This window comes from Psammomys obesus, unplaced genomic scaffold (assembly GCF_907164565.1).
Source record: "Psammomys obesus unplaced genomic scaffold, mPsaObe1.curated_primary_1811, whole genome shotgun sequence".
Taxonomy (NCBI): domain Eukaryota; kingdom Metazoa; phylum Chordata; class Mammalia; order Rodentia; family Muridae; genus Psammomys; species Psammomys obesus.
Genome location: NW_026587032.1, coordinates 740656 through 872533, shown reverse-complemented (window position 1 = coordinate 872533; position 131878 = coordinate 740656). Strand labels below are relative to the sequence as shown.

Here is a 131878-nt window from a genome sequence, read left to right as displayed (position 1 = left end):
CCCCCCCCCCCCCCAGGCCATGGCCCAGGGCTCTAGAACCTTCCAAGAAAAGTGCGCGCCTACGGTCTTTCTGTGATGCCGGGGATTGTTTCCCTGCAACCCCTAGCCTGGCCCTCTGGGTCTCCGGACCTAAGTCTCACAAAGCACACCCAAGCAGAAAAGCCCCGGCATGGAGATTCATGCCAAGGGCAGGGCCCGGATGGACAAGCTGCTGACTTCAGGCCCCAGGGGCTGGGCCACACTCCTGTTTTTCTCAGCCTGGCTTCCTCCTCCTAATCCATCCCGGGAGCAATCCCACATGCTTCCAATGAAGTCCTGTTTTGCCTAGGACCACCAGAGCTGACGTCTCCAGCCTCGAAACAGCAATCATTCCGAAAACACGAACCCCAGGGTGGCGGGCTGCCCCCAAAGCCCTTGGCAAAGACCCGTTTTCAGCTCCGGACACACCCTTGGGTTTTCTGCCATCTTCTCACTCTCCCCGGCCTGGCTTCAGAAGCTGCCCTTGCCAGGCCGCCGGGGCAACCCCGCTCACTTCCTCCCTCGTGGGCTCCTTAGTCCCCTCACCTGTAAAACGAAGCAGTTGATTATGCTCACAAGATTTCAGTACAGCACAAATGAGGAGAAAGCCCTATCTCACTGGGGAGGGCTCGGCACGCCTTGGTTTTCTTAGCCGTCGTATTTGTAAGTTGTGCTCATTTTCTGTTAACTGCCTTCTGCTTGCCTGATGTTCCACTGTTACTTTCTTGTTACTGGAAGCCAGTGGAACATGCTACCCCTCTCCGTTGCCCTGGAAGGCAATGGAGCGATAACACCTCCACTCCAGATCTGGAAACTGAGGCCCGGAGAGGTGGCTCCCGAACCAACTCCCTAGGTTCAAATCCCATCTCCAGAATTTAGCAGCTGTGTGACCTTGGGCCTTAAAGTCGGTTGATCTGAAAGTGACTGGTTCCTCCTGCCTTAAGTGTGGGGAATTTTGATTTTAAAGAATGTGATCATGGCTTTGTGGCTATACAAGAAAAAAATTTTAAATACGTTAATGGGTGTGTGTGTGTGTAATCATGTATGTCAATGGACAACTTGCAGGAATTGATTCTCTCCCTCTGCCAGGGATCAAGTTCATCAGTTTTGGCACCAAGCATCCTTCTCAGATGGCCCAAGAAGATATCTATATTTCTTGGTTTTTCAAGACAGGGTTTCTCTGTGTAACAGCCTTAGCTGCCCTAGAACTCGCTCTGTAGAACAGGCTGGCCACCTTCCCCTGCCTCCCGAGTGCGGGATTAAAGATGTCTGCCGCTGATATTCTTATACCAGGCCACATGTCTGAGGTCCCGATCCCAACCCTCAAGAGGGAGAGGTAGGACGATCAGAAGTCCAAGGTCATTCTCAGCTACACATCCGGTTCAAGGCCAGCCTGAGCTAGAGGAGATTGCTTAAAATAAAGTAACTAACATTTCAGGGATACATAGTTGGACAGTTCAGAGTGAAATGAGCTAGCCAAGGGTAGCAGCACAAACCTGTAATCCCAGCACTTGGAGTGTAGGCAGGAAGAGCAGGAGTTCAAGGCTGTCCTTAGCTACACTATGGATTCTAGGCCAGCCTGGGCTACATGAGACCCTCCCTCTCTAAGACTCCAGAGTCCCTTCCGGAGAGCTGTTCAGAGAGTTCACTGGATGTCACAGGGTGTTGGTGTTCAGTAAATTGGAGGAAGCTCTGTCACTGTCAAGGCTGGCTTTGTTATCCTACCAGCCTGAGAAGCTGAGCCAGGCCTGCTACTGTCAGAGACACCTTGTGTCCCACCTTGCTGGGGTAAGGTGTGTATCACAGATCAGTCATCAATGCTGAAGATGAGGTCAGGGTGGGAGACTTGGGGGCAGTCAAGCTGCCAGAGCTCTGACACAGCCTGTCACTTCTGTTGGGCCCTGTGTTAACGATTCCATTCCTTACAAAAGATTCTTGTGGCCCCTGAACTTCCATATGTGTGACCACCAGGCCTGCTTCAGAGCCCAGGTGAACACACTACCACAGCCCCTGATGGCCTGTATGAGACAGAGTCCCTCAGAGGTAGCCACTGTTGGAAAGGAAAGGGGAAAGGGTTTCTTTTGAGGGACCCAGCATCCAAACAGCAGAATTCCTTCCACGCTACTGCAGAGCAGAGAGCGTCCTCTTCTAGAGACAACCACCAGGGGGCGCCTGTGCACAGCCCCTGCTGCTTTCACTGAATCAGGCCTCTGGTTGCAGCGCTTGCCGCGAGGAAGGGGGCTGTTGAATGGGCCCCTGGGTAAGGCTGGCCCAGGGCAGTGAATGAGTGGATTGGTTGGTCATGTGAGGCCTTCAGCCCCCCTCTACCCGCAGCTGAAGGTTTGATTTCCACCTGCATTTGAACTTTTTCTTATGTATGTGTGTAGGTCACGTGTTTCAGGTGCCTGTGGAGGGCGGGAGGGGATGTCAGAGCCCCTGGAGCAGGAGTTACAGGCGGTTGTGAGCTGCGCTCCGTGGGTTTGGGCTGTGAACTGCTGTCCTCTGAAGAACAGGAAGCGCTCTTAACTGCTGAGATGTCTCTCCAGCCCCACACCTAAATATCTCGGTGTCTTGAATCCCAGGCTGGTCTAGACTCGCTAGGTAGTGGAGGATGACCTTGAAGTGCTGATCATCCTACTTCCACCAGCGCTGGGATTACAAGTGCGCCATCAGCAATCCAGTGTTTGCATTAAAAAAATTGTTGCGGGGCCTGAAGAGATGGCTGAATGGTTAAGAGCACTGGCTGCCCTTGCTGAGGGCCCGGGTTCAATCCCTACACTTACACAGTGGTTCCCAAGTGTCTGTAACTCCAATTCCAGGCAGTCCGATGACCTCTCCTGGCCTCTGTGGGCTCCTGCCTGCATGTCACGTACGCACACAGTAAATACATATATACATACATTTTTACATCATGCATGGAGTTCAGGGAACAGGTTGCAAGAGTCAGTTCCTTCCTAGGCAAAGAACTCAGATTGTCAGGCTTGGTGGAAGGCCCTTACACACAAACCATCACCCTGGTCCATGCATTTTTTTTATTTTACAATAATAATTATTATAAATATTATAATTATTTTGTTTTTCAAAACAGGATTTTGGAAAAGGGGGCGACATTATTGTTATCATTATCGTTAGACAACTTGCTGCTGGTTATGGGAAGTGAGTTCCTCCGGGCAAATTTGGTCTTTGCGGGCAGGATATTTAATTTCTCCTTCTTGTTTCTTTGTGCACAGCAAACAGAGACCAAGGGCAACCAACAACCATCAGCACCACCTATGGGGTTTTAGCATTTACACAAAGTCTGAAAAGTTCCCAGAATCCCAAATGTCCCACAATTACGAGAATTAGCTGCAGCTGGCAAAAGCACGCCTCTGTTAGAGCACAAGGCAAATCATTGGCAGCAGCTGCAATGATCCATATCCCCACACCTGGGATCAAAACTAAAATATATTCTTATAATGTTTCTGTTTTGTTGTTTTTTTTTGTTTTGTTTTGTTTTTGTTTTTGTTTTTTTTTTTTTTTGAAAGAAATCAAAATTCCAAAATTCTTACTACCGGGTTTTTCTGTGTAGCCCTAACTGTCCTGGAACTCATTCGGTAGACCACGCTAGCCTAAACTCACATCCGTCTCCCTCTGCCTCCCGATTGCTGGGATTAAAGGCTTGAGCCACCACCACCAGGTTCATGCATTTTTAAAATAATAACATTTAATGGTTTAGTTTTTCATTCCAAAAGCAACAGTGCTTTTTACATGAAACAATGCTTTCGGTTTGTTCCTTTCATATCCAAGACTTCCTACGAGCTCCACACAGTAGCTTGTATCTACAATCCCACCATTTTGGGGGAGGCCAAGGCAGTATTGTCAGAAGTCTGAGGCCAGCCTGGATGACAAATCAAGTTCCAGGTCAGTTTGGGCTAAAGAATGAGACATGGTCCCTATAGTCATGGGCAATAAGGTGGAGGAAATCTCACTGGCCATGAGCCTCAGTTTCGTACCAGCACACATTTGTCCACAGGGTCTGCCATTCTGTCCTAGAGTCCTAGTTCTGTTCTCTTTCTTCGGTGTTCAGGGAGTGCCCTTAGCCTCTACTCCACGGAACCCCTCCTACCCTGCCTCCATCTCACTCCCAACACTCCCCCAAGATTCTCCCTGACCACACTGGTCTGGCTGTTCTCAAACCCCTCTGAGCCCCACCTGGCACCTCTCACACCCATCCATTCGGTGCTACCCTCTGCCTTCCTGTTCTGTGTGTCTGGGCAGCCTCGGTGACAAGTAGGGCCCGTTACCCCTTCTACTAAGCTCCCAACCAGCCTGAAAGCTTTGCCTAGAGGCAACTTTGGGACTTTCTGTGGGTGCAAGGGGAAGGTCTTGTGGGGAACACAGAGGCTCTGTGGGTCAGCCTCACGTGAGATTCTCAGCAGACAAAGGGGCTGAGGACTTTCCCATGGGGGCCTGCCTCTCTTCCCAAAAGGCATCAGGGGAGCAGCCATTCACTCAGGCAGGGGTAGTTACACACACACACACACACACACACACACACACACACACAGAAATTTGCAAAGGCTGGGATAGACGCCTTGAAACTGCCACACACGCATCCCACTTCGGGGCCCCCAGAACAGGGCCCAGTAAAGATTAGGCAGTATTTCCCCAAATCAACTGCCAAGTATGAGGCCTCGGGTCAGGATTGAGGGCTTCCCAGATGCACCCTTGGCTCTGGCCATTCTGAATCCAAAGGAACAGTCAAGACCCCATGGAGCCCCAGAGGCTGTGGATTTCAGAAGGGGAGGTCTCAGCCACAGGACCACTGCCACAATGAATTGTGGGTCATTTTACAAGGAGTCCCCAGGGGATTGGGGATGCTGCTCAGTCTCCAGCACCACGGAAACAGAATGACATCATCCCAGCGCTTGGGGGACAGAGGCAAGAGGATTTGAAGTTTAAGGTCATCCTTGGCTAAATAGTGAGTTCCAAGCTAGCCTGGGCTACATGAGACCCTATCTCAAGAAAAAAAAAAATCCCCAAAAAAGGCATCGTCTTCCCCAGAGGCCCTCAGAGCTGAGGCTATTTTGGGGTCCCTTCAGGCCAGCTGGAATCAAGGACAGGAAGACAGGGGTACAAATGGGGCTACTTTGAGCCAGCCTCTACTACCTTTTGCTCCAAAAAAAGGTAGAGTCAGGGAAAGGACAGAGACTCCAAAGCCATTAAAAAAAAAAAAAAAAAAAAAAGACAAGCTTGACCCTGAAGGAAATCTCTTTATCACTAATAACAGAGCAGTGAGCAAAAGCTCAGCGCAGTGATGCTAAGAAAAACCGCAGTGTCAGCGGAGGCCCCCAGTGACCTCAGGAAAAGGAGTTACTTTCACTGTGAGAGCTGATGGTGCTCTGAGGACCCAGCCACCACCCTGCTCCCAGACAGATACACCCAGACCCTGGAGGACAGGGCAGGAGTCTTTAGAAACACAGTCCTGTTCCCCATCATCGAGGCAAAGCTTGGGTGACCACTTCTGGGGACAATGCTTTGGAACTGTCAGACCCGCATCCCTTGTGAGAACAAGCAAGGACCTGGACCTGTCCAGTCCTAGTATCTGGAAGAAGCTTCGGAGAGCTGGTACGGTGAATAAGTGGCCATGGAATTCCCAAGACATCAGAAAATGGAGAGTCAGTGGCTCTGTCATGGGGGGGGGGGACAATCCATCACCCTCTCCAGAGCATCTGGGAGAAATATCTGGATACACCTGTGTGTTGAAGAAGACCTGGGGGCCTTTACTTGGGGGTTCCTGTTGCTCTCTAGCATCCTCACGCTAGGAAAGACAGATGTCTTTCGGCTGCAGAGTTAGAATCAGCTTGGAGCCCAAGGACCAGGGTTGAGCAGTGTGACCTTGGGTGACTCACTTCCTTTTTCTGAGCAATAATTTCCTCTGTCTGTAAAATGGACCGAGGCGGCTCAGGGTTTCGGGGCGCAGAAGATAACAGACAGGAAGGCCCTGGTAAACAGTTTCCTGCTGGGCATGTGTCTGGAGTCATCCTTGGGCCCGGCTAGTCCATACCCGTGTCCATTCTCTGCCAGTGAAGGAGTTCAAAATGATATGAGCAGTTCCAGCCCAGCGCCTAAAGATACTAAGAAGGGAACCATGGTCTCCAGCTCTCGAGACCTGTCCCTGCAGACTGTTTATGCAATATCACCTCCGAGGGTACACACAGTCAGCCCCTCCTCCGACCTTGGGGCTGTCCAGCCCAGACACCCCCTACTCTCTGGTCCCTGTGGGGCAGATTTCTCAGCAGGAATGGAAGTTGTAATCCAGTCTCCAGTCAGCAAGTTCTCCAGACCAAGGGATTGACTGGTATGTTGTGACCCGTTCAGGGTCACTCCTTCGAAAGGCTGCCAACCCCAGAGCAGAGACCACAGTTTTAGAACTTAATGCTCTCCCTCAAGCTTGACCTTGGCCAAGGTGCTCAATAGTGAGCTTCCTTCCATCTTTAGGCTGTTGTGGAGGCTGCACAAGGTAACTGAGGCCAGGCTCCCTGTACAGCTCTGGGCAGAGCGGAGATGTCCGATCGGTTTTTATAGAGTTAGTGCGGGGAGTGGGGGGAGCATGTTAAAAAACGGTAACTCTTTATATTTGCATTTGCTTATTCATTTTTTTATTAATTTTTTTTTTTGAGAACGCACACGTGACGATCAGACTACACGGGAAGGGCGTTTCTCTCCTTCAACCATGTGGGTCCTGGGGATTAAATTCAGGTTGATAGGTTTGGTGACAAACCCCTTTACCTGCGGAACCAATTCATTAGCCCTTTATTGGTTGTTGTTGTTGTTATGTTGTGTGTGTGTGTGTGTGTGTGTGTGTGTGTGTGTGTGTAGAGAGAGAGAGGTGGCACTCGTGCCACTCAGACAGTTTTATGGCATTGGCGCTCTCCTTCCTTTATGGGGACTCTGGGACTCGAACTCAAGTCATCGTTCTTGCATGACAAGCGCTCTACTCCCAGAGCCATCTCGCCAAGCTGTGATAACTCTTCTAACCCTCACAAGAACCCCTGTAAGGCACAGGGTGGTTAAGCGACTTTCCTAAAGTCAAGAGCCAAGCCAAAGTTAAGACTGGCTCTCCTCCCCTTCCGCTTCTTTTCAGAGCAAACTTCAGCGTGCGAGGGGGGTTCTATCTGGAAATCTTCGCTCTCCCTGCCCCCAGCAGGGTAGAGAGGGAACAGGGCACAAAGCTGGCAGGCCCCAGCTCCACACGGGACCAAACTATCTCTCCCCCAAAAGATGGCATTGTTGGCTAAGCTCCTTTGAGATCATCTCTTTGGAGGACCCAGCCGGACAGCAGCCGCCAGCACCCATTCGGAGCCAGTTACCCTTACATGTGCTCAGACGTCTGCCCGGGCTCAGGGGTTGAAGGCAGAGCGGAGTCACCTGGAAAGCAGAGGGGACTGCCCTGAGCGCTGGGCGGACTTGGCGGAAGGATAAAGACACCTGTGCAGCTTGCGGAGCCCTGCTTCTGCTCCCACGCCTCTAGGGACAGAGGACTCCGCTGAGCCGGGCTGCCATGGTCCACCAGCTCTGGCCGATTGGTACGCTTCCTCGGGCCCAGATGAAATCTCTCGAGTAATTTCCTCCCATTAGTCCTGTCTGTACCCTCAGGGCCAGCGCTCCTCCAGCCTGCAGACATCTGGAGGCCGGGCTCTTGGCTGGAAGACGCTCCCGGCAGTCAGAATGTTCTGGGTGCTTTCTGCTGGCAGCACAAAGCAGGTTTCTGTCCTTCCACCCCGGTCTCCACTCTCCACCCACGGTCACGGCACCCACCTCAAGGGGCTCACCCCCGGGCTTAGCCCTGCTGGCTGGGGACACTGAGAGCGATGGCCAATGGCCACTGCTTGTGCAAAAATCTGCCCCGAGCGAGGCACCCCGTGTCTCCAGCGCGAAACTCAAGCCGCCTCCTTAGCTCTGAAGGACAAGTATCATTCCTTATCCACCCTTAAGAAAGTTCCAGGGCGTCTTGCCTACAAGGCACACACGTCAGAGCTCTGACAGAAAACAGCTGAGGGTTCCGGGTGTGTGTGTGTGTGTGTGTGGTGTGTACAGTGTGTGTGCCCACGTGAGTGCCTGGGAAATCAAGAGGATGTTGAAGCCCTGGAGCTGGAGTGACAGGCAGTTGTGAGCCACCTAGTATGGATGCAGGGGATCGGGTCCTCTGCAGGAGCAAGAAGTGCTCTTAACCACTGAGCCATCTCTCCAGCACTTTGGAGGTGTTTGTTTGTTTGTTTGTTTGTTTAGTTGGTTGGTTGGTTTCTGCTTTGTTTTGTTTTGTTTTTGAGACAGGGTCTCATGTGGTCTAGGAGGACTTGAATTACTAATCCTCCTGTCTCCACCTCCCAAGTAATAAGATTACAGACATGCACCACCACACCCAGTTTATTTCATGCTGAGGATCAAACCCAGGGCTTTGTGGGTACCAGGTAAGTGCGCCCCTGCCCGGAGCTACAACTGAGCTAGATCCCCAAACATATTAAATCTTTTTTCCCTTTTCCCTTTTGAGACAGGGACTTGCTCTGTAGCCCTTGGACGTCCTTTATAGCCTATACCAGCCTTAAACTCAAGACCTTCCCGCTTCAGGCTCTTATGCAGCTGGAGTCACAGACCTGTGCCACTACACCAGGCCAGGGTCCAGCTTTTGATCACCAAGAGGTGAAGATGGCAACCAGCAGACAGGACACTCACAGGGACCAAACCAAGAGCCTGGGATGTCCTGAGTGGCCTCAGTGCTGAGGGTAATGCAAGCTCTAAAGGGAGAAAGGAGCCTTCAGACCTTCAAGGTGGGAAGGCTTTTTGGATCAGGGAAAGATCATTTGCAGCCTTAAAAACACAAAGGCCTCTCAGATATCGTAGAGATGATAACTAAGAAACTGAGATGCTACCACAGTATCTCAGGAGCTTGGGAACCATATGCGGAACCTTTGTGCAACAGCTACAACACTGGTGGGCATTTTTTAATGGCCACACTATGCCTCGGTCCTAATTTACACTCAGGAAAGGCACAGGTGAAAGTTCCGCTGGAGTAGTGAGATGGCCCAGGAAGTAAAGAGGATTACTCTCTACACCTGGTGATTGGAATTCAGCCCTGGAGACCCAGAAAATGTGAAAGGAAAGAACTCCACACAGTTCTCTGACCTCTGAGTGTGTGTGCGTCAGAGTACATACACACACGATAATAATAAAAATGATGATGATGTAATGAGTTCAATCCCCAGAACCTACATGGTGGAAGGAAAGAACCAGCTTCTGGAGTTTATGCACAGGTCTCCACATTCAAACAGTAGCACCCACCTGCACACACAAAATAAATAAACAAATGCAATAATAACAATAAACAACACACACACACAAGCAAGCAAACAAATAAAAATACCGCCAAAGCCAGTGAGATGGCTCAGTGGGTAAAAATGCTTACCACACATACTGATGACCTGAGGTTAAATCCTTGGACCACATGTAAAAAAGCCAGATGTGGCAGCACACATCTTTAATGCCAGGATTCATTCCTATGGCAAAATAGGGAGCACAGACAGGAGAATAAGTCAACAGCTCCAGGGCTAGCCATCCTAGAGCACAGTACCACACCCGAAATAACAGATTCTACCTCAAAAACAAAGTAGAAGGAGAAAACCAAAGGATGAAAAATTGTCCTATGAGCCGGACGGTGGTGGAACACAGCTTTAATCCTAGCACTCTGGAGGTAGAGGCAGGAAGATCTCTGAGTTTGAGGCCAGCCTGGTCTACAGAGTGTGTTTCAGGACAGAGAAATCCTGTCTTGAAAAGGTAAAAAAAAAAAAGGAAGAAGAAGAATGATCTAGGGTGGGTGCTGTCTACTTTTATGGCAAATTGACACAAGATAGAGTTATCTGAAAGGAAGGAACTTCAACTGAGAAAACACCTCTGTAAGATCCAACTGTAACTGATTAATGATTGACGGAGATGGGTGAATCCCACTGTGGGCAATGTCATCCTTGGTCTGGTGGTCCTGGGTTCTATAAAAAATCAAACTGAGAAAGCCATGGGGAGCTAGCCAGTAAGTGGCACCCCTCCATGGCTTCTGCAGGAGCTCCTGCCTCCAGGTTCCAGCCCTGCTTGGGTTTCTGTTTTGACTTCCTTCAATACCAAATAAACCCTCCTCTCCAATTTTCTCTTGGTCATGGTGTTTCAGTTAGAAACCCTAACTAGGACTGATGGGAAGCCAGTACAATTGATAGAGTGCTTGCCCAGTGAGCATAAAGTCCTTGGTTCATGCTCAGCACCACATAAACAGGTTTTGGTGGTGTAGGCCTGAAACCAAGAAGAGTGGGAGCTGAGGGTCATCTTTGGCAAGAAAGAAAGAAAAGAAAAGAAAAGAAAAGAAAAGAAAAGAAAAGAAAAGAAAAGAAAAGAAAGAAAGAAAGAAAGAAAGAAAGAAAGAAAGAAAGAAAGAAAAGAAAGCTCTAAAGCTGGACTGATGGTTCACACCTAGGCTTTTGGAGGATGGGATAGGAAGAATTCAAGTTTCTGGTCAGCCTTAGCTTTACAGTGAGTTCTAAGTCTGTGTGGGTTACATAGGAGAGTATTGTCCCCACCAAACAGACTGTCTGACAAATATCTAATGATTTCCCTTGGCTCATGAGACTTCCCTACTTCAGGGGCCTGGGCAGCCCAAACCAGTATTGATGCAGGCACGTCTCTCTTGAAGTTACAGGCAGCCCTACATCCAGGCAGAGACTCGACATACCCCTTTCCTGTATGCTTCTTGACTTTCAGCTCTGGGGTTAATGGCTGTGTACCCCTCATTGTTCTCCTGAAACCATGTAAGGGATACCTGCAGCTTTTGGACAATTCTGGGTCCAGAAAACAGAGGAGTGACTTGAATTTGCTTGACAAGCCCCTGATAGATTGGGGACCCAGGCACAGGCCTGAGCCTATCCAGTTCTTAAGTGACAGGGGCTTGGCAGACACGCCAGGCTCACCTTGCTGTCTCTGACCCAGATCATCCCTTCTGATGAGTGAACTTCAGGTCCATTTATTAGGAATCCAGTAAGGAATTTGGCCTGTGGGAAATAGTGGTAAATAGACCCTCTGAATCTGTAGGGCAGACTCCTTAATCCTCCCATCTTAGGCAAAGTGTCTTAGGGTTTCATCAGTAAAAATTACCTAGCTAAAACAGCTTTATTATTTAGGTTGGTCGGTTTTGATTTTTGTTGTTTAATTTTGCAAGACAGGGTTTCTCTGTGTAGCCATATCTGTCCTGGAACTTGCTCTGTAGACATGTCTGGGTTCATAGAGATCTGCCTGCCTCTGCCTCCTGAGGGCTGGGATCAAAGGTATGCACCACCACCATCTGGCTGGTTTTTGAGCTTTTTAAAGACCGGGTTTCTTGGTAGGTTTCTTGTCCTATACTTAAACTCACTATGTAGCTCATGCTGGTCCTGAACTAGCCATCCTGCTGTGTCAGCTTCCCATGTGCAAGGATTTTATCAAGCCAGCTTTCGTGTGTGTGTGTGTGTGTGTGTGTGTGTGTGTGTGTGTGTGTGTGTTTCTAGGCAGCTGCATCATGCCACTGTACCATTGTTATTGTGTGTGGCACACACACCCTCCCTTACACATACAGGGAGAGAGAGAGACTATACAGTTTCTAGGAATAACCCGCAGTCTGCCTCAGGGACTGTGTCCAGCTCTGCCCTGAGAGAAGTTCCCCTATAGGGAGCGAACCTGACTAGGGCCTGCAGTCACCCTTCAGGTGGCTCCTGACAAGTCCCGACAGGACGGCAAGTGGGCTGGCAGGCAGGAAGACGGCTGCTCTCTGTTGCTCCTGAGTCTCTCTCCCTGCTGTAATTTACTCAATCCATCTGGGGTGCCTTTGAGCCATTTGCTGGAAATGCCACATTTCAAGGATCTCCCTGTTAGAAAAGGTCACAGAGTTCACGAGGGCCTTTCATGTTAAAGGAACTTGAAAGGAAAGGAGAGGAAATGTGTATTTTCAGACTTAGCTATGATTAAGTGGGCTCAGGCCATGAGAACAGTCAGATGATTTACATGGCATTACATGAAGAGACAATTAGCCTAACAACTTCCGAAAAATAGCGAGCTCGGGAGCACCCATTTATTAGAGCCTTGGAATGTGCCAGGCTTTGTGCTGAGCTCTTTACTAGGAGACAGTGATTCACCCAACCTCATGCTAGCATGAGGGAGAGGCAGGCCCAGATCGTCCACCCTTCCACCCGTGAGGATGCTCAAGCTCTGGGGCCAGTGATTTGCCCAGAGTCCCACAGGGCAGAAACCCAGGAGCTTCCTCCCTCCAACTGTAAAGCCTGGGGGGGGGGGGTGTCTTTCTCCGGCCTCTGAGGACCATCGAGTTCACCTGGTCATTTGCATAATGATGAAGTTACCACCTGTGGCTTGGCCACAGAAAACCTGGATCTCCCCCATAGCTGGTCTGCAACCCCAGCTCTCTGGGAACTTCCAGGGGAGTAGCCACCAAAGGGCTTCGCCACTGAGACACACCATTCTGTGAGAGCTCCTCACCCCTTTGAGACAGGGTCCCATGCCCCTGACGGACCATAAACTTCTGATTCTACATCTGCCTCCTGCCTGTATCTGCCGAGTGCTGGACTCACAGGCATGAACCACCAGCTTCGGTTTACACGGCATCAAGCCCAGTGCTTCGCACGTGCTAGACAAGCACCCTGTCAACCGAGCCACATCCCCAGACCTCTGGTTCTCCACTGTCCCTCCATGAAATAGGAATCACCCCCCCAAAAAAAAACCAGGATCCCCAGCATTTTGTTTGCCAGTGCCACGTAGCTAATTTCTGGGCTTGAGGCCAGCCTGGTTAAAAGAAAAAAAAAGGCCCTTAGGGATTTAGGGATTTCAGGGATGTGACAAAGATATGAGTGTGGCAGTTAGGTACTGGGTCTGGGTCTGATCCCCAGAGGCTGGAAGCTCAGCTCAGCACCCTCATTTTGAAGCTGTGACACCTTGGGTGACTCACACAACCTCTCTGAGCTTTAGTCACTCATTAGCGAAATGGGGACTATTGTCCCCATGTCCCAGGGTTTAGTGATGATAAGTGTGATGATGTGCGAGAGGCTCCTAAGGATGCCAGCACACTATTATCATCTGTGAGGTGATGATCGCAGACTCAGTGCTGTCTGGGCAAGGGGCTTCTGCTGGGAGATAACACCTGCCTTCTTTATGTTCGTATTATTTATTTTTATTTAGAATAAAATACATAGAATCTCACTATGTAGCCCAGGCTGGGTTAGCTCTCCAAACCGTGGGGGCTTTCCACACCCAGGTGAATTCCTCCCCCGCCCACCATCCCAAGCCATACTGACCCCTCTAGGTCTCTTGATCCCACTATGCCTGCACTTTTAGACTTCTGTGGAGACGGAGGCGGAGACTCAGCCCCTCTACCCCTGCCCTCCCAGGCCTCAAGCTCTTTTTTTATCCCTTCTTGACCGCCCCCCCCCCCTCGCTCATCCCAGTGGGGTGAGGCTTGGAGCCAGGATGCCTCAGGGTAGTGGTTCCCGGGCTTGGGGGATTTCACAGCGCTCTAAAGTCATCCAAAGAAACTGGAGGGTGGGAGGGTGAGCAAATCAGGGAAAAGTATATTTTCTTTTGCCAAATAAGGGCATATAAAACATTCCCTTTTCAGTTCCATCTGAAGATAGGCCACTTCTGCACCAATAAAGCAGAGAGGCCTTGCTCTTTGATAAAAGGGCAATACCTCGCTGGGGGGCAGGGGAGGGAACCCTGGAGAGGGGGCGGAATCACATCTCCCCTTCCCTGACTTTTCTTCAGGGAACTTCGACACCCCCCCCCCAATGGCCTGTGGCAGTTGGGACCTCATGGTCTGCCAACCATTATGGAAGCGACTTTGCCTAAACTGGAGTGGCTCATAAACACAGGAGGATCTGCAGTGCCTAGACTCAAGACGATCTCGATTCCCGTGCAACTTTCTCAAAGAGGTGCTCCCCGCCAAAGCTTTGCCCACAGCCTCGGAGTTGATGTGAGGGAGGCCTCCATCCCGGGCCTTTCCTCTCCTGTAGAGCTCTCCGTTGGAACCCCTGCCCTGCCCCCAATCCAGAGAGGATGGGGTCAAAACCAGCGGCAAGCTGGCACCTGTGGGGAGGAAGACTCGAGAGGCGCCAAGGGCGGGGTCTGCACCGCATCTCTATTGCCAAGCTGAGCACTAATGGCCAAGTCCCCCAGAGCTGGGAAGGGGGAGGGAGGAATGGGTATCTCAGCCCGGAGCTGGAGGACCCAGAAGCCCCGCTGGCAGGGCGCTGATAGGATCTCAGAGCTGAGAAGCAAGGCCCTGTCTCTTTGATCCTCGGCCAGGCAGGCTGGGCCTGGACCGGGAGGGGCGGTGCGGCTGTCTTCCGGCCGGCTTTGCGCCGCTGCCAGGGGTCCTGTGGGGCCCGGACTCGGAGAGGCGGCCAGGGTCCTCCTCCACAAATTAGCCACTGTTCCAGCTGCTCTCGAAAGAGGTGGAAGGGTCGATCCACACGTGCTTGGGACGGAGGTGTGCGCGTCTTCAGCTTACTGTGTCACTATCCAATTGGCCTAGTTGTAGCCAGTCAAGGCCGCAAGCGTGGGTACGGCCCCTGGGTGCCAAGGAGATGCCCCTGAAGAAGAGGCCCTAGGTACAGTCAGGGTCAGTGGGCCCTGGATGTCACTTCCCAGATGGAGTACTGCCTAAAGACCCCAAGATCATATTCCATGGCCCACGTGGCCGCCCAGAAAGTCTCAATTCTTGGACAGCAGGTTCTAGACGTCGAACTTAGTTGGGAAAGTCATGGAGCGCTGGAGAACCCACGTGAGTGGCTTATGGTTTTTCCTCGCCTCGGGGCCGCCACATGTCATCTATTTGCCGTGTTTGAGTTGCACATGCAACAGGCAGGCGCTCGCTCGATAAAGATGTAAGGGAGCGAACGCTTGTGCTTCTGTGAGCAGGGGGTCTGGAATATGGCCGGCGGGGGATGGTGAAAGGGGCAGGTGTGTGCGTCTGTGTGTGCCATGGTCCCTCCTCTAGCAGCTCCAGCTCAGGCCAAGGATGCTGTCACGCCAACGTTCCAAAACACCCACACGTCCCACGGCTCTAAGGAACCCCATTCTCCGCAGTTGGAGGAGGAAGTTGGGCGCAAGTTGTGGCTGTCTTGTAGGTAAGGAAACGGGAGTTCCACAGTTGAGCGATGGATTTCAGGCTGGAGATGGGACTGGCTCGAGGAGAGCGAGCCCTTTAAGACTATGCCCAGTGGGCCCGTCCCGGTCTCTCCAGGGAGAGCAGGGGCGGGGTCTGAGCGCGCCCCGCCCACCGCGGCCCCGCCCCGGCGCCCGCTCCGCCCCCGGCACTCTGCCCGCGGCGCCTTTGATGTTCCGACCCGCCAGCTCCCGGAGCGGCTGTGCCCCGCGCCCTCGCCCCGCGCCCACTGGCCGCTCAGGCGGAGTCAGCGCGCGCTCCGCCCGCCGCGCTCCGGGCTCGGAGCTCCGCACCCTGGGCTCGCCGCCTCCCAGGCCGGCTCTGCGCCCCTCACCCGGCGCCCCGGCGGGCGCAGCGCACCATGCCGCAGCTGGACTCCGGCGGGGGCGGTGCGGGAGCAGGCGACGACCTCGGCGCGCCCGACGAGCTGCTGGCCTTCCAGGACGAAGGCGAGGAACAGGACGACAAGAACCGCGACAGCTCCGCGGGCCCCGAGCGGGACCTGGCGGAGCTCAAGTCCTCACTGGTGAATGAGTCCGAAGGCGCGGCCGCAGGCGCCGGGGTCCCGGGTCCCGGCGTCCGGGTACATGGAGAGGCCGAGGGGGCGCCCGAGGTGAGCCCGGCCCGCTCCTCCCCGGGGAGCCTCGTCCCGAGTTGGGATCGTGCGGACCCGCCCCCCCATCCCCGTGCCCACACCCTCCCCCCGTGTGGTGTCCCATCTCTGAAGCCCCTCGTGTCCCCTCTGCCCCTCACGGCCTCTCTGCTTCTCTCCGCAGGCCCTGGGCCGAGAGCACACTTCGCAGAGACTTTTCTCGGACAAACTTCCAGAGTCCCTGGAAGACGGTGAGTTCTGAGCCGCCGGGGAAGACGCTAGAACCTGGGGTGGGGGAGTGGGGGGGCGGGTTTCCTGGGCGCCGCTGAGCTGGAGTCACTTCCGGTGCCCTGACCTTTATATGAGTAAACAGACCCCCGCCATCTCCGCCTCCCCTCCAGCCCAGGTGATTGACTAATTCTTCGCCCTGAGGAGCAAGCCTTGGCTAAGGTTCCCAGGCAGGAGGGCGCGGTGGGGAGTCTAGCCGCTGAGTGGAGGCCTGGGCTCTGGGTCTTACCCCCACAACTTGGGGATATTCCCACCCATTCGAAGGTCCCTGGTCTCTGTCAAGTCACGAACTTGAAGAGGACCCCTTGGCAGTATTTTTGTCTCTCTCCGGATCAGAGAGCCCTCAGCCCTTAGGAGCAGCTGGCCGGGTTGGTGTCTCACCCAGCTGTGGTTTTTCCAGGCCTGAAGGCCCCGGAGTGTGCCAGTGGCATGTACAAAGAGACTGTCTACTCCGCCTTCAATCTGCTCATGCACTACCCGCCGGCCTCGGGACCCGGGCAGCATCCCCAGCCTCAAGCCCCGCTGGTAAGTGACCCCAGCAGTCAGGCCCTGTCATGGGCTGGCCACCTCCTTGCCTATTCAGGTGAAGCTTGGACAAAAAGGGACTTCTCTGCCAGATGCGAATTCCTAGATGCTCTTACCCAGTTCACACCCAGTGGAGTCTGACCCAAAGGGAAAACTGAAGGAGGAATACCTGGGCTCCGCTCTTTCCGCGGTTGGCCTTTGTCTTCCCAACTTGCTCAAGCAGGTGCCTTTGTTGGATGGAGCTGGGGTTGTGGGTGGAAGTCACCAAACCTCTGAGCTGAGCCCCTGCCCTGCCCTAGCGTGATGTGCACACTCTGAGCAAGAGCTCTGTGGTTAGCTTTCTCCAGAGAAGCAAGGGAGCTCGGGTGTGAGGAGAACGGGTAAGAGCCTGAATCTCTTCCACTTCCTAGTTGTGCCTCAGGAGCTATGCTCCCATGCCAGCAATGCCTAAGCCTTGCCAGAGACGCTTGCCGCACGGTATGAGTTTTGATCAGGCTGGTCTTGTCTCACACACCAGGAAGGGTTTGCTAAGTGTGCTCTGTGGTTAGGGGTCAGCTACATGAATTAGCTGATGTCAGCCTGGTGACATGGCTGTGCTCCTCGTGAGCCAGGCCTGTGGCCCTTGGCTGCTGGTAAAGTGTGAGGAGCTGGTTCTGAGCTGGGTAGCATGGAAGCCCTACTTTTGAAAAGTTCCTACAAGGATCCCAGGCTGTCCTCAGCTGGGAATTAGGGTGTACGGAAAGCATGGAGGCCTGTTGGGTATAGCCATAAGCCCGGTGCAGGTTGAGACCCCGGGCTAGAGGTTAGGATGGCGAAGTGGCAGGGGCCACCCTGAAGACTGTGGGTGATTCCAAGAACGGTGGTTCTGAAAGCGGCCCCTATTGAACCTAGTGGCAGGCGAGAAGAGAGATGCAGGCTATTCTCCAGAAACAAGCTTTGGCTAAGGTTCCCTGTTAGGAGGGTGGGGAGGGGAGTCTGGGCTACTTAACAGGGGGAAGCCTGGTAGACTCCAGAAATGGACTCCCGTTCTTCACCAGGAAGCTGTGCGTGTCAACTGTTTGGTCTGCCTGCCTTTCTGCTCTGGGATGGCTTGGCATATGAGGTGCTTCTCCTGTATGTGAAGAGGTGGCTGGCTCCCGACACTACTGCTTGACAGTTGCCACTTGCCCTAGATAGAGACTTTGTGCTATGTACAAGCAGTGCTTAACAAAGATAACCTTTTAAAGTCCTCTAATGGGTGTAAAGCCATTGATCTGGGGGCCAGTTGGCATCACCTACCACTTTGAAATCACTGGCAAGCATTGTTTGGGCTGGAACTAGGTTCACTGTGGCAACCATGACTCGACAAAAGGCAGAGCCCCCAGAACCTTGGGACTTTCAGGGCTGCACAGCAACACAGGGAAAGGGCAGTGTGGGTTAGAGGTTTGCTCATAGATTGAGCCAGGGATAGGAGATGCCTAGAACTGGGGGGGGGGGGGGGGGGCAGTATCCAGCCTCAGGGTAAGGGTGACTTGGAGAGATACAAAAGTAGGAGAATGGTGGGTTCCCAGCGTCAGGACGAGCACCACTCAGCCTGCCCCGGGCTGTGTGTGTTTTTGCTTTGGCGTCCTCCGCAAGCTGCCACAGGTGGATAGCTAGCTATGTGTCCCTGTTCCCCTACCCTCCCCCTCAGCCACTGCCCTCGCCTCACCACTGCCTTCTGCTAACTATACTGACTTTCCTGGCTCTGCAGCATCAGCTGCTGAGCAGGGCTAGAAACAGAGCCGGGGGGGGGGGGGGGTTGGGGGTGATGTATAGGAGGACATGGACACTCAGAGGATAACTGAAGTCTGTGCTCTCCACTGTGGCGTGGGTTCTGAGAAGGGAGCCCGGGTCCGTTCTCCGAATTTGCACACGTGTTTTTAGCTGCCGTGCCATCTTCCTGGCCCAAGAGAGTCTCTTTAACAAACCCGACCGAACACAACACATAAAAGTCATAAAAAGTCAACGCAGCCTGCAACCCACGAAGAACTGTGCTGGGGATTCATGGATAGTTTGGTTTTACAAAGCAAAGTTGGTCGTTCTGTGTTTGGGGAGCACATCTGTCCCCCTGACTGGGAAAGACACCCTCATTCTCTTTAACAGGTAAGGAGTGCCTTGCAGGGACCCTGGGGGCAGGGAGTCTTTTGCCAAAGCTGATTCTTTCCCACACTCCTCTATAGGAAGACAGACAGTGTGCGGCTCATGCCCCGCCGACTGGGCCTGGATATAGGCCTCCTTTCTCTTTGCCCAGCATTTTCCGGGGGTATAGAGAAGCTCAGTAGTTACGCTGAGATGCCCAAGACCAATGCGTAGGCTTCCCTAGGTACCAGGGAAGGTCTGCTCCAGGGACCTTCCCTGCCCATATGCTACTGGGATGCCCGCGTGACTACCCCATCAGAGACATCTACACAGGCTACCTCCAGCCTTGCCCAGAGCAGTGAGCCTGACTCAACAGCCAGCTGCCATGGAACCCAGACTCTCAGCCCCTGCCCCAGTAGCTTTTTTGGTATTTGGTTTCCTTTTCACCTTCCCTGGCAAATTGGCCGCAGGTGTTGGTGGGGTATCTTCCGAAGTCTTGCAGGCAGTTAGCGTGGCCTAGAGCAGAGGCCGTGAGTGTGCGAGGTTTTTGTTTGTGCGTTTATGGATGAGTGTGCGCTCGTGCATGCTGCTGCATGTGCGTGCATGTGTGGGGGTGTCACAGAACCATCTGCGGGAGTTGTTTTTCTCCCTGCACCATGTGTGTCCCAGGGTTCAAACTCGGGTTTTTCTGTCATGCTTCACAGCACATCCTGCTTGGTTTGTGGTGTGCGTGTGTTTGTTTGTTTGTTTTATCTTATTTCCTCTGACTTGAGACTCGGAACAGAGTTGGGGTAGGGAAGGAGTAAGCTGCTGGGCTTGGCTGGGTTGTGAGAGTTGGTGCTGTCGGACCCAAGGTATCATCCTTTAGGGAGACTCCGGCAAGTGGCTTTGCGTGCCAGTGCTATCCCAAACAGGACAGAGACGACATGAGTCTTTGGCCCCTTCTGTGGGTTCATGTTGAAGCCTGCGGCCTGGAAAGCCTTTCGCCATGTGGGTGATAGGCAGCACAGTTCAGTGGTTGTCAGGGGTTGCAGGTAGTTGAGAACTAGGGCTGACTGCTAGTGGCTGTGGGGTTTCTTTTGGGGAGGGGGGTGATGAGTGTGTTGTAGAATGAGGTTGTGATGACCGTTGTACAACCTTACCTAGCTACTAAAGCCACGGAATTAGACACTTGAAAGTGGTGCATTTTATGGTGTGAGGGTTATGGCTCAACCTTTTCTTTTTTCTTTTTCTTTTTCTTTTTTAAGCTGAGGCTTTGGCCTTGGCAGAGGCCACATTTCCCTGCCCCCAGTCCCCACAGCTCTCTGGTACTTGTACATGTATTTATCCAGTGGGTCCAATAGCAGTTCTAGTTTGGAGAAGGATGACATAGGACTCATGCTTGGGCCCCTGTCCATTGAGCTTTCCTCTGTTCCTGGGTTGAGGTCCAGGCTGAAAACTATGCGGTAAACTTTCGGAGGGCTAGGGTGAGGGGTTAGGCAGGACTTGGGGGAGCCAAGGAGGGAAGTCCTGTTGCCCAGCGGGCTTCCTGTCAGAGCTGGGTGAGTATCAGCCTTCCCCACAGAGAGGGTTTGCTCCAAGTCTTAATGGTGGTAGGGCACCAGTTAGGGCATAGTGAAGCTTTTTAGGGGGAGTTTAGATATGGCACCAGGATGCCACATGATAATAAGCAGGGTTATCCCTGGGCATGCCCATCTATTTTAGAAGGCCCAGCTATGGGTGTCCTAAGCAGAGCCGGCCCCATCATGGGCTGTCAGGGATTCCAGTGAGCGGCTTGTTGTTCAGCAGAGGAAGATGAAGAATGGCCCCAGCATGCACTGTGGCCTCCCTCTGGACAGGAGTGTGGCTCGGGGATGTTTCTCCAGATACAGCCCAGACCTTCCTGTTCTTCACCTTGTCATATCACCCACCAAGTATCCTCACGGTTGCTTTCTCTTAGATGCGAGCAGATGTCTCCTCCAGGGTCCCCTCGCCTCCCTCTCCTCCCTGACCCATACCTTCACCCACAGTCACAAAGCAGTGAAAGGGCTCTGTAGGAGCTTGGGTCAGATCACATGTCTCGCCTCATTGAACCTCTCAGGGCTTTTGCGGGAAAGTCTAAGGCATCTACCACAGCCTGAGGGCTGAGGCTCCCCAAAGTAGCCAGCTCTGTGTCCTCGTGGGGTTTACACCTACAAGATTCCCCCTCACCTCAGATTTTCCCGCTTGTGCCCTCAGCTTGCCGTCCTGCCCCCTGGCTTTTCATGTGGCTTCCACCTTCTCGTTCCTCATTCAGGGCTTATTTCACACGACTCCTCCAGGAGCCTCTGACCGGTCTTCCTCAGGCCTTGGCTACCTTGCTCACCCTGACAGTTCATCAGACCAAGGTGGTGGGCACTGCTGTCCAGGGGCACTTGGTGTGCCCTTCTGTTAACATCTCCCGGTTTCCCATCTGGGGAGTGAACTAGCAAGCACCCTTGTAGAAGCAGAGTGAGGATTTGCAGCTTTGCCAGAGAGGTGTCAGGGCAGTTGGTGGCAGGCATTAGCCATGGTTTGGTCTTGGCTGTCCTCACCCACGGGCCTCCACTTGGCTTCCCGTCTAGAGAGCTGTGCTTCTACTTTGGGCCAGACAGGTCTGATTGTAGACCCTTCAGGTATAGGGCTCGGGCTGCTGGGCCTGGTACCTGCCCTGCCCCAGTGGCTTCTTGGGTGAGATGTGCTATTCCTGAAAGTCCCCACACACACATACCACAGAGTAAGTTTAGTCCACACAGAGCCCTCATACTGAATGTGAGGAAGTCAGGTTTTGTAAGGAAAAGGGAGACTATATCACCTCTCTTTGGCTGCCGAGCCATTTGCAGACCTTTCCTAAGCGCTGCACACAGAGCCTCCTGGTTTGTAGGGCCCTGTCGAAGTACAGCCCAGGCAACACCCGTGGGCTTCATCCAGTCCATTTGGGGGCTTTTCCTAAAGCGCAACATCCAGGGTAGTTCTGGGACCAGGAAGTAGTGCAGCCCCAGGTTTTGGCCTGTGACTGTTCCCCGGCCGTACAAAGCCTGATGCCCCTGGACTGAAGGGACATTTTGTCTTTGTTGCTCTGCACTCACTGGGTGGGCAGTGGGACTTGGAAGTTCCTGGTAACTGTGTTTCTTTGAAGCCTGGGAAGGCTGGGAAGGTTTGGTGGAGCATTTGGGCTATCTGCTGCCTCTCCTCTGTCCCCAAGCTAGAAATCTCCGAGGGTGGCTTGCGCCTTGCCACTTTCGTCAGGGTCAGGAAGCCTCCCTTTCAGAGCCCTGCTTAGAGCTAGCTGGGTTTCTAGCTCCACCCTACCCAGGGCCAGCGAGGAGGCCTGCTTCGGACCCCTTTGGAAAGACAGTGTGAGCTAGCTCACTGTCCTTAGGCTTGGAGGGCAGCACAGAAGGTGCCAGAACCAGGGTTCTGTCCCAGCCTGCGCTGAGCCGTGTTTGTGTGCAGTCAGAGGAGGCCGTGGGGTTGTACTCTGTAGAGACCACAGCCCTCCCCACCACCCCTGAAAGCAGCAGGGTTGAGTTGAACTGGAAAGCATTCTAGGAGTGCCAGTTTAAAGCCCTACTGCTGAGGTTAGATTAGGTCAGGGTGGGCCTAGAGCCTGGGTGGGGGTGGGGAGCAGCTACAGTCCCTCTGAGGCTCCTCGGGTCTGTTGTGGTCCCAGAGCCATAGAGTCACACGCCCTCCCCCCTTGTGACTGGGGTTTCCTGCCTCTGTGTACAAACAAGGCTCTGTTGGAGGAAACAGGTGTTTTATCGGGTCACAGGAACCCCACCATCCCCCAGCTGTCCAGTGCTCGGATTCTTCAGCAGGTGGGGAAAGGGAAGCCAGGTGGGGAGGAACTCGTCATAGCACAAAGGAAAAGCATTTAGTCTGGAAGGTTCATCATCTGCCGCCCTCTGAAAGCAGGGATGTGAGGGGCCGTGCTCTCTGGGGGGAATAAAACATTTGTGGAAGTCCATTATAGTGGAGGCCTGAGACCGGGACAGGGAGCTGTGGGCCCCTACACCTCAGGCTGGCCTGGGGTCCCCCAGATAGCCATCAGCGCCTGCTAGAACCTTGGCTTCACACTCTCCGTCTTTTGAGCCACGTGGATGGGAAGTTATCACTGCCCCCCAGAGTTCAGTCCTTGGAGAGACACACAGAGCTGCTCCCCACGAGCCCCAGTTCCTCACTGAGGTTCTGCTCAGCTGGATAAAAAACACAAAAGAGTGAAAGCGGCTGCTGCGGGGGCAGCTGGTGAGGCTTCCTGAGAGAAGCCTCTGCAGGAGAGAGTGGGAGGATGCCCTGGGTGGGGCACAGTAGAGCAGAGGAGAGAGGCCTGATGGGCTTGTTTCCTGTCACCTGGACAGACCCAACCCCAGGGTCCTCGAGGAATGTGCAGTGAGGCTGGGAAAGGGCTGCCACCAGGCGTCCACCATGTGACCTTGAGGCCCAGGCCTCACTGGTTCCAGAGCCTGGGAGGGGTGGGTAAGCACGTGCAGCGGGCTGGCAGCCCTGTCAGGGCAGGGCGGTGCCCACCACAGATGGTTTGGGTTGGACATGGAAGCAGAGGGCCGTGGCAGGCAGAGCTGGCAGCTGGGGCAGGGTGGACACTGGGAGCAGCAGGGTGATTGGAGGAATGTGAGCAGAGACTAGGCTAGGGAGAAAGGAGGGGGTTGGCCAGAGAGCCCCAAAAGTGGGCGCTGCTGTCGTGTAGCCCACTGGTGATCCAGTCAAGGCGGAGGAGCAATTCTAACCAGAGTTCATCTAGCAGTGCTCTGAGGTCCCAGGGATTTAAGGAGGTCCCTGCAGCCCAGAGCGTTCTCTGCTGCCTCCTTCAGGCAGTCTGTAGCCTCCCCTCACACACTGAGGTGCATGCCTTTAATCTCAGGGTTTGGGAGGCTGAGGCAGAGGGATTGATGAGTTCAAGGACAACCCGGACTAAATCATACAGTCTGAAAAACAAAACAAGACAAACAAACGAAAAAACAGAAATGAAAAACCCACAACAACAAACCACCTACAAACAAAAAAACTGGACTCTTAAAAAAAAAAGACACTGCAAGGCTGGAGATGAAGCTCAGTTGGTAGAGACTACCCAGCTAGCAGAAAGCTCTGGGTTTGATCCCCGAGTTCAAGGCCAGCCTGGGCTACACAAGACCCTGTCTCCAAACAGTCGAGTGTGGTTTGGGTCGTGGGCCTCAGACTGGAAAGCTTTCCTTAGCCTGGGTGGGCTCATCGGTTTTGTTATTTCTGTGTTTGTTTTTGGTGGTGCTGGGATTGAAACAGAACCCCTTTATCACTGAGCTGTATCCCCAGACCCACCTCTCGGTAATAATCCTGTGGAAGAGCAGGACTCTTAACCAAAGCGCCATCTCTCCAGCCCTCCTGCGTGTCCTTTTTGGGGTGAGGTCTCACTGCATTTCCTACGCTGGCCTTGAACTCACTCTGTCGCACTTGCTGCTCTTGAGCTCCTCTGATAGCAGGCTCCTGGGCAGCTGGGACGAGAAGCTTGCGCCACCAAAGCTTTAGTAGAGTTTGTTCTTGCCAGAGGTTTTGTCCCATCTGCTACCTGCTGGCCCATTTGGTACACAGGGCTCCTCTTGGCACAGGCCCTCGGCGTGGAGGGTGTCTGTCACTTGCCGGGGGCCTTTGCCTCAGGAGAGCTGGGAAGGGTGTGAGCTTTGGTCTCTCCTGCCGGGAGGCTGCTCTTGCGGCCTGTCCCCACCCATGGAGACTGCCTCCCTGGACTGCACCCAGATTCTGCCTTAGAGCCAGAGCCAACCGGGTGACACAGCCTTCCCTGGAGGCCCTGACTCTACAGCCAGAACTCCCTGGAGATCAGAGGAAGCAGACACGCTGTCAAATAAATACGCTTCCTCCTCAAGCCCTCATCCCCCATTAAAACAGCCACCTCCCGCTCCAAGAACAGGGGAGCCGTCTAGGCCCCACACTGTCTGCTTCCAGATGACGTGTGTATAGCAGAGACTCAGGCCTGGGTGGCCAGGCCTGGGCCTCAGGGAACAATGGTGTGTGGGCTCAGGATGGTTAGCGCTGCCTAAACCCCACTAAGTCTGAGCACACCTCAGCCAGTGGTAGTGGATCACTCCCTTCAGGCTGGTTTTCCTGTGATGGCAGAGGATTGTGGTGGCCTCTTGGCCTCTCTGGGTCTCTGTGTCCTCTCCTCAATGGGTGGGAATCTTGACCCCAGCACTTTTTAGAGAAAACCACTCTTTTCTCTAAAAATTCTTGAGGTCCAGATAGGTATAAATTGGAAAGGACTGTTAATAGGATGGGCATTGAATAGGATTTGTTGGCCATTGTAAGGACCAGCCTCACCATTAGGCAGTAGGGTCCACGGAGAGGGAAGGACAGGTGATGGGAACCCAGGATGGAGACGCTGAGTAACCCTGACTTGTCTGTGTTGTCAGGGGCCCAGCCTCCTGGCCTGCTGGGCCGCCATCTGAAACGCATTACTGATGCTTTGTAAACTCCCATCATTCAGCCACATGAAAGCCTCAGACCTAAAAATAGCTGCACCCGGAGGACGCCCCGCACTGGTGGGGCTCAGCTGACCTCTGCACACAAACCCTCCTCCATGCCGCCACCCCTGCCCAGCAGCCCCGAATGGCAGGGCTGTGCATACCCACCCACCCACCCACCCAGTGTGGGCGGCCGCTGCCTGAGGCTGCTGGATCCAGACATGGCCTTTACTCTGCTGGCCAAGGCTTCAGGCCCAAGGCCTTACCTGGGGCAGACTGTCTGGAACAGGAGAAAGACTGCTGGAGGGCACGATGCGGACCCTTCTCTTGGCTTGTCCTTGCCTGGAATGAGTGGGAGGCTCGCTGAGCAGCAAATGGAACCATCCGAGGGCACCGAGGCCAGCCTAACACTGATCTGGCCACTGGCCAGTGTGGGACAGGAGGGTCACTGGCTGGGGTGCTGGTAAGGGAAGGGTGGGCCTGGCTGCTGATGGGTGGGGTGGAAAGCCAGCAGCAGCGGCGGGGTCCTCCGGCTGCCAGCACTGACTCCTTACCCTGCTGTCTGTGGGTTCCCTCTCCCTATGGTCTCTGTGACCAACTGCAAACCACTCTTTTCTCTAAAAATAAACATGCTTATGGGATTGGGGGACGCTTTGTAGCTATCAAAGGAAATAATAGGGTGTTTAAGAAAATTACATTGCGTTTTAAATAACCAGCATGAAAGTCATTAAGTTTGAAGTTTTCACTCAGATCATATGGCTCTGTGGCCGCCTGGTGGCCAGGCAGGCAGAGGGTGGGTGGGCCTCTGATGGCTTGTGGAGAGCAGTGGGGTCTTTGCCAGGCATGGCTGGACACGGGTGTGCCGGTTGCGGCAGCCACCCCAGAGTGTGATGGTGGGCTTTGAAGCAGTGTGCGGCCCCGGGAGCAGCCCTGTGGGTGGGGATGTAGGAACAGACAAAGCAGGGAGATCCAAGGCCAAAAGGTTGGTGGCTGTGTCAAGTGGAACGTGGAGAGATTGTAGCCGTGATCAGAAGGGGCTAGAAGGAGAGCGTCCAGGCCATATCTGTCCTTTCAGTACTGGATTCTCGGTGCCCACTCAGGGGCTGGCACTCGGTAAGTGCCTAGAAAACAGAACATCTCTTGCAACTAGATGTATCTTCTTTCATGACAGAGCTTCAAAACAACAAAACGAAAAACCACGTAGGTTCCAGGTGTTTGCCTGGCAAACCAGGGCCCTCCTTAGGTTCAGTTCCCAGCACTGCATAAATTGGCTACAGCGGTAGATTACCTCTTACGATCAGGCAGGAGGATCAGGCTTTCAGGGTCATCCTCAACTAAGCAGTGAGTGCAAGGCCAAGGCTACAAAACACAAGGTCCTGTTTTGTTTTGTTGGGGGTTCTTGTTTGGTCGGGTGGTTGCTGTGTAAGCAGAAAGATCTGCGTCTAGCCCCCCAAAACCCGTGCAAAGCTCAGTGGTTGTGTACACTCACACAACCAGTGAGGTGCCAGGGAGGCAGGTACAGGCTGGCCATGGAGCTCTCTAGCCGGCCAGCCTGGCTTGTAAGCTCTGGCTTTACTGAGAAGAGACCCTGTCTCAGGAAATAGAAAACAAACAAAAAACACCTTTCACTTCTGGCTGCCGCAAACACACACATTCAGGCACATGTGTTGTCAGACTTTTTAAAAAACTTTTATTTACATTTCTTGTATCTTTTTCTCCCTCTTCTACCCCAGTCCCTTTTAACACCCCAACACCAGGTGAGAGAGAAAGTGTTAGTGGGAATGGGGCGCAGTTCTCTTCGCTGCTTCCTGCTGGTTAGGGTGGTCCGTCCCACATCCAGGACCAAAACAAAAACATGTTTATATCCACAACACACATGTTCCTATACGGACAGGCACATTTACATAAACACACATGCACACGCAGCGTGTTCTCTTACTGCCTTCATTCTGCAGGTGGGGAAACTGAGGCTTGGAGAAGTGCCTGGCGGTCAGGATCTGGATGTGGGCCTTCCCCTGCTGTCCACGCTCCTCCTCGTTGCTTGTCTCCCTTTGTTCTAGAATGTGAGGGGCAGGAACAGCTCGGGCTGTGATGCTGCGTGGTTTCCTTCTGGCCCCAAGAAGAGACTTGGGCTCTCCCTGACCCTCTTAAGTCTAGGCCAGACTGACCCTCTCCTTCCACATCTGGCAAGGTCAGTCCCCACACAGTGGAGAAGGCCGCATCTCTTGGTTGAGAGACAAGACTACAGGGCTTTCCCCCTCCCACCCCCGCCAAGGAAATGTCACATGGAAAACAGTTTGTAAACTGACCTGTAAGGTTGAGCCAAGTTTGGTGTATAGCAGAAGATGGTTAGAAACTGTCTCTTGTGGAGTTTTCCTTGCCGGCTTGGTCCTCACTTAGCCCAAAGCCTGCTGCTAGGCTTCTTGGGCCAAGGTACCCCCTCTGGGGTGTTAGCCTGGAGAGTTTCCTAGGCTCTGAGTCCTTGGGAAAAGCTGGGCTAAGGAGATGGAGGGTCCCCTGAGGCCTGAGTGTGATACCTGTCGACAAGCTTCTTGGGAGCCAGAGCCTCTAGCCAGACTCATGGGGATGTTTTGAGGACAGTGTTTTTGAACTGTCCCTTGTGGTCACTGGAGGCCAGAGGGGAGCTCATAAGCCTGGCCTGATGGTGACCAGGCAGTGGTCCAAAGAACATTGAGGGCTGGCAGTCCCAACTTCAAACAAAGCTGGCTTTCCTGAAAAGCCTTTGTCTAGGGAAAGGGCTTGCTTTTGTCTCTTTCCTCCCTCCTTTTGATCTTAAGTACAAAAAGAATATTAGCAAATACAAATAAGAGCTCACCTAGGCCTTGACACATTCTACACTACTAGCTCATGGGCAGGCAAGTGTAGACACAAAGGGACTTGCCCCTGTGTAAGTGTTGGAAGGCAGGTTTGAACCCAGCTCCTCCACAGTACCCTGTTGCTCTGTAGGTAGCGTGTACAGTATAGACAGCTGGGTACTTTTGGCTGGCCCATGCATCTGCCTCCTTGCCCATGGGAATTCGGTGTTCCCTGTCCTGTGTAGGAACATTGTTCCTACAGGTGTGTAGCAGTGCCTGTATAGTGCCATTTTACACAAGTCGCCTAACTCAGCTTCTTCAGGGGCTGCATCTCAGGACCCTGTGTCGACCAGCCCTGCCTCTGCTTCTACTGAGTGTAGAGGGTGTGGGAGCACTCCGGGCCCGGGAGCCTGCCTTTAAGCGGCTTCTCTCTGCACCTTGTCTTGTGACTTTATGGATGAATGGCTGGACTGAGTCCACACAGAGCTCCTGGGTATTAACCTGGAGTAGGTTGGAGGGTCAGACCAGAATGAGCATCCTGATATGGCCTCCGGGCAAAGCTGTCTTCTTAAGGCAGGCTGGGCGTCCAGGTGACTTGAGGGCCCTCGTGCTGTCCTTCATGGATTTACACTGGGGCAGCAATGCATGCTGTCTGAGGATGAGGTCTAGGTCTCGTCTCTTCCGCATTCCTGCTACTGCTGACCACCTTCCCCTCAGCATCGCCTGAGCTACAGAGTTGAGACCCTGCCCACAGCCAGCCAACCGAGATTTCTTTGGCGGGGAGCCGCCAGCATTAAGTGCTGTCCGTGAGGGCTGGCCGAGTGGTAAGGCTGCTGACCAAGAACCCAAGAGGCTGGACACAGATCCACACTGGTCACTGCTCTCCACGAGGCCTGAGCGGCTCAGTGGACTGTTCTTGCTTCACCGTCCTCTTCTGCAGACTCTTCACTCCCAGCACAGTGGCTTGGGAAAAATGGTAGGAGTCTGGCACAGGCTGGAACTCTGTTGACCGCTGGGCATGGAGCCAGCCGCTGCTGGACTGACAGCTCTGAAGTCTGCACCTTGCTTCGTTATTCTCAGCCCTCCATCTCTACAAAGCCTCCAGCTGTGCCCCCCACCCCACCCCCACCCCAGGCACAAGAGCTTCTAAACTGCTTAAGTGCCTCACCGTCCCTATTGCTAAGCCCAGACAGGGTTAAGGCTCCATCCATGGTGGGCTTGACATTGGGCACTTACAAGGAGCAGAGCAGCTGCCTGCACTGGGGGCAGGCCCAGCCCTAGGCCGCTTGCAGAATCCCCAGACAGGGTGTTCGTAAGTGTTAGCTAGCAGCTCAGCTGCAGCAGCTCCCGGAAGCTTCTATTTTCCTCTGAAAACATCCTGTCCTGAGGGGCGTTTACCTCAAAGAGGAGGAAGGGAAACACAAGTAGACAAATGCATAGAAACCGCGAGGGGCCGTGGGCAAGGCCACTCAGCTTAGGGGGTTTGTCTAACTCTGATGGCACCTCTTGCCCGGGCTGGGTGGAGAAACCTGTGGTTTGCCAAGGCTGCGTGCAGGGACTCTGGTCCTCTCCTCCGGTGAGGCAGGTCTGTTATCTGATGTGAGGGCCAGGAGGCTAGTGGACTAGCCACATGCTATTGGCAGTGCTCTGCAACCATGGCAACAGCTTTGTTGCTGACAGGTGGATGTAAAGCCTCTTGGGCTAGGGTGTGGCCCAGCTGTCCCCAGCCCTTTCAGCTCTGCTGGCCCTGAGGCCCTGGCCCCGGTTCGGTAGTAGGCATCTGTCCCAGGGTGTTGGTGAGACCCTTAGAGGTTGTCGTTCCTTGGATAGCACTGTGTCCTGGGTAGTAGGACCCGGGGCCGGGGCTCTTCTAGCCCATTCTTCTCAGCCAGGCTGAAGTATTTCTGCAGAAGGAGGTCTGTGGAAACCTGCAGGTAGGTCCAGCCTGACTTCATTTGGAAGGTATAAGAAACGTGCATCCTAGGACGTTGATTCTCACAGGCTCAGGCACTCTGGATCCTCCCAGCCACTAGCCAAACCCCTGAGCATATGGGTGTCATTGCTGCTGGATGATGACTCCATTGCTCTACACTGATCACCTGGCCTTAGTTCAGTGACAGAAATTACAGGCATAATCCCAGAACACAGGGAGGAGAAAGGGCAGGTAAGGATACAACAGGGCACCAGCCACATATGGGAGGCCCAGGCAGTCTCCTTTATATGAGCCAGGGAAGGAGCACTCTAGTCCCCTGCGGCTGGTGCAAAGAGTGAGGAAAGGAAAGTTCAGAGACTCTCTGACATCTTTTGTGGCCCCAAGAATCCTTGAAGGAGTCCAGTAGGCTATGTGCCTACTGGATGACATCCTCTCCTCACAGAACCTTCCCTCAATGCCTGTGTCAGATGGGTTTCCTCGTTTGTTTGTTTTCCAAGACAGGGTTTCTCTGTGTAACAGAGCCCTGGCTGTCCTGGACTTGCTCTGTAGACCAGGCTGACCTCGAACTCACAGAGATCTGCCTGCCTCTGCCTCTGCCTCTGCCTCTGCCTCCCCAGTGCTGGGATCCCAGGCCTGTGCCACTGTGCCAGGCCTGCCTCGTATGTTGATACTACATAGCTGCCCTGATGTGCTCTTGCAATCATAGCCCACCTGCATGCCTCATGTCTGCCCTAGAGCCCATAGTTTACGGAGCGGATCTTCTTCCCCTCCACAGACACTCTCCGGGGCCACCCCAGCCTGTGGTTGATGCTGGAGACAGCGCCCTTGCCCTGAGGGACTAGAAGTCCCAGCCACAATGGCAAGTGTGGTGGAATGTGCAGAAAATCGGGGCATCAAGGATTTCCCCAGGCCTTTTTTCCAGGTCTTCAGAGAATGACCTGAGTGCAAAGCCCAGAGTCAATGATGAGCAGCTCTCTAAGATGTCCAGGCATTTGCTTGCCAAGCTGGCAGACACCTATCCAGGTTAGAGGTGGACCTAGGTCTGTGGAGGAGCCAGCATGGAAAGGAGCAGAAGGAACTAGGGAGTCTCATGAGGCATTGAGACCGAGAGCTGGGTGTTTGGGTTGAACAGGAGCATGCCTGGGCTGGGCCTGGAGATGTGGCTAGGGCCTGGACATGTACCAGCGTTCACTGTCCAGGAGGCTTCTGATGACTGTTTTCAGAGTCGGGAGTATGGGCTCAGCACAGCGTAAGCTAGCCAAGCTAAAGGGAAAGACTGGGCTAGCTCCCTCTGCAACCCAGCCTCCTGTTCTATCCGTACTAATCACAGGTCTTTGCACTATAGCAGCTGGTAGCTGAGCTCTGACCGTGACCTGTGCTTTGGTTTCCTTACCTGCCAGTGGTGATATTCACTATGCCTACAAATGGTAGGTCTGCTCTGGAGTGTCTGGTGCTCAGAACTGTGCCTGCCCCATGCTCAATACTCAGTCATTAGCAAATGCTGTTCTCCGGCTCAGACATTTCCTTGCTGACACATGCTGGGAGCTCAGGGACACATCCTGATACTTGCTCACGCGTAGGGTCCTGGGTGCCCAAGAACACTGCTTTGGGCTCAGACCCTGCCACAGGGCTTTCTTGAGAGGACTTGTTCTTCCACCCCCATCAAGCTGGAGGCCAGAGGAAACGGCAACTTTCTTCGCTGGGAAAGTGTTGTGCGGCTCAGGCGTTTGGGGGTTTTTAGAGTCAACCGTCAGAGGCGAGGGAGTTTCTCTGCTGGTGGTGACAGGGGCTGTCAGCGAGCTCTCAGCCTTGTGAACAGACCGCTGCGGTCTGCAGGGAAAATGTCGACTATGTTTATTTTTTTACCTGAACCTGCAGGAAGTGGGGGGCCAGGGGCAGCCTAGCTGGGCCCAAGCTCAACTCCAGAGTAGAGCTCAGGGGTCCCCCATTTCTACCTTGTTCTGCCTTGTCCTGAGGTGGTAGCCAGGTAGGGTGCTGGAGTTGGGGGCTTCCCAGAAGATACCTTTAGGGACAGTAGCTGAGGGTGGGTGTGGGAGAGTCTTTGAACAGTAAGAACGTGCTGGTAGTAGGAAGGACCACCTCTGTTGGGAGGGAGCCGGTTACCAGGTAGGCTAGATAAGTCCTGGCAGGAGTATCAGGGTACCTGTAGGCACTGAGTCCTGTACCTGTCCTGAAGTGCCACAGGCTGGTTCAGGAGCAGCTGCCAGAGCTCAGGCAGAGGCAAGGAGTGTGGATGTGGGGTGGCCAATGTGAGGGAAAGCACCAAATACAGTTGAGTCCCTGGCTCCTGTTTGCATCTTTATGCCCCTCCATGTTCTGGCATCTACCGTGTCCTTTCCCTCAGTAAGGAGCTGAGGCGCTGTGCTGTTGAGGTGCTCAGTGCCTGGTGGGGACAGTTAGCCCAGACCTGCCTTGTTCCCTTGGAGGCTAGGGACAGTCACCCTCAGGCAGCAGAGGGAGGTGGAGCCCAAGTCCCTGAACTTGCCATGCACACGCCAAGCCCTGGGCAACCCCACCCTGTTGTCTGGGAAGCCTGGCACTGAAACAGCCTGTGCCGAAGCCCTGGAGCGGGACGTTCTACTGGCTGAGGGGGGCAGGGAGCCTGGTGCCAGACGGTTCCCCCTGGCTAGCACCACCAAGCATGGAAGGGGCTAAACAGTGGGGTCAAGAGGCAGACAGCACAAACTTGGGAAGGACTAGCCAGGCCCTCAATACCTGCCCTAGAGCCCTGGCCTCCCAGGGCCTCTAGCTGCTGGTGGGCTCTTTGCCCTACCCTGGCCACCCAGTGCTTCTGTGGTTTGTCTGCAGACTTCCAGTTAATGAGGCTTCCCCCTCCAAATACGGGAAAGACGAGTAGGCAGGACAGGCCTACCATTCCCAGGATCCTCAACTGCCTTATCTCACTGCCTTGCACATTCACACCCATGTACATACAGAGCAGGCAGGAGTTGTAGGCTGAGCTGGGCTGGATCTGAGGCTTCTCGGATACAGTCCGAGCTGCACAGCAACCTGGCCCTCAGGAAGCAAAACTGGACCTTAGGTAGGGAGTGGTATGATGCCTGTGCCATGAGGTCTAATAATCCCGAAGGAGTAGAGTTGCCATGAGGCTGTACTGTCTTGGAATCTATGAGGATAAAAAAGGCCTTGAAGATTGTCAGGAAGCTTTCTATTGTAAAACTGCCTCAGCAGTTGCTCCTCAAAACTAGGACAAAGCCAGACTTTTTTTTTTTTTTTAAATGACTGATGAGGTAGGGAAGACTGATATTCTCATTCCTTCCCAGAAGACAGGAGGCTCAGATCGGGATCCTGGAGTGCCAGGATCAGGAAATGGTTAGCAATCGTGGAGCTTCCAAGCTTCCTTCATACCATAGTATATCTAAAAGCTTAACCCTGGTTAAGGGTGCTGTGGGGTTCCTGGGCACTATAAGCAGACACAGTGGAAAGCCCTGCTGTTAGGGAGCTGGGAGTGGTCACACAGAGCTATCATCAGGTAAGGAGACAGAGGCAGGGAGGCTTTAGGCAGAGTGATCTCTGTGTCTGCTGGAGCGTGGCTAAGGGGCAAAGAGGGTAGTAGTCCAGGTGAGAAATAATGTCTGGTTGGGAAGGAGACAAGAAGTGGTTAGAGTCTAGAGTTTTGAAGGTAGAACAGTAGAATTCACTGAGAAATTGGACATGTGGACAGGGGAGGTCAATATCAAGAACCACAAGGAGCTGGAGAGATGGCTCAGAGGTTAAGGGCACCGGCTGCTCTTCCAAAGGTCCTAAGTTCAATTCCCAGAAACCACTTGGTGGCTTACAACCTTCTATAATGAGATCCGGTGCCCTCTTCCAGTGAGCAAGTGCACATGCAAGGCAGAACACTGTACACACACACACACAAAAAAAAATCTTAAAAAGAAAAACGTCACTACAAGATTATCTGATCTGCATGGTGTGACCAGTTCCTCGATGAATGGAAGGGTGCTGCTGCCAGGAACTGAGGAAGCCCACAGCATACCAGCAGAGTCAGAGGTTCTGACTTGAGGACTGAGGATGTGGCTCAGTAATGGAGCGCTTGTATGAGTGTGGAGTTTAGGGACATTTTAGGCATGGAGTTGAGTAGGTTATTTGGAGAGTAGAATTCCTAGCAGTGAGGCCTGGAATCAAATGTGGAATCAGTTAGGCATTGTAGCACATACTTTTAGTTGTCACAATCAAGGCGCAGAGAGACAGATCTGTTTAGGCTAATCTGATCTTGATCTACAGAGTGAATTTCAGGACAGCCAGGGTTACATAGTAAGAACCAGTCCCCCCCCCCAAAAAAAAAAATCATCAGATTGATGCTGTTTTGTTGTCCAGGTTTTATTTTTAATAGTGTGTATATGTATGTGCTGTGAGGGCCACAGAGGACATTGGATCCTCTAGAGCTCTAGTTACAGGCTTCTAAGAGCAGTATGTGCCCTTAACTGCTGAGCCATCTCACCAGTACCCAGACTGAAGATGAGCCATTCCTTAGACGATGAGTGAACAGGAGAATCAACACCAGGGCTAAAGGAAAAATAGCCTGTAAAGTTGGAGGGAAAAGAGGCAAGAGGGTATCCTGAAAGCCAACCAACAGAACTTGATTTAGGAAGGGGGAATCGGTTGTTTCTTACGAGTGCAAGGGATTTGGGGAAATGGTAACTGAACTGAGGATTTTGGAAGTCATTGAGGATGTTGACAGAGGTCTTCTTTGGGCAAGAGACAGGTTAGGCTGAAGGGAGAGTGAGAGCTGATCTGGAGGCAGTGACTGAGGCTGAACTACGAAGAGTTCTGTAGAGGGGGAGGGTTGTGAGGTGATACCTGGGAGATGATTCAGACAGGAGAAGCAGCACCCGTTTGTGCCCTGGTGGCAATTAGAGTACGTTTGTAAGGTGCTCAGTGCCTCCATGTCTACACACCTCACAGCTATCCCGGCTCACACCTCTCCTCTCTTAATGGACACACTCTGTGACTCTGGCTGTTGTTGGCTTGGAACTATGGAGACCAGGCCAGGCTTGAACTCAGAGATCCATTTGCATCTGCTTCCTGAGACTGGGATTAAAGGTGAGCACCAACATGCTTGGCTTCAGACATCAACTCTGGTTTGGCCTGGGTAGCCCAAGACATGAAGGAAAGGTACAGCTTATTGTTGAAGGGAGGAATGCAGGGAAAGATGGTAGACCAGGACTTCTGTGGAGATCTACTGGAGCTGTGCCCATGCACAGGTCTCACGCCCTGGTTACAGTGGGCTCATGCCCAGCTTCTCCTCTGGCTTTACCCTAGAGCTGCAATAGCCAAATAACAAGCCAGGGACCTGTGCTAAGCCTCATTCATGACCAGGAAAGGATACCCAAGAACTGAGGATTGTTCTGCTGAAGTGCTCACAACAGACTTCATCTGCTTTATCCTGGTGTTCTCTCTACTGTCTTGCTCCAAGATGTCTCATGTCTTCCTTTTGTGCCGCAGTGAGCAGTCACTCCCGCGTGCGCTCAGCCAGCAGCATCCCCACAGACAAGTTTGTCTGGGTGGAAGGAAGCTGAGCCTCAGTTGTAGATATCTCCACAACTCTGGCCTGCAAGGGCATGCACTGAAGGCACTAGGCCGGGCAGCGACTCCCTGTGGCTGAGCTCTCTCAGCCTACTGAGTCATCTGTTGACATAACCATTTGACTGAAAAGTAGGAGTCCTGCAGTGTCAAGGAAACCAGAAGAGCAGTATCTGGGCAGGCTGTCCCTGGAGGGAGCCAGATAGCAACTTATCCCACCCAGGTTATGGGGCCAGAGGAGGTCCCTGCCCTGGGACAACTAATTAGAACTGAGGTGGGACAGTCTGGAAGCAGTTAGCAGGAAAAGGCTGCAGACAGCCATTGGGCTTCAAGGAGTCTCTGGGACCAGGAGGCCAGAAAGCACTTTCTGAGAGGAGAAACCCCGAGTGTCCCAGAAGAGGCTCACTAGGAGATGGGATTGTATAGCAGTCTCCAGGACTGCCTGGGGGCAGGAAACCAGTGCCCTTCCCATGGCTTGTGGTTTGACCGCCAGGCTGGCCACAGAGCTCACTGAATGGCCCCCTGCCTCAGAACACTCCATGCTTACCAGCCTCCTGGTCATTTTCCAGCATAACAAGGCCGGCCAGTCCCCACATGGCGCTCCCCAACTTTCTCCGCTCTACGATCATTTCAGTAGTCCACACTCCACCCCTGCACCTACGGACATCAGCCAGAAGCAAGGTATGGGCCAGGGACGGGAGAAGGCTGTTGCGGTGGGAACTTGTGGCCCAAGTTCCTGGCTAAGGCCACCTAGGCTGGCCCACATTTTATAACAGAAGAAGCTTTGCAAACTCAGGGCCCAAAACAAAGGTCAGAAAGGAACCAGGTGTGGTAGTGCACACCTGTGATCCAAGTAGTTTGGAAGGCAGAGGCCGAAGGATTGAAAGTTTGGGATATACCGTGAGTTCCAGACAAGCCTGGGCTCAGAAAGGGACTTGAGAGTCTGACAGCACCAAAGGGCATGGGAAGGTGGTACCAGGTCGAAATGTGAGGCTTCTGGTGCCCCATGCCAGTATGAGCACAGCATCCTTACACTGCTGCAGCTGTAAAACTCATGGCCTTTTTCCCCCAGTGAGAAAATGGAAAGTGGTGGTTATGATGGCTGATTCACCTTAGCCTCAGCCAAAGTCATTCTGAAATCCACCATTGTCAGCTGTGGGAAACCTGCTGACTCAACCCTGGGGCTGGGTGGAGCCTTGGCTCTTCAGGTCAGGTCTAGGGGCTGCCTTCTACCCAAAGATAGGTCAGAGTCCTAAGCAAAGGCTCCCAAGGCAGAGCAGAAGTGCACCAGGAACTGGTGACATCGGACCTCTCATTCCTGAGTGACTCCCAGCTTTACCTCTGTCTAAGCAGTGTCCTAAGGCAGTCACTCAGCACCTCTGTTCCTTGGTTCCTTTGCTTTGTCAGAAGCCATTGTTGTTACCCTGGGGTAGTACTAAGCAAACGTGACCTAGGCCTTTAGCAAATGGAAGCTGGATCTTAGAGGCCCCTGTAGAAGTCTCCAAGGTACAGTACCTGCTGAATGTCCCAACCTCCCAGGTCAGGGTGCCCTGCTTACTTGGACCCTTTTCACTACAGGAGTTCACAGGCCTCTGCAGACCCCTGATCTGTCTGGATTTTACTCTCTGACCTCAGGCAGTATGGGACAGCTCCCCCACACTGTGAGCTGGTAAGTATGGGCCCAGAGAAAAAGAAACACTGTATGTACCTCCTGTGCTCCTGCACTACCCATCTTGTTGAGACCTGAGCTGCCAGCTCTGTAGCCAGCAACTTTAGGTGAACCTACTTCTGGGCTTACAATCCTTGTGACTGAACTTTCCCCAGGTAGCTTGACATTCTTCCTTTCGGGAAGTAGGAAAACTGGCTACTGGTCTCAACCCTACTGTAACTAATTCTCTAGAAGGTGAGGAAGAAAAGTTGGACTGAGCAAGGAGTTGGTATAAATCACCACGAAAGGAGAGGCTGCTGCCTCTCACAGCTGCCTGGTTAAGCAGGCAGTTAACTTCCTGGTGGCCTCAGTGTCTGCTGCTGGTCTGTCCCATCCGTGGTGGAGCTGTATGAGGGACAGGATCCTTCCTGGTCTCGGATGCTTGCTGAGCCACACTCGTGACCAGCCTATTGGAAGGTTCTACTAAGACAGGATCATGCCTGACTGGGCTAGAGTCTGTTCCCAGCTGGAATGGGGTCTCAACAGGGCGCTTGACTGGACTTTTACTCATGAACCGTAGAGTGACCTGAGCAGGTCTGTAACTGAATACAAGTGAGCCTACCCCATGATTACCCTAAGAACCAAGGTGGGACATGGAACTCAGCCTGATGGTGCCAGGCCAATGATCTGAACAGGCAACTTTCTGGACAGCCTCCTAAGTCTTTAGGCCTGAAGCTCCAAAGACTAAGAAATCTGAACCTTAAGAGGTTATTCATCGGGGGCTGGGGAGATGGCTCAGTGGTTAAGAGCACTGTCTACACTTCCAAAGGACCCTGATTCAATTCCCAGCAACCACATGGCAGCTCACAACTGTGATTCCAGTTCCAAGAGATCTGACACCTTCATAGAAAATGCACATAAAATTAAATTATATATATATATGAAAGGTTATTCACCAACTGAGCCTCCAGGGAAGGCTGTAGGCCCAGGGAAGGGGAAACTCTATGTTCTTAGCTACTGCCAGGTGAGAATGGAGCATTCACCCTCTGCACTGAGACCTGTATGTGCCAGGAAGGAATCTTGGTGCCAAAGAAACACTGCTGGAGTTGATTGTGACCTTAGGTCTCTGCCCTTTCGAAACAACATCTGCCTAGTGGACAACCAGGCAAGAAGCCAGGAGTTATGGGGTACTTGATTTGGAACTATAGAAGCCCAAAGAGGCACCTCATTGATCTTGGAACTCCTGGGCTTTTGAGTTGAAGCAGGGGCTGAAGAGATGATTCAGCACTAAAGAGCACTGGCTGCTCTTCCAGAGGACCCAGCTTTGGTGCCTAGCACCCACATAGGAGATCCAAGCCCATCTTTGGACCTCCTAGAGCACCAGGCATGCATGTGGTACACAGACATTCACACAGGCAAAACAATCATGCACATTAGAAAACAATGAGACAGAAAGAGTTGAAACAGGCAAATTGGGACAGAAGAGCAATCCAGACAGTGTCAGTAGGGATATAGTCTCAGCTTCTGGGAGGAGGCTGCCAGATACATGCACCTACCACACAAGGTACAGAAGTCCTTCCCATGTCTGGCTAGCAGTCAGACGGCTAACAGCTGTCTCTCCAACCACAGGCCCAGCCCTCCTCTCTACCCCCTGTCCCCTTCCTGCGGATATAGACAGCACTTCCCTGCCCCCACTGCAGCCCCTGGCGCCCCCTATCCCAGGTGAGTCCCCTATCCCTGCAGCCAGGCTCCTGCTTCCTGTTGCCCAGGCTTCAGTGCCCACCCAGGGCTATGTTCAGGCCAGTGCTTATCCTGTGTTAGTTGTTTGTCTGTCTGTCTGTCTGTCTGTAACTTTGTAGTCCCATGCTGCTCTGTGCCTGGGGATACAGCTAGAAGTCTCATCTCGAGCTCCACTGGACAGAGCATCCCAGAGCAGCCAGGACAGCAATGCCTTTGTGATTGATGCAGCTCTGCTGCTCACCCCTGCTGGGCATCCTCTGAGCCCTGCCCAAGCCTTTTGGATAGTGTCCCTAGCCTCTGTAAGCAGCAAAGGACAGAGTAGTCTCCACACAATGGCAGGGAAGGTGTGTGTGAGGGTGAGTGTGGAGATGCTCCCCATTCCTTTAGCTCATTCTCCTAGTGATAGACCTAGGGCCAGGCATGCCATGGCAAGGCATTTTCAGCAGCCCAGGGTAGGAAATAGAGATACAGCACCAACAGCTGAATGGCCCAACTGGGCTAAAGACAGCCCCAAGAGGACCTCATCCAGGCATGATGGGTCAGAGAGGATTATGGGAAGCAATTTCTCAGAAAGGTAGATACAGAAGCTGGAGCTAGCTGGGAGATAGGGAGGATAATGGTGACAGGGAAGTAGGAAGATGGGGAGAAATGTAGTATAAGTGCTCAGGTAAGGTTGTAAAGGCCCCAAGAAGCAGGCTAAGTTTTATTCTGTTGTGTAGCAGGAAAACTTGAGCTGGGGTGGGCCAGAAGCATTCTTGTAAAAAAATCAGTCTGTTGTGTAGAGAAGAGCCTGGAGGAATGAAGCAGGAAAGCAAAAAGGCCCATAGGTAGTCACAGGCTCCTGAGTTTGTCTATAGGGGCAGGATTAATAACCACTTGAATAGCACATATGTGAACCTTTTGCAGTGTCTGTGTAAACATATGTGTGTGCCTGTGTCCAGACCAGTGGACATAAGGTATCTGTCAGTTGTGTCCTCTGTGCAGGGACCTCCATGTGTGTTAAAAGTCTAGGCCAAATTTTTGGTTTAGTGTTGCCTTTCCTCCTTCCTCCAGGTTCACCCATCCATCTTTGATGCTGGGATCTGGGGTACCTGGCCACCCAGCAGCCATCCCTCACCCGGCCATTGTGCCCTCCTCAGGGAAGCAGGAGCTGCAGCCATATGACCGAAGCCTGTGAGTTGAAACACAGGCTGGGAGGAGGGGACAAGAAGGTGTGAGCCGGGCAGGTGAGCAGAGTGGTTTGGTCAGCCAGGACATAGTATGCTTCCCGCCAGGTCCAAGGCCCCCTTCCTGGCATCTCAGAGAACTGCCTGGAGGGCTCTGCCAAGCTTTCCTGTGGCTTTGGCACTGACCATTGCTGTGCTTTGTAATCTTCAAAAGCAAGAGTAGATGGGGAGGGATAAGGAAAGAAGAAAAAAAAAATTGAGCCAAGAAGGGTGTTTGAGTTTCGGTGTGCTTTCACACGTGGCCATGGTATTCTTGAAACAGTTCACACTCTGCTCACTCATACGGGGCAATTGGAACATTCTGCTTATAAACCGCTACATAAAGAGTGGCGTAGCTGGCCTTTAGTCCCATCACTTGGGAGGTAGAAGCAGGCTGATCTCTGTGTTCAAGGCCAGCCTGGTCTACACAGTGAGTTCCAGGATGGTCAGGGCTACACAGAGAAGTCCTGCCTCAAACAAACAGAGTGGTGGCATTAGGTAATGGTCACCAGGGTAGGGGGAACTTCCCAAGTAATGTAATCTGGTTGTGTACCCCAGGAAAACACAGGCAGAACCCAAGGCAGAGAAGGAGGCTAAGAAGCCCATCATCAAAAAACCCCTCAATGCTTTCATGCTATACATGAAGGAGATGAGAGCCAAGGTCATTGCAGAGTGCACACTCAAGGAGAGCGCTGCCATCAACCAGATCCTGGGTCGAAGGGTAAGGCCATGGGCAAGTGGGCTGGCAGGGATTACCCCCAATCCCTTTCACACCTTCCTAACTCCATGTTGCGTGTCACCCACCGGTTCCACGTTGCAGTGGCACGCGCTGTCTCGAGAGGAGCAGGCCAAGTACTATGAACTGGCCCGTAAGGAAAGGCAGCTGCACATGCAGTTGTACCCAGGCTGGTCGGCGCGGGATAACTATGTGAGTGGCTGCAATAACCACGGGGGAACAGGGGAACCTCTGAGACACCATACCCAAAGCAACAACCTCAACATGGGAAAGGGGATTTGTCTTGATAGTATAGGCAAAACAACACAGGCAAAGACAACTCCCCCCACCCCCCTTGACTATTTCAGAAGGAGAAAGCTTAAGCAACTTCCCTTGAAGGCAGTTATCCACTCCCGAATTCATTCACTTATGGGATTGTTGCCCAGTATTTGGTTTGGCTAAGTGAGAAGGGGAAGGAAAGGGCCTGGAAATCCCTCCTGTACTCAAATAGGAGATCAGATGGAGGGAGGGACCCCTAAACATATCCTTTCTACAGTAGCCTTGCAAGAACTACAGTCAAGAAAGAGGAACCCCAAAGTAGGAGGCCTATTGGTCTAGAATCCTAGAGGCAGTAGGCTGCAGATAGCCCAGTGTCCACCTCCCAGAAGCAACTATCTCTTATTCCTGCAGGGAAAGAAGAAGAGGCGGTCAAGGGAAAAGCATCAAGAATCCACCACAGGTGAGGCATTGCTTCAGTAGCAATAGAGGTTCCTCTCCACATTCCCATTTCAAGAGCAGCCCTGCTTTGGCCCAAGGGTGGGGTATAATACTCAGCCAGGAACCTTCAGGGCCTGAATCCTCTGGAAATATAGCTTCATCTCTTTAAATCTAATTCCATGCACTTAACAGCTTAACTATAGGAACAGACCTGCTGATACACCCCTATGCCCTTACTGCTCACAGCTAGGTTTCACCAAAAAAGCTGAGGAACTGATCATATGGTCCCATATTTCAACCAAAAATGTCAAGCTAGGACCCAATAGTAATCACACAGGTACCTGGCAATTTTTCCATCACTTGTTTCCATTTCTCATGGCAGTTCATAATGATACAGAACCCAGAGAACCTATCCTGCTGTAAGCCTAATTGTTGTCCCCATCTCTGATTTAGTTCATAGTTCATGACATTTTCAGTTGTGTTGCCCACACACAGGAAAGCTAGAGTTTAGGACTGGGGTAGGACAGGAAGAAATCCCCTAGCCCTTTCTCTGAGGATAGGAGCAGGTTTTTCCATCTGTAAGTATACTAATTATACACTAGGAATAATTATGCTGTACCTTCAGTCTTATTAGGATGTGGGCCAGAGGGAGATAGGACATTGACAAGAATGAAGAAAGACTACATAAAACATGCAGGTAGTTGGGGAGAGAGAACGGACAGCCCCAAGATTTAAAAAAAAAAAAAAAAATGCAGAAGCCCTCAAGGCAGCTATGCAGTTCTGGAGCCTCCATGCTAGGATGATGATCAGCCAAGGGAAGGATAGCATGAAGACCCCTCCCCCCATTCCATCATTCTTCCCACTGATTCTTTTACCCAGCTGGGTGACTGCCTTTTCTCATACCTTGCTCTGGGTCCTAAGGCTTCCCCTGGGGCTGGCTATGCCATGGAGAGGTCCATTCTGCCTGTGGGGGCTATGGGGTGTCTACAACTGGCTAACACTGATATTACCTCTTCTCTCTGGGCCCTGTCCTGCCCTGCTGCCTGCCTGCTCGCCCTCTGCCCTGTTCTGCCCCTCTGGCATGGCTGTGAGCAGACCCTGGCTCGCCTAAGAAATGTCGTGCTCGCTTTGGCCTCAACCAGCAGACGGATTGGTGTGGTCCGTGCAGGTGGGTTTGTCCCCACCATCATTCTCCCTTTGCTTCAAGCTGCTTCCCTTATTGCACATGTTCTGCCGGGTCTGCAGCCCCTCCTTTGGTCCCTCAGTCCCCCACCAAGCCCTGTAGAGAAGGGAACCCACACCCTTCTAAGAATATGAGTGAACATTGGGCACAGCTTATAGAGATGACTGGTCCAGGTGGGACAAGTAGAGAGGGAGAAATAGTGTTCTAGAGAGAGAGAAAGGCATAAGCAAAGGTGGCTCTAGTAACCAGCCATGTTTACCAGGTCCTCAGAGAACAAATCTGTTACACATTTAGGTGGCCTGAGCCTCTGCTCCTAGCCCTGAAGTGATTAAGGTCCACAAACTCCATATTTTCGGTTTGTTTTGTTTTTTTGAGACAGAGATTTTCTGTGTAACTCTGGCTGTCCTGGACTCAATTTGTAAATCAGGCTGGCCTCAAACTCAGAGATCCACCTGCCTCTGCTTCACAAGTGCTGGGATTAAAGGCTTGTGCCACCATACCCAGCTCTTCATTTCTTTAAAATAAATTCTGTGTGTGGTGTGCTCACAGTAGGAAATGGAGACACCATGCTTAAAAGAGGTCCTATTCCATCCATTTGTGCTGGCTGGGGACAGGTGTACACCTGTAACCCAGCACTCAGGAGGTTGAGGCGAGCCAACCAGCACCACTTTGGGAGACCCCATGTGAAAAACAGCAAAAGACAAACTGCCCCCCAGAGCGCATTTCTTCTTTCACTAGCCTGGTGTGAGAACTAAGACTGCTTACAAGCATCACAGTCCCTTGCCTTACTGCCTATCTAATCCCTACAAATATACATGGAACAGTAGCTCAAAAGACCCAAACTAAGAGATGGTTCTCCTGGAAACAGGAGGCAGTCCACAGGCCTACCCACAAAAGGTTCCTTTTGCCACCTTGTGGCTGTTCTGTGTAACTGCATTTGTCCTAGGTCCGGGCCAGGTGGAGCTGAAAGAATGGGCATAGTTTCCCTGGCCTTGAAGAGAGGGGACAAAATGGTTATGGTTAGCCAGGCTATTCAAAGACAAGTCATTTTCTGGTTGTGGTGTGTGACTATGGATTCACCCTCTGTTTACAGATAATTCTCTTCACTATTCCTAGGAGGAAAAAGAAATGCATTCGGTACTTACCCGGAGAAGGCCGCTGCCCCAGCCCCGTTCCTTCCGATGACAGTGCTCTAGGCTGTCCCCGGTCCCCAGCTCCCCAGGACTCACCCTCTTATCTTCTGCTGCCCCCTTTCCCCACGGAACTGCTTGCTAGCGCAGTGGAGCCAGCACCAACATTCTCAGGTCACTCTGCAGCTCTCACTCTTCCAGCCTCTGAGTCCCCAAAGATCCCCCTCAGCACCCTCCAGAATACACAAGTACAGCAACAGGAATCTCAGAGACAGGCAGCCTAGCTAGCTTTGCTTGCCAGACACACAACACCTGGCTTGCTCCAGGGTCTCACCCCTAACTCAAGAGGCGGCACATGGAACCAGCTAGGAGTCCTCTTAAGGTGGTGAAGATTTCAAAGGCTGCACTGCTCCTCGAACCAGAGGCCATCAATTCAAGTGGTGGGGATGAGATCTGTGTAGCTGTATCATCTTACTAAGGGCATCCTGGTGCCTATGGCAACCACATCTCTTTATCATTGCTGGCTGGATATCTTTACTGTCTTTGTGGGTTGTTTTTGCTGCAGGTCAGATGGGCTGGACTGAGTTCAGTTTTCCCTACAAATGCTTCTCTTGCCCTCTGCCACACCTTCCCCATGCCAGTATCTTTTGGACCAAGAATACCTGGTTTGTCACACAAGATGACTCCGTGGTTGACCAGCCACAAAAGTCTAAATAATAATGCTTCTCTCTTAAGGAAACTGAGAAGCTCTGTTTACAAAAAACAGCTGCTGTTCTTAAGTTGGGCCAGAGGAAGCTTCTTACTGTGTTCTCAGGAGCTTGCAAGAGAAGGAGGAAGTAGGATAGGTTATGTTAAGGCCTTCCAACCTTGGCAACAACATAACACTGACCTACCTGCTGGTGGGCAGTAGTCAGTTTTCATTAGAATCACTTGGAAATCTTTTGTAAGAACTCACCAGCGTTAGAAACTGCAGTCAGTAAACTGAAGCTGGCCTAAATCCAGGGTGCACCCTTCCCCATCAGGCTCTTCCCAGTTCCATTTCCAGCTCATCTGAGTCAGCTGCTGGGCAGCTGTGAGAGGGCAAATCTCAAATCTCCCAACAGCCAGAGCCCGTCTTTCAGCATTTAGAACTGGCCTGCTTCAGTTTCTCTATGGGGCTGCAGGAAGGAAGAGATCTGTTAACTACTAAAGCAAGGAGCCCATAAAACCTCTTGTGGTGGACATGGTTCATTGCCACATTCTAGAAACCCTTTTTGAGCCAAACTTAACCCTGAGCCTTGAAAAACTGTTTTAACTGGTTTTTTTTTTTTTTTTTTTTGGTTTGTTTCGTTTTTTGCATTCTCCTCACTGTATATAGCCTGAATCCAAAGAAAGGGGCTATCCATGTATTCCACACACCTCAAAAAGGAAAAAAAAAAAAAAAAAAAGCCTTTAGTCCCTACTTTAGCCACTGGTTTCTCAACCCAAAGATTACGTTTATAGTGTAGTGTTACAAGTCTTGGGGGGAAAAAATGGCCAAAAGTGCGGTGGTGCACACCTCTAATCCCAGCACTTGGGAGGCAGAGGCAGGTGGCTACATAGAGACCTTATCTCAAAAGGAAAAACAAAAATGATGTAGTATCCAAAATATTTTTGTATTGTTAATGCATTATCATAGAAAAACTTTTTTAAACATGAGAATAAAGATTCTTTTTACTGGGTTTTTCAAAGCCTGACTGAGTAATAAGCTGTTTCAATTAACAGTGCCTACACTTAATGTTCCTTTTCTTCTGTCACAAAACCTAGAGTGTATTCCTTAACATGTACAAAGATGACAAGACAAACTGCAAAAAACAAAAAAAAAAAAATCAGTCTATCTCCTACTGGGGCTTGGTCCTGATCACCATAGCTGAGCTCACTTTCCAAGCTCTGCTCTTAATCCTTGGACACAGCATTCAAGGGAAGCCAGCCTACTCCCTAGTACCTTTGTACACCAATTAGTGGCAGTTGCCATCCAGACACTGGACAGTCCAACCTAAAATGTATTCAAGATCTACTTCCCTTTAAGGGCAGAGAAAAGACAAGACACTCTGTACTTCAAAGAAAAGCAATTCAGTCTTAAAATTTAATGTCACACAAGTCCTACACACACTGTTTTCACAAGGACCAACTGTTAAGGCACTTTTTCCCAGTTTTGTGTAAGACCTGTGAAGTCAGAATGATTATTTTGCATGCTATCCACCATGTTTAAAGTATACTGTGCTAACTTTTAGAGCTCTATCGTGGATGTAAATAGTATGAACATCATGCCACCTTAGGTCAGCCACTGGATAATGAATATTTAAGGACAGCCACCAGACTATTATCCTGCATTGCCACTGTCCCTGAATATTCTTTGGATTTACATCCCCGAAGTATTTATACAGGCCACTGGCTTAGACCTCTTTCTAAAGATGACCAGGCAGTCTTTGGAAATCTTGTCCTATTTTAAAGAAATCTGCTCTGGCTGTGGGCCTAGTACCTTCATTCTTACCAAGTGCAAGTTGGGGTTTTTCTGTCTGATCTTGTGTGTCCTCTTACGTACACTGGGTACATGAACAATACACTCTTTATGGAGTGCAGCGCCTGTGTGTGTGTTAGGGAGGGCACATTGGCAACACTTAGAATCAAAGCAACCAAAAACCAAATTTGAATCCTCCCAAATCACAGCACTACATTCCTGAGACCTGAGGAAGTCTTAAGGACCCGAGAATGGAAACCTAATTCAACTTTGTGACTCGTCACACAGGGAGCCAAGAACCCTCCCAATTTTCTTAGACATTAGAGAACAGGATATTCCCCTAGGCCCATCTGACCCATTCCAAAACAACTGGCATATACTTAGGATTCTCTGAAAGACATTATCTTAACTTTTCCCTGTGCTGCAGCTGCTTCCCATTCTGTGCTGGATGGATATAATGAAAGCTGAGTGCAGCAAGCTACCAAGGCCTTCCTATGTCTCCTAATTTGAAGGCTTAAGTTTCTCTCTTTGCCAAGCTCAGTGACTGGACTCTTCTGAGATATATCTCAAGTTCCTTTAGGCTGTGGAAGCCCGAGACAAACCTCTATCTCTGTTTGATAAACAATGAGCAGGAATAGGAAGGCCTAGCCTAATAGAAATAGGATGGCACTTTACACTCTGTGCTCCATTGCATCTTAATCCTAGGAAAACAGAAGGGACAAGAACTCTAAGACCATGTCACATCCTACTTACCAGGCAAATGTGTCAAGAATTTAAGACCCCAAATGAATTACATAAGACTGAGCTGGTTTTTCTCTGTGGTTATGAAGACTATGCTAGTTTCCTTGGGTCTTTTCAGAGCTTTCTTAAAAGTTTCTCTGTGCTTCCTTCTCTGACCTTCATGAATTCCTCAACGTATGTATTTGTGCACACACAAAATTATAAAATTTTTTAAAATCAAAGATCTGTGAAGGAAGATGCTATTGTACTTCGAAGGTAACTTTCTTCTAGGAGGAGAATTCTGAGAAGCACTGAAGAGGATGCAGGTCATTAGCAGAGCTAATATGCACAAGGCCTCCAACAGGGAAGGAGGCACATAAAATCTGATAGGCCAGACAACTGTCGTAGGAGTTTGCAGGACTGCACTGCGTTGTAGGTGGCAGCTATGCACTTTCTATGATGCAGAATTTGACATTCTTCAATCCTAGCTGGCAATCACCAATTGACAAAAGGCATTTCTCTAAGCCTCAAGGTTGATGAAGAACAAGTTCTCTTGTCTGGAAAATGTAACTCCATTGGTAGGGTACTTTTCCTGGCATATAAAAAAAATGCTGGGTTGAAATACCAAGGCTATGTGTTTCCCCTCAATCTCATTCTGCGCCTGAGTCACCTACTTCATGGGGTTTCTTACTTCTCGGCCTTACACAGGAATGCACGGACACCTGTTTTACAATCACCATATATAATATTAATTCTAGAGCTTCTACAAAGATGGGTTTGTCCTGAACACGCAGTGTTTCTGGGCTGGGTAAATGTATTGTTTATTGTAGCAGTAACTGGCAAGAAAAACACTCCAGCTAACACTGGACTATAACCTTCCTTCCCTACTGAACCAACACAATGGGGAAAATTATTTCTTAAAAATAGTTTCAGTAAGCAATGCTTTCTAAAAGAAAACACCAGATAATGATTTGCTTTATTTTCGTATGTACTTTTTAAATTTAAGAGTTTTGTGTTTGTTTGTTTAAAGACAAGTGATTGTGTAGCCCTGGCTCCTGGAACTTGCTCTGTAGACCAAGCAATCTTGAAACTCAAAGAGATCTACCTCCTCTGCCTCCCAAGTGCTGGAATTAAAGGAGCACGCCACCGCCCCCAAGAATCTCTTCAATTAAAAAATAACTGAATTTAATTCATTTGTTAAGTGAAGAGACACACTTACATCCACAAAAGCAACTGTATACTACCTATTGTATTACTTTTTATTGAAAGGCATCTTGCACTTAGGATGGCTGTTTTCTGAGTTTCACCATACACTTTAATGTTAAAGGTTAAATTACTTTTTACATGCAAGTAGTGTTTCCTCATCTAGTAACATCTGATGATAAAAGATGACATACCACATAAAGTAACTGTCTTTTTTAATTGAAAAGCTAACAAATTGTCTAGTTACATTCCCCCACCCCCAAACCGGGTAGTAAACTGAATCTCTACGCAACATATTCAAAGCTGAAGATTTAAAATTAAAAAAAAAAGGACAAAAGACCTCAGATCCAATTAGTAGGGCCCGGTTGCACACAAGCTTACCAGCAGCAAAGAGGTAGGAAGACATCCTAACCCCACTCCCAACATTAACTTCAGGTTGCCTGTTCCAGATTATGACTCATGAATAAAGATCATGTTTTGTTAATTCTATTTCAGAATAATTCTCAAGTTGTTTTATTTACAATGCCAACTTTGAAAGGCTTACTGAAGTTAACTGGACAGTGAACAGAAATCGCTTTACAGAATGAGGGAAAACCCAAAATGCCACTTTCCACAGAAAACCCATAGTTCAGTTTTATTCAGAGTAATGGGGGGGGGGGGGTAGGAAGTAACTTCTGCTCATAGAAGAAACTCAGCCACAGGTCTGATCTGTACGGGAACTACACATGCAGTAAGGACAAGGCTGCATTCGTCTACTGTTCTCTAATATTAACAACTATAAACAGAGCAGTGCAACTAGCATTTGGAACAACCTTCTAGTGTTACAATGTCAGGCACAGCATTTCACTTCTCTTCACACCACTGGTTCTCTTTGCGTACCTAGAAGAGACAGACAAGGAAGTACTTTGAGTGCTCTTTTCTGAGATGGCCAAGTACTATGTATACTATGTATCAGTACCCTGTAATGAAAAACTGGGAAAATACTATGTTAAGAGTAGACTTGGTGACTTTGTAAATCATCAAATAGCAGGTACAATGGAGAGCTGTAGTTCCATTCTCCAAGCTGGCAAGCAAACCCAACTCATCCACTCTTGTGTTATCAGGCCCCTATTTCTAAAGCCAAGTACTTATTTAGTATAAATGTCCCAAGTAAAAAAATTAAAATTTGAAAATGAAGAACCCCCGTTAGCTCAAAATCCAACTTACTTTATGCTTGTAGCAGTATCAGACTGGGCATGTCCCGGAAGTCAAGACTGCTCACTGTTACCCTGGAGGGCTTGTGTAATTCCTATCCCACTCCCCCCACCCCCCCACAACCACCTGCAACTCCAACTCCAGGGAACCCGACGCCCTCTTCTGACCACCATGCTCACACACACACACAAAATAAGCAAAGTCTTCAAGAACAGTATCATCTAAGTGCTTTAGATCCAGACACAGACCAAAAGTATAGGAGACAGAGATGTATACTATCCGTTCCCTCTATATCAAGACTTTTGTTGTTACTGGGGTTTTATTGTTTGTTTTCTGAGACAGGATTCCTCTGTGTAGCCCTGGAACTCAAACACAGCCTGCCTCAGCCTCCCAAGTGCTGGGATAAAAGGCATGTGCCACCACCCCGGCTGGTATCAAGGCATTTTAAAATGCATCCTAGGTAACTGCACTAATAAGCTGTAGCACTAGCCCAAGGCTTCATGATGGGTCTTTTTTCTAGTCATGGAACTGGGTTCCAGTTTCTTTTTAAAAAGTAATCAACTGGCTGTATGGTACCTACCTGGGCCTCCTCCTCTTCAGTAAAGTCATTTTTGATATTGAAGGTTTTACGAATTTCCTCAGGAGTTTTCCCCTTAATCATATTGGCCACGGTCTTGCATGTAACATCAAGCAAACCTTTGATGTCTAAGTAGTTTGCAGCCTGTAAATGATAGCTTATTTTAGTCATGTGTACTGAATGAGTGATTAACAATTTACATCAAATTGAGCTTAAAATGATTCATCTTTGATCTCTATGAAATTCTCTGTCCTTTAATACTGATTATTTTCAATGTATCTTCAACTTTCACTAATCTTCCTCATATTCTGCTTTACCTTTATCCCAGATTTTAAGTGTTTTACCTCAATTCAGTTAAAAATACTAATTTAAAATTTTTCTTTGGCGGGGCTGGAAAGATGACTCAGCGGTTAAGAGCACTGACTGCTCTTCCAGGGGTCCTGAGTTCAATTCCCAGCAACTACAAGGTGGCTCACAACCATCTATCATGGGATCTGATTTTCTCTTCTGGTATGTGTAAAGACAGAACACTCATAACAAATACATACTTTTAAAATTTTTCCCTTTGGCTTATAGATTACTACCAAATTACTAAATTTTCAAATATTTGCCATATTTTTTTTCAGATATTATTTTGAGCCAAGCTTTCACTATGTTGTCCTAAATGTCCTAAAACTTGCTATGTAGACCAGGCTGTCCTCAAACCCAGAGCTCATCCTGTCTCTGCCCCCTATATTCTGGGATGAAAGGTATGTACTACCACATCCAGCTTCAGACATTTTATATGCTTCTATCACTGAGGTCAGAGAACACATTTTGTGTAACTTGAATACATTTAAATCTGAGACTTTTATGGCCAGAACTTGGTCTATCTTGATGAAAATGTATATGGCTGTAATTAAATGTAATGTCCTACATGTAAATTAAGACAAGCAGTTCAACAGTGTTCCTGAACTGCTTTTCTACCACTTGTTATAATTAAGGAACAACAAAACTGAGGTTTCTAACTATGACTGAACAATTCTGTATTGACCTTTGTGTTTCCCTACTTTATTCACTTTTTGAAGTTCTGCTTCTAGGTAGATGTCTATGACTATGTACTCTTAATGAATCAATCCCCTTATTGTTATGAAATAGCCACCCTTAACTCCAAAATATAACCACCATTCCAACTATCTCTTGATTTGTATTAGCATACTCTTTTCCACCTTTAATTCTAATTATGTCTGTTTACTTAAAGTTCATTTCACAGGAGCAGCAAAAAAAAGTTCTGCTTTATCTGACCTGATTATTTCTACCTCTTAAAAGTGCTTGGACCATTTACATTTAATGTAACCACTAATGTATGTAACATTGCATATGAGTCCAGAGAATAAATATCCACAGTTGAAGATCAATGCATCTAGCAAATTCAACCCTTTAAATGGTGAAGGCTCTGCAATAGAACTACCTTATACAATAACATACCAGAATAAGTTCAAAAAGTGTTCCTTGGTCAACTTTCAGGAATTCTTGGTCCCAAACAGGAATATCATCTGTTCGTTTTTCTTTGTTCTCATCATCCTCAGGAGGAGGAGGGTCATCCTTGTGGTGGGTGCACCACTGAATGACCTACAACAACAAATTCTTCTGGCATTCTGTTACAAGACTTTGAGTTCAATGCTGGGGGCATCAAGCCTACACTGGGTAAGAACTAATTAAAGGTGGTCTAACAAAATGTTGAGTAAAAGTTTTAAGAAATTTAGTTATCATGTACACACACAAATATCACAAACACACACAAAATCCAGGGCTGGTAAGATAGTTCAGTCAGTAAAAGCACTTGCTGAACAAACATTAGGACCCCATTTTGTATCTTTAGTATCTATATAAAAAAGTTGAGACAGCATGCACTTTGCAACTCCTAGTACTGGTAGTGCCAGGGAGAGCTTGCTGATTGCCAGTCTAGCTCTAGATTCAGGAAACAGTAATATATCAGGAAACCTAATGTCTTCCTCTGTCTTCAGGTATATATCCAAAACACATGTATGCACATATCACACACACAAAAAAATTACTAATTTTCACAAACAATGGAAAGAGTAAAATCTAAGTTCATTATGAAGTCTAGACCGATATGATGGCACATGCCTACAATTCTAGCACCCACAAGGCAGCAGTAGGATTGCTTCTAAGTTCAAGGCCAGCCTGGGCTATTAAGCAAGGGCCCCATTAAAAAAGAAAATAAAAAGCACCAGGCCAGGAGGTTATAGTGTACACCTTTAATATCAGCACTTGGAAAGCAGAGGCAGGGGACTCTCTGAATTTGAGGCCAGCCTGGTCTGCAGAGCAAGTTCCAGGACAGCCAGGGCTACACAGAGAAAACCCGTCTTGAAAACAAACAAAAAGAAGTAAGAGCCCCCCCCACCCCCCGCAAAAAAAGGACAAAATAATCCATCCCAAGGACCGTACCTGGACTAGGGCTCAGCTGGTAATAGAACACACACACACACACATATATATATATATATATATGTGTGTGTGTGTGTGTATATATTTTTTTTAATAATTTATTTTTATTTCATGTACATTGGTGCTTTGACTGAATATATGTCTCTGTGAGAGTGGAACAGGAGTGACAGACAGTTTTGAGCTGCCATGTGAGTGCTGGGAATTGAACCCCGGTCCTTTGAAAGAACAGACAGTGCTCTTAACCACTGAGCCACCTCTTCAGCCCCTAGAACATATGTTAAACATGACCCTAAATTCAATTCCCAGTACCAATATAAGAAAAACAAAAACAAAATAATCACTTACCTTTTTTAGAATTGCTGCATTAACATTTGGTAAAGGAACAGGATCATCATCTCCCTCATCATCCATTCCCAAATCTAAGAAAACCAGGAGAGAGAAGGCATTATTTCTCAACTCCGTAACAACATACTATCTTAACAAGGATTTCTATTGCTGTGATAAAGTATCAAAAGCAAGTTAGAAAGAATTTATTTCACCTTATACTTCTAGGTTATAGCCCGCCAAGACAGGAACTGAAGCAGGACAGGAACCTGGAGGCAGGAACTAAAATGGAAGCCACTGCTTACTGACTTGTTCCTCTGCTTCACTCAGCTAGCTTTCTTATACAGCCCAGGCCTGTAGATGAGACCACCTACAATGGGCTGGGCCTTCCTACATCAATCATTCAAGAAAATGCCACACAGGCCAATCTTGTAGGGACATTTTCTCAACTGAGATTCCTTTTATATAAATGACTCTAGCTTGGTGTCAAGCATGGGTACATATACCTGTCAGTGATTTCATCAAGTATGGATAACTGAGCAACAATCTGGAAAAGGTGAATCCTGTATTTTCTTAAGCGAACCAAATTTTTATTTGTTCATTTCTTACATTTGAAGTACTCTTTGGGGATATCCTTGGCCTGAGATTCTTTGCCATAGTCCTTAGCCACCACACAACTATAATCAATCACTTTACAAGGTTTCCCTTATCCATCAATTTACACAGTCTTTAACTCCAGTTTGAGGAGAATCTAATGTTTTCTTCTGGCCTCTGTAGCGACTGCATGCACAGGGTACACATAGATATATGCAGGCAAAACACCTGTACATAAAAAATATATCTACGTCCTGAAGGTCAAATAAATAAAATGAGAAATCAAAGGTTGACCCTTAGGTGCTGCAAGTCTAGATGAGAACCAAAAAAAAAAAAAAAAAAAAAAAAAAAAAAAAAAAACAAAGTCCCAATTTTCATATATAAAAAAAAACATTCCTCCCCTACCACTACAAATACTGTTAAGAGACTATATTGTAAAATTTCTCTTTGGGTGATTGAGATGCTGACATTGCAAGACAACAATACTACCTTTGTTTAAATATAAAGCTATTTGAAAGAAGGCTTAAGTAATATTAAGGTCCTGATGGCTACGAAGAATTGCTCCTCTAGTATTTAGATATGCTCTGCTTTTTCTTTAGGACCATATATGAAAACAAAAACAAAATACATTCCTTTAAGCTATTCTGTTTCAGGGAATTCTGACAGACACCTGTATCTGATAACACTTGAACAAATAAGCCAATCCACATGCACACAGATTTTCACTTCTGATTATCCTCAGTTTAAAAAGTTTCATTTTGTTTTTTAAAATCACATGAAACTCTAACCAGTGGCACTGCAGATACAAAACAAAGAAAGCAGTAAGATGCCAAATTCAAAGAGCTCCGGATCTCCGGAGGCTAGATTCCTATAAGCTACAGGTACTTCAGAAGATGAACCCATTCTGCTTTGAGACCACAAAGGATACAGAAAGAATTCCTGAGCCAGTGCTATCTATCAGTCTTACTGTTAAAATTAAAGCACGTCTGCACAAGTTTCTAGGCAGCTAATGCTCTTAAAATTGGCAAATGCCTCTTTGAAGCAACACAAGACAGACCAGCACATCAGAGAACTGCTAAGATGAAGTAAATACTTCAGCTGACAAAACAAGTATTCAGGGAGCAAGTTTGCTGTCACTCACCAACCTTTCCAGAAACACTTGGACCACTTTCTCTTTATTATGGCCATTCAACAGGTACTTGACTTCAGGACATACCAAGGGGTTTACAGTCTTACTAGACGGAATCTACAATGTTCATTACCAGAATACAAAATTTCAAGAAAAACACCAGTTACCAGAGAGAATGTGTCCAGCTTGTATTTTAAAAAGTCACTCACACAGAAGATCTATCCCATGCAATTAGCATAGCAAGTCCTGCACCTCAGGTGAAGAGCACTTGTCTAATTCTCCACAAGCTGTGTTCAGCCTCCAGGACGGGAAGAGCCCTGTATCTCTATCAGTTATGCATCTGGAAAGCACTCGAGTCACCTAGAAATGTGTCTTCTTCCCTTGAAGGCATCTCCAACACAATTCGAAGTCTTTTTTATCTCTATCCTCTCAAATTCATCTTTACTAAACACAGTACTACAATCCTATCTAGAAACCTACTAAAAATATCAATTTTTAAAAAATTCTATCTATTTATTTTGTGTGGCTGGGTGTTTGTCTGCTTATGTGCATGCATCACCTGCATACCCAGTGCTATGGAGGCCAAAGAGGCTGCTGGACGGCCTGAAATTAGTTACAGAGAACTGAGCTGCTGTGTGAGTCTGAACTGTGTGGGTGCTGGGAACTGAACATGGGTCCTCAGGAGAAGCAGTCAATGCCTTTAACCACTGAAACATCTCTCAACCCCCCTCAATTCTTTAAGAGGACAGGTCTCACATGGCTCAGGAAGGCCTAAAACTTTCAACGTAGCACAAGTTGGCTTTGATCTTCCTGTGTGTTCTAATTACTGGCACACACCACCATAACTATCTTAACTTACTTTCCTTAATAATCCTGTCAACTTTGTCCCAGCATGATTTCCCAAAATCATGAAACTTAAAATCGGTCTCACTAGTACCACACACTGTAGTATTTCTAAAACATGGATTGATACCAATCAGGATGCTCCTGCAGCATCATTTGACATACAACTTTTATTAATGCACTAAGTATACTGAGAGATGGTTCTGTTTAGTATCTGGCACCTTCCTACTTTTTAAATTCGTTAAAAGATCAAGTCTCACCTTCTTTTCACCAGGTTATAGCTCCCAAACCTGTTCCAGGGACCTGCTTCAACCTCCCAAGTGCTAACATTATGGACATGAACCACTACACCTGGACACTCTTTGCCTCCTTCAAGTGTTTATAAGCTGCAAACTATTCCTATGTAAAACCTTGTGACTAAGTAATAGAGAACATTCTTACAAAGTTATTTCTCCCATCAAGTTTAAACACCAGTGTGTAGGTTTCCCATGCACACTATTTTAATATTAATTAGTAAGTTTTCAAAGGTTCAGAACCAATTATCTTATCTCACCTTTTTTCAATCACACAAATGTGTTGCAGCAATTTCATCATGATAACAAGTAGACAAAAAGAAAAGCTTGTTTCAAAAATAAATACATCAGCTGGGCATGGCAGTGCACGCCTGTAATCCCAGCACTCTGGGAGACTAGAGGCAGGCAGATCTCTGTAAGTTCAAGGACAGTCAAGGCTACACAGAGAAACCCCATCTCGAAAAATAAACATACATACAATATATGCATACACACACACATCTTGGGTAAAAAGCGCTTGCCTTGCAAGCCTGACCACCTGATTCAATGATGCTCAGAACTCACAACAGGAGAGAACCAACTCCCAAAAGTTGTCCTGAGGTATGCATAAATGTACAATACAGAGAGATACATAATAAAACTTAAATGCAAGGGCAGCTCAGTGGTTAGGAACACTTGCAGGGGACCCAGGTTTGGTTCCCAGCTCCCAAATCCAGCAGCTCCAATCCCAAGGAGTCTTATGCCCTCTTCTTGCCTCTACATGAACATGGTGTGGCGTACAACATACATGCAGGCAAAACAGCCAAACAGGAAAAAAAAAGTGAAATGCAGATTCTTCACGTGTAAACTTTTTAAGAGACTCTTCAACAGCATTCAATCCATGAGATTACTCTACAATAAAGCAAGCAGTTCTATTTGGCTTCCATACCACAAGACAACCCCCTTCCAAATACTTTGGTTTTTATCAGGAAAAATCAAATTGTAAATCCAATTTACTTGAAACAGAAATGGACTATTGCAGCCAGGCATGGTGGCATGTACCTTTAATCCCAGCACTCAGAAAATCAGAGGCAAGTCTACAGAGGGAGTTCCAGGACAGCCTGCACTGCAGAGAAGCCCTGTCTCAAAACTAAACAAAAACAAACAAAAAAAAGAACAAAAAGAAAAAATAAGTGATAGATAAGACTGTTTGATAGATATGGGAAGTCACATCAGGGTCAGCAAGATGACTCAGTGAGTAGAAGTACTTGCTATGAAAGAAGAGCAGAGTTTGAGCCTCAGAGTCAACAAGGCTGGATGTGGTGGCTGTAAGCTCAGCACTTTTTTAATGCATGTACATCTGCACGCCAGAAGAGGGCATCAGGTCACACTATAGATGGTTGTGAGCCACCATGTTGTTGTGGGAATAACTCAGGACCTCTAGAAAAGTACAGTGCTCTTAACCACTGAACCATCTCTCCAGGCCCTCAGCACTCTTTGTAGCAGAGACAAGGATGTATATTACAGTGGGAGAAAAAGAGAGTACCTGCCTCAAAAGGGGGTGAAAGGTAGGGCCTGGAGATGGCTTAGTGGTCAACAGAGCACTTGCTGCTCTTGGAGCAGACCCAGTTTAGTCCCTGGCATCCCACATTGGGCAGTTTACAAGCACCTGTTACCTCCAGCTCCAGCTGGATCCAATGACTCTGGACTTCACAAGCACTTGCAAGAATGTGCATATACTAAACACACACATTAACAATAAAAACTTTAAAACACAAAAAGGTAAAAAAACAAAACAAACAAACAAACAAAAAACAAAGTAGCCAGGTATTGTGAGCACACCTTTAATTCTACCACTTGGGAGGCAGAGACAGGTGGATCTCCCTGAATTTAAGAACAACTTTGTTCACCCAGAGTTTCAGGGCAGCATGAGCTACAACCCCAACAAGGTGAGGTAGAGGAGGCGAAAGGAGAAAAACTGACTTCTCAAATACACTATCTGGTGTGACACCACATGGCTGCCCACACAATAATCTTGTTTGTTTGTGAGACAGGGTCTAACTATGTAGTCTTGGCAGGCCTTGAACTCACAGAGATCGGTGTCTCTGCTAAGTGCTGGAATTAAAGTTATGAGCTACCACACCTAGCAAATCTTTTTTTATTGTTCATGTTTTGTTTTTGTTTTTTGAGACAGGATATCTCTTGTGTAGCCCTGGCTGTCCCAAACTTTGTAGACCAGGCTGGCCTCAAACTCAGAGATGTGCCTGCCTCTGAGCCCTGAGTGCTGGGACTACAGGCATGCACCACTGCACTCAGCTGCCTAGCAAATCTTAAAAACAAAAAAACCCAACACTTTAATAGCTTATAGTTTCATTCACACAATGCAGAAGAAAATTACCTTCTTCACTCTCAAGCTTGTAACAGACTGGCTCAAGTAAACCTAATACTTGGAATTTACACGATCCTATCCTAAATTAAACAACCCCTTTCTCCACACCAAGATTTCATAAACTTACCTTCCAGCATGGTCTTGATGGTCACAGATTGTTTGGCAATTTCTACATCAACTTCAAATATCTCTCCATCAGAACTCTGCAACTTTATCGAAGGCATCTAACAAATAGGAATTTAAGAGCTATTTATTTCTTTTACAAGACATTTATCTTTTACAAGACATTACAAGACTAGTCTGTCAGAAAATTAAGTTACTGTATAGTTCTAAGTTCTTCACAACAAGCGTATAATTGTTATTAAAAAAAAAAAAACTTATTTCCAAGTCCAGTTCCTTTAAACATCAGCCTTAAAGGTCCACTTAAAGGCAGTACTACATTTACAACTGTATTAAGAGCTATCTATATTTCTGACATTTACTTTTAGAATGTGTGTAGGTGTGCATATACCTTAGCACAAGTGGAATGTGGAGGTCAGAGAAGAAGTTACAGGAGGCAGCTTTCCCTCTACTGTGTGGGTTACTGGAATCAAATTTGGGTCATCAGGCTTGGCAGCTGAGCCATTTGCTAGCCCCTCAAAAAATTTTAAGATATGTGCTTTCCATACTCCTTTATGCACCCGTGGAATAATAACTTCTCAATCTGAAAAATTAACTGCCACAAATAACTACCTACAAACCTGAGAGAAGTCAGTCCAAAATAAACAAAGCTTGTTATCAAATAAAAGTAAATTTCATACTATGAAATCTACTATTGGGAAACAAGTAATCGACTACAAAAAAAAGACCAGGATGTGCTAATTTATATCTAAAGAAAAACAAGACAACACACAATTACTTAAAAGACATATAAACAGATGTCAATATGATCCCTAAAACCTGTAAGGAGCTCAAATTTAGAAGAGTCCTTTTAAAATTTTCATTACCTATTGTTCAGGTGTCCAAGTTTGAGATCTTCTAAGTCCCTACAAAAATACCTGCTTCAAAAATGCATTTAAGCCAGCAATGGTGACCCATGCCTTTAATCCCAGCACTCAGAAGGCAGAGGCAGGTGGACCTCTCTCTGTTAGTTCCAGGCCAGCCAAGGCTACAAAGAGAAAACAAACAAAACACAAAACAAAAAGGCTTTTAAAGCTAGGAGCGGTGTTTTATGTCTTTAATCCTAATACTCAGGAGGCACAGGCAGACAGATCTCTGTGGGTTGGAGGCCAGGTTGGTCTAAATAGCTAGTTCCACAACAGCCAGGGCTACATAGAGACCTTTGTCTCAAAAAAGAAAAGCAAAACAACAAAATGCATTTAAGTCACGATGGCACATGCCTATAAGCCCAGTACCTGAGAGGCAGGAATTCACACATCAGGCGCACAGCCAAGTTCAAATCCAGCCTAAGTTCCAGGAGAAACTGTCTCAAATATATATAAATAAATCTAAAATGGCCAGGATGGTGGTGGTGGCATATACCTTTAATCCCAGCACTCAGGAGGCAGAGACAAGCAGATCTCTGAGTTCAAGGCCAGCCTAGTCTACAAAGTGAGTTCCTGGACAGCCAGGGCTATAGAGAAACTAGTCCTAATAGTGCCCAATTTTTGGAAGGCTGAAGATCATAAATGAGTACATAATGAGTTTAAGACAGCCTTTGAGGAACTTAATAAGAGCATGCTTCAAAATTAAATACAAGAGGTTGGATATTTCGCTCATTAGTGTAACCAAGTTCAATCTATAACACTGTCTTCTCACCCTGCCCAAAAGGTGAACCAGGACATAAGTACATGCCATAATCCCAGCATTTTGTCAAGAAGCAGGATTGGGGTTCAAGGCCATCTTCTTGACACATAGAAAATTTAAGGCTAGCCTGGGTTTCTTAAGACCCTGTCTCAAAAATTGAACAACAACCCCAAAAGCCAGAAACCCCATTAACTCAGACAAACTATGAGACATTAGGAAAACATATATAATAATATATTTTAAAAATTAAGCAACTAAGTCCTAACATGACTTGAATTTAAGGAAAAAACAAAACCAAACAAAAACAAATCTAATAATAAAAGCTCTAAGCCAGCATTTTCTTATTTCAGACTTCTCCCTCATTCCTCCAAGAGGATTAATTCAAGACCTCTTTAAAATGTGCATGCCCCCCCCCCCCCATACCTCTATCTATCTGGTAGTTTTTCAAGGCAGGGTTCCTCTGTGTAGCCCTGGTTGTCCTGGAACTTGCTCTGTAGCCAGGGTTAGTCTTGAACTCAGAGATCCACCTACCTCTGCCTGCAGTGCTGGGACTAAAGGTGTGCGCCACAAACTGCCTCACATGTAACTTCTGAGGTAGACAGAAGAGTTCAATGTTACTATCTACTAACTTAAGGTACTTCTGAAGCTTTCTGGATCTGGGTTGTTAATAATGCAAACTTTCACAAAAGTATAGGGTTTGGGGCTGGAGAAATGGCTCTGAGAGATGGCTCTGTTCTTCCAAAGGTCCTTAGTTCAATTCCCAGCAACCACATGGTGGCTCACAACCATCTATATAGTAAGATCTGGTGTGCAGGTAGAATGTTGTATAAATAATAAATCTTAAAAAAAAAGTAGAGGGTTTGGCATTTAAAATAACCACTGACTGCATCCATTTTAGAGTCAGCACATCTCCTAAAACAGTCTTTCAGCCTTCCTGAAACACTTGTTACCTTTCCTCAAGTAACTAAGCTGTGAGAAAGGGGCGGTGGAGGTAAGGCTGTTTTACCATCATCCACTGAAATATGCAGCTCATTCATTCCACGGTTGGAGGCAATCCGATTTCGCTTTTCAACTCACAAACCTGTCTGCTCCTCCATGTTTCTCAGTGCCTGCCAATAATGCAGAACTGAGCTCAGAACAGTAGCCCCCCCCAACTATGATAAGGCATCAATAAAAGTTAACAATAAAATAAAGGCCAATTTTTAACAGCAAAACACTATGTTCTTTTTATAGTCCCTAGTACTGTAATAAACACTCAAGAACAAGTCTAACTTTGTAGTTGATAAAAACCACTTTAAAAGACCATTCCATATTTCCTTGAAATAATCCACAATAAATAAAGATGTGCTTAGTCATAGTCAAATTTAGGTATTAGGTTACTGGTTAAAAGAGCCAGGATCTTATTAAATAACAGGGAGGCAATCGGTTAATCTGTAATTCAATGCACTCAGTAATCCTAGACCTAACTTTTGTTGTTGTGTTGGCATTAAGAGCAAATTTTTTTAAGTAATAATGCATGAGATTTCGATTTGATATGCTTTTCAAAAGAAACCCTCTTCAGTTCTCTTAAGTTCCTGGACTTGGAAATTAAACCACCATCCAAGGCTGGAATAACGAGAATTCTATTACACCAGACTTTAGAAACAAGCCTGCTTCAGGTGACTCGAAATTCTGACTCTTGGAAGAGACTGCATTGTTCTATGCCACAGGCACATTCTGTGACATTGTGATGAAAAACCGCCAAGTCTCCAAACCTGGGGACTCCACTAGAAAGCGAGCCAAAAGACAGGTGTTAACACCATCCCTTGGAAACAAACAAACAAAAAAACTCAAACAACCTCAAGTTTTAGCGTCAAGGGCTCCTAAGTCACACACCTCAGACGACAGGGTCTATTACTAGCAGTTAAGTTTTCAGAAGAGACTGCAGGACGTATCAAAACAACGCAAAGAAATGTCGAGGGTCTGTTACCTGCAGTTTCTATGGTAGAATAAACAAGACCAATCAATCAGGAGCCAGTGACGCCAGATACATGAGAAAAAGAAGGAGCCAAGAATCGAGTGGCAACGATCGCCACCACCTGGGCGGCCAGAGCCCCTACTCAAAGCCCCGCCGCCCACCCGCCCCGGAGCGCGGGGCAGCCGGCCTGTCGCTGGGGCAGGCCCGGGCCGAAGCCTGGGCCTTGCAGCCGCGTTCGGGCCTGACTGGCGCCGCCCGCGGACGGACAGGCCCGCCACAGGGCTCGGCTCCCACTAGCCAGGAGAGCGCCGAGAGGATGCGCGGCCCCGGGAGGCCTGCCTCGGCCGACTCGCGCATCCGGGGTCGGCAACGGGCCCCATGGCGCTCCAGGGTACGCCAGCCCGAGTGGCCGCCGTGGCCGCCGCCTCCGCCTCGTGCAGGCCACAGCCTCCGCCGGGCTCCCGCCCGCTCCTCCCTCCCTCCGTCCCTCGAGGGACCACGGCCCGGTCCGGCTCGCGGGCGGCTACTCACGGTGCTCGGTCTCAAGACCGCAGGCCCGAGGCGGACGGGCGGCGTTCACACAGCGAGAGCAACACCGAGGACAAGGCCACTACAGCAGCGCCGCGCGGCGTCGGCTCTTATAAGAGCGGGACGCGGGCGACGAGGACCCCGAGCTCGTGACGTCACACAGCCGGCCGGGCTGGCCGTTGAGATCGCCTGTCTGACGGGTGGCGGGCGGAGGGTGGCGGGCCAGGCCCTAAGCGCCTCCCTCGGGGGTCTACGGGACAGATGCGGACGGGCGACGGGTGGAGAGACCGCTAGGTAGGAGAGGAGCTTCCGCCTTACTCCTCTGTCCTCCAGAGCGCCGTGCTCTCTTTCGGGGCGGACGCCGGCTGAGGTACCGTCGCGACCCCGAAGGGCCTTTCAGGCAGGAGCTGTCTTAAAATGCTTGAAAGACCCCAGTCACGAAAAGCCTGGAAACAACAAACCGCAAAACCGGTTGGGGGGGGGGGGGTTCACCTAAAGGATTCACCTCAACCTGACCATCTTTAATCTCCCAATAACCCAAAGAAGTGAGGTTTTTGTTTGCCGACCAGGGATTCGGGACTTGGACCTTCCTACTCCACTGATACTGGAATTTTTTTTTTTAATCTTAGGGTGTGAGGAAAGGTGTCACTTTAGCCCAGGTGGCCTGGAACACCTGACCTAATACACCCTGCTTATTTGATTTCAAAAGTTTTCTTTGTTTTTAAAGGCAAGGTCTCGTTTGGTTCAAGGTGGCCACAAATTCATTATGTAGACCAGGTTGGTCAAAAACTCATGCGCTGGGATTACAAGCATTCTTCACCATACATACTTGCCTAATACTCTTTCTGTTTTGTTTTGTTTTGTTTTGTTTTGAGACAGTGTCTCACTGTGTAGACCAGGCTGGCTTTGAACTAAGATCTGCCTGTCTCCCAATTGCTAGCGCTGGTTTCAGAGACAAGCAGAAGATACATTCTTTGGGTAACCTCGGCCCTGTGTGTGAGACCTGTGAAGCCATTCCTGGGGATCCAGGACAGTCAGGCCGAACCTAAACAGGCCATGTTGTATGGGCCAGCTCTCAGAAGGCTGTGATAGGTCGCTAGAATGAAACAGCTTTGAAGAGAGAGGCCTGAAAGCACCCATCTGGCCTCGTCCCAGCCAGAAACTGTGCAATTGCCTGTCCTGCCCTGTTGTGTCTAGGGAGCATCCCTGTCCCCACCAAGGCGCCTGGCTCACCTCGCCAATGAGCACGTGATGGTATTCCTGACACCACAAAGACAAAAGACACTTCCATTGCAGGGCCTCATAAAGAAACCAGAGACTACAGTTTCTCTAGGACAAGACTGGACAGAGAGGCCAAGCAGTGGCTTGAATTACCAGGTCTTTGTCTGAGGGCTACGGTATCCAGTGTCTGCCAAGTGCCACAGCTGATCGCAGAAGATGAAAGGCCCAAGGTTCTCAGGCTCCTTCCTTGCAGCACAGCTCCTGCTGCGAGCCTCCCAGGAAAGGCCACTGGGGAGTCTTTTCCTCCACATGGCATAAACTTGGTGGGAGTCTTGGGCAGTGCCGGGTCACATACATCTAGACTTAGGCTAGCTGGTTTCTTAGAAACCAGCACAGAGCTTGGCACAAAATGGTTTTTCAGATGTATGAGAGCCTCTCAGAGTTACCAAGAGATAACTGGAGGAGAAAATGGAGATTTGGGTGCTAGGGAAAGTTAAGCATGCCTGGGTCCCTGGGATCAATCCCTGACACTCCCAGACTATTTAACAAATCGTTTGATGAAAATAAGCAGCTGGGGCAAAAGTTGGGTGATTTTTATATATTTTTCTGTCATTTGGGTATTGATTCCCAGGAAGGTAATTACATAATAATTTCCTCCCTATAGTGAATTGGACACAGTACTATATCACTCCTTAGCTGTAGTCTTTGAAAGTCTGTTCTCTGGGTGTGTGGTCCACTTAGTAGTGTGCTTGCCGAGCATGTGTGAGGCCTGGGGTTTGATTCCCAACACCCCCATAAACTGTGCACCTGTCTGTAATCCTAGTGCTCAGGAGGTGGAGGCAGAAGAATCAAAAGTTCAAAATCACCCTCTGCACTTAGTGAGTTCAAGGCTAGCCTGGTCTACATAATGTTGGACCAGCCAGGGCTATACAGCAAGAACCTAAATCAAAAAATAATTTTTTAACACTTTATTTATTTTATGTATGAGTATTCTATCTGCATGTGCCCCTGCATGCCAGAACAGGGCGTCAGTTCCTACTATAGATGGTTGTGAGATACCATGTAGTTGCTGGGAATTGAACCCAGGCCCTCTAAGGAGGAACTAGATAAGTGCTTTTATCCACTGAGCCATCTCTCCGGCCCCCCCCCAAAAAAAAATGTTTTAAGTGAATAATACAGTAATTAATTGGCGCCAGTCAAGCAAAGGCAGCTGACCCCATTTTCAGTGTAATGAATCTAACCTGAGAGCAGGTTTTTCTGCTTTTTAAACTATCCAAGGTGATTCTTAAGCTTAGGGTAAGTGGAGAAACTTCTGTATAGGGCCTCAGTGATAACACATTGCCAGGAAGGAGCCAGCAGTATTTATCAGAAAAGACTGGATCAGTGCCACACTTTTTAAATCAACCCTACTTTCCCTGGAAACCTCCACCCCAGAGCCAGGATAGCTACAGAATTACAGGGTATAAGCTGGGAACGATGTGTGTCTGTCCATTTTATTAATAATTGTCAGTCGAGATCTAAAAGGACTGGCTCCACAGGGTCACTTGGGTGTCAAAACCCTGTTTGGCCATAAGTGATGATACACACATGGAACCCTAGCACTCAGGAGGAGAGGCAGGAGGATCAGAAATTTGGGGTCAAGTCTGGGTTACATAATGAGTTTTAGAGCAACTTGAATACCACAGGTAGCCTGCTTTGAAAGTGACAGCACACCAAGACTAAAGAGATGGCTCAGTGTTTTTAAGAGCCCTGGCTTTCCTTCCAGAGGACTCAAGTTCAGTTCCCAGCACCCACATGGTAGCTCACAACTGTAACATCAGTTCCAGGTGACCTTTGTACCAGTGCACATAAACTAAAATTAGTTTATTTTTAAAAAGAGAGAGAAAGAACAATAAATCGTTCTCTAGGGAGGAAGGCAACAAAGCTGAAAAGACCCTCCCGGTGGCAAACTGAGAAGCAGAGCTGTGGCTCCCACACGCACCCCAGGACAGTCCTGAAGAACTCAGTCCAGCCCCTCATCGCCACAAACAAGTTGTGATATACACTTGTTTCCGAGGCTACAGCCTCTAGGCAAAGTGAAAGCCTGTGAGTCAGGCAGGGCACTTGGGAAAACGTGGATGTTTTGGTGTTATTTTTGGAGGTGATTAGCCTTATTGAGTCTCCACTGCTGTATGGCTGTCGTCATCCCCACCCCCCTTCAGGGAATCCAGTGACCTCTTCTGGCCCCTACAGGCGGAGTGCCCCTACACGGCGTATTTACACATATGCAGGCAAACAGGCTGTGCTGGCTAGTTTTATGTCAACTTGACACAAGCTAGAGTCATCAGAGAAGAGAGAACTTCACTTGAGAAAATGTCTCCAAAGGTACGGCTGTAAGGCATTTTTTTAATTAGTGATCAGTGGGGGAAGGTCCCGCCCGCTGTGGACAGTGTCACCCCTGGGATCTGTAAGAAAGCGAGCCATAAGAACAAGCCAGTAAGCTGCACCCCTTCATGGCTTCTTCATCAGCTCCTGTCTCTGGGTTGCCCGCCCTTGCTGCTTTTGATAATGAACTGTTATGCGGAAGGGTGAGCGAAATAAACCCTTTCCTCCCTGAGTTGCCTTTGGTTGTGGTGTTTCATCACAGCAATAATAACCCTAACTAAGACATACTCATACATACAAATAAATAAATATTTAGCACAAAACAACAAATACACCAGGACTTTGGAGTTAGGAATGTAGCTTAATTGCTAGAGTGCTTGTCAACAGGCACAAAGCCCTGGGCGCAATGCCCTGCACTATGCAGACTAGACATGGAGGGTGCACACTTTTTGATCCCAGCACTTGAGACAGAAGGATCAGAAGTTCAAGGCCACTCTCAACTACATAGCAAAGTTGGAGGCCATCCTGAGATACAGGAGACCCTGTCTCAATCAGCCAACCAGCCAATAAATCAATCAAATGACACTTAGTACTTGATGTTTCCTTTCTTAGGCATTCACCTGTAGGGCAGACTATAAACTTTTTCTTTTTTCAAGACAGGGTTTCTCTGTGTAGCCTTGGCTGTCCTAGACTTGCTTTGCAGACCAGGCTGGCCTGGAACTCACAGAAATCCGCCTGCCTCTGCTTCCCTGAGTACTGGGATCACAGGCATGGGCCACGACACCCAGCTCAGACTGTAGACTCTTAAATATGTGTTCTAGGCCACAGGATAGCATCTAAGCTAAGTAGCTAGCTGTATACCAATTTCCTCGGAGATAGAACATTTTTTCTCAGAGGGAAGCTCCTAATGACTCCACAGTGTTCTTCTAAAGGGAGGTGAAAAATTCCATCCTGCAGGGAAGGGCCTTAACACTCAGGAAGTAAACAACTCAAGTACCTGAGACTGGCCAGGTCCCCAAGGAAGTAAGGAACACAGAGAGACATTATCAGAGAAGTCCCAGCTGCCTGGAAGAGGCAAAGCCCAGGGAACTGACTCTTTAACCTGTTGAGCTGCCTGCAAGCTGTGCAGCGGGCTGCAGGTTTCCGGTTTCCCTGAGCCATCACCCATGCTGGGGTGGGCTTTTGGTGACACAGCTGTCTGTGAGGCATTGCTGCTCTTGTAGGTAATCCCTCACCCGAATAAAACCCGCCGCTCCACTAACGAGCTCAGTGGTTGCTTGCTTCGCTCATCTGTTCCCTATCTGCGGATTGGATGGCTGTTCCCATCTCTCCTTCCGCACAGCGTCTCACACACAGCAGCAGCAGTAACTCAGCGTGCTTGTTCAGAGACCTGGCTGCAGCCTGCCGCGGTGTTGCCTCTCAGTCCAGTTCTCAATGGCCACTATACAGCTCACCACCTGCCTCTGTTATATAATCCCCAGTGATCTACTTTTTCTCTGGGCCTCGTTCTCCTGTATCGGAAGAATTGAATTGAAAAGGAGGAGGCCTGATAAGGGCGGTTTGCCAGAAGGCTGGGGGTGGAGGGACTGAGCCCCGAGAGAGACCGGTTAGGGCCAGTGTGAATCCCTTCCTGACTCTTCAACCCAACAACAGGAACAAATCAAACACCCCAGATTAGTTTGGGGAGTCTGAAAGTGGGGAGAACTCTTCCTGGGTCCCTCCACCAAGTTTTTCTTGCTAAGAACGACAATCCCAGGACGTAGGAGCCTGAGGCAGGACATTTACTAGTTTGAGGCCAGCCTGACTATAGAGGGAGACCATATCTCAAATTTAAAAGCTCACTGGTAGAATATTAGTGTATTAGTTAATCCTCTGTTGCTATGACAAAATTCCCTGAAAAAAGCAATTTAAGGAAAAAAGGATATTTCTTGGCTCACAGCAGGAGATTAAAGAGTCACGTTGCATCCACAATCATGAGGAAGCAGAGAACAATGAACTCTTCCGTTCAGTTAACTTTCTACATTTTTCTTAAAAAAAAAAAGAACCGGGCCCATCCAGCAGAGGCGGAGGCAGGCGGATCTCTGACTTGAAGGCCAGCCTGATTCTACAGAGTGAGTTCCAGGACAGCCAGGGCTACACAGAGAGACCCTGTCTGGCAAAACAAAATTTATTTTAAAATTTGTATATGTGAAAGCATACCCTCAGAGGCCAGAAAAGCTGCCAGATCTCTTCAAACTGGAGTTACAGGCAGTTGTAAGCTACTAGATGTGGGTGCTGGGACCCAATTCAAGTCCTCTGCAAGAGCAGCAAGCACTCTTAACCACTGAGCCAGCTCTCTCTCTCTCTCTCTCTCTCTCTCTCTCTCTTTCTCTCTCTCTTTCCAGGAGTCTAAGCCTCAAGCACCAAACAAAGAGTGTGGCCTCCTTGACAGTGAGGCCCCTCACTCCGTTAACCTAATCTGAATAATCCCTCACAGGTGTGTCTAGAGCAGTGCTTTTCGACCTTCCTAATACTGTGACACTTAAGAGTTTTTTGTTGTGGTGACCCCCAACAGTAAAATTATTTTCATTGCTACTTCCTAACCTAATTTTGCTGCTGTTATTAGGAATTGTAATGTAAATACCTGCTCTGCAGGATATCTGATATGTGACCTCTGTGAAAGGGTCTTTCAGAAACCCCACGGGCTGGAGACACACAGGTTGAGAACCACTGGTCCAGAGGTTTACCTCCTAGGCGATTCTAGATCCTGTCAAGTTGACCAATCAACACTCACTCTGGGTTCAACTGTAGGGGAGTGGTAGTAAAATAAGAGAGCTGCCATTTTGACATAACCATGTCCGAACAGTTTCAAGTTTCATACAGCTCCAGTGCAAGGAAATCTTGCAGGCCCCTCGAATGCCCACCTGCTTTAAACTTCTCATGTGATACGGGATAGGTGCTTCCCCCTTGCTGTCACTCTTCTCATCTGTAAATCAGACCTCGATAACAGTTTTTGACAAAATTATTTATGTCACTGGAATGGCTAAACTTAAAAGAATGATAGTATCAAGTGTTGACAAGGACATAGAACAATTGACTCCTTCAAACACTGTTGGTGGAAGTACAAGTTGGTGAACTCCACTAACAGGCAGTATCCACTAAAGGTAATATATATAAATCCATTGGTTCCCTAACTCCAGTTCTGAATAGATATCCAGCAGAAATAAGTGTTCATGTCTACCACAGGTTACGTTCCAACATTCATAACAACTCCAATAGGGGCCAAGGATGACACCACCTTCAGACAAACACTTTCTGTCAAGAACTAATTCATTAAATAAATAAATAAATAAATAAATAAATAAATAAATGTTAAAAACAAACAAAAAGCCAGGTACAGTGGCACACACGTGTAATCCCAGCACTCAGGGAGGCAGAGGCAGTTGGTTCACTGATCTACAAAGCAAGTTCAGACAGCCAGGGCTACACAGAGAAACCCTGTCTTGAAAAACTAACAAAACAAAAAACAGAACTAATTCATTCCACAAAAACGGTGTTAACCCTGTTCAAAAGCAGTGCCCCATGACCTAGCAGTAGGTACTGTAAGGGATAAGTGTAAAGGCTCTGCCTCCCCTCATTGCCACTTGAGGAGCCTCCAGGATGGGGATCCTCAGGATGGGGATCCTCAGTGGTTATCGCAGACTACACTCAAGCCATGACAGTGTCTTTATCCATAAATCAAAAGCTAGGAATGATGGCTTCCACTGTGCAGGCAACCTGCAGGATATTCATGCCATAGAATTTTAAACTGAAAGAGAAAAGCAATAGAACATAGATGGACCTCAGTGTTGAATGAAAGCAGCTAGGTGTAAGATGACCTTACTGTGTGAATCTATTTTAACAAAGATCACAAAGGAAGGTGAGGAAAGCTAATGATGGCTGCTGAGCAGCTGACAGGTGTTGAGGAAGCTCTCTGAAATGCCAGGTTCTTTCTCTCTTGATCCTGGTGGTGTTTTCACGTACATATAGCAAAAAAGTTTTCGTATGTAGCCAGGCGGTGGTGGCACACGCCTAATCCAAGCATTTGGGAGGCAGAGACAGGTGAATCTCTGTGAGTTTGAAGCCAGCACACTCTACAAAGTGAGTTCCAGGACAGCCAGGGCTGTTACACAGAGAAGTCCTGTCTCAACAAACAAAGACAAACCAAAAATATCTTACTGTATGTAAATCAAAGAGGGGAATGTGTGCACTGGTGAGATGGCTCAGTGCCACGGAGACTATCAACCCAAGTTCAAACCTAGGTATTCACATGATTGATGTAAGGAGAGGCCTGACTCTCAGATGTTGGCTTCTCAACTCCACAAGCCTACATGGCATGCACACACAATAAATTAAAAAAAAATAATAATGTTTTAGGGCCTGCAAGATGGCTCTGCAGCCTTCTGACCTCCACAGGTATGGCATGACATACAGCAACACAGAGTCAGACAGACACACACACACACACACACACACACACACACACACACACACACACATGTTGGGGGAGGGAATTTTGTTTTGTTTGTCTTTTGAGACAGTATTTCTGTGTGTAGCCCTGGCTGTCCTGGAACTCTCTCTGGCCAGTCTGACCTTAAACTCACAGAGAGCCTCCTGTCTTTGCCTCCTAAGAAGCTATATGTGAGTGAGCTGCCACAGAGGCTCCAAGGGTCCTCAGAAAGGCGTGTGCCACCACCACCCAGCTGAGAGAATTTTAAAAAATAAATGTTAAAATTTTTGTTCTGGGGCTGGAGAGATGGTTCAGAGGTTAAGAGCACTGGCTGCTCTTCCAGAGGTCCTGAGTTCAATTCCCAGCAACCACGTGGTGGCTCACAACCCCCTCTACTGGAATCTAATGCCCTCTTCTGGGATTCAGGCGTATATGCAGATAGAGCACTCATATACATACAATAAATACAAATTTAAAAAATGTTTACTCTGTGTTTGTTTTAGATTTGTATGTGTGCACCATATGCTCACAGGCACCCCTGGAGGCCAGAAGAGAGAGCTGGATCTCCTGGAACAGAGCCATGGGTGTTTGTGGTCCTAGTAGTGAGCTCCCTGGTATAGGTGCTGGGAACAGAGCCCAGCTCCTCCCGAAGAGCACAAGTGGCCTTAAGTGTTGAACCATTCATTCTTCCAAGCCCTAAAAGATTTTTTAGGACATGGCAACGTGATAATACATGCTTTCCACGGTGTCAGTGTTTATTTTTTCTGGCCCTTGGGGCCTCTGTGGCAGCTCACTCACGCACAGCTTCGCCAGCAACTCGGTCAAAGCAGGAGGAGCAATGACAGGTATCGGGAGCAGGGGGGAGTTTCTGGAAGGCCCCTGTGTTTGGGTGGGCGTCGTGTCCAGAGTCCAGCCTGGGACCCTGACCTTGGACAAAGCTTCAGAAAGGCCCCTCAGATAGCTTCCTTGCCTTTCCTTGGATGCTGTATGCAGAGCCTCCTGTGGTCATGATCCCTGACCTCAGGATGCTGCTTTGCAGGCCTGAGGCAGGAGCGGTGTCCGCACTTAAGTGACGGAGGAGAGAGTTGGTCGACGGACATTTGTATCCCATGCCACCAGAGGCCCAGGCCGAGGGCCTCCCTTCGAGGCAGGAACTGAGAAGTGGCATCAGACCAGTGTGCCAGTGAGCTCCACTCTACAGCCCTAGGAGAGATTGTAAAACTGCCACGGGTTACATAAGCAGCGCCAGGTGACACGTCAGAAAAGTGAGGGGATGGGACGGACTTTGAACCTGGGTGTGGCTGTCCCACACAGGACAAAGCTTATCAGAAGAGACTGTCCTTTACTCTGCTCCACCCTGCCCCACAGTGGAGAATCTGTTGAGGAGACAGATGGGTACCCCAAGTGCTCACAGAAGGCAGAGAGGAGGGACTACGGCTGTGCAGGCTTATCATAGCTAGTGTTCCCAAACCACCATCACTCACTGGTCTGCCCAGCAGATGGTGCCAGAGGGCCACTTGTCTGTCCCAGAGTGGCCCCCTCACCCCCACCCCGTCCATCTTCTTTGCTTCTCCTGTCTAGAACTCAGGGAAGTCCTCTCCAGAAGCCTGGACTGACTGGGTGTGACCTGGTGTGACCAGCAGAGGCTTCGTACCAGTGTAGCTCCATCCTGTCTTCCAGCTCTGGGCCCATGCAGCAGGGCCAGGAAGGCTTTCCTAGGAGGGAGCTAGGGCAGGTGAGTGGTGAGGAAAAAGGTGGCATTAGAAGTCTCACTATTGGACCTCTGTGGAGGAGGAGAGAGGTAGTCTGAGATGCGCTTTTCACAGAGCTAGGGATGGAACCAAGGCCATGTACACACGAGGCAGGCACTCTGCCTCCAAGTCCCAGCCCCAGCCCCCAAGATATTTTTTTTCAAGTTTTGCTTATAGGAGCACAGGAAAGGACAGGTGCCTAAGGAGTTTGTTTTCAGGAGCATAGAGAGCTGTATTTGCTTGCTGGTAGGATAGTCCAGCACAGGCCAAGGTTAGAGCTGCAGCTGCTGGAGACTGGTAGCTGTGATGGCAGGACGGAGAGGGGGGGTTGATCGTGCTTTGCGATATTAATGACATGTGGAGGAGCCAGCCCCAACGTTAAGAGCACACCTTACTCTTGTAGAGGACCCAAGGTCAGTTCCCGGCATTCACATGGGGCAACTCACAGCAATCAGCACTTCCAGTTCCAGGGATCCGACGCCGCCTGCACTCACATGGCACATGCTTGCATGGGTGCACAAACACACGCATTTAACATAGGGCTGGAGAGATGGCAATGTGGCTAAGAGTACTTGCTGCTCTTGTAGAGGAGCTGAGACTATTTCCAGAACTTATACCAGGTGCCTCCAGGAACCCAGTATTCTCTTCTGGCCTTTCTGGGGCAGGGCAAACACATGTACATACAGACAAGCAGGAACATACATACATACATACATACGATAAAACTAAATGTAAAACTGTCTGTTGCAAGGGCCAGTGAGATGGCTCAGCGGGTAAGGGTGCTTGTCCTGAATTCCATCCCTCAAACTCACATGGTGGAGAGGACTACTGCAAGTTGTCCCTGACCTCCATGCATGTGCACACACATACAAATAAATATAAATGAAACTTGGCTCAAATAAATGCCATCGAGGAAGTCAGGGCTTGAACTCTGAGGACAGGATGTGACTTACACCAATATTCAACAGAGCCAGCCTGCAAGTCTCCTCAAGCTTCCCCAAGGTCTCATCACACAGTCGGCTTGCAAAAAGGCAGCAGTCACAAACACAGGTCACTTTCTCTAAATTCAAAAGCCACGTGGGCTCTTGCCTGCCCATCAAAGCCCACGAACGATTGCAGCAAAGGTAGGAGCTTTTGAAAGCCAGTTCCCCCTCTGAGAATGCTCTGGTAGCAGGCCCTTGGCTGTCCTAAACTGAGGTCGAGACACAACTGAAGCACGCCACACAACATGTCTGACACAGTGAGAGCTCAGAGCTATGCAGTCTTCACCCTCAGCTGCCATTTCAGGACCAGACACGCAGCATCACTGCTCTTCCGATACTCTGCTTTCAAGTCAACCCTCTTCAGGGATTCTTCCTTCCGCATGCAGCGCCGATGTGAGCTGGTTCACGCCAGCCGCATCTTCAGGATTGCAGCATCAAGCTGACGTCTTGGTAGAAGCTGCGAATCACTAACGCTGCATTTCGGACACCGCAAATGGTGCACAGGCATCTGCAACTCCGGCTGCAAAAGGAAGTGTCCCAGTGTTTCTGGGTGGCTTAGGCAAAGAGCCTCATTTTGAAGAACTCATGTATCCCCAGACCGATTTCAAAAGTGCTGGCTTCTGATTTCCAGTGCTCTCCATACTCTGTACTGGCAGGATCTCAGATAAACTTGGAAATTCAAAAGGTCTACAAAGACAATTCTTAAGATTCTGTTTTAAGGAAACCTCTGAGAGGGGCTGGAGAGATGGCTCAGCAGTTAAGAGCACTGACTGTACTCTTAACCAAGTCCTTCCCTAGCTCATTTCCCAGAACCCATGCCATGAACCCATGCCTGGAGGCTCACAACAACCGGTAAACTGCACCACCACCCCGCCCCCCAAAAAAAGGCTGGGTATGGTGGTGCATGACTTTAATTCCAGCTGTTGGAAGGCAGAAGCAGATCTCTGTGAGTTCAAGACCGGTCTGTACTACATCCCAGTTTCCGGAGAGGTCGGTTATAGTGGTGTGCATCATAATACCAGCTTGTCGGAGGTGGAGGCAGGATTGGGAATTCAAAGCTTACCTCTGCCACAGTCTGAGAACAGCTGTGGAGACCATCTTAACGGGGATTCAAAGCAACTTCCCAGCTTCCAGCAGCTCAGACCTGAGACTAAGAACAGCTACTCGCTGAGGCTGGCGGTGGGGAAACGCTGCACATGAGAACAGACACCCAGGACTCTGGCTGTCCTTTGAAGGGTGAGAAAGTGCGTCAGCGCTGAGCCCCCAGAGCCCGGGAAGGAGGGAGACACAGTGGGGAGAAACGAGCACGGAAGTAGATGCGGCCAGCAGTAGCAGTCTTCCATTTGGCTAAAGTGGGAGCTGTGAAGTGGAGACAGTCGGTTCTTGGTGTAAAAGCACGGTGCCGTGATGAGGATGGTGAGGTCCATTCAGGCTTGCTGCAAAGGGATGGAATACCCACCCTGAAGTCCATGTAGCTTGCTGTTCTTGCAGAGGACCTCAAGTTGGCTCCCATCACCCACATGGTGGCTCAGGAGATGTAACCCCGTTTCTGGCCTCTGTGGTCACTGCACTCCTGTACACGAACACACCCACCCGCACATACAGGTCGTTTAAAAATCACCTACAGTTGTGGGTAGTGGAAAGCACATGGCCCTACTATGGCACCCTCAGCCCTTTACCCCCTCTTACATGTGTGCTTCTGAGGGCACCTGAGGGTCACTTGACTCAGGGAACTGCAGTTCCATGAGAACAGGGACACCGTGAGTATTCTAGCCAGTCCTGGTCCTGCCACTCACACCGATGAAATGGTGGCAACAGAGGGCTGTCTATTCCGAAGCTTTACTCTGGCCACCATCCCTGAAGATAAGCAAGGATTGCCAAGACAAGACCAGCAGGAGTGATGTCACTCTCGCTTGGCCACCACAGCAGGGACAGTGTGAGACACAGAACATGAGGATGTATTTATAAAGAGCTCACTGAGTACAGAATATGAGGGCAGTACTTGAGTCCTGCCTGCAGCATAGGGCCTAGACACTGTGTTCATTTTTTTGAGAACTTCACATACGAATACAACATATCCTTTCCCCTGACTGGCTTAACACCACTCTCATTTCACTTTGAATATCCTATTTAATTTTGCTTTCCATTTCTCATCTTCATTGGTAGCTCTCTGGCCATCCCACCATTCCTGCTGTGGTAGGTGGGAACCATGATGGATGGTTTCACTCCATCTGCTTGCGCTTGTGGCCATCTTGGTGGTTTTCCCTTCTTCCTGCAACACTCTTTTGGAATGGTTGGTAACAGCTCTGCCACTTAGCTACGCCCCCAGCCCTCATTTTATTCTACCCACCACCCACTGATTATGGACAGATCTGCGTGTCCCCGAGTCCCTGCCTCAATGAGCGGTCTTATCTGGTGGTACTTTAAGAGGTTATGAGACCTGGCTGGCAGAGGTGAGGAGTGGGCCATTGAGGCTTCTACCTTCTTTGCTTCCTGACCTCTTCTCTCACTGAGGCCACACCTTGACAACTAAGTCCCCCTCCTGCTGCCATGAACAGGGAAGGCAGCCCTCACTACTGTTTCTTTCTACCATGGCAGACTGTATCCCTGAGACTGAGCCAAAAACAAAACAAAACAAAAACCAAAACTCTCCTCCCCTAAGATGCTCCTATCAGGTGTCTGACAGTTACATAAATAAACACACTACTCTACTCCAAGGTCAAGTACTTTAAAGACTAGAGGACATAAACCCCAAGCCAGGCTGGGGGTAGTGGTGCAAGCCTTTAATCCCAGCGCTCAGGAGGCAGAGGCAGACAGTCTGAGTTCAAGGCCAGCCTGGTGTATAAAGACACAGGACAGCCAGGGCTCTGTGCAACAGAGGAACCATGTCTCAACAAAACAAAACAGAGAAACATAACAAAACCCAAGCCAATGGCTGGGATCCGGGTCCTAGGAAGTGAAAAGGAGCTCAAGACCCACCGCTGGACAATCACCCTACAGCAACAGCAGGGACAAACAAGAAGACTGGATATCTATTGCACAGAACTTCAGCGCAGGCTGCTTTTGTACCTTCACAGTGTATTGTTCACAAGCTCAGGAGTAACCCCATAGTACTCAATGTGGCAAAATACACTCATCACCAAAGGAGCAAAGAGGAATCTATACACAAAATGCAACTGAAAACATGCTCAAAGCTTCCCAACAATCTAGAAGCACATTGTAAAGAAAAGGTTGCGCCATGAAACACCTCCTACACGCAGTGACTGAACTATATACCTCAAAGATGTGAAGAGCTCCACAAGGAGACAGTGAAAGAATGGAATAGGATTCCTCTAAAAGTTCTAATCCATTGAATGAAATTGGACAAAATCAGGATAAGTAATTCCAAAGAGAGGTCTGTCAAAAAAGGGCAGCCTGGTCTACAAAATGAGATCCAGAATAGCCAGGGATACACAGAGAAACCCTGTCTGGAAAAAAACAAAAACAAAACATAGGCATAATTATGAAAAAAATATACTGACGCTAAAAATAGCCAACAAGTTAGGATTAAGGGGCTGGCAAAAGAATAGTTTAGACTCTCACTAAACTATTGGTTGTTTCTAGGAACACAATAAAAGCCACCTGTTACCTCTTAAGACACCTTCACCACAAAAATCCAGTTATAGTTAGAGAATAAGCAATAGTTACTTATTTTTTAAAGATTTATTTTAGTATGAGTGCCCTATCTATTTGTACACTTGCACGGCAGAAGAGGGCATCAAATCCCATTAGAGACAGTTATGCACCACCATGTGGGTGCTGGAACTTGAACTCAGGACCTCTGAAGAGCAGCCAGCACTCTTAACCACTGAGCCACCTCTTCAGCCCCTTTGCTGGGCACAGCAATGCACACCTTTAATCCTAGCACTCAGGAGGCAGAAGCAAGCATATCTCTGTAAGTTCAAGACCAGCCTGGTCCAAACTGAGTTTCAAGATGGTGAGAGCTCCATACCAAGACCGTCTCAAAGAACAAAAGATTGTTTGTGCTGAGATTATAGATAGGAGCCACCATGCCTGGCCAAGCCTAAGTTCTTAACCCTAGACATACTTAGGCCCAAGTGTTCCTCCAAATAACTCAAAGTAAAATCTCTGTGGGCATGAAAATGGAAAACCACAGAAACACCCATTGTTTCCTAGGAAGCTAGGTCATTCTGAAAAACACACATACAACAAAAATACAGACACTGCAGTTCCATTCAAAACACCTGGCCCAACCAAAAAGTATTTAATACATAACCAGTTGGGGATGAAGAGATGGCTCAGAGGTTAAGAGCACTTGCTGCTCTTCCAGAGGTTGAATTTGTTTTTTAGCACGCAGTAACAGCACCTCACAATCCTGATGCTCCGGAGGATCTGACGCCCTCTTCTGGCCTCTTTGGGCACCACACAAATGAAATAATCAGCCAAGAAGAGGAAAAACCCTTTTAAAGAAGTCAAAACTTCTCCCAGTAGCCACTGATGGTTAAATGCTATCAAGAGGTTCTGATGGGCAGGAAGCAAACAAACCACTGTACCGTGCATTTCATTTCAAATAGCCAGGACCATGATAAATGATTGAGGCGTACTTAGCCCGACTTAGCCATTAGACAACGTTCAAGCCTCAAAATGCTATCCTCTCAAGGACATTGCTTTTAAACTTAAAACATTATGCATATTTTCCAAGCATTCAAAACCCAACAATGAGCCTTATACATTGTTTCAAAGCAAACTTTTTTATTAAAAAAATTTTTAAAAAATGTGTATGTATGTATATATGTGCATGTTAATGCTGATGTCCACGGAGGCCAGAGGCACTGGATCCCCTGGAGCTGGAGTCACAGGCAATTGTGAGGCTTCAGAAAGGTGGAGGTCCTCTTCAAGAGCAGTGTGCTAACCATGGCTCCATTTCTCCAGCTCCTAAATGTTTTTTTAACATCTGTGTGTGAGTGTACACAACACTGTTGTGTACGGAGACCAGAGGACAGCTTGCAGGAGTTGGTTCTCTCCTTCCACCATGTAGAACCCATGGACTGAGCTTCAGGCTTCAGGTTTGTGGTCAAGTGCATGCCTTTAGCAGCGGAGCCATCTAACCAGCTCCAAAGTAAGCTTCTGTGCAGAGTACTCATTCTTAATCAGAGATCCACCATCTGCCTCCAAATGCTGGGATCAGGCATGTGCCATCACATACAACTTGTACAGATGGAACCTGGGGCACAGAACATGCTAGGTAGTGCTCCACCGGCTAACTACATCTGTAGCCCTTAACACTTCCCCAAAATGATGTTTTCATTTCACAAATGAGAGCTTTCCCTGCAGTATGGCCCGTGCGTGCCTGCCTGATGCTATGCGGCCTGAAAAGGGCATCAGGCCCTGGAGGTGAAGTTACAGGCAGTTGGGAGCTAAGGGATGAAGCACTGATCACCTCTCTGGACTCGTCCCTAACACTTATTTTTGATAATTCTTCGCTCTTAAGAGGCCTAAAAAATTATGGCAATCCCATTAAGAAATTCTAATTGTAATTAGATGTTTAGATATTATAAAACTCACACATTTTACTAATTTTACAATCAGGTCAAAGTATTAACCTTTTCCAGTTTAGATGGGAAGCCTAATTAGTTAACTCTGAAAGAGTTTTAAACCAACCAACGTTTGCCACAAGCCCCACTCTGAGAATGTGCATGGACATGTCAAACACAAGACATCGGCTGACTGACTCCATTACCCACTCTACGGTCAGGGTCCTTGGTGTCTGCTCACTTGAATGCTGGATCAGAACTGCTGTACATTAAGTGGGGCACAGTGACAACGTGGAGGCAGGCTCACCCTTGAGTTTCAGGACAGCTTCACCTAAATAACAAGCTTCAAGCCTTTCAGATCCACACAGCAGGACCCTGTACCCCTGCCCTCCCCATACCCTGCCTTTATAGATTTTTTTAAAAGAGTACTGTACATAGATGTTATTTGTTTGGACAGGAAGAAAAGACAAAGTAGCAAAAATAACAACTCAGAAAATGGGAGACACCTAGAAAAACTAAGGGCATTGTGATTTGCCCAATAACCCATAAACCGGCTTCTTAATACAGAGCAACGTTGTAACTTCACTCTTGGTTCCAAATTCAACACAGTACAGAGCAAGGAAACATTTATTTACTACACTCACACAGTAATGACTAAGCATCCTGATGTTTGCCCAGGTAGCTTCAAATAGCAACTATTCAGTCCCCACAGAAAACTGTGTTCCTTTTTAAGCCAAGCCAAAGCCTAGAAGGGAAACTCATTAGTCGCTGAGCACTGGCACTCTGGCACCACTTTTGGGTCTGGGACAAAACATAAGATCATAAACCCAAACCGGTTTTGTTTCTACTTGGCTTCACTGATTTACCAACCAGTTAAGGAACTTAACACAGACTAAAGTTCTAACAGCTTATCTGAGACAAATTTAACTCTAAGATCACATGACTTGACAAGAAATGTACAAATGTTTGTTAAGAACTTACCACCTGTCAATCATTTTAAAGAGTTCATGAAATATACATAGCAATATATTTATATCCAGAAGCTACACTAATCAGACACATCATTTAGTTTAAGTTCTACCTGAAAACATGCCATTTTAAGTAAAGTCCTAAAAACATACTCTCAAGTTCTATGGTTTAACAATCAAATCCTACTGAAGCAGCACAGATTTCCTTTCACAAGCACAGGCCTGCAACAAGACAAACTGCAGTATGTCAGACAAACAAGTCCCCAAGTTCTTCTGAAGAACGCCAAGGAGTTGCCAAGAGGTTACACAGTGGCCTTGATCTTTATTTTTCTTTACCTGGAATTCTACAAATTCCAAAATTGATGGATTGGTTTCTCTTGTTTAATAAACAGCACCAGTAGTGCCCATGGATACAATTCAAAGCTGACTTTCTCAGTTCTCAAGTTTATTAGGAAAACACTGCGGTGACTTGTGCAGTAACATCAGCTTACAGGAGGGAAACAGTTCTGTTCAAAACAACTCACCAGGTTTTCTGACAGTAACAAAGAACAACATGGGGCTGAGATTTGAGAAGGGGATAAACTGAGTGCAGACAAATCATACAATTAAATTAAATGGTATCCCTGAAAAGAAACACAACAAGAGGGGAGGCCTTGGTACTTATTTAAAAATGTTCATTAAGCTCCAATGATTGTTTGCTATCCTCATCTACAGTCATGCTGAGTAAGCTACAGCTAAGTGGAAGTCAACTGGACTCACAGGTGTTAATGTTTACATCCTATTATCTGCAGTCTCTCAAGAAAGCAAAAGGAACTACAAAGAGCGCTATGTCAGAAACTGGATTCTTGACCAACAATGTCGCGTCAGCATGCAATGAACTGGTTCATTCTAAAGTGGTCACGGCTGTTGATGACAAGAGGCTTTGTATTTTTATATGGCACATCTTTTGGTCCGTGTGGAAACAAGTTTTTGAATGTTAACTATTTTCTGACACTCTGGAGTTACTGTTGCTCTTCCCGTTTCCATTAGGTCAATATACGGTTCATGGCAATACTGTACAAGTTTAAATTTTCATTACAGGAAGTAGTCTGGGGTACGACGAGTGACATGTGGCTCCCCTCTACGAGGCGCTGGATCAAACTGCAAGCTGAAAAACAAGGAATCACTGTTGTAAGAACACACCCATGTATTATCAAAATCAGACCTTCAATTTTAGCCGGGCCAGGTGGTGCATGCCTGTAATCCCAGCACGCAAGGAGGTAGAAGCATGTGGATCTCTGTGAGTTTGAGGCCAGCCTGGTCTACAAAGCAAGTCTAGGACAGTCAAGGCTACACGGAGAACCCTGTCCCAAGGGGAAAACAAAACAAATACACACACACACACCCATTCAATTTTGCCAAATTTATGGTCTATTTTCTATCCATTTTCAGTGTATTTTAACAGAATAAAACCCAACTTTTGATCTGGATATACGGCTCTAACATTGCACTTGGGAAACTGAGGCAAAAGGATCAAAGTTCTAGACCATATTGGGCTACAAATAAAAAGCGCACAACTTTAATTTTAGTACTTGGGAGGCAGAGGTCAGTGTTTTATTGAGTTTTGGGCTAAACAAAGCTACATAGCAAGACCCTGTTTCACGTTGTTGGTTTATTTTGGGGGAATAGGGGACTGCTCATACATATATGGTAGTTTTAACTGTCAATCTGACACAAGAAAATCATCACCTGGCAAGAGTTTCAACTGTTGGCTTGTGGGCATGTGTGTAAACACTGTCTTGTTAAGTGATGTAGGAACACCAAGCCCATTGTAACCAGTACCATTCCCTAGGCAGGGGCCCTGAACTGTTTAAGAATAAGAATGCTGAACAGTAGCAGCAAGCAAGAACCTGCACACTGATCTCTGTTTTGAGTCAGGGTTTCTTGATATAGCCTTGGCTATCCCAGAACTCCCTATCCCTATGTAGACCAGGCTGGCCTCAAACTCAGAGAGCCTCCTGCCTCTGCTGGAATCAAAGGCAAGCACTACTACACCCAGCTCTCTGCTGTAAACTCTGCCTGTTACTTGAGGAGCTGCTTTTAGTTCCTGACTCAACTTCCCTTCAATGGTGGACTATAAACTGTAACTGTAAACTGAACTGCTCTCCCTAATCCCATGTTGCTTTTGGTCAGTGAATTTTATCACAGCAACAGAAAAAATAGTAAAGGATGTCCTTAACCTTCCAATTCTCTTGCCTCAGTCTCCTAGGTGCTAAGATTACAGCTTTGAACTTGGGTTATAACTGTACTTCAAAAAGAGCCAACTTCAGTCCAAGAGGCTATGTTTTCACACAATGGGAGCCTTTCTAGTAAGTTCACTCAAGTGTCTGGCACATTGATCTGATTTCTCACTAAAATATACTTCACTACCTCCATAGTAAAAACATGGAAGTTTGGAAGTTGCAGATCGATTAGCATAGTGGCACAGGTCTTTATTCCCATCACTTGGGAGGCAGAGGCAGGTGGATCTCTGTGAGTTCGAGGCCAGCCTGGTCTACACAGTGAATTCCAGGACAATCAGAGCTATATAATAAGACCCTGTATCATTTCTTTTAAATAATTTATTTCATTTTATTTTATGTGCATTAGTGTGAAAGTGTCAGATCCCTTGGAATTGGCAGTACAGACATTTGTGAGCTGCCATGTAAGTGCTGGGAATTGAACCTGGATCCTTTGGAAGAGCAGACAGTGTTCTTAACCACTGAGCCATCTCTCCAGATCCAAGACCCTGTTTCAAACAAGAAACTGAAGACCTAGTAATGTATACTAGGCTCCAAATAAGAGGAGCTAATTTCTGTTATGTGTAGGTCCATTTCTATGAAAACTTAAGAAGCAAAGCTGCAATGTGGTTCAACCAGAACTGGGCAACACGAAGCTCTAGCTCAGGGTAGATACTTACAAAGAATACTTCAGAGTGTCGTCAAGTTCCATGATTGCAGCCTGGTTACCACAACGATAGCAATAGTTTGGAGCACTGAAAATTGTTACTACATTCCGGTCATGGCACCAGTTATATCCCTGTAAAAAAAAAAAGGCAAAAAAGAAAAAAAAGCTTACTAAACAACCAAATAAAAGCAAACAATCAACCTACACATTATCTACCACCAAATGCTTCTATAAATATGTCTTAACACAACCTTAAACTTGATTTTAAAATGAACTTTTATTTTTTGAGAGGTTCTCACTATGCAGTCTAGGCTGGTCTGGATTACAAGGCAGTTCTGCCTCGGCCTAACTAATTAACTAGCTAGCCAAATAATGAGGCATGCACCACACTTGGCTGACCATCAGTACTGACAACATTTATAGGAGAGATTGCCTATTGCCTTAGTTTGAACGTTCCATGTCCTCATTATCAAAGTATAGTAGCCAATGTTTCAAAAAAGAGAACCCTCAATCACCTATAACCTAGTTATCCAAAGGACCACATCAACATTCTGATGTTTCTTCATTTTCGTAAACGCACAGACCTACTAAATATATGAAATCAACAACTGCAATATACCTTTCTCATCGCTCTACATCTTAACCCTTTCATTATTAAATCTCAAGTCCCTTAAAGCCATTAAGAATCTCAAGATACACTAAATATATGCATCACAGTCACCACAAACTTGACTTTCATTTCACTGTACACCTACTGAAAAGGGTTTAGCTCCAGTGGCAGATTCTATAGCATGAATGTCAAACTCCTTTCCTTCAGTTCCTAAGAAGTTGGTTTAACTATTTCAAGGAAAGAACATACCTCCATCACCAACTGGTGAGCTCTGGACACCAACGTGAGGCCATTGGCATGATTAAATGTCTCAGAAATATCTTGGCCAAAGGTATAACCAGCTCCCCGAGGAGATATCCCCCAGCCACCACGGTCATCTGGATCTGACCACAGCAAGTCACACATTGGACCCTAAAAAAACAGGTACAAGTTACAAACTGACTTTTCCAAATGTGGAAAATTTTTCATTTGATACTTCACCAGGGGCAACACTCTACAAAATCACATTTTGAGTGTGTCCGCTGAACACAGCATGACCTTTGCGGTTAAGGCATCTCTGAAATAAGACAAGAGTCCAGGAGGCACACGGACGTCAGCAGGTGCACTCTGTCAGTAACTTGTCCTATCTGCCTGTGCGTCTGAGTTTCACTCTTAGATGGGCTATGGTGATGAGAAGAAATGTTTCTAAACTTATTCTGAGCAATGGTAAGGGGGCTCCATCTCACTTCATCTTGAAAATCTGAGCGAACTTACAATCATGCTACAGCCACATAATTTTCTTCCTAAGGAGTCTGAGAATTTATCAAAGTCATACCTCATGAGGAACTTCTTGTAGGCGATCAAGTGCTCGGATGTGATCCAGTGTGTCTATGGATGGGGACAGACCACCATGTAGACAGAAGATCTAAAAAGATTGATTATAAATGGTAATTACACTTAAGAGAAGCTAAAATATTTGGACTACACTTTTGGCAGGAGCCTCCACCATTGAACCATTTAGCTATATGGAAGTGTTTCTCAACCTTCACCCACAGTCCTTCCAGAGACTGGTAGTCCTCTTCATCCTCAGAATATTCTTCCAAGTTTGTATGGACAATTTACCAGGACTGGCAAACAGCCCATTACATCTCTCAGACCCCTCTACAAACAGCCCCCAACGCTGAATGGATTCTATTTTCTACCCCCACAATCCTATATTGTACAGTTCAGTATCTAATACATAGAAGTAAGTTTTTAAAAAGAGTACTACCAATATTTACCAAAAAGTATCCCCAAAGGGATGTAAGCTATAAGGATGGAAATTCAGTGGCTCCTAAACACTAAGACAGCAGATTACTGGGAAAAGGAAAATCAGTGAGTTTTATGGTGCACACACCTGCCCATCCACCAAGGCAGTGAGAGGAAGATAGTCAAAAAGGTCTGTGAAGTATTTCCAAACGTTTGCATTGCCGTATTTCCTTAAACATTCATCGTAGAAACCATAAACTTGTGTGATCTGCCTGCTCTCATGATTGCCTCGAAGTATGGTGATACGCTCACGGTAACGAACCTAAAGTAAAATGGATAACACATACTAGCTCTTTCCAAAAACAAAACAAACAACAATATTTTAAAAAACTTTCTATAGGATTTGGAAATCCAGCGTTCCAACTGAGAAGGGAAAGAAGGTGAAGTATACACATCTCTATAATTCAACAAACTGGAATCAGATTATAAACTTTTTAAAATTGTTGTATTACAAGACAGGTTTTTTCTGTGTAGCCCCGGCTGTCCTCAAACTCAGATCCACCTGCCTCTGCCTTTGGGATTAAAGGCGTGTGCTACTACTACCTGGTGATTATAAATGTGTTTATCAATATCACCTCAATTAAAACCAAACTCCCTGCACCATCTTGTATGAAGTAAAAACCATCCATTTTCCAACCTTTACTAAATTTAGTTATGCAACAATCATCACAACCCAGTAATGCAATCTTTGCATTACTCGCAAAGATCTCTCATGCCTACCTGCAATCCCTCCCCACTCTCCCAGCTCCTGACAATCATTAATTTGTGTCCTGAGAAATCCTTTTCTAGTCATTTAATGTAAGCAGAAAATTACAACATTGCCTCTTTTGCCACGCACCCCTTGGAGCACTGTCCTGGCCAGCATGCTGCAGTGCGGGGGTGCGCTCCTTTCACAGCTGTACACTGGCTTACAGGGGAGCCACACCCCATGGTTTCTGTATTTGCTGTCTTCCCGTCTACTAATTACTGAGCTCATTTGTTCATGTGCTTTTATTTCTCTTGAACATATTCCTAGAGAGTAGCTATTGGGCTACATGATTGGTTTATGTAACTTTATCAAAGTTCTTCAAAGTGGCTAGACCATTTTGCATTCTTGACAGGAACGGATGAGAAGACCAATTTCCTAGCATCTTCATCTACATTTGGTAGTGACTGTTGCCACTATGTTAGAAAAAGACACGAAGAAGTTGGCATCTGTGACTTCAATGTAGATTTTTCTAATGACTAATAACGGTTAGCTATGTTCTTAACAACCATATTTCTTCTAGGATGAAATAACCCTTAAGTACTCTGCCCATTAAAAATTAGTATCTAGCTAAGGTTAGGTATAGTGGTCCATGCCTGTAATTCCAGCACTTGGGAAAAGCAGAAGGATCAGGAGTTCGAGGCTTTCAGGTTACACAGTGTGATCCTGTCTCAAGAAATCTGTCCTGACATGGCTGCACATGTTCACAATCCCAAAACTAAAAGACTGCAACCAACAGGAGGGCAGCCTTGGCTAGAGACCCTGTACAATTAGAAAACAAAACCACACCACCACAACAAAAACAGCTATCTTACTAAGAGGCTTAAAAAAAAAAAAAAAAAAGGTGTTATTTGTAAAACCAGGAGAATTCATTAAAATTAATTTGTGTGTGTGTGTGTGTGTGTGTTTGAGACAGAATTTTTCTGTGCAGCCTTGGCTGTCCTAGACTTATTTATAGAGCAGGCAGGCCTCAAATTCACAGAGATCTGCTTGTCTCGTCTCCCAAGAGTGCTGAGATTACAGATGTACGCCTTTGCACCAGGCAACAGTTTTATTTTTGAGGCAGTGTTAGCCTTGAACTGTTTCTCCTGCCTCCATCTCCTGAATGCTCGAATTATAAACCTACACCACCGGGCATTTATACTGTGTTGGGGGTCAAATCCTCTAGAAACTAGGCTGAATCTCCAGCACAAATATTTTTTTCTCCTTCAATGTACAGCCTTTGCTATTAATTTAAGCCAAGGATATTTCTGATGCATTTCAGACATCACTTGAGAAAGGACCATCTTTCCCAGTGTTCACTGGCTAAGAACTGCCGCGGGCCCATACATTACAAAGGTGCTTTTTCTCCAAGGTGCCATCAAGAGCTGGGGTCTTGATTTATAGAAAGCTTTTTTCTCCATGTGGGATACCATCTTCCCTATGTTCAAGCACACCTGCAGGCCAGAGGACAACCTCAGGTGTCATCCTCAGAAGTGGCCACATCAGTTTCTAGGCCCTCTCTGCTTGGAAAGTGTCTCATTGGCCTAGACCTCATTAGACTAGGCTAGCTGGCCAGGAAGCCTTAGGAATTCTTCTGTCTCTACCTCTGGGCTTGGATTATAGGTGCATACCTTCATGTGTGTCATTTTAAATAATGGGTTCTGAGGATTGAACTCGGGTTTTCCAACAGAGCCATCTCCCAGGTCCCTAACCTCTTTAATAAAAGAACTACTCTTAATAGATCAAGGCATACCCATGTGACCTCATTTTATTTAATTATCCATGTAAAGGGCCAACACCAAGTACAGTCACACTCTGAGGTACGGAAAATTAAGATTTGGGCTTATGACATTTAAGAAAACACAATGCAGTCTATTTCTTGGCTAATGAATTTTGTTGCTGTTGTTTGTTTTTGAGACAGAGCCTCACGATGTAGCCTCGGCTGGTGGGAGCAGTCTATGTTGATCAGGCTACCCTTGAACTCAGAGATCAGCTTGCCTCTGCCTCTGGAGTGCTGGAATTAAAGCTGTACCAACCAAGCCCAGCGGCACATGAACTCTTAAAGGCAGCCCACTCCTGGAGTTACTGCACAAACTGCCCACCATCTACACTAAACTCTCCACTTCGCATTCTATGCAGTGCAGATGCTAATCAAAGTCAGTTCTGGCTAAAAGTCTACTGCTTCTCTACTTGTTCAAAATATTCTGTAATAAAAATGAGTTGCCTGTTGCCTAGGAAGAAGGGTACTGCCTCTCCTTCAGAGTTTGTAAAGCCAACCAACACTCTAAGGCAGAGGCCACATTCCACTTTAAAGTCAATGCCACGGTGCTGACTCTTCACCTCTACATTTCAGAGCTACAAATGGCAAGCATGGGATTCTAAAACCTGCTTCTTTTAATAATAATAATAATAATAATAATAATAATAATAATAATAATAATAATAATAATAATAAGCCAGGCTGGCTTCAACTCTCAAGCCTTGGCCTTACTAGCACTGGACTACAGACTTCAGCTGTCATTTTAAATCATTACTAGGCTAAGAACTCTGAGTTTGAGGCCAGCCTGGTCTACATAGCAAGCCTGAGCTATACTAAGACTCCATCTCAAAACAACAAAAACCTAAGTGCCAGGCAGTGATGGCACATGCCTTTAACCCCAGTACTTGGGAGGCAGAGGCAGGGGGATATCTGAGTTTGAGGTCAGCCTGGTCTACAGAGTGAGTTCTGTACACAGAACACAGCCAAACAGAGAAACACTGTTTTGAACAACAACAGTAACAACAAAAAAACCCTGAGGTATCCCATGGGACCGTGTTCTGACCCACCCTCTGGTTCCAACAGCAGACATGATGATTAAGTTGACACTTGCGCTATTTGCATTCCTAAGTGTAGAAGTTTGTTCTTCAAATAACATTCAGATGAATATAATAAAATCAAGGTAGGAAAAGAACATTTCAGGGGCCCTCACCTAGTTTAAAAGATCCAAACAAAAAAAGTAAAATTACCTTAAGAGCTACAAGCAGTGTAACTGTTTCAACTGAGTAGTATCCTCTGTCCACATAGTCTCCCATAAACAAGTAATTTGTATCTGGTGATTTACCACCAATTCTAAAGAGTTCCATGAGGTCATGAAATTGCCCGTGCACATCTCCACACACCGTGACTGGACATCGAACCTCTTGCACGTTGGATTCTTTTGTAAGGATTTCTTTAGCCTACAGATAAAGAAAAAATAAAATAAAAATAAAGCAATATGTTCAGCATTAAACAAAACCAACAAAAATGCTTCTGTTCACATTAATGCAAATTATGAAACCACAGGCAATTGTAACACAAGACAAACATTAAAAATTTTAATTGAAAAAATTACATTTGTGTGTTGTGTGTGCCTGTGATTCATTCCATCCATGCAGGTTCTAGTTTGCTAGAAGGGACTTACCCACCAGCTATTTATAAGGTAATATATGCTTATATTCCATCCACTGGCTAACTTGTGGTGAACATCTAGAGAATATGTACCAAGATGACATTCAATCACCTTCAATTGTCAGAATCAACCGTAAAGGCTATCAAATTTCCATCTAATTAGAACACTGACTGAGTAGCATTCACATGAGCAGGATGTGGGCTGGAGAGATGGCTCAGTGGTCAAGAGCATTGACTGTGCTTTCAGGGGACTCAAGATCAACTCCCAGAACCCACATGGTGGCTCAAACTTATTTGTAACTCCAGTTCTAGGTGACCCAACACTTCTGGCCCCTGAGAGCAATGAACAGAAGTGGTCCACAAAAATATTCACAGGTAAGTAAATAAATCTGAAAGAAACAAAAAGAGCACCTAATGTTACATCCTTGGACTTTCTTGGTCATGGTTTTTTTGGAAGTTAAGACATTTACATTTTTTCTCATTTCATTCTAGTTTCCTTTTTTTAAAGATTTATTTATTATTTATACAACATTCTGTCTGCATACCAGATCTTACTATAGATGGTTGTGAGCCACCATGTGGTTGCTGGGAATTGAATTCAGGACCTTTGGAAGAACAGCAACTGTTCTTAACCTTTGAGCCATCTCTCCAGCCCCATTCTATTTTCTTATGAAAAAAAAAGTTCTTGCTTTACAATTAGAATACTCAATATTGCATACATGTTTTTTAGGGTGCTTTTAGAAACTATCATTCAGTCAACTGACATCTACATATGCTAAAAAATATATACTGGAAGACATTTATTTGCTAAACTACCCAAATGACTCTGCCTGTGCTAGCTACTAGACACTGGTGTACAAAACAGGTCATTCCCATGGCAAAGGAGAAGAGAAAGGCTCTAAGCAAGTAAGGCGGAAAAGAGAACAAACAGACTGAAAGAACAAAGCACACTAAGGATCAGGGAAAGGCAGACCACTTTAAATTAGACACAACCAACTGCATATACTGAAACTGTGACCACTTACTCATTATTTCCTTGAGGGGTCCAAAGCTTTGTCATTTATAGTTAACTTGCACTGCAGAAAAAAGTTACCCATCTATTTAAGTGGAACAGTGGTTCTCAACCTTCTTAATGCTGCAACCCTTTAATGCAGTTCCTCATGTTGTGTAATACCCAACCATAAAAGTATTTTGTTGCTACTTCATAACTCTAATTTTGCTACTATTATGAATCCTAGTGTAATTCTCTGATATGAAAGCCAAAGGTAAGACCTGCTGACTTAGAAGCACATGACTCTGTCAAAATCCTTGTATGCATTTTATTTGTCAAGCTGTTCATCAGAAGGACAAAGTAAGTGAAGGAATTGTTCCTGGCCATCCCTAAAGCCAAATCCAGGTCTTTATTTCATAGATTCTGCCCTGAGTAGTCTCTGGAAGGAGATCACTAACCATCAATCATCTTATGTAAAGAAGCTAATATTGGTTTTAGTATTTGTCAGGGCAAGATGGCTCAGCAGGTAAAGACTTTGGCTGCCAAACTTGACAAACTGAATTCAATCCCTGGGCTCCTCTTGACAGAAGGAGAGAATCAACTTCCCACACTCAACTCTGCAAAAATAAATTAACAAAAAAACTTCTTCCTTCCTTCTTCTCGATTCCAAGTGCTGTGCTGGCATTAAAAGCATGTACCACTACCACCCGCCCAAACCAATAAATCTGTGCAGAGACACGCCATCAAGACAAAATTCAGGGACTGGCCAACCGAATACAAAGCAGAAGCACTACCAACTCTGCAAGTGCCCTTACCCAGGTTCACTATTGGGCAGCCTAGAGCCAAGGCCTGCAATCTTTTGCTCCGCCCCAACACAAGGATAAGATCTGCACCTGTAAGATATGGACTTAAAAAAATGTCATCTATACTAGAATTGACTGAAACAGGAGGAAGTGGAGGAGAAACAACCAACTGGTCATTTAATTTACAAACACCCAGGGCTCATTCTCTCTCTACTGTGTTCACCCATTCCAACACACAACCTCAATTTATAAATACATCAAGTCACTGTACTGTGAGTAAATAAAGCAGTTACTAATCACAGATTGTTCAACAGTCACCTCTCATCCCTGCACTGACAGCTACGGTTCTCCCTTCTTTAGCCTACCTTACTCCTGTGAAGAAAGCTATTTAAAACAATGACACCAGCAACAAAACATTCCCCTCTCCTAAACCCAGTCCAGCTCAGATATAGCAAAGGAATAAGAGGGCTGGCTGAATTGTATTTAATTTTTAAAGAAAAAAAAATGGAAATAAAACAAATAGTCATAGAAGGAGCAAAGACTCAACTCAAAATTCATTGCTCATTTTCACTAAAAGGAAACTTCACTGTTAACTCTGACAAACTTGACTTACAACGACAAAGGGAAAGTGCTGGCTGCCACAAAACAGCCTGGACTGGACACAGAAATGACTGTTGCCCCACTTAGTCCTACAGGATGGCCCCTCCCTCTTTCTGTGGCTGGGCTTTGTGCATGCCAGGCAGGCGCTGCAGGGCTCAACCACATCCCTAGCTTTCTCAACGTTTATTTTGAGACAGGGTGTCAAAATTATGTGGCCGGTTTTGAACAAGCAATCCTCCTGCCTCAACCTCTAAATAGCTGGGACTGACTCTAAACATTACCAGGTCTGGTTTCCAGGTCCCATCATTTTTGCCACTATGTATCACCTGTATGGCCAGTATCTGAAGACAGAGAATTCTGGACCTTTAGCAGAGAACAGAGAGGACCGGGGATTCAGCATGTAAACTTAACTACGGTATCTCTCGTTCAGCTAATTCAAGCTGCAGTACATTACGCCAGAAGCACATGGAAAAACCCCGCAGGTGTGTGGAGGCTTTGGAGATGAAAAGAACAGCATTTTTATAAATGCCAAAGGCAACAGAAGCCATCTATCTTTCACAACTTACTCTCTCCTCATGATTTATAATATATGACCAAAAAAACAAAACAACAACAACAAAAAAACCAAAAAAACCCACCTACGGTTTTCATCACTCCAATCTTATTTGAGGGACAAATGAAGTTAGCCACATGAAAATACTTTCAGTTTCATGTTTCCAAGAGGTGGGACACTATCTGACATGAATGGAGCTTTGCAGCAGTAGCAACACAATGCTTCAGTTTACAGAACCACTGAGCACACAATTCAGACATGCATCGTTCATTATTACCACCTCCACAGGGATCTGAAAGCAAGATGGGAACACTGGGATTAGAAGTCATAACCCCAAGCAACCTAACTCCATCTCCCCCCACCAGCCACTCAACCTTTCTGAGTCCTTGCTTTTTCTATCTACAATCAACAGCAGTAACTACAACAAAGTGTAACATGCCTCCCACCTGTCTGTCCCTAGTATTTTAACTACCGCTGTGGAAACAGCCAAAGAGCCTTTTAAATTGGGTCCAAGAAATGTATTACTTCATATAAGGATTTAATCTTGGGGGCTGGAGAGCCGGCTTAGCAGTTTAGAGCACATGCTCTTGCAGAGGACCTGGGTTTGATTCCCAGTACCCATTTGGGTTACAACCATCCACAATTAAAAGATGGCCTGGAATACTAACTGAGTTCCAGGATAGCCAGGCCTACACAGAGAAACCATCTCAAAAAAACCAAAGTCAGCTTATCAAATTAAGTAAGTAGTTTCCCTTTTTCCAATTCAAGTAACAAATGACATTTTAACAACTATTTTATTTACAATGTTTGCAAAGCAATGGACAAGTGCAAACCTAGGCCAAGAAAACCTCTGCGGAAAAAAACAAAAGCAAACAAACGGACAAACAAAAAACTAAAAACATTCTTCATGCATTTGGAAGACCTGAAATTCCAAAGCCCAAACTGGCATCCAAGCCAAGGCAGTGCTTAAGTTATATAATAAAAGACCATTTATTATAGTTAGTGAAAAAACAAATGCTGCTCTATTTACTTATTTATATTTATTTAAGACAGGACAACTCTAACATAACCCTAGCTGTCCTTGAACTCAAAGAGCCGCCTGCCTGTTTCCCAAGTGCTGGAACTAAAGGCACTTGTGTAGACTAGGCTAAAGTCCACCTGCTCCTGACTCTTAGCCATCCTCCTGCATCAGCTTCCAGAATACTGGGATGAGAGACACTCATGACCACACTCAGCAAGTTGGTACTACTTTTTTCAATTTGTTGATAGAACTGTGCATAAGGAACTGCTTATGTTTACCCAAAACACCCAGCTCCCTAAAACAGCAAGGTACATACTGTATACACAGTAAGCTTCACCTGGGTAGAAACGTGAAGCCCATCTTTCTCTGTAATGAGCGAGCAACATAAAGACCATGCTCACTACATTTGGATACCACATTAGGATACACATTTGGATGCTTTCTGCTCTGAAGCAACACTGCTACTGTTGACAAGGCACCAGAACAGAGTTCTCGAGCTGCTTGACCACAAGGAGCACTTGGGGTTTATTTCTATCTTTACATAAGGGAGGCTCTGATGCTATCATTCCTTCTTCTAAGGAGAGCATCAGGAGTTATCTTTGATGGCCATAGTTCCTTAACAAGCATTACTAAAGTGGTAGGAAATTCAGCTTATTATTTTCAATTTTACTGTTAAAACTGGATATGGTGGTATCCATATCTGCAATCCCAGCCTTCGGGATGCTGAAGCAGGAAGATGGTGAGTCTGAGGTCAGCCTGAGGTACAGAAACACAGCTGTTTCACAAATGAAACAAATATTTAGAAGGCAATTAAGCATTAAAAGAGGGAAGTAAGTTTTTGTTTTACTAGGACTAGTACAAGATATACCAAGGCATCCATCTCACTGCCTAAAACATCTCATTTAGTATTGTTTAACAAGCTTATATAGTCACAAAAGTTGAAATACAATTAAAAACAAGGAAGTTGGGTAACAAACTACTGAGGGATGGTCTTGTTCACTGTGTTTAGATGCTTTGCCCAGAAGTCTGGTCAGAGTGTAGACATGGGCATTGTCATTGTAATTAAAGAATCTCCTCTGTCTCTACGTGTAAAATCATCCTCCATCATCGCTGATTGGTTAATAAAGAGCTGAACAGCCAGCTGGCTTGTAGTTGCACGCCTTTTAACACATGCACTTGGAAGGCAGAGGCAGGTGGATCTCTTGAGTTTGAAGCTAGCCTGGTCTACAAAGACTCCAGATACAAAGAGCTAAGGATACACAGAGAAACCCTGTCCTGAAAAACGAGAAGAGGAAAAAGGGAGGGAGAGAGACAGAGAGAAAATGTTAGGTGAGGCGGGACTTGCAATCCCAAGAGAAGGAAGGGGAAGGCAGCCTTGAGAAAGTGGCCATAAGGAGGTCCCCACAAGGAAATGGACACGAGGATGAAGATGGAGCAGGAGTAGCTGGCAGGTGACTAGGCATATGGCTGGCAAGTAGGCCAGGTCAGCATATAGTTGGGTTAAAATAGTTGAGAATCTGCCCAGCTATAGTGCTTAAAGCTTACTGACAAATTTAACTGGTTTCTGTGTCATTATTTGGGAGCTATTAAGAGTATCAGAAAAGGACAAGGGCTGGAGAGATGCCGAGTTCAATTCCCAGCAATCGCATGGTCGCTTACAACCATCTATAATGTGATCTGATGCCCTCTTCTGGCATGTAGGTGTACATACATGCTATAAAGACAAAATTAAAAAAAAAAAAAAAAGATTTTTATTTTTACCAAAAACATTCACCAAAAGAATCTATTTCAAGGAAACTTTTACTTTTGGGATGGGGGATACAGGTCTGGCCTCTGCTTCCTTAGTGCTGTGATTAAAGGCATGAACCACCACATCTGGTTTCAAGTTTGTTTGTTTGAATGTGGCACAAAAATTAAGCCTTTAGGCTACTGAGATGGCTCAGTGGGTAAGAGTTCATGCTGTTCTTGTAGAGGATTGAAGTTGGGATCAAAACCACCAGGCTCCAAGAGATCCACCACCCTCTCCCACATATCTGCATACATAACATACACAACATCTGTACATATTGAGAAAAAAATATGGAAGCTGACTAGTCTCACATCTGAGTTTCGTGAAAAGGTGAAAAACAAATACTGGGTCCATTAAGCTTCAGCCTTCACGGCACCTCTATTCTCTAGTATCTTTACGTCTCCACAGCAAACTCCTTGACAGTCCTATTCATTTCCATAGTTTAGTTTCCGGCTGCTGTAATAATGATACCAACAGAAATAACTTTGGGGAGATCTGTTTTTCCTTCCTGAGACAGGGGTTCTCTGTGTAATCCTTGCTGTCTGTGAACTCTACCTGTAGATCAGGGATTCTCCTGCCCCTGCCTTGATTCCAGATAGACTTATTTTGGTTCACAGTCCCAGTCCACCACAGCAGGGAAGCCACAGTGGCAGAGGCTTGAGGAGGTGCACAAATCACATAATCAGAAACAGCAGTGAATCAAGCGCTCACACTTCCAAAGGGAACTTCCTCTACATTATACAATGAGGACACCCCCCCCCCCGCTCTAAGGAATGATGCCATCTACAGTAGGCGTTTCCTCCCATCCCAACATAATGACGATGCTCCTAAAACATGCTCAGAGGCCAACCTGATGCAGACAATTCCTGAGACTCCTTATCCAAGGGACCCTAGAGCAGTGCTTCTCAACCTGTGGGTCAGGTTCCCTTTGGAATGACCCTTTCATAGGGGTCACATTTCAGACAGATAGCCTACAGATCAGATATTTGCATTACAATTCAAAACACAGTTACAGTAATAAAGTAGCAACAAAATAATTTTATGACTGGGGGTCACAACAGGAGTAACTACATTAAAGGGTCACAGCATCGGGAAGGTTGAGAAGCGCTGCTCTAAAGTGGTAATTTGACAATACCATCCTAGTCTTTCCAATTAAATTAAAAGTTCCTCGAGAATACGTATAATTTATTCTTCTGATTCCCTTCATAAGAGCATGAAGTCTTGGATACTCAGAACATGTTTTAACTTTTTATAGTACAGAGGCAAAGACCAAGCAAAATGTTTTCCAGTACAATCACTCAAATGGGAAACAGAAAATAATGGTGTCCCAGTCTGACAGCTGATTGAGTGGTCTTACTCCTTCCAGACAAATGACTAGCCATCTAGCTGACTCAAAAATGTTCACATAAAGCCACACACTCCGAGTCAGCAATTAGAGATTAAGACCTGACAATACATATTCAGTAATTTTTTAAAAGCTTATTTCTAAACTTTAAAAATACCAATCTTGTTTGACGTGAGAGAAACAAAGACCAAAATACTAGAGATTCAAGTGGGGTGTGGTACAGCCCACACACAACCCCAGCACTTGTGAAGCTGATATACAAGGGCTACAAGTTCAAAGCTACCCTGGCTACGACGTAACAGCATCGGGGCAGCCAAGGATACCTGGGAGGAAAGGAAGCTTTGTACCGAGTGGGATAAATCTACATCTGACCTAAACCCCAACTGTTCTCAGCAGGTCCTGAAAAACTGTGTTGTCAGAAAATAGGTAGCAAACGCAATAACCTCTTTTCACATCAAACTACAAAGGCGTGAGCACAGTAGTGCCCCCAAATTTCTTCCCGTTAACACAAATTACTAACATAATTCTGCACCAAAATTAAATATTTAACTAATTGTGAAAAGTGAAGCCAAGATGGAGTGGAGACAAACACATTATTTTTGGTTTTTCAAATAGGGCATCTTTGTGTACCCTTGGCTGTGGCTTTGTAGACCAGGCTGGCCTCAGAGATTCGTCTGCCTCTGCCTCCCAGAGTGCTGGGATTAAAGGCGTGTGCCACCACGCCCGGCTGAGATAAACATTTTATATTAGAAAATTGTATTAATTGAGACTTCAAAAACACAACACGACCCACGGCTGAACAACCTGCTTCCCCAATTCTTGGGGGAAACCAATGGAACGAGGTGGCCTGAGCTTGCCAAGTGTGGACTCAGTAGACTCAGGACCACGTCTGAAATACAGAAAGAGGTCAACTCGGGGATTACTACCGCTGCTTGTAGCCACAAATATACAACCAAGAAACTTTTGCAACCCAGAAGATGACACAGATTTTGCCTCTCTTGCCGTTTGTGTTGCTCATTCTAAAAGTAAATGGCACCAAGCCAAGTACGTTCCACAGAGAAGGGTTCCACACTCCCCAACTTGAGTCAGCATATACATCATAAATTAAAGTCACGCTGGATTTCCAATCCCAAAGCTCCTAGTGTAGTATGACTCACCAAAGCCTCCATTTCTTCCAACTATGCAAACTTTACACTCCTCCCTTGAAACTACCACCATGACCTTCGTAGAAACTGGGTTAGCGACTCCTTTCATAATCGCTAAACGCACACTTTAAACGGGACTCGGAGGGAGCCGGCGTGTGGAGGCTGACACCAACGCGATGTGACCTTCCCACAGGCGCTGGGGTCTGGCCTACAAGCCAGCCCGTGGGGGACCCTGTGGGCATCGCCGGCTCCACGCAGCAAGCCCTCAGCGCAACGCCTTATCCCCACCTCGGCTCGGGTCGTGGTCGTGTTCCTGCTCCTGGGCGCAAAGCAGAGCCAGGCCCGAGCAGAGAGAGCCACGGCGGGTCCCGTCCTCCCTCATCCCTAGCGCCGGGTCGGGCGGCTCCGAAGCCCGGAGTCGAGCGCGCGGCGCCATTTTAGGCCGCGGCGGCGGCGCCATCCAATCAGCGCGCGGGAGGCGGGGGGCGCCGGGTCGCTCGCGAGTCGCCGCGGGCAGCGCCGGGCGCCGGTCTGCTAGGTTCGAGGGGCCTGGCCTCCGTGCCGCCATGTTGCACCGTCCCCGCGGCCTCCCGATGGGAGGGCACGGGCAGAGGCCGCACCTGCGGCCTAGAGCAACCCACCTTCTCGCAGAGGCTCTTGACCTGGGACTCGGAGAGCTGCTTGCACTCGTTCAGCTGCTCGATCCACTGGTCCAGCTCCTTGGTGAACAACTTCTCGTCCATGATGCCGCCCGCCCGAATCGGCTGCCTCTCCGCGCTGCTCCCGCGCCGCCGCCCGCACCCGGGCCACACGCACACGCCGCCGCCGCCGCTCCCCGGGGTGCTCCCTGCGGCCCCTGGCGGCTGCTGGGCGCTGGCGCCGGCCCGTTGGCTCGCTCCGCAGTGCTCGGCCGCCGGCCGCTGTACCTCCTCCGCTCGCCCTAGCTCGGGACTCGGCTTTCTGTAATGGCGGCCGCCCGGCGTGGTGACGTCACGCCGGCGTCAGGGAGCCGCGGGGAGGGCGACGGAGTGGGGCCGGGACCCGGAGCTGCGCACCGTGCGGCCCAGGCGCAGGCGCGGCGGAGCGGGCCGCCGGAGGAAGTGCCTTCGCTCTCGGGGCGTGGTCCTCCCGCGGGGAGGGCGGCGGGGGAAGGGAAGGACCGAGCGGGAGCAAGCGCAGTGCTGGAGGCGGCGAACCGGGTTAATCACGGAGCTGCCGCCTCGGCCTGCGCACACCCGGCGCAGGCGCACTCTGGGTAGGCGCGGTCTGGCTGCTTGTGACCTGCGGTCTCGCTGGAAGGCTGCCCGGCGTCCACCTCTCCGAAGCCTGGCAGCCTGGTGACTGAAACAACAGTCGCAAACCTAAGGCGCTCAATGCAGCAGCTCTGGGAACCACATGGGAGTCCCACATCTTTGGGGACGAGAACTGACGCCTCCTGGCAGGCTGCCTGAAGTGACCTTCCCCAGCCCTGGGCGGTGCAGGCTCCCATAATTAGGTCATTCGTAGGCGAAGGAAGGGGTACCTGCTGGGGTGTGTCGCTCGGGTACCTGACACCTCCAGCACACACCTGTCCCCGCGCCACGGCCGGGCCGAAGTAGGCCGTCGATCATGGCCTGGTCCTGAGCCTGGCTTCCTCTCCTCTGGCCTTCAGCAGCTACCGTGTGCACTTCTCTCCGAATCCTGTGCCCACTGGAAAAAAATGATCCTGGCCTAGAGAGGAGAACAAGGCGGTAGAACATGAACACACAGGTCCTAGCTGTGGTTCTGATGCTGGTAGAAGCAGCTACAGTGTGCTCTGTAAAGGAAGCTGATACTCTTAAGAATCGGCCCTTGACCTGGTTATGAATCTCTTTGGGGTTGGCGAAACGTGTTCGCATTGCACTGTCTGCCTTTACAGGCATACTTGGCTCCACAGAGCGGCAATTATTTACCAGATTCCATGCCTAGATTGAAGGGGTCGTGCAGACAAACAAGGGCTGCTGGCCTGGTGGAGCTTTTCCCAACAGTATGGGCTGGAAATGCATGGAACGGACAGAAGTTAGGCTTTGTTCCCCCCAGAGTTTGAGAGGTATACAAGCCAAAGGATGATTAACCATGAAAGTCAAGGCCAAGAGTTGAGCTAGCTCTACTGTAGGGAATTGTCAAGCCTGTCACACACCAGAGAATACACAGCTCCAGGTCATCACCCTGACCCACAAGCTGAAGAAAGAAGGCCTCAATGGGCTCAGCCACAAATGGCAGGGCTGAGAATCCTCCTGTATCAAGGACAACCTGCTTGGCCAGGTGGACTGGCTTGACCAATTCTGCTTTCCCTGGGTACCTCCCACTAGTGTGCCCAAAGAAAGTTCCTGAGACCTACTCTTCTTGAAGCCTCCTTACATACTTATTCTGCCAGAGTCCTTTCAGCTCAGATTCTGACTCTGGTTTGCACTGCTCAACCCTCCCCTCCCCCCAAATAATCAGGAGTATAAGAGTTAAGACTGTGTGAGATCAATAAATAATTGTTGGGTGCCCATAGATATAAAGCCATGTTCACTGTGCTGCCTTGTCTTATTCTTCACTGTTGCACTGGACCCGCGTGAGAACTGGTCCTGTACTGAAGGGCAGGAATCAGGCAGGCACAGGTGAAAGGGAAGATAATGGTTAGGAATGAGGACTTTATACTGCCGAGGTCTCAGCCAGAGCCATAAGGCTACTGAAATACAGAAGAGGATCAACATTTGTTCCTTTAACCTGCATTTTTTCACCTGCAAAGACAGTGATGATGGTAGTTTGGCAGACTGAAAAGCACTGAGTGCCCACAATGTATGCTAAGGTTATATAATGAGGGTTCTTTCAAAGGACTAGCTATACCTAGGCACTCCTTGCTGGTAGCAGTAATGTGTTATTTATTTTCTCTTGATGCAGGTTGCTTGGCTCACCACCCTCACAAAATGGAGGGATGATATAATTACATGTACTTAAACATCCTGCCAAATAATTAGATGCTGCAACTTAACTTGTTGAGGAATGACTTCCAGGAAGCTCTCATTAGCATTCAGGCAGTGGAGTAAAGCACACCCGATGATCATAAACAATACAGAACAATGCTAATCAGGGTGTCTTTTCCCTTAGCGGAAACCAAGAATGCTTTCCTACTCTGTTGAACTCCGATATAATCGAAGGATCTGAAAGCTGGGTTTGATTAATCTGGTCTTAAATAATTTGACCCCAAATGACTCAATTTTAAGAGCTGGTATTGAATACTTGTAACAGACATTTAAAAACAACTAGGAGTGATATGCCTGTAATACCAGCACTTAGGAGGATGAGGCAGGAGGATTGCCTCCACCTTGAGAACAGCCTGGGCTACATAATGAGTCTAAGGCAAGTGGGTCTGTAGTGTAAGACCCTGCCATGAAAGCCAAAAGATAAGTTAAAAGGAAAAAGAATTATCCTTTTAACTTCTGGACCAAAACAAACAAAAAAAAAATCACTAAGACAAATTTGAGAATAATTGCTTAGATGATAAATCCCATGTACAGTGAGTCTGCATTGCCTGGGATGTTTACACATAGCTATAAATAAAAATCATCTGATGATGGGCGGGGTAGGAGGAGGACAACCTTGAGCAAATAGCTTTATAATAGGCACTCTTAGCCAAGATATTAAACTGACATTAAACATGGAGAAGGAATGAGATGTACTTCACCAGCATTCACTCTAACTAAAATTAAATTTTTGGTATTGATCCTTCTGGTTCCCCAAATTGAGCCAGCTGTCACAGAAAGCAGAGGAATGGAAGGAACAGCTCTGGGGTCGATGGGCCTGGGTTCAAATTCCTGTTTTGCAGATGCCAAGCAAGGGAAAGCATCCCTCCCTCCCCGTTTCAAGATTCCCCTCCTTTTTTTTTGGGGGGGGGGATGAGACAGGGTTTCTCCGTGTAACAGCCCTGGCTGTCCTGGAATTCACTCTGTAGAGCAGGCTGGCCTCGAACGCACAGAGATCTGACTGCCTTTGCCTCCAATGCTGGGATTAAAGGGGTGTACCACCACGCCCAGCTTCTCTCCCTGTCTTAATTTCTTTCTCTTTTTCTTTCTTTCAACAGGATCTCACGGTGTAGAGTAGGCTGGCGCAGAATTCACAGAGCTCTTCCTGCCTCTGCTTCTGAGGGCCGGGTCTGTACCCAATGTCGCATACATATATATTATACTTTTTGTTGTTGTTGTTTTTTGACACAGGGTTTCTCTGTGTAGCCCTGGCTATTCTGAAACTAGCTCTGTAGTCCAGGCTGGCCTTGAACTCACAAAGATCCACCTGCCTCTGCCTCAAAGGTGTGTACCACCAACGACTGGCTCCTCTAGATTTTCTATGTCTAGGTTTTCTTTTTTTTAATTATATATATATATATAGTGTTCTATACACATGTATGCCTCCATACCAGAAGACAGCACCAGATCTCACTATAGATGGTTATGAGCCTTCATGTGGTTGCTGGAAATTGAACTCGGGACCTCTAGAAGAAGAGCAGCCAGTGCTCTTAACCTCTGAGCCATCTCTCCAGCCCATAAAGTAGGGTAAGTTGATTCTGAGGACAGAATGAGATTACCAATATATAGCACTGAGCAACCCAGAATGCACAGACAATGAACACTATCATTTTTCTTGTAAATCTCAGTTGAAATGTGCCCATTGCCACTGGAGTCCCTTAGGTATATAAAAAACATCATGTGTAATCAAATCATAGCAGGGAGTGGAGATGGGAGAGAAAATTCAAGCAAGGAAGGAGAGGTAGAAATAGAACAGAAGAACTTTTTTCCCTCATCATCAGGAGAACTGTTGTATAGAGACAGTTACTTAGGAATAAATCCAAGAATTAATACGTTTTGTCAGGCTCATGTTTCTGTTAGTGCCAAATCCTGTATCTAAAAGGAGCAGCACACCTAAAAAGGATAATATGTTCTTTGCTCTTATGTCTCCTTTGCCTTAGAAGCCCCAGCCAATACCTACTGGCCCCACTCGGGGAAAAAAGGTCTGTAGTGTTCTGGTTAACTAAGCCTGCTTACCTATTGGCTTTTTGCAACCCACATATCTGAGGCTACCAATGATTATCTATCTCTTCCTTTTTGTAGTTTTCAGAAAACAAAATAAAGAAAGAAAAGAAAAAAGAAAAGAAAAGAAACAAAACTTATATGGTTTTTCATCTAGATTTAGAACTTTATGGATATGGGCAAAGTTCTGTGGCCAGGAACTTTGTCACACATACATTCTTGACTGACCTTCCTCCCAGCTCCTGTCATCTGACTAAAGAGATCACGTCCCTTCCTAGTGCCCATGACGTCCAGGCAGTTCTTAGTTACAGAGGCAAACAGCCCAGGAAAAGAAAGGCAAAGTTCACCATCTAGAAGGCAGGCCAAGCCTCCATGAACACTGCCACCGGCCCTGCAGTTCCCAGGAGTACCGTCACAAGTCTACTTATTGACACAAGTGACTATTTATAGTGCAAAAGGTACCTTATAAAACAATACGTGTATCTGGGTGTGATGGGACACACCTGTTTACCAACCACTCAGGAGGCTAAGGCAGTGGGAGCAAGAGCTTGAGGCCAACCTGGGCTGCACAATGAGACCCTGTCTCAAAGCAAACAAACAAAACAACAGCCACTTGTATGATAGTTTTATGAAATATTTTTTATAAATACCTGCTTCCAAGAGACTTCAGCAAGCTTCACGGGAGAGGGAATAGTTGCATGGCTTTTTTTTTTTTTTTTTAAGTCTGTACTTACTTGATTCCTCTGTGATGGATACATGTTGCCGCCATGACTGTGAAAAGGAAACATCTGAGTAAACAGAGCATCTCTTAGGGAGTCACGGGTTCAAAGAACTCATAGCTAGGGGCTGGAGAGATGGCCCAGTGGGTTAAGGCACTTGCCACCCAGCCTGACAAGCCGAGTTTGATCCGGGTATCCAGTGGTGGGAGGAGGAAACTGGTTTCCTGAGGGTTGTCCTCTGAGCACGTGTGCTCTGGCATGTGCCTATACACACGTAGACGAAAAGTAAAAATGTAAAAAAAAAACAAAAAAAACAAAAAAAAACGAAACCTCATAGCCAGGAGGACAGCTATGTGTTCCACTGTGCCTGAGGATGCCAAAACTTCCTTCCTTATGGAAAGGAGTCCCAGATTTCTTGTGGCCTTCTCATTTGCTTCCTCACCAGGTATCCCAAGATTCCAACTTGTCTCCAACTTGGGACACCTTTAGTCCTAGCACTCAGGAGGCAGAGGCAGGCATACCTCTGAATTCGAGGCCAGCCTGGTCTATAGAACGAGTTCTAGAACAGCCAGGGCTACACAGAGAAACCCTATCTGGAAAAACAAACAAACAAAAGATTCTAAGTTGTCTTTTCTCTTGCCTTCCCTCTCACAGGCTCTGTCCTCAGCTTTTGGGTTTCCTTATTCCCTACCCCCAAGCTCTTCTTGCCTACATGTTCCTTCACTCAGCCTTTCCTTTAGAACACCTTCTTGTGTCTATAAAAACCTTACCTGTCCACTGTCAGTTTGAGCTTCTCTGTTGACTTTAGGCCTCTCTTCATTTTCTTTTCTTTTCTTTTCTTTTCTTTTCTTTTCTTTTCTTTTCTTTTCTTTTCTTTTCTTTTCTCTTCTCTTCTTTTCTTTTGGTTCCTTTTCCCCCTTTCTTCTTTTCTCCCCTCCACCCTTTCTCTCAACTTACTTTTGCTGTCTTCTTCCTTTCTGTGATGCTGGGCATCAACCTCAGTGCCTCTCCCACGATAGACAAATGCTTGATCACTCCTAGGTCCATAGCTCTCCTGTCTCCCTTCTCAGCGATGTTTGTTTTCTAAGTTGACAGGTGAACCACCAGGCAAGACGACCCTTTGATTACTCGTGTATTCCTTTTTTATTATTGTTTTAAATTAAATTGTGTGTGAGAGAGTGAGAAGACATCTTGCAGGAGATGGTTCTCTCGTTCTACCAGCTGGGTCCCTGGGGCGGAACTCAGGTCATCATGCTCAGTGGCCAAGTACCTTTACCCACTGAGTCCCCTCCCTAGTGTTTCTGTGTTCATCCTTAAGTTCTGATTCTGAAAGATGACAATGGAGTTGAGTCCCAAAACAAAAGAACAGATAAAGTTCGCAGAAAAAGGAGTGTTGGGTGACTTGGTGTGTCTACAAGCTGATGGTCAGTACTTACAGGAATTGCAGTAATTATTTGCCTCATCTTTGGGGGAATAGACAAAAGGCTATGAGCCTCTCTGTCAATTCCTAACACTAACAAGAGACAGCATTTAATTTGGGTTTTTGGGTTTTTTGTTTGTTTGTTTGGTTGGTTGGTTGGTTTTTGGCTTTCCTGGTTCTTCGAGATAGGGTTTCTCTGTATAGCCCTGGCTGTTCTGCAACTCACTCTGTACACCAGGCTGGCCTTGAACTCAGAGGTCCACCTGCCTCTGCCTGCTGAGTTCTGGGATTAATGATGTGCACCACCAATTCTGGGCGGAGATAGCACTTGCTAATCACCGCTGCTAGTCTCTGTGCTAAGACTTCTGAGTCATCTTGCTTTGCAAATGAGACCATACCCGAGTACAAGCAACCTGGGAAGGAATAAGAAGAAAAAGATAAACCAGCTCTTAAGATGAATTGTCAAAAGTGAAATAGAATAAAATGAACTGTCTTTGCTCAACACTGCTGTCTCCCAGTATAGAGAAGTTATGTGTTGGTCGGCCTTGCCTTTAAATCACACAAACAACATAATATAAAGAGCACTCCCTTCCTCAAAGGATCCGGCCCTCTGAGAAGGAAAACGCTGGAATCATCTCCTGTCTGCTACCATCAATCTGAATGACTTTACACTCATCTTTTCTTGCCAGTTTCTCTATCTAACAATGTGGAGACTGTATGTATTTAAATTTGCAGTCCTTAATTTATAGATAAACCCCCAGGAGACGTTTGGTAATTTAATTGTCTTTTTTTCTTCCTTGTTCCTTTTTTTTATTTTATTTTTAAATATTAATTACAGTTTATTCACTTTGTATCCCTATTTCTTCCTTTTTCTTTCAGTGGGGTCTCAAGTAGCCCAAATTGGCCTTGAACTCCTATGTAGCCAAGAAGGTCTTGAACTCCTGACCCTCTAGTCTCTACCTTCCAGCGCTGGGATTACAGGCATGCAACACTACACCTGGTTGAATTTTTTGTTATTGTTGTTTAATAGACATTTGTATTGAGAAATTTTAGATTTATATGCAGCTGTAAGAAATACTATTGGAGCCAGGTGTGATGGCACATGCCTGTAATCCCAGCACTCGGGGAGGCAGCGGCAGGAGGATCTCTGTGAGTTTGAGATCCTGGTCTACAGAGAAAGTCCGGGACAGCGAAGGCTGCACGGAGAAGCCTTGTCTCGAAAAACAAAACAAAATACCCCCCCCCCCAAAAAAAAAAAAACCAGGAAATGGAGCGATCACCATTTCTCCAGCACCAACATCTGGCAGTGTTACAGTACAATGCTACAACTGACTGATACTGACTCAGCCAGCCTGTGTGACTCACATCTCCCCAGTTTTAGAGACACATTTGTGTGTCAGTCAGTATATAGAGTTCTACAAGCTGGCATTTTCCCTTGCATCTACCTTTTTTTTTTTTTTCTTTCAGTAGAAAGGCCCTTAACTTTCACAATTGTGATGCTCTCGAGTATTTGATTTCCAAGAAGGAATTTGGTTCTTAACCCTGGGGATTCTAGAAGACTAGATCCTCAAACGTCTATAGCTCTCAGTTTCAACAATCAGCCCAAACCGTTTTGAGGCAACGTCCTACTGCAAGTCTGACTAGCCTCAGATTTGCTCTGTAGCCCAGGCTGGACTCAGATTCATGATTCCTCTTTCTCAGCCTCCTGAATCCTGGGACTACAGGCCTTTATGACAGGCATAGGAATACAGGTGGGTAAAAGGTGCTAAGAAGATAAGGGAGAAGGCAGGAAAATTCAAAGGCACAAGGCATAGCCTGTCATGGCTTGAATTCAAAGTGATCCTTACAGGCTCATGTTTCAAGTGCTTCTTTCCTGGCTGGGGGTGCTGTTTTGACAGGTGGTGGAACCTTCAGGAGGTGAGTGCAGCTGATAGGGGGAACGCACCAGAGACAGGCCCTTGAATATTCCAACACAGACCCTGAGCCCAGCCCTTCTCTGCTCCCTAGCCCACCACTGTGGTGGTCTAAATGAGAAGAAATGTCTCCCATAGGTTAATAGATCTGAACACCCCATCCCCGGTTGGTATCCCTGGGGCAGGGATAACCCAGCCTTATGGGCTCATGTTACTTTTATATTCTACAAAGTCTCACAGGTGAGAAAGAGATTGCCTTGAGTCTCAGAAGAAACTTTGGATTTCTAAACGGTGGGTGGGACTGTTACGCTATATGTGTTAGGAAACGTGCGAATGTGAAGGTTACACTCGGGTTCACAAATCACGCCACAAGATCGGTTCCACAAATCACGCCACAAGATCGGTTCCACGTGGGAGGTTTATTAGGGGAAGGGGGTAGAAGGGAGCAGAGACAGAGAAAAGAAGAGAGACAGGGAGAGAGAGGAGAAGAGAGGAGGAGAGAGAGTCAGGGAGCGGAAGAGAAAGAAGAGAGAGAGGGGGGAGGGTTCCAGTTCTCTTATAGGGTGATCAAGGGCATGTGCAGGTAATTCCAGGTAGTCAGGGTGTCTTTACTAATGCCTGATAACTGGTCTATCAGGTCCCTTGGAGCTGGCCATAGAAGTGCCTGCTAACTGATTCCAACAATATGGAATAGTCGCTAAGTTCAATATGAACTAAATGCACTTTGCATTAAGAAATGGCTATAAGCCTTTAGTGGGGACAAGGCAGAATACTATGATTTAAGTAAGAGATGGGCCCCCACAGGCTCTTGAGATTTTTATTATTGTTGTTTCTCAAAGTGCTGGGATTATGAGCATGTACCACCATGCCTGGCCACTCTCAGTGCTTGTTCCCCAGCTCTTGACACTGTTCTGGAAGACTCTAGGATCCTTAGAAGGTGGGCTAGGCTGGTATAGCACACGAGAGGCAGACCTTAGACAGTAACGGGCCCAGTCCCTGGTTCCAGCTGCTCCTGCCATGCCACACGCCTTCCCTGCCATAAGAGATGTGACGCCCTGAAACCAGGAGCCCAAATAAATCTTTTCCCTCTTGGACTGTTTCTATCAGGCATTTTATCATAGTGGGAAGACGCGTAACTACCACATAGACCACTGAGCTTAGGTTCCAGGAATGAGGCAGACAGTCTAAGTCATTTATTAATCATGTGCTCACGAGGGAGGTCATTGCTTGCTGACATCGGGAAAGTCTTTCTGCAGAAGCTGATGCTTCAGCTCCATCTTGAAGGATAACCTGGAATTCTTTAGCTGAGAAGAAACAATTGCTTTAAAAAAAAAAATCCCCCTTACATTCTCCGAACTTGCAGAGAACACAGGAAACGATGTCTATATTTGTTTACAATATTAAGGTGTCAAATTCTTGAACCCCTGTGTGTAAGTGCTGAGGCCATGAGATTTTTTTTTCCTCTTGAGTCTGTTTTCCACTGTCTTGTCCAAACTGGACACCCGATCCTGCCTGCTTAGTTTGAGAAAGGCATTTTATCTCTGATGCCTTGATCACATCAGAGCTTATATTTAAAGCATGAGGGATGAGAAGACCGCAGCTATGCCCTTGGCTCTGTCCCGTGACTGTACTACCCTCCTCCTCTCGCCTGAAGACTGGAAGCCAATCCTTCAGCAGTTGGTGGGAGTCAGAGCCAGCCAAGCCATGAAGAGAACATCTTAGCCCTCTAATCACAGAGCTCGCCTCTTCCTCAAGGGTTCATCAGAACCTTCCCCTCCCCCCAGGCATGGGAGTCCTGACCCCTCAAGCCTGTCCTCCCTATGTTTGCTGCCTTGTGTGTACTCTGGCTCAGACATCCCAGGGGATTTCTGTGGGCTTCAGGTTCCCCACAAGGCTGCTTAGATCTAAGCTCTGTTCTTACAGAGACCACTCTCTCCGGTGTAGCCATCTTTGGCCCTGGAAGACTGACTCCTAACAGACCTATACTCTGAATAGCCCCTGGAATTTTTTTTTTTTTTTAATAATCTCTGTGTTCTGCGCGTTATTTAATTCATAAACCTCTGCATTTCCTCTGTAGCACCGTTCTCACAGGGCTAGTATACTCTTTAAATAAAATGGCCTGGCCGCTCCTTTAATCCCAGAACTTGGGAAGCAGGGGCAGGTAGATCTCTGTGAATATGAAGACGGCTAGCCTACACAGTGAGTCCTAGAACAGCCAACGTTACATACGGAGACCTGTACCAAATGAATGAATAAACAAACAAACAGGCAGCCTAGGCCAGAGAGATGGCTCAGTGTTTAATAGCACATACTGCTTTTTCAGAAGACACAAGTTCAATTCCCACCACCCATATCAGGCAGCACACAATTGCCTGTAACTCCAGCCCCAGGAGATCTGGACTCTGAGGGTACCTGCACATACAAACACACAGAAACAAAGGCTTCATGTGAAGCTCTTCGCATGTAGCTAGTACTCCATCTATATAAACGGTTATCAACAGTATTTTGAGACAGTGTCTCAAAAAAAAAAAAAAACCCAAAACATACATATCCCCACACCGCAGATGTACACACACAGTTGTGTCTTTCTCCTTCTAGGCTTTTCTTTGCCTTTTGTTTGTTTGTTTTTTCTTTGTTTTAAGGTAGGGGTTTCTCTCTATAGACCAGGCTGGCCCTAAGCATTTAATCGTCCTGCCCCGGCCTTGCAAATGCTAGGATGGCAGGTATGTGCCACCCTGCCCACCTTCCCAGCTTGAGTGTGCGTGCGTGTGTGTCTATATTCTCAGGGGAAACTGAAAGCTGAGTTCATATTGTGTAACCTGATTTATTCAGTTAGTGGCTCATGAGCACGTCCTCACGTGCTCAGTAACTCTGTGACAATCACACTTTCAGGCTTTTCTAGCATCTACACAAATCGTAATGTATTATCTTGGCCCTTAAATCATTTCCTATTTTCACTTCCATACTTAGCGGCAAACGTCCTTGCTCCTAACTTTGTGCCTCTGGCTCTATTTCTTCAGGACAGGTGCTCGGGAACATCTCTACCCTGCTGTTGCTTTGCTAATATTAGGTGTGGAGAATTACACCATTATCCCTGGCTCCTGACACATTCTCATAGTTGACAAGTGGGTAGTCCGATCTTATTGAATTAGGTAATAAGTATATTAATTTAATAATGTAGTAAGTAACCAGTATTTAACCATAGTCTGTTGTGTCCTTCCCCTCCCCATCTGTGGGCACCATCTTGAATTCCATGTTCATTTCTTCAATTTTTTTAAAATGTGGTTTCATTGTTTCTATACATATTCCTAAAGAGTGATTTTTATTTAAAGATTATATCTAGCTTTACAAAAAGTGTATCATGTATGTGATCGTTTAGGACACTCTCTGTCCTAAACTAATATAAACTGGCTACGGTCCATCCATGTCACCATGCATTGCTGTGGGTTATTCACGTTGATGGATATAGAGGCATCCAAAGGGCAAGTGAACCACGGTTCATCCTCCTCTCACGTTCCCATGAATGGACAAACACCATCACCAAGGCCTCCGCACGGCACATCTGTGATGTCACCACCATCTCTCGCACTTGCCCCAGCTATAGACTCTGGGTACTCATCCTGGTATTCACACTTCTGTGGCCTGAGAGCCATGTTGTCAGGCCGCTCTCCAGGCAGAGAGAACAGTTGGCTCCCCCTCCAGTGACAGAATGTACACCTTCTCCCTCCTCCTAATTAAAGGATCGTGTAGGCCATTTTGAATATTTCCATTTCACAGACGAAAGGTAACCCTTTCCTGGCTCTGTGGTCAGGCACTGATTCCTCTCAAAGCTGAGGGCGGGTTTTTGGTTCTGAAAATTGTTCCCAATGTGATAACATCAGTGATTTCTGGAACCCGTTTCCCAGTGGCTCAGCTGCTTTCCCTTGTCCTGAAAGAAGTGACGCTGTTGGAAGGAGCCTGTGATGGGAGCCAGGGTGGGAAATGTGCCCAGTTTACCACAGTGGAAGATTGTGTCCTGGTCCCAGCGCCTGCCAGTGTCAGATCAGTCCCAGTAAAACAGGCATTCTCTCTCTACTCACTATCCGAGAAAAGCCAGCATAATGCTACCCTTTGTTCTCAAATTGACAATTTTAAACCTCCTGCTTTGCTCTGCAGTAAAAGAACTTTCTATTTTGGGCTTGGTGACATAGCTAAAACCAAGCAAGAGCAGCAGGCTGCAGCATGAGTTAATAGCTTTCTTCAGGGGAGAGAGGATCTACAAGCAAAGGGAGAATCTTCCAGAAGGCGTCTTCTGCATAGCAACACGCAGCCCATTTGTCTATCTTTCTGCTGACAGATGTATTTCAAGACTGAAAACTAAACACTACTTAACATTCAAAGTAAACTGCAGGATTAATCCCAAACTGACAGCTAGCCACCCCCTTTCTTTGAAAGTATCTCCTGAAGCCAAGGCTGGCCTGGAATTCCTGATCCTCCTGCCTCTACCACCCCAGTCGGGGGTTGGGGGTGGGGGTGGGGTTACAGGTACAAGCCACCGTGCTGAGTTTAAATTTCTTAGTCAAATGCAAAAATTTGCTGATGGTCCCCGCGTCCCTAGCACTCAATTGGCACTGTCCATGAATACAGTCCTGTCCTCAGGGGATTTCTAGCCACCAGAAATGATGCTAATTTGAGGAGTGTCTCAAATACTACCCAATAACAGGGTTTCCTCTGCTAGTCTGCTTCTGGGTGAGAAGCCTTGCCACTGGGGTAAGGTGGTCTCAAGAAGCCTCAGGCTCACAGAAAGGGTATACTCAGATCTATGTAAACATGGTTCCAGTTGGCACAAACCCAGGTCTGGAATAACTGGGCAGCAAAGAGCGAGTCCTCCCACTCTGTTAACATTTCTCTCCTGAGAAGTTTCAAGTGCGCCCAGAGTTTCAAGATAATGATGAGACGGACCCTACCGGCCAGTGTCTGCTTTCAGCAAATATGCCAATCTCATTCCATCCATAACCCAATCCTCCCACATCTCCATTTAAAAACAAACTAGAGTCCTTTTCAAATCTACATACTTTACATGTACCTGTAGGAAATACAGTCTTTTTTTTTTTTTCTGCTCAACAATTACTGTACTGAGGCTGAAAAAAAATGTATTAATGTCATCTAGGGTCAGAAGTCAAACTGACCTGGTGTTCCTTGTTCTTCACTGACTTCCTGAAATAGTCTGGTCTGACTTTGAGCAAAACAATGTCATTTGAGCAGTTGCAGTGGTACAGGCCTGTAATTGCAGCACTTTGGAGGTAGAGGTAGGGGGATTAGGAGTTCAAGGCCAGCCTCTGCTACACGCATTTAAAACAGACAGATAAAAGTTACTTTCACAATATTTGTTTTGTTTTGTTTTCTTGTTTTCTGAGATAGAGTTCTTCTGTGTAACAGAGCTCTGGCTGGCCTGGAACTCACAGAGATCACCCTGCCTCTGCTTCTGGCATGCTAGGATTAAAGGCATGTCTTTAATTTTAAAAATTTTCATTTTAACCGAATCCTCCACCCTTGCCTTTACTGATTTGTTTGTTTATTTAGTCTTTTTTTTTTTCTTCCTTTTTGAAATTGTCTTACTCTGTGGCCCAAGCTGGCCTCAAGCTCATGAATTGACTTCTTGCTTTGGCCCCCCGAGTACTGGTATCAGAGGTATGAGCCACCATGCTTGGCTAGTTCCTCTCTCTTATTGTCCACTTTGGATAGTATTAGAGACAGTACTATCCAATACGTCTTCTACTTGCAACAGCTACTTAACAGACTACTCCAACCCAGAGCTATAAAATAACCACCAGTTTATCGCACGCGCTCGAGTCTACGAGGCGCTGTGGGGATGGCTGATGTGGGGCCTCCTTGGGAAGATTCAGAGCCTGCAATGACGTCACATCTGAGATCTAGCCACACTTGAAGTCTTGACGACCCCCCCAGGCAAGGCTGCAGCCCGTGCCCTGACACGGCCACTCTCTGTGCCTTCGTTTCTCCAACAGCCAGGTGGTTTCAAGAGTCGGACCTTTCGTTCGTCCTGTTATGTTTTAGCATGCTCTGGGGATCAACGTATTCCAGCTGCAGAGACTTCCAGCGGCTGTATCATTCTTTCTGACCAAATCTCAGAGCTCACTGTGCGAGCTCTGTGCTCTAGTGGGTGAAAGTCCAGAGCCCTCTCAGGTGGGGTGGGTCAGATCTACCTTTAGGGAAGCAAGATCCCAGCAGAGTTGGGGCAGGGCGTGACCCAGTTTGAGGTCAGGATGGCCAGTCAGGAAAGATGTGGCCAACAGTGGAAACCTGGAGGAGGAGGAGAGAAGAGGAAGTTAGGCACATTCTTGCACCCTCAACAGCCCAGGGGCTGACCGAGCTGAAACTCGGTACCAGCTGTGCCCACATCTCCAGGAGAAATGAAGGCTGTGGTAGTTTGCGTAGGTATGGCCCCCATAGACTCACGTGTGTGAATGCTTGGCCATAGAGAGAGGGGCACTATTACGAGGCGTGGCCTTGGTGGAGGAAGTGCGTCACTGTGGAGGCGGGCTTTGAGGTCTTATGTGCCCAGGGTTTGCCCAGTGTGACAACAGTCTCTCCTTGCTGCCTGCAGATCTAGACGTAGAACTCTCAGCTCCATCTCCAGCACCGCGCCTGCCTGTACGTCGCCATGTTTCCCGCCATGATGATCATGGACTAAATCTCTGAAAACTGTAAGCCACCCCCAATGAAATGTTGTCATTTTGAAGAGTTCTATGGGCATGGTGTCTCTTCACAGCAATAAAACCCTAAGACAAGGGCCTTCCCTGCTTCACATCAGCTACCACAGAGCAGCAGGCTCCTGATGGACTGCAGCCATTGGACTCAAGCATCTTCCTGACACCTAGCAACTATTAACCGCAGGCTGTTTTCAAGCCTTTTGTGCCTTGAGCTAGACCCACTAATCAACCATAAAACTTGAAGCTGTATGACTCAAACATTGTTTTAAATGATAAATGTTCACTTGTGCAGGAGGTGCAGGAGAGAGCAATCCATCCTTGAGGGCTGAAGTTACAGAAGGGTTAAGTTAAGTCAGTGATTCTCAACCTTCCCAGTGTTGTGACCCTTTAGTTCGGTTCCTCATGTTGTGGCGACCCCCAACCATAAAATTATCTTGTTGCTACTTCATAACTGTAACTTTGCTACTGTTATGAACTGTAATGTAATATCTGATGTTCAGGATATCTGATACGTGACCCCCACAGAAGTCACAACCCACAGGTTGAGAACCACAGTAAATATAAACCATCCTAATGTGGGTGCTGGGAACTGAACCCAGGTTCTTCACATGACCAAGTGCTTTTAGCCTCTGAGCCATCTCTCTAGCCCTCAAATATTGTTTTTAAACGGTACAGACTGTTAGCTTGTAGGTCTTGCATTTGTTATTTGCCTTATTGGTCTAGAATATCACAGCCCTGTTTCAGACATTGAGACACCATGTCCTAACGTCCAGAGACCCCAACCTGACCTGTCTGCTGGTCAGGCTTAGACACAAAAGACAGACATAGAATTTCTAAGAAACCAAGCCAAACAGAACTGAGGATTTTCTCTTCTTTGATTTATTAATTTTTTTCTCTCTTCATTAATTATTAGCATGGCTTTTGTATTTGGGATAAATACAAAAGTAAATACTTAATGTTTTACTTCTGGGGGCTGAGAGATGTCTTAGTTGTTAAGAAAACTGGCTGCTCTGCCAGAGGACCTGGGTCAGATTCCCAGCACCCACACAGCAGCTCACAACTATCTGTAATTTCAGTCCCAGAGGACCCAACGCCATCCTCTGGCCTCTGCAGGCACCAGGCATGCATATGGTGCACAGACGTACACGACGACAAAAGGCTCATACACATAAATAAATTTCTTAATTTTAAAAATAAATAAATTCCCAAGCATTACAAAGATTTATTTTTAATCATGTGAATATGCGGCGGGAGGTGGGGAGGGCTGTGCGTGTGTGAATGCAGGTCCCTCGGAGTCCAGAAGAAGGCAGGGTATCAGATCCCTCGAAGCTGGAGTTACAGGCTGTTGTGAACTGCCCGACATGGGTGCTGGGAATCAAACCGTATATATGTTTGCAGGCATGTAATTGCCCCATTCCCCTCTCCACTCTTTTCTTACAAGAAATCATTCCAGTGTAGTTGATGTTTCCTGGCTTCTATGTGCTCATATCAGATGGGTGCTATGGAGTGCATGTATTTTCATTCATAGGAACTCATAGGAACGGTACTGTGTTACACATCTCATTGTCTTCCTTTTTCTTCACTCCTCAATATGTTTTCCAGGCCTGTCCATATTGCTACCTGCATGTTTCACATATTAGCTCAACTACTCAATGGCATACTACAGTATTCACATGTGACAAACTGCCGTCTCCTCTTCCCCAGGCCTGGTTACCCCGTGCCTCTAACTTTTCTCCCTAAACCAGTGCTGCCACGAGCAGCCATGTGAGTGACCCATATTAGACTCATGTGAGAATCTCCCTTTTTGTAATTAAATTTTTTTTATAACTTACCATTATCAGCAAGTACGTGTATTTGTCTATGTGCATGTGTGTGTGTGTGTGTGTGTGTGTGTGTGTGTGTGTGCCAGAAGTGCACGTGGAAATCAGAGGACTGCTTTCAGTTCACTCTCTCCTTGCACTTGGTTGAAGCAGGATCCCAACTCAAGAGGCTGCCGGTGAAGGCTTCTCCTTATTAGGCCCCCTTGCTCTAGATCCCCTGGGCTGAGGCCAGGAGCTTAGGTACAGCGTTGCCTCATGCTGTCTTGATGTTGGCGGAAAAATTTGCCCCGCCCCCTACCATCACTGCACGGGGCCACAGCTTATGTAGACACGGGCAGCACGGGGGCCACAGCCACTGAGCAGCAGCTTCAAGTGGCTTTGCCAGTGTGGAGACCTGGCCTTGAGCCGCCCCGTATTTGTCCCTTGGTGAAAGTCTTGTGACAGAAACAAATAAGGGTGGTTTCCTCCCAAGGATACCAAGTTTGGCGACAGCCATCTAGGTGAGCCAACAGCCAGGGACTCCTGGTTCCACATACCAGGCTTCTTAAGTCCTGGTGAGTCAGCTCTGCTTCCTCCTCTACTTCCTCAACACCAGCATAGCCCAGTTTCAGCCTGGAACCAGGAAGCGCCGACAGTATCACCCACTCCCCAGAGTGATTCATTTGGTTGTTTCAAGAGCTTGCTTGAAACACAGCTACCCCCAAAAAACCTCTTCGGAAGCCCAAACTAGAGATAATAATTCTCCAAATGTGCCGTTCTCGTAACCGATCACTTGATTTCCCCACAGCCTCTGAGAAAGCCCCCAACGTTGACTGGTGGTCCTGGGGTTTATAAGAAGGCAGGCCGAACAAGGCGTAAGGAGCAAGCTATTAAGCAGCACTCTTCCATGGCCTCTGCAGTCAGTTCCCGCCCTGACTTTCCTGAATGGCGGACTACAAGCTGTGAAGATGAAATAAACCATTTCCTCCAATTTGTTTTCAGTCATGGTGTTTATCACAGTGATAGAAACACTAATAAACACTGTCTTTGGATTATTCCTATTTTTTTTTTTTTTTTTTTTTTTTTTTTTTTTTTTTGCAGGAAGAAAAAGCATTCAGCCACCTCTTAGTTTCAGAGGGGAGGGCTGTCAGTGTCTGAGTAAGCTCAGATGTTCTGGATAATCACCATTTTGAGAAGATTAGCTTCTGCTCTTTCACGTCTTATCTTGTCTTTAACATATCATTTTATAACCTCTGAGACGCCGTAATATTCAGAGTCCCAGGATGAGGGGCTGTTGGGTGGAAAGCAAAGAATGAAGGAAGCCAGACGGGAATGCGCTCCGAGGACGCCGACAGAAGGTGCAGAGAAACACATAGGTAGCTATCTCCTCTCAACCAACTTAGGTTGGCCCCGGCTTGACCGAGACGGCTGCTGGGTAAAGAGAATGCCACACATGAAGACGGGGTGTTACTGGGCAAATGAGTCTCTGGAAAAATCGCCAGGAGTTCTCCTCTTTCTCAAATCGCTGGCTGCCATGAGATCCCAACATGACTAATCTTGCCCTCCGCCTACAAGAGTGATCCCTGAAAATGTATGTCTATTTTCAAACATGTATAATACCCATATATGCATATGTAATTAAACAAATGTAACATATATAATTTCAAACATCCATAAAGGTCATAATTACTCACTAATTTATAGTGAACATAGGGAATAGTATAATGACCCCACTTCCCCAGGCAAGGACCCATTAACTGGCTTCCACAGTCATCAACTCAAAGCCATTATTATTTTTCAGCATCCTCCATGACACTTCCTTGTGCTACTCTGAAGCAAACCCCATGCATCAGAATCTCATTTGTAAATATTTAATATCTGCCTCTAAAGATAAAATTTCAACATGAGCACTTTGTACGTAAAATTAGTAGCTCCATAATATCCAGGTGATTTTATTTTAGGCCACAGAGCCTTTATTCCACATGGATGAAACCCAACTACTTCAGACTTCAGAATTTGAAATTTTCGATGTGAAAAATTTACGTAGACTTTTCAGGCTGGTTATCCCCAATCTAAAAAGCACAAATGCCCTGATTTTGCATTTTGGGGTAAGGGATGTTCAAGTGTACCGTGATCTCCATAGGCATTTATTTAAAGGAAGAGTGTGTCGGATCTGTTGCTAAGACCTCAGGGTGGGTTGTGAGATTTCATGGAGTCTGACACATGTTACAGTCTACACCTGGGGTGGGAAGTCAATGGAGACAAACTCGCCAGGAAGGTATTGGAGTCTTTTCCTTCATGCGCAACCTCCTTTGTGACTCCATGCCATGGTGACACACGTTACCTCAGCATTACACACGCAGCTTAGGGATGCGAGCCAGCACAAAGGGAAAGGAAGTCACAGAACACAGGCAAGGAGCAGTGGTCGGTGAGAGCTTGCCGGAGTCCAGTTTTGTTGGTTTCTGTCTCCTTGGAACTAGGAACACACGCTTATTCAGCATGTAATAACACGGTGCCATTCGTGAGTCTTAGAAGGACTACACCCATAAAAGATTTTAGTTGTAACTGACGAATGTGTGTACGTGTGAATGGGCCCTGAAGAATGTCACATAAACATAGGTCTGTTCACGGAGCTTCTGACGATCCATGTACAAACATTTCTCCAGAACAAATTCTCGCTTGCTGTGTTTGTTTTGAGACAGGGTCTCACTGCAAATCCAGGCTTCTCTGGAGCTCATTATTTAACTCCGTCTGGCCCTGAATTCATGGCAACCCTGCTGCCTCAGCCTCCTGAGTGCTGGGGTTGCAGTGATGGGCTACAGCCACAGCTACCTGCCTTTTCTGCCTCCCATCTTGCCCTTCACACCACAGTTGTCCTCCTAAGGCACGTATCTGGTCCTGCCACTTCCTTACTAGGCACCTGGTGCTCCCAGTGCCTTCCAGGAGTCTCTCTCTTCCTTAACACAGCACCAGACTTCTCTGTGATCCACCGCTGACTTACAGAAGAGCCCACTGCCCTCCGCTCACTGGAACACTCTAGCCTCCTGACAGACAAGGCTTTCACAGCAGAGCCATGTTTTCCCACCGAAGTGAACGACTGACTGTTCACTCCCAGAACAAGGAACAGGATAGCCCAGGATTGAAAAAGCTACCCTTCATGTCAGGCTGGACTGAATCCTGCTTGTCACTCAGCAATTGTGTGTCCCCGAGAAAATCACTTAATCTGACACAGATTTCTCCAGCTCTAACTGGAGATAAGGAGAGCACACATCTCTCTGAGTTGCCGGGAGAGTTTAGTTGGATCAGGCAGGCACATGCTCAGACCAATGTCCTCACAGACCAATGTCCCCCACATACAAACATCCAACCTACAATAACTCACTACCTGTATTTCTCTTTTTCTACTTTCTTTTTGTTTGTTTGTTTTGTTTTGTTTTTCAAGACAGGGTTTCTCTGTGTAGTCTTGGCTATCCTGGAACTCACTCTATAGACAAGGCTGGTCTTGAACTCACAGTGATCCACCCGCCTCTGCCTCCCTGAGTGCTGGGATGACAGGCGTGCACCAAAACCACAGGACCTCATTACCATGGCAGAGCCAGCTGATGGTCAAGTCCCAGCTCAGCTGGCTCCACCATGGAGCCTTTCCAGCATCCGCAAACCCAGAAGCTCACAGCTCTGTTTCAGCCTACTTTAAGCCTCAAATTATAATTATATATAGACACAACTTTACTGAATTCCCCTGCCCTTTCTTACATGCCATGATAATAAAAGTCGAGGAAACTTTGATCCTTAACTATGGAAAATCTAATTAGCAAACAGAAACCATCAACTGGGGCACAATTCACCAGTTTGCTAAATGAGGCAATGGCTCCCTGTCATCTCTGTGACGTTACATTGCCCTGAGATTCTCTTTATGACAAAATCTCAGTCTGAACTAGGCCTCCAAGAGGGACCATTTCTCCTTCAGTTAAGCAGAGTTTATCCCCCAAGAGCAACAACAGTGAATTATAATCGAACACAGAAAAGCTACTTGGGCTATCTAGGGAAAGGCAATATCGGTGATGTCGGGTTCAAAGGAGACCATCAACTATGGCTTTACCGTTCGAAAAAGCTTTCACCCAAGCAAATACACGAAGTGTCAGATTTCCAACACAGCAAGGAGCTAAAATCGCTTGCAGCCCCTCCCCTACCCGAGGACACGGTTCTGCTCTGCTTTCTTGGGGCATACATGACATTGAGGACAGGTGGTATCATCCACGTGGCCGAGCTGCACCTCACAACCCCACATCCTGTCTATAAACAGTCAAAGCTCTGAGGTGAAGGGCTACCTCGGGCTTCAGCTACAGCACGCCAGCAATCCCACCTGCTGTGGGAGTCAAGTCTCTCTCACTAAGTGATGCCTTGTTACTGCAGGGCGGGGGGGGGGGGGAACTCGGTGTCATCAAGACTTCAAGCAAGGCAGGTCAAGCTCCTGGAGTCACCCAAATACCAGAAGATGACACCCAGGGCGCCTCCCACAAGAGGAAACAATGCACCTGGGTAGCATATTTTGACCGTGTGAACTGGGTATATGTCATCAAAGTGACTTCCCATGAAGTGGCGGCCCTGGGCTGGCAGCGAAGAAGTGGCTTGTCTTCTGAGCACAGCCTACTCTCTTCCTGCTGCTGACTCCCTGACAGACTGGAAGCCCCCCCCCCCCCCCCCGTGGCCTGGTGGGAGCATCTGCCCAGCTGTCTCACTCCATCCCCAGATTTCCAGCTCGGCCAGGAACTATGGGAGAGCAAGCTTTAGCTGATGATGGCCAGTTCTGTTTCCAAACGTGGTATGTTTCTAAAACATGAGTCAGACAATAAGCTCTTTTTAGGACGGGCCATTCTCAGAACCCTAGAATCACAGAGGAGCCCTACTGCCGCTTACATTCTAATCATAGTGTCTTCCTTCTCCTCTCCCTCCTTCCCCGTCTCTATCCCTCTCTTCACCTTCTCTCCCTCCCCCGACTTTCGCTCCTGTAGCCCTGTCTGGCCCAGAACTAGGTAGTAAAGGATGACCCTGATTCTCCTGCCTGGAGCTAGAATTACAGGTGTGTGATATCATGCCCAATTGATGGGGTGAGAGAATCAAAGCCAGGCTTTCCCCGCATGCTAGTCAAGGACTCTACCAACTGAGCCACCTTTACAGCTCAGACAGTACTCTCCACGCTTTTAAATTGCTTTCAGTTTTTAAATTTATTTTTACTAATTACAGTTTATTCACTTTGTATCCCCCCTGTAGCTCCCTCCCTCTGCCCCTCCCAATTCCACCCATCCTCTCCCTTCTCCACTCATGCCCCTTCCCCAGTCCACTGATAGGGGAGGTCTTCCTCCCTTTCCTTCTGATCCTAGTCTCATCAGGAGTGGCTGCACTGTCTTCTTCTGTGGCCTGGTAAGGCTGCTCCCCCCTCAGGGGGAGGTGATCAAAGAGCAGACCAATCAGTTCATCCCATAGACAGTTCCTGTTCTCATTACTATGGAACCCACTTGGACACTGAACTGCCATGGGCTACATCTGTTCTAGGTTATCTCCATGAATGGTCCTTGTTTGGAGTATCAGTCTCAGAAAAGACCCCTGTGCCCAGATTTTTTGGTTCTGTTGCTCTCCTTGTGGAGCTCCTGTCCTCTTCAGGTCTTACTATTTCCCACTTCTTTCATAAGATTCCCTGCACTCTGCCCAAAGTTTGGCTATAAGTCTCAGCATCTGCTTTGATGCCCTGCAGGATAGAGCCTTTCAGAGGCCCTCTGTGGTAGGCTCCTGTCCTGTTTCCTGTATTTTCCCTCTTCTGATGTCCATCCTCTTTGCCTTTCTGAATGGGGATTGAGCATCTTAGCCAGAGTCTTCCTTCTGGCAGAGAGACACTATCCAAATCAACAAAATCAGAAATAAAAAGGGAGATATAATGACAGACATTGAGGAAATCCAAACAATCTTTAGGTTTTACTTCAAAAGTCTATATGCCACAAAATTTGAAAATCTAAATGAAATGGACAATTTTCTTGATTGATTCCACTTTCCAAAGCTGAATCAAGACCAAGTAAATCAATTAATAGTCCTATATCCCCTAAGGAAATAGAAGCGGTCATCAAAAGTCTCCCATCCAAAAAAAGCCCAGGACCAGATGGTTTCAGCGCAGAATTCTACCAGATCTTCAAAAAAGAGCTAACTCCAGTTCTCTTCAAACTATTCCACAAAATAGAAACAGAAGGAACATTACCAAACTCATTCTATGAAGCCACAGTCACCTTGGTACCTAAACCTCACAGAGACCCAACAAAGAAAAAGAATTTCAGGCCAATCTCCCTTATGAACATTGATGCAAAAATACTCAACAAAATACTTGCTTTCATTTTTATATTCCTAACAATGGAATGCGTAAGGATTAGCATGTGACCAAGGGTTCAGCTGAGAGTCCAGGTGCTCTCAGGGCTTCGGAGGAGTGCATCTCCGTGAACAGTATGACATTTCTGTGGGCACTGCTTCTAGATGTAGCCATAGTGGCCCTGTCCCCTCTCTGTTCCCCTCTCTTCATGTATTTTCATCAAACAAGAATAAGAAAAAAAAATCAAATTGCCACAAAACATTACTGTGCTTATAGTAGGATCAAATTAACAAGATTGTATTATGGGCCTGCAGAGAACGCCCTACGGGGACGGTCAAGGAGGTAGGTGAAAGCCTGAGCAGAAGATGAGTAAATGGGAGGAAATCTCCTTACTGTTGGTATCAAGTTTAAACGGTTGAGAGACGAGGCTGCCTTTCCTGTTGAAACACCTCTGCAAAGCACTCACGGGGTGCAGTTCACTTTCAGATGTTATCTCGTTAGGTCAGTGCGCTGGTCTCTCTCCTCCCACGCCCTTCTTGGTTTCATGGAAGAGCAAGGATGGTAAGACCGTGCAAATCAGCGTTTGCCTAGCACGAATTATCGGCAAACAAGGACTATTTGTCTTAACTTGATGTGGTAAATACTGCGAAGCTGCACAGTCAGGGACAAGGAAGATATTAAAGGGGCTTGTTTACAAAGACCAAAGAAGGGAAAACTAACCACAATATCTGATACACATTGTATCAGAGATACACAAACCAGTCTGTGGAAATGGGCGTTGGCTTCCGCAAGCCATGTGAAATCTAGAATCACAACCTAGCCACCGGGTGAACAAGCTACCTTGCTCATGCTGACATCTTTACCCCGGGGATGTTCAACAGAACCTCACTCAGTGCCTCAACAGGATGATCGACCTCAAAAGGTCAAAAGGCACAATATAAAACACGGTGTGTGAGAAACTTAAATGTCGACTGGAGTTTTGATTTCTTTCTTTCCAAGACAGGGTTTTTCTGTGTAGCCTCGGCTCTCCTGAAACTCTTTAGACCAGGCTGGAACTCAAAGACCCTGCCTGCCTCTGCCTCCTGAGCACTGAGCGGATTAAAGGTGAGCACCGCCACTGCCCATTGAGCTTTGATGGTTTAAAACAATTTATAGCTGTGATAAGCGATTACGTATTTTTTTTTAAAAGATGCACTGAACTTTTAAAGACACATTTTGGAATATTTAGGGAAGAATTATACGATATCTAGGATGTACCTCAAAATAATGCAAGAGGGAAGGAAATGCCAGGGAGGAGAGAGGGGACGAAAATTGACCGTGTGTTGAAAATTGTTGAAGCTACACGGTGACGGGGTGGGCTGCCTTCCTATGAGTTATGACCAGGAGGAACGCTGAGATTCCCTAAAACAATGCAGAAACTTGCTACAGCTGTTGATGGACCACCAGAACTAGACGGTAAGACTTTACTGCTAAAGATACCACAGGCTTTGGTCACAGAACTTAAGAGAAATAAAGTTGAGGTGGGCTGGCTCATGGTGCCAGAAGGCGCTATACACACTGCTGGGGAGAACTGCCATAAATGGGTCTTAATCGGTTGGGACCCTTCGTGTAAAGTTACTAAGCAGCTGGGCGAGGGGGGTTCACTGGTACAATAGTGGCATGTCTGTTATGGGGAAACCAATAGCTTTTTGATTGGACTTGAGGCCCACTCCACAGAGGGTAATTCGTGCCTGGTATTGTAAATCCAGCCAGAAGCCTATATCTCGGGGGGTCTTAGGTCCAAATGGGGAAGAGACTATAGTTGTTTTTTCTAAGTGGACATGAGGTGCCTGTCATTTGCCTTGTAAATAATGATGCTTATGCCCACAGAATAACGTTGTGGCCAGCTTTGGTCAGAGAAGCTGTTTTATTTCTTTTGTTTTGTTTTTCAGTTTTCAGCAGTCTCTTCAGAGGCTTATAACCAGTCAAAAGCACTGAGAATAAATGACTATTGAGTGGCCAGCCATAATGGGACATCTGTATAACCCCTTCCAAGGCTAAGGAAACATTGTGGAAGGAAGGCTAGAAAGAATGTAAAAACCAGGGGATCTTGGTGGTAGTGGAGCTTACCTTTAATCCCAGTGCTTGGGAAGCAGAGGCAGGCAGATCTCTGCAAGTTCAAGGCCAGAATGGTCTGCAGAGACAATTCCAGGACAGCCAGGGCTAGAGTGAAACCTTGTCTAAAGAAAAGAAGAGAAAAGAAAAGGAAAAAGAAAAGAAAAGAAAAGAAAAGAAAAGAAAAGAAAAAGCAGGGGATCAGGAAGCAGTGTCTTACAGAACGGACACGGCTGTTACGCTCTTGAACTCAACAGTAGCTGTGACTGCTTGCCTAAGAGCTGTATAAGACTGGCCTGGTCAAAACCCTGTTATAGAATGGGGGAGGGGCCACAGGGCCCAATCCGCTTCTGCTTCCTTCAGATACTTTGATGGTTGGTGGGAGAAGGAGATACAGTTTCTTCAGTGGTGTGTTACAGAAGGTGCATGCGCTCCTACAAACAACCCTAACAAAGCTCACCAGAGACATGAAATGGACAGGAGGGGGTAGCTGGAAAGAGGAAGGGGATTAGTAATAGCGGTGAACATGAGTACGTATTCGGGAATGGGAATGTTGTAATGAAGTCTATTATTACATGTAATAAACATGTAAAAGTAAAACAGATGTAAATGAAACATTTTTTAAAAAGCATTATGGTAAATACATGGGATGAATCATTACGATATTTTGATCTCTTGAACATGTGTGATTTACCCATAGCAAGAAGGTTTTAAAATCTTGGAGGATTGGAAGCATGAATTAAAATTGGACACAAAGAATCCTGTCATATTCCATCACACACACACACACACAGAGAGAGAGAGAGAGAGAGAGAGAGAGAGAAAGAGAGAGAGAGAGAGAAGTTGCAAACACACCACTTTACACCATTATTAAAAAGACACACATGGGCTGGGTAGTGGTGGTGAACATTTTAATTCCAGCACTTGGGAGGCAGAAGCAGGTGGATCTCTGTGAGTTCAAGGCCAGCCTGGCCTACATAGTGAGTTTCAGGACAGCCAGAAAAACACAGAGAAACCCTGCTTAAAAAACAAAAAGCAAAAACAAAAATGCCACACTCGGGGCTGGAGAGATGGTATGGGGCTTAAAAACACCTGCTGCTCTTGCAGAGGACCCAGTATCCCAGCACCTGTACCGGGTGGCTCACAACCACATGTAACTTCAGGTCCGGGGCATACAATACCCTGTTCTATCTATCTCGAGCATTCCCATACACAGACACACACCAACACGCAGATACACACACTTTAAAAAATAAGATGACAAATATGCCCCAACCAGTACAACTCACGTTCGCTTTTACAGGCACACGTATATGTAGGTAATCTTAGACCCAAACATGCCCAGTCCCAGCTCCAGCCAGGCACGGCTTCACAGTGTAACCCTGGTCCAAAAAAAACTTAGTTAAAACGCATTTAACATAGACATGTGATGGCATAACATGACTTGCTTTTGCTTTTGTTTTATTTTTAATTTAAAAACTTTTATTGAGCCCGACACATGCCTTTAATCCCAGCATAAGCCTTGCTCCCCAATTTAAAGTTGGTTGGTTTTGTTGGTTTTTTCAAGACAGGGTTTCTCTATGTAGCCTTGGCTGTCCTGGATTTGCTTTGTAGACCAGGTTGGCCTTGAACTCACAGAGATCCTGCCTGAGTGCTGGGATTACAGGCATGAACTACAGTGTTAGGCTAGTTGGCTGGTTAATAAAAGTAGCTGACAGCCTATAGCTGGGCGGAAGAGAAATAGGTGGAGGTTAGGTTTCTGGGCTTGGGGCAGATGGAGACCACAAGGAGGCAGAGAGAGAGAAGGAAGAAAAGAAGAAAGTCACCATGAGGCAGTATAGACCATGAGCACATAGCCATGAGGGCTGGACTGATGGAACGAAAACAGCCCAGGAACAATTATAGCAGGTTACTTGGGGTACCTGGGAAATAGCAAAATAGCTTAGAGGATTGACACCTGCCCAGTTATGGTATTTTAAAGCTTTTATAATTCCAAGAGGTCTCTGTCTCGATTATTTTGGAACTAGCTGGGGTAGAGAAGACTTCTAGAGCCTTATATCCCTTGTACAACACACTTGGGAAGCAGAGGCAGGTAGAGCTCTGTGAACTCTAGGCCAGCCTCATCTACAGAGTGAGTTCCAGGACAGCCGGGGCTACACAGAGAAACCCTCGCTTTAAAAAAAATCAAACCAACCAACCAAACAAAAACAAAAACAAAAAACCCCCAAACCTTTATTAAATCGTATTGTGTGTCTACACACGTACATGCCAGCGTGCACACGTGGAGATCAGAGGACAGCTTACAGTCAGTCCTCTCCTCCCATATGGACCCCAGGGATTGAACTAAGGTGGTCAGGATTGGTGGCAAACACCATGTCGCTGCTCCAGGGTAAGTTTTTTTTTTTTTTATTGTATGTATATATGAGTGTTTAGCTTGCATGAACGTCTGTGCAACATGCGTGTGCCTGGTGCCCTCAGAGGTCAGAAGAGGGTGTTGGATGCTCTGGAACTTTATAGGGATGCTTTTCTTTCTTCTTTTTCTGTTTTCTTTCTTTCTTTTTTTAAATGCCCTTGAAAGCAGAGATCTGCCTGGCTCTGCGTCCCGAGTGCTGGGATTAAAGGTCACCACCACCGAGGTCCCCTAGATTACTTTTTACGATATGACACTGACTCATACTAGTCTGTCTCTTAGCAGTACAGTACATTTTGGATGAGATACTATGCTAGCCTCAACTTTCACAGCTCGGCCTTCTCATGACTACATTTTTTTTTTTTTTTTTTAAAAACCGTGAGCTCCGCCCACGTGAGTGGCTGTACCCGCAGCTCATTTTCACCGTGTGGAAGTGACCATTCATGTACACGGTTGTTGAGGGGCTGTTGCAATATTTACAGCTGTTGCTGTAACAGTCACTGCTGGGAGCACCGGCACACTCATCTGAGTCTCATGTGCAAGGCGTTCTTTAAGGCAGACGCCAGGCTTCAGCGCACAATGCCAGCTTGTTTTCCAGAGAGGCTGGCCCATGTTCCCCTCCCACCAGCAGGGCACCGGTGCCCTGTGTCATGCTCACCAACAGGGAGTGCCGATGACTGAGAATGAAAAGATTTTCATTTCTGTCTTTCTGCTTTCTAACAAAGCCTATTCTTGTTATTGGCCATCTGTTCATCTTCTTTCTTTTATTGTCTGTGATTTTTGTTTGTTTGCTCATAGGAAGGGTCTCCTAGGTAGCCCTTGACTGAACTTGCTTATGTAGACCAGGCTGGCCTGGAACTTGGAGATCTGCCTGCTTCGGCCACTGAGGACTGGGAAGGCCACCATGCCCAGCATATAACTTTTTGCATATAACTTTTTTTTTGTTTTGTTGAAGAGATTTTAGTAATTCACTGTACTCTAGAGGTAAATGTGTTAACTCAAAAAAATTTCAAGTAGAGACTTTTCCATTCTTTTTATTGTTTTGCAGTATAGGATAATCATAAATATAAAAAGTTCTGGAGGTGGTTTGGCTTGGTTTGGTTTGGTTTGGTTTGGTTTGGTTTGGTTTGGTTTGGTTTTTTTGAGACAGGGATTTGGCCTGGAACTCACAGAGATCCACTTGCCTCTGCTCCCCAAGTGCTGGGATTACTGGTATGTGCCACTGCGCCTGGCTCTTGGAGATTATTTTTAATGTATAGGGATGTTTTGTCTGCATTGTCTGCTGCAGAAGCCGGCAGTGGACGTCAGATGCTCTGACTGAACTTGCACGCTGTTGTGATCTACCATGTGGCTGCTGGGAACCGAACCTCAGTCCTCTGCAGGAGCAGCCAGTGCTCTTAACAGCTGGGCCCATAGAGAACCATACATTTTGTTGTTTTGTTTTGTTTTTCAAGACAGGGTTTCTCTGTGTAGCCTTGGCTGTCCTGGACTCACTTTGTAGATCAGGCTGGCCTTGAACTCACAGAGATCCGCCTGCCTCTGCCTCCTGAGTGCTGGGATTACAGGCGGGCACCACCGCACCAGGCTGAGAACCATATATTTTATGCAGTTCAATTTGTCCATTACTTTTCCCTTCTCTTTTAAGAAATATCTACCTTAAAGCTTTAAATATATTTTAAGACCAGTGAAATGACTCAGGAGGTAAAAGCAAGCACTTCCTAAGTAAGCCTGCCTGGTTGCTTGCATTTGACCTACAATCCACTATAGAACAGAAGGACACACACGCACACACACACACACACATCCACTGTCTTCTCTCTCATACACACGTACAAACTCTGCACACTCACACGCTTACACTCTTACACACACACACTCTCCTTTCTCACACACACAAGGATGGTCTCAACTTTCATTGAAAAGCCTTCAAGTTTCTCCATTCACAATTCTTAATACTTAGTGTTTTTCATGAAGAGCCCAAATCTTCTGTCCTTTTACCATAGTCCAGTCCCACTTTAAAGAATGTGGCGTCTCCCCAGGGTTGGGGTTATCAATGGCTGAGTTTCTGAGCAGGAGTGGGCTTGTTTTCAGACTCTTCATCAGTTACCCTGGCTCATTTTCCACCCTTTCATCACTCCAGCAGTGTCTTAATTACAACTTGAAAACTGCCTGAGGTCTAGTTAGACAAGTTCTTCTGCCCTGGTTTTTATCATGCACAGGCAGCTGTCAGCGCTTGGCTGTTCTGTCTGAGCTCAAGATCCCATACAAACGGTCAGGGTTTTATTGACATGCCCTGTGAGACACTGACACCTTTTTGACATTGAGTTCCTGTTGGAGAGAGGAAGGAAGGCGCTGAGGGTATCTCCGTATTCCAGCAGATCCCTTGATTCCTGAATGGTATCTCAGTGGGTTTCAGTGTAGATCCCTTTTCAGATTCATGCAGTCTCCTTCCATTTCTACTTGAGTGTATTTTCCCCACTTAGTCAGGAATAGATTTTGAACTAAGTACTGTCTCTGCAGTAACTAATATAAATGTGCCCTTCCTTTCCCTCTGTCTCTTCCTCCCTCCCTTCCTTCCTATCTTGGGTTAGGGTCTTCTGTAGCAGATGCTGGCCTGGAAGAGGCCAAGGAAGATCCTCCTGCCTCCACCTCCTGAGTGCTGGGATTATGGTGTATACCCGTGCTGGGTATCCAAACCACCAGGGCTTTGTGCACAATAGACAAACACTCCACTAAATTATACCCTTACTCCCAGACTGTATTTCGGTCTTTTCTTCATAGTCATGGCCTTGATCCTTAGAGTGTTACAGGCCACTATCGTTACAGTGTCTGTACCTGATACTCTCACGTTTAGAATCAGGTCAGTCATTTTGGGGCAGACACGCCAGGGAAATAACACTATTGTGCTGTTTCTCTCCTTGCATCCTGTCCAATGTCATTAGTGTTTTATTTTTATTTGCATGTATGTCTGTTGTGCTCACATGATTGAAGGTGCCTTCAGGGGCCAGAAGAGGGGGTCATGGGTACCTTCCGGTCTTCTGCAAGAACAGTGAACATTCTTAACCAGTGGGCACCTCTCTAGTTTACCCTACTCTAAGCATTCTCACTTTGATAAAGCTATAGGTGCCTTCTAACATTCTCTTTGCACAAATCACCCTTTTATTTTTTTTAAACCTTTTGTAACCAATGGGTCCCTTATGAGAAGATAGTCTAAAACTAAGAAAATACACTATTTTGCTTCTTTGGTTCTTTTAGTGGTGGGGGCACGAGAGGGCAAGAGGGTGGCTGTTCAGATGGGGGTCTTGGTGTCGTTCAGGATGGCAACACACTTGCTATGCAACCCAGGATGAACTTGAACTCCTCATCTTCCTGCCTCTATCACCCACTGCTGAGGTTACAGACATGTGCCACCCTCCCTGGCCTCATCTGGTTGTTGTTTAAAAAAAAATTTTTTTTTTTTTAATGTTTACACTTTACTGATTTAGTGGTCGTGGGGGGGGAGGGGCTGGCAGGGTCATGCCCTTGGCATATTTAGAGGTCAAAGGACAACATTCAGAAGTCGATTCTCTCCTTCCACTCTCTGTGTCCCAGGGCTCAAACTCGGGTTGTCAGGTTTGTGTGACAAGTGTCTTAACTGAGCCATCCGAACGTTCCCTAAATCATCTATTATTGTGTCATTTGGTGATGATGACTTCTTTTCCCATCATTCCTTCAACATTCATTAATTGGAATCCCTCTGTAGGAAGAGCTGTATATGTCCTTTTGCTTACTACTTTTCAGTTTTATTCACATAAACTATATATATAAGATATATGATATATGTGTTGTTTTGAACATGTGTGTAGGGAATGAATGTTCATTTTCATGTGAAGTGGATTCATAGATAGTCACGGTTACCGTGTGTGTGTGTGTGTGTGTGTGTGTGTGTGTGTGTGTGTGTGTGAATTCACAGACATTGACTGTTATGTGGGATTCAGTCCGTTCCAGGCTTGTAACTATAGTTGTTTCAGTGCCCCATGTTTGGCGATTAGGAGCTCTATCCAGTCAGCTTCTGTGTCCTTTGGATATGCTTGCATAATTTATTTAGTGACTCAGACTTTCTGGCACAAAACATTTCCACTATATCTAGTAGAAACATGATTTTATTCCGCAGCACACTTGCCCAGCCCTTTCCTAGAATGTATATGCAGCTTCAGAATTACCAAGAGATGCCACTGAGGAGCAACTTCACAAACTACAGTGCAGGAGTGGCACTCTTCTTTTTATTTGTAGCCTTACCGTATCTAGGCAAGATTCTCTTTCCCAAACTCTGTTAGATTAGTCTCTTTTTGGGCCAGGTAAATAGCTCAGTGGGCCAAGGCCTGATGACCTGAGTTCCATCCCCAGGACCCTTGTGATGGAAGGAGAGAACTGACTCATGCAACTGGTCCTCTGACCTCCAAGTGCATGTTGTGACGTGAGCATGCCCACAACACATGTGCACACGTAAAATAAATAAAATAAAATGTCATCTGATCTCATGCATCATACACACACACACACACACACATGCATGCAGGTCCATATGCACAAAATGCCCTGAGGTGTAATAAATAAAAAGTGGTCTTTTTTTCTTCTCAGATGACTATGTTAGTCAACACCTTGGTTAATTTGTTAGCACGGGTATTCTGTGTGGAGTCAGTTCCGACCACGTACACACACACCTGGTGCCAATCAGTTCAGCAGGAGAACCACTGATTTGGGGCCAAGCTGGACTACACACTGAATTTAAGGCCAATCTAGGCTATAAAAGTAAGACTTTGGAGAGAAGAGAGGAGGAGAGAGGGGGAAAGAATATTAAAATAGAGTAGGAGAAAAAAAGAAGGGTAGGGCAGACACATTATGGTATAGAAAACAAACAGTAGAGACAAACACTACTCAAAAAGTGACGGAAAAAGTAGAAAACATACAAATTACAAAATTCTGGATTTTTTGTTTTGTTTTGTTTGAGACAGGGTGTCTCTATGTCGCCCTGGCTGTCCTGGAACTCCCTCTGTAGCCCTGGCTGTCCTTGAACTCACAGACACTTGCCTGCCTCTGTGTCCCAAGTGCTGGGATTAAAGCCTGGATCGTCACCACTACCCAGCCAAGATCTTGGTTTTGACATCAACTAGTAAATCAATTATCAATGAATCAAAATGGAACATCACTTAAATCTTACAGACTTTTATAAAGCAGTTATAAAACAGCCGATAATTTTTCTCCATTCCATGTGTATGGGTGTTTTGCCTGCATGTATGTATGTGTACCACACGTGTACCTGACGCCCATGGAGATAGAAGCCAGCATCAAGTCCCCTGGAACTGCTGTTACAGATGGTTACGAGGCACCTGTGGTGCCGGGACTCAAACCTGGGTCCTCTAGAAGAGCAGAAAAACTTCACTTCTCAGCCGCTTATTTCAGAAATTCTCACAACACAGCACAGGCTTACTGTGCCGCATGGCTGCGGCCTCAGGCCGGGCCCAGCAGTGTTAATGCCAGCTTTCGCCTCAGCTTGTACTCCTCACACATGGAGGCTTGTCCTGTCCCGCTCAGCTGGTCTCCCATTCGTGTGACCACACTCTCTTCTGCTCCCTTCTTTACTCGGTATAACTCATAGTCCCGCAGATGCTCCAACATGTGAGCAAACCAGCAGAGCTGTGCTAGCGGTGGGGGTTATTGATACCCAAGTATTACATAGCATCGCTGAATTCTGGAAGCTTATACGGTAAAAGAGGCAAAAAGAAGAAGATGCTTCACAGTCCAGAAAATAACCCGTTCTGGCGTGTGGGTGCTTCATCATGAAAACAACCGAGAAAGGGCCAGAGAGATGGCTCAGCAGTTAAAAGCACCGGTCACTCCTCCAGAGGACCCAGCACCCACACGGCAGGTCACAACCATTGGTAACTCAAGTTCCAGAGGACCTGATGCCCTCTTCTGGCCTCTGTGGGCATCAGGCATGCATGTGCTACACACACACACACACACACACACACACACACACACACACACACACGTGCAGGCAAAATAGTCGTACACAGAAAACAAACATTCTTTAGGGAAAAAAATGTAAAAGGAATGGATGAAAAAAAAAGGGAGAGAGGGAAGGATATGAGGGAGAGAGTGATAAAGCAGAAATGAGAGGGAAGGGGATGGGGAGGGAGGAGGGAGAAAGGGGATAGAGAGAAAGGGAAAGAGTGGGTAGGAGAAGGGTGGAGATGAGGAAGAAAAATGGAGAGAAGTGGGTGGGAGGGACAAGGCGGGGTGGAGGGGGGAGGGAGGGAGCTCTCAGAAAGAGAACTCCATTTCATTGATGGGTTTTTAGCATGGAAATGAGATGAAACCAACGTTACACAAAATCTTCAGATAATTGTTTTTAAAAGATTTAGTTTTACTTTTGATTATGTGACTGTGTAAGTCCACACGTGGAAAGGCGCCCTTGGAGGCCAGGGGCGGAGAGCTGCCTGATGTAGGTGTTAGAAAACAATCTTGTCCTCTGCAGACTCAGTGACTGACTGACTGAGCTGCTTCTGCTCTCCAGACCCTTAGAGACTGATTTTCTTCTTTGTAAAGGAAGGGACATTTTAT

At 47.2% G+C, this 131878-nt stretch overlaps 3 protein-coding genes across 6 annotated transcripts; 1 reads left to right on the top strand and 2 right to left on the bottom strand.

The window, feature by feature from the left end:
* Positions 1–15439: 15439 nt before the first annotated feature.
* Tcf7 (transcription factor 7) lies at positions 15440–44007 on the top strand. Of its 3 annotated transcripts, none has more exons than XM_055602850.1 (11): positions 15440–15854; positions 16018–16084; positions 16522–16646; positions 36100–36211; positions 37109–37199; positions 38808–38900; positions 39972–40091; positions 40682–40844; positions 40944–41051; positions 41529–41577; positions 43855–44007. In XM_055602850.1, the coding sequence occupies exons 1-11, from the start codon at positions 15603–15605 to the stop codon at positions 43932–43934; spliced, it is 1260 nt and encodes a 419-aa protein (XP_055458825.1). In that variant the 5' UTR covers positions 15440–15602; the 3' UTR covers positions 43935–44007. The 3 variants fall into 3 exon arrangements, with proteins under 3 accessions (XP_055458825.1, XP_055458826.1, XP_055458827.1); XM_055602851.1 differs by having other exon boundaries at positions 43832–43923; XM_055602852.1 differs by lacking the exon at positions 38808–38900.
* A 4461-nt stretch (positions 44008–48468) lies between these two features.
* On the bottom strand, positions 48469–62430 carry Skp1 (S-phase kinase associated protein 1). 2 transcript variants are annotated; one of them, XM_055602848.1, is made up of 7 exons: positions 62317–62430; positions 60835–60937; positions 58171–58267; positions 52838–52911; positions 51509–51652; positions 50045–50185; positions 48469–49149 (listed from the first exon to the last, which is right to left on the bottom strand). In XM_055602848.1, the coding sequence occupies exons 2-7, from the start codon at positions 60859–60861 to the stop codon at positions 49114–49116; spliced, it is 519 nt and encodes a 172-aa protein (XP_055458823.1). In that variant the 5' UTR covers positions 60862–60937; positions 62317–62430; the 3' UTR covers positions 48469–49113. The 2 variants fall into 2 exon arrangements, with proteins under 2 accessions (XP_055458823.1, XP_055458824.1); XM_055602849.1 differs by lacking the exon at positions 60835–60937.
* A 16813-nt stretch (positions 62431–79243) lies between these two features.
* Positions 79244–97923, bottom strand: Ppp2ca (protein phosphatase 2 catalytic subunit alpha). The gene is made up of 7 exons (XM_055602825.1): positions 97467–97923; positions 88158–88367; positions 84513–84686; positions 83952–84041; positions 83387–83548; positions 82541–82659; positions 79244–80749 (listed from the first exon to the last, which is right to left on the bottom strand). The coding sequence occupies exons 1-7, from the start codon at positions 97566–97568 to the stop codon at positions 80677–80679; spliced, it is 930 nt and encodes a 309-aa protein (XP_055458800.1). The 5' UTR covers positions 97569–97923; the 3' UTR covers positions 79244–80676.
* Positions 97924–131878: the final 33955 nt, after the last annotated feature.

Coding starts and splice junctions, on each gene's coding strand:
- Tcf7 (XM_055602850.1), top strand. CDS start 15,603: ATGCCGCAGCTGGACTCCGGCGGGGGCGGTGCGGGAGCAGGCGACGAC. Junction 15,855..16,017: donor AGGCCGAGGGGGCGCCCGAG/GTGAGCCCGGCC, acceptor TTCTCTCCGCAG/GCCCTGGGCCGAGAGCACAC. Junction 40,092..40,681: donor CAGCCATATGACCGAAGCCT/GTGAGTTGAAAC, acceptor TGTGTACCCCAG/GAAAACACAGGCAGAACCCA.
- Skp1 (XM_055602848.1), bottom strand. CDS start 60,861: ATGAGCTGCATATTTCAGTGGATGATG. Junction 50,186..51,508: donor CACTTTTTGAACTTATTCTG/GTATGTTATTGT, acceptor TATCATTTACAG/GCTGCAAACTACTTAGACAT. Junction 49,150..50,044: donor CTGAAGAGGAGGAGGCCCAG/GTAGGTACCATA, acceptor TGTCTCTTCTAG/GTACGCAAAGAGAACCAGTG.
- Ppp2ca (XM_055602825.1), bottom strand. CDS start 97,568: ATGGACGAGAAGTTGTTCACCAAGGAGCTGGACCAGTGGATCGAGCAG. Junction 84,687..88,157: donor CACTGCTTGTAGCTCTTAAG/GTAATTTTACTT, acceptor ATTTTACTTTAG/GTTCGTTACCGTGAGCGTAT. Junction 82,660..83,386: donor CTCACCAGTTGGTGATGGAG/GTATGTTCTTTC, acceptor TTTTTTTTACAG/GGATATAACTGGTGCCATGA.